The sequence below is a fragment of the Bos grunniens genome, chromosome 3 (assembly GCF_055505025.1).
Source record: "Bos grunniens cultivar Pamir isolate PY7600 chromosome 3, Bosgru_T2T1.0, whole genome shotgun sequence".
NCBI lineage: Eukaryota > Metazoa > Chordata > Mammalia > Artiodactyla > Bovidae > Bos > Bos grunniens.
The window spans coordinates 11399881-11522873 of NC_141167.1; the positions used below are offsets into that span (position 1 = coordinate 11399881).

Sequence of the window (122993 nt, forward strand, 5' to 3'; positions counted from 1 at the left end):
AATGGATTTTTTTCAATTTAACAGTGTAGTTTAGAGCTCCTTCTATGTCAGTACATATAGAAGCATCTCATACATTTTACTTATTATTTCACAATATGAGTGTAATTTACTTTTTAAACCATTCCTTTTGATGAATGCTAAGGTCATTTCTATTTTTCCCTATTGTAATCAACGCTATAATGAATAAACATCCCTGTTATGTGTGTACAGAAGTTCAAGTTTCTCAAGAACAGAGACCAAGAATGGAATTAGGGATTTGAGGGGAGGCACAATTAAATTTTTGATAGACACTGACAGACTGTTTTCCAAGACAGTTATCCTAATTTACAATCCCACCAATGCTGTTTGAGAGTATTAATTTCCCTCACTCTTACCAATTGGATTTAATCAATACAAAAATATTTTTCAAGCACTGTACTTTAAAAATATCTTATTCAAAAAATAATAAAAAAGCTCATTTTGTTCTCTGCTTTTCTGATTGCTCAGGATTGCACAACTTTTTTCATGTTTGTTAGCATTTGTGTTTCTTCTGTAAATTGCCAATTTTTCTACTTATGAATTTGTAGGAACTCTTTATAATTAGTTTTATGGTGGTTTTGTGAGTTTTAATTTTTCATGTAATTAAATCTTTTTCTTTGTGGTTTCCAAAATTTTTTTTAATTTTTTTTTTATTGAAGGATAATTGCTTTACAGAATTTTGCTGTTTTCTATCAAACCTCAACATGAATTCAGTTCAGTTCAGTTCAGTCACTCAGTCGTGTCCGACTCTTTACGACCCCATGAACCACAACATGAATTAGTCATAATAAAAATTTTTTAATTCCTGTTACTTTATTAAAAATTTTTTTGTTTAATTTGGGTACACCTCACAACATGTGGGATCTTAGTTTCCTAACCAGGGATCAAACCCATGGCCCTTGCATTGGAGGTGCAGAATCTGACCTACGGGGCCACCAGGGAAGTCCCATGTAGTTTCTAAATTTGATGTACCATTAAGAATGTCTTTCTTACACTCCCTCTCACAATTTGGAAATATTCTAGCTTATCCACTATTATCTTGTTTTTATAGTTTATCTGTTTTAATCAAATTGTAATTTAGTTTTGCATATGGCATGATACATGGTTGGAACATATTATTATTCCCAAATGGATAGCCAGTTGTCTCAACATTTGTTGTAGACATTAATTTCCACTCCAATTTGAAATGCCTTTTTTTTTATGTACTAAATTCCAAGAGAAATAGATAGATGAGGGAGGATATAGCCGGTGTTGGACCTTGTATTCTGTTTTTTTTTGTTTGTTTGTTTACTTTTTAATGTTAATCTTTTCTTGGGCCAATAATATTCTATTTTAATAATTATAACTTCATAGCACATTTTGATATCTAATAGGGTAAGTCCTGAAGATCTCCTGGAGTAGGAAATGCCAACCTACTCCAGTATTCTTGCCTAGAAAATCCCATGGACAGAGGAGCCTGGCAGGCTACAGTCCACGGGGTCGCAAAGGGTTGGACATGACTGAGCATGAGCTCAAGCATGAGGGTAAATCCCTCCTCCTACTTGGTCAACATTTTTGACTATTCTGCCTTTTGTTTTTGTCAACCTGACAAATTTCATTTTAAAAATAGATAACTTTGAGTAGAAATGATATCTTTAAAATAAGAAATCTCCCATATGACTTTATATATTTGGAACTCCTTTTATATCTTAGAGTAAAACTTCATAATTTTATTCATATTGAACCTTCATATTTCCTTCTGAGTTTATTTCTTGGTTCTTCATAGGTTTTGCAGCAGCTGTGAATTGATTCTTTTCCATGACATATTCTAATAAGTTATCACTAGTCTATATAGAAAAGCTATTGATTTCTCTATAGTAATTTTATACACAATTATTTTATTAACACTCATCCATTCTAATAATTTTTTGGTGGTCCACTTATATTTTCTATTTCAAATCTTGATTTCAAAATCTGGATTTTTAAAATTCAAATGAAAAATCTTTCATTTTCAAATAATGCTTGTACCTTTCTTTCATTCTTTTTTCTAGTCTCTCAGTAATAGTTGGGGCTTCCCTGGTGGCTCAGATGGTAAAGAATCTGCCTGCAATGCAGTAGAACTGGGTTTGATGCCTGGGTGTGGAAGATCCCCTGGAGAAGGGAATGGCAACAGTATTTTTGTCTGGAGAATCCCATGGACAGAGGAGCCTGGTGGGCCACAATCCACAGGGTTGCAAAGAGTCAGACACAACTGACTAACACACAACTGACTAACACACACATATTGGAGTAAAGCACTCCAATATGATGTTGCCTGGCAGAAGTGTTAACTCGCATGCTTTTCTTGTTTATTTTAGTGAGGTTTATGGTTCACCATTTTTTTTCTAAGAGAGATAATTTTGGGCATGGACTGTCAATTAACAGAAATATGAATGTATTATTTAAACAAATTGTTTAATTGGAATAGCTTCATTCAGCAGACAGCAGACATCATGGAAGAGATTCTATAGCTCACCTTCCTTGGTCCCATAGAAATATCCTGACTAGGGGACAATGTGTTAACAATTGATGTGAGGTGGGTTTCCTGGAGACTAAGTTGCTGCCCAGATACTTTTCCAGTAACTCTTTACATCTGTTCCTTGCATGGGTAACACAGCTTGTGCATATTACAGTAATATGTTCAACTTTACAGGATACATCTGTATTTAATATAAGTTATTTAATTTAATAGAATACATCTGTATATAATATTTACATACTTATTTTTCTCTGGATGATTTCCTTCATGGGGGGTCATAGTGTGGGCATCCCCTTATGGGGAACTCCCACCACAAGTAAAATGTTCACCTTTGGTAGATACTTTTTATGACATTACAGAAAGATAGCATGGTTATAACAATAGGATGGTTATGACTATCTATTTCAGGATATCAAATTATCCCCAAAACTAGTGGCATAAAGAAACAACCATTTTAGAACAAGTTCTGGCAAGGATGTGGATAAAAGAGAATCCTTGTGCATAGTTGCTGGGCATATAAATTGGTATAACCACTATGCAAGACAATATAGAGGTTCCTCAAAAAATTAAAAATAGAAATACCATATGATCCAGCAATTCCAGTTCTGGGTATTTATCCAAGAGACAAAAGCATTCCAAAAGATACATTAACTCCCACAGATTCATTGCAGCATTACTTGTAATAGTCAAGACATGGAAGCAAACTAAGTCCTCATCAATGAATGCATGGATAAAGAAAATGTAATATATATATATCAGCCCACTCCAGTACTCTTGCCTAGAGAATTCCCTGTACAGAAGAGCCTGGCAGGCTGCAGTCCATAGGGTTGCACGGAGTCAGACACAACTGAAGCGACTAAGCAGCAGCATACATATAAAATGTGCATATACATAACGTATATCAGATCAGATCAGTCGCTCAGTCGTGTCAGACTCTTTGCGACCCCATGAATCTCAGCACGCCAGGCCTCTCTGTCCATCACCAACTCCTGGAGTTCACTCAGACTCACGTCCATCGAGTCAGTGATGCCATCCAGCCATCTCATCCTCTGTCGTCCCCAGAGGGATGAGTCTTTTCCAATGAGTCAACTCTTCGCATGAGGTGGCCAAAGTACTGGAGTTTCAGCTTAAGCATCATTCCTTCCAAAGAAATCCCAGGGCTGATCTCCTTCAGAATGGACTGGTTGGATCTCCTTGCAGTCCAAGGGACTCTCAAGAATCTTCTCCAACACCACAGTTCAAAAGCATCAATTCTTCGGTGCTCAGTCTTCTTCATAGTCCAACTCTCACATCCATACATGACCACAGGAAAAACCATAGCCTTGACTAGACGAACCTTTGTTGGCAAAGTAATGTCTCTGCTTTTCAATATGCTATCTAGGTTGGTCATAACCTTCCTTCCAAGGAGTAAGCGTCTTTTAATTTCATGGCTGCAGTCACCATCTGCAGTGATTTTGGAGCCCAAAAAATAAAGTCTGACACTGTTTCCCCATCTATTTCCCATGAAGTGATGGGACTGGATGCCATGATCTTCATTTTCTGAATGTTGAGCTTTAAGACAACTTTTTCACTCTCCACTTTCACTTTCATCAAGAGGCTTTTCAGTTCCTCTTCACTTTATGCCATAAGGGTGGTGTCATCTGCATATCTGAGGTTATTGATATTTCTCCTGGAAATCTCGATTCCAGCTTGTGTTTCTTCCAGTCCAGCATTTCTCATGATGTATTCTGCATATAAGTTAAATAAACAGGGTGACAATGTACAGCCCCTCCTTTTCCTATTTGGAACCAGTCTGTTGTTCCATGTCCAGTTTTAACTGTTGCTTCCTGACCTGCATACAAATTTCTCAAGAGGCAGATCAGGTGGTCTGGTATTCCCATCTCTTTCAGAATTTTCCACAGTTTATTGTGATCCACACAGTCAAAGGCTTTGGCATAGTCAATAAAGCAGAAATAGATGTTTTTCTGGAACTCTCTTGCTTTTTCTATGATCCAGCAGATGTTGGCAATTTGATCTCTGGTTCCTCTGCCTTTTCTAAAACCAGCTTGAACATCAGGAAGTTCACGGTTCACGTATTGCTGAAGCCTGGCTTGGAGAATTTTGAGCATTACTGTACTAGCGTGTGAGATGAGTGCAGTTGTGCAGTAGTTTGAGCATTCTTTGGCATTGCCTTTCTTTGGGATTGGAATGAAAACTGACCTTTTCTAGTCCTGTGGCCACTGCTGAGTTTTCCAAATTTGCTGGCATATTGAGTGCAGCACTTTCACAGCATCATCTTTCAGGATTTGGAATAGCTCAACTGTAATTCTATCACCTCCACTAGCTTTGTTCGTAGTGATGCTTTCTAAGGCCCACTTGACTTCACATTCCAGGATGTCTGGCTCTAGGTCAGTGATCACACCATCGTGATTATCTGGGTCATGAAGATCTTTTTTGTACAGTTCTTCTGTGTATTCTTGCCACCTCTTCTTAATATCTTCTGCTTCTGTTAGGTCCATACCATTTCTGTCCTTTATCGAGCCCATTTTTGCATGAAATGTACCTTTGATATCTCTAATTTTCTTGAAGAGATCTCTAGTCTTTCCCATTCTGTTGTTTTCCTCTATTTCTCTGCATTGATTGCTGAAGAAGGCTTTCTTATCTCTTCTTGCTGTTCTTTGGAACTCTGCATTCAGATGTTTATATCTTTCCTTTTCTCCTTTGCTTTTCACTTCTCTTCTTTTCACAGCTATTTGTAAGGCCTCCCCAGACAGCCATTTTGCTTTTTTGCATTTCTTTTCCATGGGGATGGTCTTGATCCCTGTCTCCTGTACAATGTCACGAACCTCATTCCATAGTTCATCAGGCACTCTATCTATCAGATCTAGGCCCTTAAATCTATTTCTCACTTCCACTGTATAATCATAAGGGATTTGATTTAGGTCCTACCTGAATGGTCTAGTGGTTTTCCCTACTTTCTTCAATTTAAGTCTGAATTTGGTAATAAGGAGTTCATGGTCTGAGCCACAGTCAGCTCCTGGTCTTGTTTTTGCTGACTGTATAGAGCTTCTCCGTCTTTGGCTGCAAAGAATATAATCAATCTGATTTTGGTGTTGACCATCTGGTGATGTCCATGTGTAGAGTCTTCTCTTGTGTTGTTGGAAGCTGCGACCAGCACACTAAGCGCAGGCGGTCGCTAAGCAAGGCCGAGAGGAGCCACCCCACGTCCGAGGTCAGGGGGGGTGGCCGAGAGGAGATACCCAGCGTCCGAGGTCAGGGGTGGCGACGAGAGGAGTTACCCCACGTCCGAGGTCAGAGGCGGTGGCCGGGAGGAGATACCCCATGCCCCTAAGCCCAAGGCCAGGGGCGGCGGCTGGGAGGAGCAACCCCACGTCCAAGGAGCGCGGGCACAGGAGGGCCTAGAGGAGCTATCCCATGTTGAAGGTCAGGAAGGGCGGCGATGAGGAGATACCCCTCGTCCAAGGTAAGGAGCAATGGCTGCGCTTTGCTGGAGCAGCCGTGAAGAGATACCCCACGCCCAAGGTAAGAGAAACCCAAGTAAGACGGTAGGTGTTGCAAGAGGGCATCAGAGGGCAAACACACTGAAACCATACTCACAGAAAACTAGTCAATCTAATCACACTAGGACCACAGCCTTGTCTAACTCAATGAAACTAAGCCATGCCTGTATCTGACAGAATGTGGTCCACTGGAGAAGGGAATGGCAAACCACTTCAGTATTCTTGCCTTGAGAACCCCATGAACAGTATGAAAAGGCAAAATGATAGGATACTGAAAGAGAAGCTCCCCAGGTCAGTAGGTGTCCAATATGCTACTGGAGATCAGTGGAGAAATAACTCAAGAAAGAATTAAGGGATGGAGCCAAAGCAAAAAGAATACCCATCTATGGATGTGACTGGTGATAGAAGCAAGGTCCGATGCTGTAAAGAGCAATATTGCATAGGAACCTGGAATGTCAGGTCCATGAATCAAGGCAAATTGGAAGTGGTCAAACAAGAGATGGCAAGAGTGAATGTTGACATTCTAGGAATCAGCGAACTGAAATGGACTGGAATGGGTGAATTTAACTCAGATGACCATTATATCTACTACTGCGGGCAGGAATCCCTCAGAAGAAATGGAGTAGCCATCATGGTCAACAAAAGAGTCCAAAATGCAGTACTTGGATGCAATCTCAAAAATGACAGAATGATCTCTGTTCGTTTCCAAGGCAAACCATTCAATATCACAGTAATCCAAGTCTATGCCCCAACCAGTAATGCTGAAGAAGCTGAAGTTGAACGGTTCTATGAAGACCTACAAGACCTTTTAGAACTAACACCCAAAAAAGATGTCCTTTTCATTATAGGGGACTGGAATGCAAAAGTAGGAAGTCAAGAAACACCTGGAGTAACAGGCAAATTTGGCCTTGGAATATGGAATGAAGCAGGGCAAAGACTAATAGAGTTTTGCCAAGAAAATGCACTGGTCATAACAAACACCCTCTTCCAACATAACGTATATACATACATATAAACAATGGAATATTATTCAGCTCACAAGAAAGAAGGATATCTTGCCATTTGTGACAACATGGATGGAATCTTGAGGGCATCATGCTAAGTGAAGTAAGTCAGATCTTATGATCTCACTTATATGTGAAATATAAAAACAAACAATAACCAAAGTCATAGATAAAGAGAACAGATTGATGTTTGCTAGAGGCAGGAGCTGGGGGTGGGAAATGGGTGAAGAGAGTCAAAAACTATAAACTTCTACAAATTCTCTGGCAGTCCAGAGGTTAGGTATCTGCACTTCCACTGCAGGGCAATGAGTTTGATACCTGGCCCAGGAACTAAGATCCTGCCTAGCAAAAATGAATAAAAATTAAATATATATATAAAAGGTACAATCTTCCAATTATAAAATAAATACGTCCTGGGTATATAATGTGTAGGTTGACTATAGTTAATAATTGCATATTTTAAAATTGCTAAGAGAGTAAATCTTAAAAGTTCGCATCACAAGGAAAACAATGTTTATTATATGGTGACAAATGTTAACAAGACTTACTGGGGTAATCATTTTGCAATATAGACAAATATCAAATCATTATGTTATATATTTGAAACTGATATAATGTATGTCAATTATATATCAATAAAAAAATCAACAACCATTTTATTATGCTCATGGATTCTGTTGGTCAGGAATTCAGAAAATGATAGTGGAAATGGTTTGTCTCTGTTCTGCAATACCTGGAGTCTTAGCTACTGCTGCTGCTAAGTCACTTCAGTCGTGTCTGACTCTGTATAACCTCATAGACGGCAGCCCACCAGGCTCCCTCGTCCCTGGGATTCTCCAGGTAAGAACACTGGAGTGGGTTGCCATTGCCTTCTCCAGTGCATGAAAGTGAAAAGTGAAAGTGAAGTTGCTCAGTTGTGTCTGACTCTTAGCGACCCCATGGACTGCAGCCTACCGGGCTCCTCCGTCCATGGGATTTTCTAGGCAAGAGTACTGGAGTGGTACCATTGCCTTCTCTGGGAGTCTTAGCTAGCAAGACTCAAATAGATGGAGGTGACTCAAATGGCTGGTGTTGGAATCATCTGGCGGCTTTGTACTCATTTGTCTGGCAGGAATAGCCAGAAAGCTGGTCTTAGCTGGGACGGCCAGCTGGAGCATCAACACATGGCCTCTCCAAAGTGGTGGCCTCAGGGTAGTCAGAGTTACAGGGCAGCTCTGGGCTCCCAGAAAGAAAGCGCCAGCAAGCAAGGAAAAACTGCATGACCTATTATAACTTAGCTATGGAAGTCACGTGGCATCAATTCTGCAGTTCTTTGTTGGTCAGAGTGGTCATAAGCCCACTTATATTCAAAGAGAGGGGGCTCAGGGACTTCCCTGGTGGACCAATGGTTAAGAATCCACCTTATAATGCAAGGGATGCAGGTTTAGTCCCTGATTGGAGAACTAAAATCCCACATCCTGCAGGACAACTAAGCCCGCAAGCCACAACTGGAGAAGAGTCTGTTCACAGCAAGGAAGAGCCAGTGCAGCCAAAAAAAGTGAGGGGACATAGACCCACCTCTTAACGAGCGAAATGTTAAAGAATTTGTGGCCATGTTTTAAAACCACCACTAGTTCTCAGCTCAAATGTCACTATATCAGAGAGGCTATCCCTTCCCACCTTTTCTAAAATTGCCTCTCCTAGGTACTCAATCTTATCTTGTTAATTTATTCTACAACTCTCATCACAATTTGTAATTATCTATTCATTAGTTTTTGGTTTGTTTTCTTTTTCTTGTTAGTCTCACTTCCAGACTGTGGACTCCATAAGGACAGGAATCCTGCTTCTCTGGCTCACCCCTGTATTCCCATGATCCAGAACAGGATCTGACACATGGCAAGTATTCAATAAATAGTTACTGAGAAAACAAAATAATATATTTCAATAAATATTTTCACAAAACTGAATAAACTCTTATCTTTTCATCATCTCAAACATGCTTGAACAAAGTGTGAACACGTTTGAACAAACACGCTCCCCCAAAGCGTGGAGCTCACTATTTCATGAAAACCCTTCCTTCTTTTGGAGAAGGCAATGGCACCCCACTCCAGTACTCTTGCCTGGAAAATCCCATGGATTGAGGAGCCTGATAGGCTGCAGTCCATGGGGTCACAAAGAGTCGGACACGACTAAGGGACTTCACTTTCACTTTTCTCTTTCATGCATTGGAGAAGGAAATGGCAACCCACTCCAGTGTTCTTGCCTGGAGAATCCCAGGGATGGGGGAGCCTGGTGGGCTGCCGTCTATGGGGTCGCACAGGGTCGGACATGACTGAAGTGACTTAGCAGCAGCAGCAGCAGCTTCCTTCTTTGGACCACTCTGAGTATTAGAAAAAAATCTGTTAAAAATTAGTTCTTTTCCCCAACCTATAGATGAAGGAGGCTTGTTCAGAAATCAAAGAGAATGGGCATTTTTTGAGCCCAACCTAAGTGCCAGCACTATGCGAAGTGCTTTCCGCTCATTATCTTCTTTGATTCTCTCAATAACCCATAAAGCATCCACTTTACAGATGAGGAAAGCTGAAGTGCAGAGAGGTGAGGTGACTTACCAATGTCACATGGTCTACAGAACTGAATTTTGAGAATTACAATATAGAACTGGAATTTGAGTCCAGGTTTTTGAATTAGGGAATGCCCTAATTCATCCTCTTAACTTTGTCTTAAAGAGAAATAAAAATCAATCATTTTTAAATGATCTACTACACTTGTTAAAAAGTGTAGTAGAAGTAAAGGCTAACAGTAAAAGCAAACATATTAATTTATTTGTTTGTCAAAGCCTCATGCATTACCTTCCTTGCTAACTAAGGCATCTCATTGACAGAGATGGGGAAATCAAATATAGTTGCCAAGTCTCTCTATTCCTTGCCCTTAAACCATGAACAAGTAGAAAGCTGTCTGTAAAACAGAACGAAAGGGTCATTTCTATTCTATATTGTACTGGAGGTTCTACTCAGGGCAATTAGGCAAGAATATAAAAGAAAAAGCTTGGGGACTTCCCTGGTGGTCCAGCGGTTAAGAATCCACCTTCCAATGCAGGGGGCATGGGTTCAATCCCTGGTCGGGGAAATAAGTCTCACGTGCCACGAGGGCAACTAAGCCCACATGCTCTGGAGCTCTTGTGCAGCAATGATAAAAAAAAAAGAAAGAAAGAAAAAGCCTGCATATCGGAAAAGAAGTAAAACCAATCTCTATCTGCAGATAGCATAATCTTATATATAGAAAACAGTAAAAAAAAAAAAATACAAGACTATTAGAAGTAATGAGCAAATTCAGTAAAGTTGTGGACACAAGATTAATATACAAAATCTGTTGTATTTCTATACATGAGCAATGAAAAACTGAAAAATGAAATTAAGAAAACAATTCCATTTACAATAGCACCCCCCCAAAAAAATAAAGTACTTAGCAACAAATTTAACCACAGAAATGTAAGGTTTGTACCCTGAAAATTACAAAACATTGTTGAAAGAAATTAAAGCCCTAAATAAATGGGAAGATAGTCTGTGTTCATGGATTGAAATATTCAATACTGTTAAGATGGCACTACTCCTCAGATTGATTTACAGATTAAATGCAATCCCTATGAAAAGTCAACTGCTTTTTTGTGTGTGCATGTGTGCAAATGGACAAGTTGATCCCAAAATTCATATGGAAATGCAAGAGGCTCAGAATAGCCAAAACAATCTTGAAAAAGAAGAACAAAGTTGAAGGACTTAGATGGGGTGCCAGTCTTAAGCAGAGGTTTCAAGAAGACTCAGGGACTTCCACTTGCTCTCTTGGACCTCTGTTTGGAAAAGTCTCCCTGAACACATGGCCAGGCTAGGCTGCTGTATAATGAGAGGCCACTCAGAGCAGAGACAAGTCAGCTTCTCCCCACCAGGCCCCAGACAGTGAGAGAGATCACCAACATTAGCAAAACTGCCCTGCTGGACTATAGTTGACCAGGCCTGTAAGTGAGCTCCACCAGGCCCAGCCCCGATCTGCAGAGCCCGTAAGTCGACTCTAGACTCATGAGCAGAAAAAATGTTTATCCTAGAAAAAAATAGGAAGACTTATACTTTCTGATTTCAAAACTTATTACAAAGCTACAATCAAGACAGTGTTACAATAGCATAACAATAGACATAAGATTTATGGAATGGAATTGACAGTCCAGAAATAAACCCTTACAGGCAATCAATTAATTTTGACAAGGATGCCGGACGACTCATTGGGAGAAAGAATAGTCTTCAACAAATGGTGCTGGACAACTTGGTATCCACATGCAAAGGAATGAATCTGAATCTCTACCTCGCATCCTATACATAAGTTAACTCAAAATAGATCAAAGAACTCTAAGAGCTAAAATTATAAAACTCTTAAGTTAGAAATAAGACTTCATAACCTTGAATTAGGTTTCTTAGATATGACAAAGAAGCACAAGCAATGAAACAAAAATTGGACTTTTAAATTAAAACCTTTCGTGTTTCAAAGGACACCATAAGGAAAGTGAAATGGGGAATTCCCTGGCGGTCCAGTGGTTAGGCCTCCATGCTTTCACTGCCTAGGGCCTGAGTTCAATCCCTGGAAGGGTAACTAAAATCCCTCAAGTTGGATGGCATGGGCAAAAAAAAAAAAAAAGTGAAATGACATCCTACAATATGGAAGAAAAGTTTTACAAGTCATATATTTGATAAAGGATGAACTTCGGAAACACTATGCTAAGTGAAAGAAACTAGCTATAAAAGACCACATATTGTATGATTCCATTTATATGAAATACTCAGAAGAAGCAAATCCATAAGGGCAGAAAATAAATGAATGGTTGCCAGGGACTGAGGGGAGTGACTGCTAAAGCATTTTGTTGGGGTGATGAACATGTTCTGAAATTAGATGGTAGGGATGATGGCACAACTTTGAGAACACACTAAAAACCACTGAATTTTACACTTTAAAATGGTGAATTTTATACTATATGAACTATATCTCAATTTTTTTTAATGCAGAAGACCAAGGCTGCCGATGGAGTAGGAGCAGGTGGGCAGAAATTCTGTGGAGATACCAGGCAGTGTCTCTTGGCCAGCTAGCCTAGTTCAGTAACATGCAACGCAGGTCTCCATCCTCACATAGAGTGGCTACACTTCAGCTCCCGCTTAAGAATTTTGTTTGAACAAGGGGTCCCCAACTCAAGAAGAGTGAAAGCCCCTAGCCCAGTTGATCGACTGCAAAGAAGTTCCTCCTCAAATTTTAAGCTCTAGACTTGTGGAAAGATTGAATGAGGAGAGGCTGGGAAGCCAAAACACCAACAGAGACCAGCAGCCCAGACCAGGGTTGGAGTGTCACAAGCAGCATGGGTGGCTGGAGCCCTGCCATCTGGCACAGCGTCCACTAGCAAGGCTCCCTCTGGCAGCATCTGGTCTCAGGGGGGAGCACTGATACATTCGAGAAGGCCAGTGCCATTCATAAACCTTGACTGAGTGAGTTCTGGCTTTCACTCTCAGACGGGTTCGCCAAGTGCCCGTCCTCAGACGGCTCAGACATAGGATGTGTAAACACGCTCAGTCGCTGACGGCTCTGCTCCCCTCTCTAGGACAGAGCTGAGATTATAAGCTCACTGTCTCTCAGGGGACAGCAAGACAGCAGCAGGGGAGTAGCTTTTAGCTGTGGGAAAGGAGGGCAAGGAGGAGAATTGGTTACTATTGTGGGCAATGGCACCCCACTCCAGTACTCTTGCCTGGAAAATCCCATGGATGGAGGAGCCTGGTAGGCTGTAGTCCACGGGATCGCAAAGAGTCGGACACAACTGAGTGACTTCACTTTCACTTTTCACTTTTATGCATTGGAGAAGGAAATGGCAACCCACTCCAGTGTTCTTGCCAGGAGAATCCCAGGGATGGAGGAGCCTGGTGGGCTGCCGTCTATGGGGTCTCACAGAGTCGGACACGACTGAAGTGACTTAGCAGGGCAATCATTCTGTTCCATACACCCAGGAACATGCACATCTATGGTTTAACTTCTTCCTCACAACATCCTTCAGCAGTAGGTGAAGGGGCCTGTCCCAGGTTCGTAGAGCTAGTATGCTGTGGAACTAGAATGTGAACCCAGATTGGAAAGTCTGCTTTCTGGAGAAGCTGGGAATTCACCCAGAGCTTTCCACCTAAGCCCCTCCGCTGGACCATTTCTAGCTCCCACAGTTTACCCATTACTTGTTCATTCATTTATTATTCTATACATTTCCCCAAACAGGCATTTGGTGCGAAGTAACATGTTAGGCAGAGAAGGCAATGGCACCCCACTCCAGTACTCTTGCCTGGAAAATCCCATGGACAGAGGAGCTTGATAGGCTACAGTCCATGGGGTCACAAAGAGTCGGACACGACTGAGCAACTTCACTTTCACTTTTCACTTTCATGCATTGGAGAAGGAAATGGCACCCACTCCAGTGTTCTTGCCTGGAGAATCCCAGGGATGGCGGAGCCTGGTGGGCTACTATCCATGGGGTCGCAAAGAGTCGGACACTGAGCAACTTTCACAACAACAACACAACATGTTAGGCAACAGAAACACAAACCCAAATACCCAAATAAGGCATAAGTCCTGCTCTCAAGGATTTATAATGTAATGGGAACCAGTCTTGAATTGAGACATAAGACCAAGAGCTGAGCTAATTATACTACCAAGGGAAACCCTGTAGTAGCAGTCTGATAAGATGGTAACTGGTTTTAACATGAGAATGAGAATTCAAGGTTTGGTGACATGCGGGGAGTGGGGGGGGGGGGATAAGTGGGGACGTGGCAAATAGATTGTCAATTCTACACTCATCCCCCACCCTGTCCTGTAAATGTGTGTGGTGTGGGAGAATGAGCAGGCACCATCAGAGAGAGCTGAGGGGGAAGTGGTATTCTGGGGCACAGCTTCTTCTCAGCCACAGCAGGAAGTGGAAGGAGAGCTTGTCAAACATACTGAGGTTTAGGGGAGTTTAGTGACTATAGAACTTTGGGTTTGGGGGTTCAGTCAGAAGGGTCTTCAGAAAGGGGGCAGTAGTTGCCTGAAAGGGAGTGAGTTTGGGAAGAATGTAGATCCTCACAGCAGTCAAGAATGACAGGGTGAGAGACTGAGGGACTGAGGCACTGCAGTCCAGACTATGCCCAAGTACATTGCATACTCTGAGGTTTCTGAGGCTATTTTCAGTACAGGAAACAAGCTATGTTCTCTGCTCAGCATACCAAATAGAATATGGCAGGAAATTTGTTAGGAAGTGAGAGGGGGAAAGTCAGTCTCAAACCAGGCTGGAAGCTACCAGCCCTATGTGAAAGGCAAAAATTTAGCCTGGAGTGAAGGGAAGGGAGGTGGCTATTAGATTTAACTCAAAACTTGACCTTTAGTCGGTTTTCCTTATCCTCTTAACTGTCTACTACTCTGTTCATTTAGTGAGTACTTATTCCCCTGCAAACTTTCTGACCCCTATCATAGTTTTCAGTTAATATCTGGCTTAACAGAGAAGCACCATGGTGCTATGGAAAGAACTTGGAGTATGGTATCAACAGACTAGGGTCTAGTGACTTGATTAAAAGTCTCAGTTCTATAGTCAACCAGGGATGGAATCAGTCAGCACTAGACCTCAGGATTTAGAACTCCAATTTTTCCATGCTTCTCAGCTGTATCATGTATTGCAGAGCCTGACTTTCTTAGCTTCCCTGAGGTGCAGTTTCCTCATCTGTACAAATACTTTCCTTAATAATACCTACCTTACTTACAGGTGGTTGAGAAGACTAAATGACATGTGAAGCCCATAACACAGTGCCTGGCCATGGTGTGCCCTGAATATTTGTTTAGATCATTTTTATCATACAAAAATTTCTTGGCTCTATGGCTGCACATTGTAGATGCTCAAATGACTATATCACTACACATGTTATGGGATGGATTGTGCCCCCAAAGAATTCACACATCATTAAACTCCTAAGTCCCATTACTTCAGAATTCACTGTATTTGGAGAGAGAGTCTTTAGAGAGAGAGGTAATTAAAGTAAAATGAAATCTGTAAGGTGTGCCTTAATCCAGAGTGACTGACGTCCTTACGAGAAGAGGACATAGACTGTATATAGAGGAAAAACCATGAGAAAACACAGGGAGAAGAAGACATCATCTATATGCCAAAGAGAGAGCTCTCAGAAGAAACCAATGGATGTTGGATGTTTATCCTCTATAACTGCAATACAATTACTTTTGGTTGTTTAAAACACTCAGTCCTTGATACTTTGTAATGTCAGCTCTAGCAAAGGAATACAAGAGATACACATTGTACCTTTTTAACTGGTAGCTGGAGCGCTGCCTTATTCTGAAGACTACAAACTGCTTTTGTCCTATGTTCTCCAACTCAAAGTCCCAACTGAAAGTCCCAGATGCTGGGTCTACTGGGCTGACCATGGAGCTGGGAATTGCTCCTTTGACTCTTGGCTGCCATCGTGAAGTCATCCAAGAAAGCAAAACTTTTCTCTCTGAAGTGACTGGTGACTTGCTGAGCAGAGGGCATAGTCAACGAGAGAATGCATCATTATCATAGTCCATTCCGGTGGTACTTTCGGCTACGAGAGTCGGGAAGGGCACCTAGGAGTACACTCTTGGATGAAGAAATAGAAGGAAATTGCTGCGTCCGTGTGACCTCGGTGTTCTCAGTCCCAGGACAGTGGAGAAAGAGGAGACAGAAGAGAAAGAAGTGGTCCGAGGTGGGAGGAAGGAGGAGAGGTGTCCGATGTGAATCTCAAGACACTTTCCACCGACGAAAGTGCAGAGCTGTGTCCTGATCAGCGGAGTCTGGAATGGCGACCTTTCTCCGGCCACCGGGTGTTGGGAGACTCTGGGTGGATAGAGCGTAAGCCCCCCCCGGAGCCCCGCGGGAGAAGGCCTCCCGGGGCCACAAGGCTGTGCGGGCGGGCGCGCGCGCCTCCGACAAGTCCTCGGGGCTCTGCCCTCCTCGGGCGCGCGCCCGCGCCCTCCCCACCCCGCCTCTGCCCCACGCCGGGCTGGGTGGACCTGGCGTCCCGGGCCGCGCACGCCCCCTCCGTGAGCCGGGACCCCGGGCCGCGCGCGCCCCGCGCCCCGTGCCCCCTCCCCGCCCGGCGGGCGCGCGCGCTGGCTCCCGCTCCCGCTCCCGCTGGCAGCCGCGGCTGCGGCGGGGATTGTTTTTGTTGTCGCTGAGGCCGGAAGAGCCGCTGGAGCCGGGTCCCTGTCCCCGGGCCGGGCGCCGCCGCCGCCCCTTGCCCAGTGCCCGCGTCTCCGCGGCGCACCCCGAGCGCCAATATTCCGGAGATCAAGCGTTACGCGGCGGCGACGGCGGCGGCGGGGCCCGGAGCGGGAGGCGCCGGGGACCGGGGCGAGGCGGCCCCCGCCGCCGCCATGGAAGCGCTGGGACCGGGTGAGGAGCGCGCTCGAGCCGGGACCCGGACCGGACCTCGGGAAGCCTGGGCGGGCGGGACGGCTGGCCGCTCCGGGTGGCCCGGATCGGTTCGTGCGTACCTGGATTGGGCCGTCAGGCCTGGGGGAACGGGGCCGTGCCTCACTGCACAAGGCGGAGGGAGCTGACCCCGGCCTCGGGAGGCGGGCGGCGGGGGGACGGGTTCCGCGCCCCAGCCTGGAGAGATGAGCCAGTTCTCTAGGTCTAAGGAGGGGGAGGCCCAGGAAGGTGACCCACGCCCCTAGGTAGAAGGGAGAGCTGACCCAGCCTCAGGGAGGTGGTTTGTGCTCCAGGGTGGAGGCGAGGCCAGTCTGGGTCACAGAAGGAACGACTGTGCCAGGTACGCAGCGGGGGCCTGGCCCGGACCGGACCGGGAAGGACTCCACCACCAGGGATATTTTGGCTTGGGGCCGCACCCCTATTTTTCTTTGCCTTGGCAGACAGTCCAGAGCCGTCAGATAAGGAAGAAGAACTTCCCCTAAACACTTCTCCTTTGCCCTGAAGGCAAGGGGCAAAGTGCCCACCCTTTCTCAAAGGCCCTGAAGTCTCGAGGAATATGTATCTATGCCTGTGTCTACCTGTCATTCTGCGCAGCAGACCCGCAGTGGTCTGTCCTAGCGCCTCCGTGACAGGCGAGTTACCCACCGGCGACTCCAGCTCAAGCTTTAATGCCCTGAGTATCTTCTAATTGGGTTAGAAGTAGTTGTGAGGATCAAATGAAGGAGAAAGTGCTTTTGAAACTGTAATTCCTCGTTGTTATGAATGGCTTCTGGTTATCTCCCCAACTTTGCCCAAAGTAGAAGAACTATTCCAGGTTGTAACAAATGCCCTGCAGGTTGAAGTCTGGAGCTCCCACTTGGAATCCCAAGTTTCTAATGTAGGTCAGGGTTTAGGGGGTCTGTGTTAGAATTAACTTTAATATTATGCCTTATCTACATAGTTGACTTAGTTGTAGAGCATTTCGTTTTTTTAGTGCATAGAAAACTCAGTCTACCATATGAGTTTGAAAACTTTGAAGGTGTGTTTACCTAAAACTTGTTTACATGGCTGAATGATCCAACTCCACCTTTATTTGCTGCTTAGAGTATTTTTTAAAGGACTTCATAGTCAAATTTCATATGCCTCTGAAAAATAAATTGGTTTTGTCACATTAATATTATTTGATAAACCTCAATGTGAGTATTACACTGGGTTATTTCAGCTACATTCCCAGCTAAAAGCAGGATCTGGTCTTTAGGAATGTAACAGACTTCTGTTCAAATCCAATCTAGCAATTTAATAGTTGTATAACCTTGGGCAAATTATTTAATTCCTTTGAACTTTCATTTCCTCATCTATAAAATGAGGGTAGTAATAATTATGTCCTGCAAGATTGCTGTGAGAATGAAATAAGGTAATGTATGTGAGAAGTCTTGTAGATAGTAATGCATTGAAAATACTCAACAAATGTTTCTTCCCTCCCTCCCCTGTTAGTAGGTCATAATTGAATCAACTGTTGGCTTTATGAGCTGATATTGAAAGAGGCTTTGTAACTGTATACAAACTAAATTTCACGGAAAAGATCAATCTGGTGGTGTTAGGAACATCCCAGGGACTTTCTTTTTGTTTTTAGCTTTTGCGGGTTTGAGGGCTTATCAGTTCACCCAGGATTATGGAAAATTAATTCTCACTAACCACATTTACAAGACACTAATGAAGGAGCCAACACAGATCTTTTCTGTTGGTTGGAATATTTTCTTGCCTACTGTCTAGCAAACTCCATTTTTGGTGTCACAGTACCTTGGAAATCCAATTAATAACAAGAAGCTGCTTGTTGAGCATAGAATCAGAGCAAAGGGAGTTGTAGTCTTGTGGGATATTTCATCCAGGCCAAGAACCTGGAGAAGCTTTCTTGCTTCTTTGTTGAAGCACATAGATCTGTTGCACTGTTCCCTCCTCACTTGAATAATCACTGAAGCATGTTTAGTCTTGCTCTGCTCTCTCTCACCCAGTTTCAATTTCTAACAACAACTAGGAAGTTTTAGATTAGATTACCATTTATTTTGTTTATATTAATAGTAGGGCTTCCCTACTGCCTCAGTGGTAAAGAAACTGCCTGCAATGCAGGAGACCCATGTTCGATCCCTGGGTTGGGAAGGTCCCCTGGAGGATGAAATGGCAACCCACTCCAGGATTCTTTCCTGGAGAATCCCATGGACAGAGGAGCCTGGCGGGCTACAGTCCATGGGGTCACAAAAGAGTTGGACATGATGAGTAACTAACATTGTCATATTAATAGTGCATGCGTGCTCAGTTGTGTCCGACTCTGCAACACCATGGATTGTCCATAGAATTCTCTCGACAAAGATACTGAAATGGTTTGCCATTTCCTACTCCAGGGGATCTTCCCCACCCAGGGATTGAACCCAATGTGGAATTGAACCCACATTTCTTATGTCTCCTGCATTGACAGGTGGATTCTTTACCAGTGTGCTAACATTTATTTTTTACAGTGCTTTACAGTTTGGAAAGTGCTTTCTTAGCTGTTAGTTCATTTGATCCTCTGTGAGGTAGGTAAGGAAGGTATTATCCCCATTTTACAGATGAGGTTCAGAGAGCGTAAGTGACTATATCTGGGGCTCAAGGCTAAATGATAAGGATGAGTCTGGATCACCTGGCTTCTAGTCTAATGCCCTCCTCTTCTGTTAAGCTGACTTCATCCAGTCTGTGTTGAGTTACCTTTTTGGAAGATGTAATTCTCAGATTTTGTCACTAAGTTCTTGAGATGCTCCCAACATGAGGACCTTTGAGGAATAACTGTAACATTTATATACAAATGCAGTCATAATAGCTAACACATATCGAGTGCTTACCATTATGAGGCACTGTGTTAAGCCTTTTGGGCTTCCCGTGTGGCGCTCGGGGTAAAGAACCCGTCTGCCAACGCAGGAGCCTAAAGAGACGTGGGTTCCATCCCTGGGTTGAAGATCCCCTGGAGGAGGGCGTGACAACCCACTCCAGTATTCTTGCCTGGAGAATCCCATGGACAGAGGAACCTGGCAGGCTACAGTCCATGCAGCATGGCTGCTGCTGCTGCTAAGTCACTTCAGTCGTGTCTGACTCTGTGCGACTCCATAGATGGCAGCCCACCAGGCTCCCCCGTCCCTGGGATTCTCCAGGCAAGAACACTGGAGTGGGTTGCCATTCCCTTCTCCAATGCGTGAAAGTGAAAAGTGAACGTGAAGTCACTCAGTTGTGGCCGACCCTCAGCAACCCCATGGACTGCAGCCTACCAGGCTCCTCCATCCATGGGATTTTCCAGGCAAGAGTACTGGAGTGGGGTGTCATTGCCTTCTCTGGTGCAGCATGGCACATCAAGCCTTTTATGTACATCACCTCATGAGATCCTCACAATAGCCTTATGAGATAGGTGCTATTATTATCATAACTCTTCCATTTTATAGATAAGGAAACTGATTGGCTAAGAAACTGGCCCTAGGTCATGCAGTTAGGGAGTGGTAAAACCAAGGTTGAAACCCAGGCAGTTTGGTTCCAGACTTGATTTCTTCAGAAGTTGCTTGATAAATTCAAAGAAACCAGCTTTGGGGATGGAAAAGTTTAGAATATATTTTTCTAAATAAATCTTCTAAACTTATTAAAAGGAATGATCACTCACTTTCTAACTTTTCTCTCTTGCCATGGAAAAGAAACACACTATTTGCTTTTCTCCACTTCTTAATCCCTTTCCCTCATTTACTCTGCCTTCATTTGCTCTGTCTCTTTAAAGAGCATCAAGTACTTCTGAGAGGTATAAATGCCATAGGATTGTGAAATATACTGAAGAAGAAAAAGCCCTGAACTGGGAGTTAGGAGACCTAGATTCTAGTTGTGATTTAAAATCCAAGTCATATGTCCTTGGGCAAGTCATTTGATCCAGATTTTTGTTTGTAAATTTCTATCATAAAGCTGGATTTGTGATACAGTGACTGCTTAAATGTATCTTGGAATATGCAAGGCTGACTTACCTATATGATTTAGTTGGGTGAATTCAGTATACCTGTCCACCTCTGATGTTATTTATTATCTACTTCTTACATTGTTTATAAATGCTTTATCACACCCAGAGTAGATCCCCTTGTTCACTAGAAATGGAACTCAACTCCAAGAAATAGTTTTTAGTATAAATTATGTGCTTTTGTTTTAATGAAAAATAATCCTTTAATTTTAGACATGACTAGATTTATGTTTCGTTTCTATCTGAAACTGCTACAGAGATTATTAGTACTGTTCAGTTCAGCATTCATTGAATTCCTACAATGTGCTCATCATTGAATTAGGTTTTAAGATAACTTTGAATTGGAAGTCCATTTTTTCTAAAGGTTACAGTCTAGTGAAGGAAACAGTAATTTAACAAGTTGTTTCTAGATCCTTGTCCCACGTGTTCCCTATACAAAGGATCTTGGGGACACAGAAGATGCATCCTCTAGCCTAGGAGAGTCTGGAAAAGCTTTCCAAGGAGGTTGCACTTGACCAGAGTTTTGAAGGACGAGTATAATTCACAGAAAGAATGAACAGTGAATTTAATACATGAAAAGATTTTCAGTATTTTAGGAATTAGTGTGTGGTGATCCGTCAACACAAATTTCATTGAAGTGTTTGCTTTGATTTTCCTAAGTGATATTGGACCAGAACAGCTTCTTACTTCAAAGTGTTCTCTCCTTGGTGAATTGTCTTTGTTCCTGGTAAAATACCATTGCAACAAGAGAACCTGTTGTAACTTTCCTTTGTAAGTTCAGCTCACTTTGCTCAACACTTATTCATAGCAGAAAAAGTGTTTATTTTTTGGACCAGTGTCTATTTGACAATCTCATCAGAAAGGAATAAGGTTTTCTGTAGACAGATATTTCCCAGACTGTTTCCTTAAACCCTAATTTACTGACTATTAATAGATGTTTGATTTTAAAAACAGAGAAAGAGTTGTGTGTGTGTGCATGTGTGTGTGTTCTGGGGAAAAATAAGTCAGGTAAATGATAAATTAAACAAGCTTATTTATTACATGACTTGTTAGAGAATTTAATGTGATAATATATATATTGGAGTTTTAAGAAGGGAAGAGAATATGTAGGGTTTTTTTAGCTGATGGAAACCTTTCTTTTTTTTATAGAATATCTTGTAAACCACCAATAGAATAATTTGGAATGACTGCTCTATCTAGACCAGGGTTTCTCAGCCTCAGTACTATTCGATACTTTGGACTGAATACTTCTATATTTTGGGGGGCTGTCGTGTGCATTGCCAGTATCATCCCCCAATTCGTGACAACCAAGAAGGTCTCCATATATTTGGCAAATGTTTACTGGGGGACAAAAGCTCCCCCAAGTTGAGAACTGCTGGTCTAGACTGTCAGTTCCTTGAAGGCAGAGGTTCTATCTTTTTTTGAATCTACAGTACAGCTTAGACATGGAATAAATGAATAAATGTTTGTTGAAGAAATAAACTAAATCTTATGGTCAGGAAATACCAGATTGTCCAGATTTTTTAAATATCAGGTTATAAGGAAGAAAGTAGCCTCACTGGTATTGTTTCACTATCCAAATTAGCAATTAAATTGATAAAGATAGCTGCTGTTTAATCTCTGACAGTCTGTACAAAACTATAACAATCAAGCTAATTTGTGGAGGATTAATGGATCATCTCCAGCATGAACTGATGATGGCCTCCAGAGTTTAGAGATGATTTTATTTTAAAATGCATACAATTTTGTAAGCCTAGCTGTAGATCTACTGATACTGATAAAAGGTTTTAGACAGTAGAGTGCATCTGAGAGTTCATCATATTGTATCTACTATTGACATCCCCCTTATTCAAAATAATAGCAGCGTGGAAAAAATATTTAGAAATCTAGAGAATCTTAGGCCAAAAAGCTTTTGACATAACTTTTTATATCGGAGTATGTTCAGTGAAGTATAAGATCACAGTAATTGTAGCTGTTTTTGTTTTGTTTTGGCTGGGCTGCACAGCTTGTGGGAACTTAGTTCCCTGACCAGGGACTGAACCTGGGTCCTGGGCATTGTCAGTGCAGAGTCCTAACTGCTGGACTGCCAGGGGATTCCCAACTGTAGCTATCATCATCATCATGATGAAGGGAATATTATCCTTCACAAACAATAGTACATCAAATAATCTTTCAATCTCTTCAGGACCTCCAGCCAGCCTGTTTCAGCCACCTCGTCGTCCTGGCCTTGGAACTGTCGGAAAACCCATTCGACTGTTAGCCAACCATTTCCAGGTTCAGATTCCCAAAATAGATGTGTATCACTATGATGTGGATATTAAACCAGAAAAACGGCCTCGTAGAGTCAACAGGTAAGGATTAAAAAGAATAGACTTCTATATGTATTTAAATACACATAGTTTATTTATTATGAATCATCTTGTTCTCTAAACTCTTTTAACATGTAAGCTTTGTTTTTCTCTAAGACAGTGAGTTTCTTGATAGCAGATATGCTATCTCATACTTGGTTCTCCTTCATAGATGCTAGCAGAGTACTGGACATATCATCCTTCAGTCAGTAAATAATGAATGAAGAATTGTCCCTCTTTCACTGTCCAAAGGTAGCAGAAATTTATAAGAAGTAGATGAAACCATTGATATCCATGGAAAATAGAACTATCTGGAAATTCAAATTTTATTATTAAGTGTTGGCATTGGACATGAGAAAAATGTAAGTGTAAAGACAGAAGAATCATCTTGGGGTATTGAAGAAATTAAACTCAGAGAGAAGCTCTGTTTAATTCTAGCATTATCCAAGAGGGGTCTAGATAGGATGATTTAAGTATTGTGGTCTGTATAACAGGAATTTACCAAGGGTGAAGATATAGCCCTATAACAGATCTTATTCTAGTGTGCTGAGATCACTCACTTTCCTTGTCTCTGTTTCTTCACTGATACTCAGACAGTCATTAATATTATAGTTCTTGCCTTTTCAAGAATACTTTTACTGTCAAGTGAAATATTTTTTTGTGGCTTGATTTTTTTCTCATTGTAGATCAATTTTTTGGCTTTCTGGTATAGTTCAGTCTCATGTAAGCCTTTAATTGTTTGACTGTTGTATAACTGAAACCAACAGTAATAGAAGTGATAGTAATGGCTAATATTGATTCATTCAACATATAGTGCTCATTGTATGTCAGGCATTGTTCTGTGTCCTGGGAATATAACATGAAAAAACAGGCAACAGTTCCTACCCTCGAAGAACTTATGCTATAACGGGGGAAAAGTCCAAAAATAAATGAGTAAACAAATAAAACATATTATTGCTAGCTGATGATAACTTCTATGAAGAAAAATAAAACAAGGATGGAAGGTACAGGTTGAGGATGGGCCATTGATTTTATGTGTGTGTGTGTGTATAGATACATACATATGGTATATATGTATATTGTAAATATGTATCTCTTAAGACAGTAAAGAGGCTACCTGCAATGCGGGAGACCTGGGTTCAATCCCTGGGTCAGGAAGATCCCCTGGAGGTGGGCATGGCAACCCACTCCAGTATTCTTGCCTGGAGAATCCCCATGGACAGAGTAGCCTGGCGGGCTACAGTCCATGGGGTTGCAAAGAGTTGGACATGACTGAGCGAGTAAGCATGTATATGTGTTGCATATATATTATGTAAGATGTGTGCATGCATGCATGTGTGTATATATGTATGTGCATATTATATGTACATGTAATATACACACAATGTGTGTGTGTGTGTGTGTGTGTGTGTGTATGTTATAATAGTGTAGTTAGGGAAAGTCTCACTGAAAAGTGACATTTGAGGAGAAACCTAGAGGAGGTGAGGGATAGCTCCTTGAACAGAACCCCAGGCAGAGGTAGCAGCTTGCGTGGTGTATTCAAGGAATAGCAGATAAAGCCTGTATTGCTGGAGTAAGTGAGGGGGAGAGTGATAGAGAAACTCCTAAGGGCCTTATCAAGCAGAGTCTTGTAGGTCGTCCTAGGCCTTTAGCGCTTACTCTGATTAGATGGGTTTTGAGTAGACATTTGATATGACTAACTTAGATTTTGAATGGTGGATCGTTCTGGCTGCTGTGTTCCAGATGGAGCCTGGCAGTTAAGGCTGAAAAGCCAAGAAATCAATTAGGAAGCTCTTGTAATGATTCGAGTGAAAAGGGATGGTGACTTTAACCTGGGTTGTAAAAGAGATGGTGATAAGAAGTGGTCAGAGTCTACAAATATTTTAAAGGTGGTGTCAGCAACATCTGTTGATGGATTAAAGGTGAGGTATGAAAGAAATGAATCATGGCTAATTCCAGGGGTTTTGTCCTGAGCAGAGGGAAAGATGGAGTTGCCATGTATCGAAATGGAGAAAACTATGGGAGAGGCAACAGGGGTGGCAGGTCAGGGGAGCTGTAGTTTTTGAAATGCTATGATTGAGATGTCTGCTAGACATCCCAGTGGAGACCTCAAGCAGGAAGTTGAATAAATGAGGTTGGGGCCATCATCAGGGGCCAGGTTACAGGCTGGAGACAGACATTTGAGAGTCATCAGCATATTGATGGTAAAACCATGAGACTGGGTGAGATCATGTAGGAAGTGAGTGTGGTTAAAGAAAGTGAGACTCCAAGACTGAGTCTTGAGGTAACAGTGCTTGCAAACTGGGGAGATGAGGAGGAATCAGCAAAGGAGACTGGTGGCATGGAGAGAGGCCACTGGGATGAAAGAAAACCAGGGCAGAGTGAGGAGGCAAGGGAAGAACCTATTTTAAGCTGAAAGAATTGATCATCTAATGTTCAAGGAGCATTTAATTTTGCAATGTGGGGCTCACTGGGAACCTTGATAAGAGTAGTTTTGAAGGAGAAAAAGCCTCATGAAAGAAGATTGAAGAGAAAATGGAGAGAAGCAGTTAGAGACAACTTTGTCAAGAGACTGACGCAGTGGGAAGCAGAGAAATGTACTGCTCAGATGAGGAGGAAGGGTCAAATTTCAGTGTTTTTAAGATGAGAGAAATTATAGATATTTATATGCTTAAGAGAATAATTCAGTAGAGTGGAAAATTTTGATGATTCAAGAGAAATGAAGATTCCTGGAGTTATATCCTTGAGCACTGGTTAACAGCCATTTAGTCCTTTTGTTTTATTAAGAGAGTCCTTTAAAAAAAATGTTTGTGTTAGTTGCTCAGTTGTGTCCAACTCTTTTGCAACCCCATTGACTGTAGCCCGCCAGGCTCCTCTGTCCATGTAATTCTCCAGGCAAGAATACTGGAGAGGGTTGCCATCTCCTTTTCCAGGGGATCTTCCCTGGCCCAGGGATTGAGCCCAGGTCTCCCACATTGCAGGCAGATTACCCACTGAGCCACCAGGGAAGCCCCCTTTTTAAAAAATACTGATTTTTATTTATTTATTTGGCTGCACCGGGTCTTAACTGTGGCACGTGAGATCTTCGTTGTGGCATGCACACTCTTAGTTGTGCAAACTCTTAGTTGTGAACGTGGAATCTAGTTCCCTGACCATGGATTGAACCCAGGCCCCCTGCATTGGGAACGCTAAGTCTTAGCCACTGGATCACCAGGGAAGTCCCGCAGCCATATAGTCTCGTCCAAAACATCCATAAGATATTTGGTCCACGTCAAAAGGTCCCTGAAATTTGGTCCTATTCAAAACCTCTGTGAACATATTCAGCCCATGCCAGATTTTTGTTTTGGACAGAGCTGAATATGAAGGCCCTCTTGATGTGGACCAAATGTTTCACGGATGTTTTGGACCAAATGTCCTGCAAGGAGCAGGCTTATTGCATGACAAGCACTGTTCTTGTCTATGTGTACTTATTCACTTAATATGATGATTTTTGTGGTGGGCTTTATGATTATTGTAATCCTACAAATGAAGAAATAGATGTGAGAGAGCAAGTAACTTGTCCAAGGTCATACAACTCTGCCATTTAATCCTTGTGTGACCAGGGGCAAGTTACTTGCCATTCTGAATTCTTATTTTTTTCTCTTTGAGAAAAATTATTGCACTGCTTGTCTCACAGGTTGTTGTGAAGATTAAGTGAGAATAGAGGTGAAAATATGTTTTCTTACTGTAAAATTTTATGATTATATTTGAAGAATGTAAGATAAGAAATTACCCTCTCAGTCTGAAAATATACTATTCTTAAGTCAACTTTTTAAAATTGGGAATGTATGAAACTATATTTCTCCATCAGTTTTTTGCAATTGCATGACTTAGTTTGAAAAAATATGACTTTCCCACAGATTTCGTTTGTGGTAGTGTTAATGCCTTAGCCTTTTGTGTGTTGTTGTTTAGTTGCTAAGTCATGTCAGATTCTTAGTGACTGCACAGACTGTAGCCTAACAGGCTCCTCTGTCCATGGGATGTCCCAGGCAAGAATACTGGAGAGGGTTGCCATTTCCTTCTGGAGGGCATCTTCTCCATCCCAGTGATCTAACCTGTGTCTCTTGCATTGGCAGGTGGATTCTTTACTGCTAAGCCACTAGGGAAGCCCCAGTGCCTTAGCTAGTTGTGATTTATTTTGACTTTTAAGATACAATTCACACACATGGGCTCACTAATATTGGTGAGACATAGCACCTGATTTTTCATTGACTTTAGCATTCCAAAGTCTCACAGATTCACTTTTATCTATCTTAAACAGTAGATTCTAGTTTCCCCACGTCTGCATTAATCTTAGATCCTGCATACAGTGTGATCTGGTGTATATGACAAAACACTGTTCATGTTTGATTGAGAGAAAGGCTTTCATTCTAAAAAGAAAGAAACTACACTAGTAATGGAATGGGGATATTTTATGGGAGGAGGAAATTTTATGATGTTCCCTTCTTTATACTACTTGGAAGCAATTTGGCATATAATACGACATTAGAAGGACTAAAGCTGAAGCTTCACTACTTTTGGCTACCTAATGCGAAGAACCAACTCGTTGGAAAAGACCCTGATGCTTGGAAAGGTTGAAGGCAGGAGGAGAAGGGGACAACAGAGGATGAGATGGTTGGGTGGCATCACTGACCCAATGGACATGAGTCTGAGCAAGTTCCAAGAGATAGCAAAGGACAGGGAAGCCTAGTGGGCTGCAGTCATGGGGTCGAAAAGAGTCGGACATGACTGAGTGACTTCACTTTCACTTTTCACTTTCATGCCTTGGAGAAGGAAATGGCAACCCACTCCAGTGTTCTTGCCTGGAGAATCCCAGGGACGAGGGGAGCCTGGTGGACTGCTGCCTGTGGGGTCGCACAGTCAGACACGACTGAAGCAACTTAGCAGCAGCAGCATTAGTCAAAGGAGTTGCCTTAGTCTGTTGACTATGATGCATCTTAGATTTATTGATCCTCAGATGTCTGCCTACTCTTTTTTCCAAAACCAGTGTACTTGAATAAGGATGCATATTTGATAACAAATGTATTATCATTCAGTTATGAACATGCCAAATTTAGATACCTAAGATAGGTTACTCTTATAAGGTTCTATTTATCATAGGAGAGGATTTTCGAAAGCAAGAATTTGAGAAGGTGCTGCAAATTTTCTTCTTTCCTTTTATTCCTTCCTTTTGTGTTGTCATCCCATGACTGCTTTTGTTCACTTGCTTTTTTTTTTTTTTTAATTATTTGAATCTGTAACTTTAACTCTTGCTTTTTCCAAAGAATTTTGATCCTCATATTCCAGGCAGAACTGGCCTGGGTCATCTTTTTCTTTTTTTGTTCTGAGCCATTTTTAAACTCTTTATTGACTTTGTTACAGTATTGCTGGCATCTTAGCTCCCCAACCAGGAATCGAACCCATACCCTCTGGGTTGGGTTCTCCAGGAACCCAAGTCTCAAGACTTCTCCAGGAAGTCTTAACTGCTGGACCACCAGGGAGGTCCTCCAAGGAGTTTTGACCCGAATTTAGATAATTAAGGTATAGTGATAGTTTCCTGTTCACCACCATTTCTCAGAGCTAACCTCCACTGTCTCCATTACTGTTAAGGGAGGTAGTAGATACAATGGTGCGGCACTTCAAGATGCAGATATTTGGTGATCGGCAGCCTGGCTATGATGGCAAAAGAAACATGTACACAGCACATCCACTGCCAATTGGACGGGATAGGGTAAGTGTTAACAGCAAGAAATGTTTATTAGACCTAGGTCATTTAGTAGTAATTACATAGGACAAAGATGTTTCCCTTTCTAATGACAATTCAATTCTTAAAGCTGTTTCTCATGGTGATGATAGATTTGTTATTCTGTACATATTCTCTTGTTTTTTAATTAATCAATAATTGACTGTTAGAATTTAGGTTGATTATTTCCACAAACTGTGGGAAATTCTTAAAGAGATGGGAATACCAGACCACCTGACCTGCCTCCTGAGAAATCTGTATGCAGGTCAAGAAGCAACAGTTAGAACTGGACATAGAACAACAGACTGGTTCCAAATCAGGAAAGGAGTACGTCAAGGTTGTATATCGTCACCCTACTTATTTAACTTATATGCAGAGTATATCATGCAAAATGCCAGGCTGGATGAAGCACAAGCTGGAATCAAGATTGCCAGGAGAAATATCAATAACCTCAGATTTGCAGATGACACCACCCTTACGGCAGAAAACGAAGAACTAAAGAGCTTCTTGATGAAAGAGAAAGAGGAGAGTGAAAAAGTTGGCTTAAAACTCAACATGCATAAAACTAAGATCCTGGCATCTGGTCCCATCACTTAATGGCAAATAGATGGGGAAACAATGGAAACAATGCCAGACTTTGTTTTGGGGGGCTCCAAGATCACTGCAGATGGTGACTGCAGACATGAAATTAAAAGATGCTTACTCCTTGGAAGAAACATTATGACCAACCTAGACAGCATATTAAAAAGCAGAGATATTACTTTGCCGACAAAGGTCCGTCTAGTCAAAGCTATGGATTTTCCAGTAGTCATGTATGGATGTGAGAGTTGGACTATAAAGAAAGCTGAGCACTGAAGAATTGATGCTTTTGAACTGTGGTGTTGGAGAAGACTCTTGAGAGTCCCTTGGACTGCAAGGAGATCCAACCAGTCCATCCTAAAGGAGATCAGTCCTGAATATTCATTGGAAGGACTGATGTTGAAGCTGAAACTCCAATACTTTGGCCACCTGATGCGAAGAACCGACTCATTGGAAAAGACCCTGATGCTGGGAAAGATAGGTGGGAGGAGAAGGGGACGACAGAGGATGAGATGGTTGGATGGCATCACCGACTCGATGGACATGAGTTTGAATAAGCTCCGGGAGTTGCTGATGGACAAGGAAGCCTGGTGTGCTGCAGTCCATGGGGTTGCAAAGAGTCAGATAACAACTGAGATACTGAACTGAACTAATTTCATCTTTACATATGTTCCCACTTTCTCACAGTGTGAAAGTGCCACCTGAATCTGAACAGTAGAATTTTTATTACTTGTAAAATATTGTGTAACACTCACTTATGAAAATATTTATAATACCACAATAACTTTTTAAGACATTTGCTCTTAAAATTTAAAAGCAATACATAATTATATACTCGTTATAAACGTGTTCAGACAGTCTAGAAATGCTATGGTTTCCTGCTTCCCCACCTGCTCGCATCCTCAATCCCTTTTCATTTTCCGAGGAAACTACTATAATAGTCCGGTGTGTGTCCCTTCAGGTACTTTTATGTGCATTAGCTATTTACACATGCTTGCTGTTGTTGTTGTTTAGTCGCTAAGAGGTGTCTCACTCTTCTGCGACCCCATGGGCTGTAGCCCGCCAAGCTCCTCTGTCCGTGGGGTCTCCCAGCCAAGAATACTGGAGTAGGTTGCCATTTCCTTCTCCAGGGGATAGTCCTGGCCCAGGGATCAAACCTGTTTCCTGCATTGCAGGTTTTTTCCTGCATTCCCTGAGCCACCAGGGAAGCCCATTTCTGCATGTTTATATATATTATTATTTGTTTGCATATTGTTCTGTGATTTATTTTTTCATCTTTCACTTAACAATATATCTGGGAGATATTTCCATCTACCTTACTTAAAAAATTTTTTTTATTGCGGTTAAATAATATATAACATAAAATTTACTATTTTAACCATTCTTAAGTGTACAATTCTGGAGAAGGCAATGGCACCCCACTCCAGCACTCTTGCCTAGAAAATCCCATGGACGGTGGAGCCTGGTGGGCCGCAGTCCATGGGGTTGCTAAGAGTCAGACACAACTGAGCGACTTCACTTTCACTTTTCCCTTTCATGCATTGGAGAAGGAAATGGCAACCCACTCCAGTGTTCTTGTCTGGAGAATCCCAGGGACAGGGGAGCCTCATGGGCTGCCGTCTATGGGGTCGCACAGAGTCAGACACGACTGAAGTGACTACAATTCAGTGGCATTAAATATATTCATATTATTATGCAACCATGACCACTATCCATCTGTAGAACTTTTCATCATCCCAAACTGAAACTCTGTACCCATTAAACAGCAACTCCCTATTTCCTCCTCGCCTATGTCTGGTAACCACTGTTCTAGTCTTTATTAATTTTTTTCTAGGTACCTCATATAAGAGGAATCATACAATATTTGTCATTTTATGTCTGGCTATTTCACTTAGCATAATGTTTTTAAGGTTCATCTATGTTGTAGCATCTACTTTATTTTTAACTATTATATAATATTCAATATTAAATTATCCCCCTACTGATGGAGCATAGGTTGTTTCCAATGTTTAGCAATTACAGAAAGTGTTAGATATCCTTATAGGTATACTATATTGACTATTCCTGGGGTCTCTCAGCCTTTGTAAATGTGTCTGTATATGTATTTTTCCTTAGGTTGATATGGAAGTGACCCTTCCAGGTGAGGGTAAAGACCAAACCTTTAAAGTGTCTGTTCAGTGGGTATCAGTTGTGAGCCTTCAGTTACTTTTAGAAGCTTTGGCCGGGCACTTGAATGAAGTCCCAGATGACTCAGTTCAAGCACTTGATGTTATCACAAGACACCTTCCCTCCATGAGGTTAGTTTGAATTCTTTGCCACAAATGTCAGACTTTTGTTGGTAGGTTGCATTGGTGCCCATGACTTCTGCATAAGTCATAGTTCAAACTTGGTTTCAGTTTGCAAAGTTGAGAGTGAAATGAAAGATCCTTTCAAGTTTTTATTGTGAAACATGCAAATTCTTGTTTCTTCAGGTACACTCCAGTGGGTCGCTCCTTTTTCTCACCTCCTGAAGGTTACTACCACCCTCTGGGAGGGGGCAGGGAGGTTTGGTTTGGCTTTCATCAGTCCGTGAGACCTGCCATGTGGAATATGATGCTCAATATTGATGGTAGGATGGAACTCCGTTACCATTTATTCTTTGGGCTGGTTTTTTGGTCTTTTCCCTTTCCCTGAAGCTAAGTATCCTTCTCTGTTTTAGTATCTGCAACTGCTTTCTACCGGGCTCAGCCTATCATTGAGTTCATGTGTGAGGTTTTAGACATTCAGAACATCAATGAACAAACCAAACCTCTAACAGACTCCCAGCGTGTCAAGTTTACCAAAGAAATCAGAGGTAGGTATTTGCATCATTGTGGTCTTGGTCAGGCAGCTCAGTGTGGTCCAAGGAGCACTGTCTTACAGATGGAAGCCCAGACACCCCTGGGCTTAGTGTATTCATCTCTAAGGTAAAAATAATAATATGAATCTTGTAAGGTTGCTGTGAGAATTAAATGCAACTGGGTGTATAAACTTCTAGCACATGTCAGGCACTTAGTAACTGTTACTTTTAGTTACTTGAAAACCTCTATTTTAATAAAACGGAAGGACTGAAATGTCTCATGGGCGCCCACTCCTTCTGTGATCTTCCCCCAGTGTTCTCTGATTGGGGCAGAGATGGATACCCCTGGTGCTCGCCTGTGTGTGTGTGTGTGGGCATGTGTGTGTTTCCCCAGGTGTCTAACTTCACATGCTGTTCTTGCTCCCCTTCCCCCATCCCTCATCTCTCTGCATTCCCCTGTGTCTTCCTTCTATGCTCTGGGGTTCAGGGTGGCCCTCCTCCTGGCTTCCTGAAGAAGCCTAGAGAAGGATCAGGATGAGTGAGTCTCAGATTTCTCAGATTAATACAATAATACAAGTTTGTTTATCCTCAGAATTTCTTTGCTTCTTTACTTGTTAGCTATCTTCTCTCATTATGCCATAAGCTTCATTAGGGCTACCTCTAGGTCTAAGACTAAGTAAGCACTAAATCATTATTGATGCATGATATATATTTATTGAATGAAGTAATACATTTAAGTAGGATGCTAGTCTTCACTCATCTGGGTTCTAATTTTTTCTGCTTGGCTGAGGCTTTTTTGGCTATGCATGATGAAATTGTTCCCATATGTTTGCAAACTTTGTCTTGTACAATGTCATGCCTTCCTGAAGAAAACCTTCAAATCTTTTTTTTTTGTGGTCACTATGATTTTAATTACTACTGATGTTTTGATGTTTTTTTTAAATTCAGGTCTGAAAGTTGAGGTGACCCATTGTGGACAGATGAAACGAAAATATCGAGTGTGTAATGTGACGAGACGGCCAGCCAGTCATCAAACGTATGTTCAGTTCAGTTGCTCAGTCGTGTCCAACTCTTTTCGACCCCATGAATCGCAGCATGCTAGGCCTCCCTGTCCATCACCAACTCCCGGACTTCACTCAGACTCACGTCCATTGAGTCAGTGATGCCATCCAGCCATCTCATCCTCTGTCGTCCCCTTCTCCTCCTGCCCCCAATCCCTCCCAGCATCAGAGTCTTTTCCAATGAGTCAACTCCTCACATGAGGTGGCCAAAGTACTGGAGTTTCAGCTTCAGCATCATTCCTTCCAAAGAAATCCCAGGGCTGATCTCCTTCAGAATGGACTGGTTGGATCTCCTTGCAGTCCAAGGGACTCTCAAGAGTCTTCTCCAACACCACAGTTCAAAAGCATCAATTCTTTGGTGCTCAGCCTTCTTCACAGTCCAATTCTCACATCCATACATGACCACAGGAAAAACCATAGCCTTGACTAGACGGACCTTAGTTGGCAAAGTAATGTCTCTTCTTTTGAATATGGTATAGGTTGGTCATAACTTTCCTCCCAAGGAGTAAGTGTCTTTTAATTTCATGGCTGCAGTCACCATCTGCAGTGATTTTGGAGCCCAAAAAATAAAGTCTGACACTGTTTCCACTGTTTCCCCATCTATTTCCTATGAAGTGATGGGACCAGATGCTATGTTAACCACATCTAAAATTGTACCATTACATTTTTTGTATCGAAGGAAGCTACTATAATAATTTGAGAAATTGGTATCCCATTTTAGCGCTAGTGGTAAAGAACCCACCTGCCAATGCAGGAGACACAAGAGTCATGGGTTCGATCCCTGGGCCAGGAAGATCCCCTGAATGAGGGCATGGCAGCCCACTCCAGAAGAATTCCATGGATAGAGGAGCCTGGAAGGCTACAATCCAAAGGGTCACAAAGAGTCAGACACAACTGAAATGACTTAGCAAGCACACACACATTATAATTAAAAAACTCACCCAGATCTTCATTTTAAATACCAAAGCTTTTAAAGAGCTTTTAAATGTTTTTGATAGAAATACTAATAAAATGTTTTCCTTGCCTTTAAAGTATGCTGAACATAGATCAACTTTCATATAATGATGCAGAGTCATCATTATAAACATCATTTATTCTAGTGTTGTAATTCTCAATGCATGGCCCAAAAGGATCTATTAAGAACTGTATGTCATAAAAGCTGTCATGGGAAGATATATATTGCTTTGAGTTTTATGTGGATTTTTCTCCCCCCTTTTGTAGCTAACTGTCATTTCTTCCAGCTGTCAGTGTGTATGGCATGCCTCCAGCAGCAGATTCATTTATCCTTCCTCAATTTCATTTTTCTAATCACCTAACTTCTAATCCACTGTGAAATGTGCCTAATGAGAAAATATATATGAAAGTGCTTTTAAAATTACCATATATGTAAGTTTTATTCTTGTAATCAAGATCATTAAACTCATGTCTGGCATAAATATAAATATTGGCTTTTCTAAGAGCATGAACTTAACTATATTAACTTTATATTATTTTACATACTTACTAAGAAGACTTTTTCAAACAAGTGTAATCAAAATCACCTACATGACTTTGCTCTAGATAACTGAAATTTTAGAGTGGCCTCTGGATAAATGTAGTATATCAATTCAGTCTGATTTGAATACATTCTTCAATATGAATTCATGTACACATCACATGATTTCTTGAGTTATAAAGTGATATTCTATTTATTTTTCGTGTTATACCATTGAATATATTCTCTAGGGAAAATAAAAGTCAATATAGCATTTGTTATAGTGACAGATTATAGCATTTTTTTTTTTTCTTTTTACATCCTGTCTTTTTTCATTATTTAATTACTGCATGTTACCCTATAAGAATGGGCTTCCCTGGTGGCTCAGAGGTAAAGAATCTGGTTGCAATACAGGAGACCTGGGTTTGATCCCTGGATTGGGAAGATCCCCTGGAGGAGGGTTTGCCACCCACTCCAGTATTCTTGCCTGGAGAATTTCATGGACAGAGCAGCCTGACGGGCTGCAGTCCATGTGGTCGCAAAGAGTCAGACACAACTGAGTGACTAAGCACAGCACAGCACTCCTGATAAGAATAATTAAACTTATAGAACTATATAATTTTTGCTTAAAAATTAAAAGCACATAGATTTAAATATCACATAGATGATCCTCACTGCATTATTACTTCATGGGACATTAACAGTTAAAAAACAAGATTAAAGGTATTATTGTGCCAAGTTGTTTGAGATAATTTGTCTCCTGGAAGAGCCAAATAAGGAGTCTCTTAAATCACATTCTCCAGTTTGTATCAAGTATCTTGACATGGTCTCAAGTTCATGTATTTGGTTTTGTGGCCTCCAAATCCACATATATTTGTCCTGGTTTGGGGATCTAAAAATGTGACCCCAGTAACTATGCTGCACTCATTTTACCAGAAGTTCTCTTAGCAATTAAAACTCATATGTGGATGGTCCAGGACCTTATTTGCATTTACTCATCTCTAAGAGGATGAGTCAATGGCACCCCACTCCAGAACTCTTGCCTGGAAAATCCCATGGACGGAGGAGCCTGGTAGGCTGCAGTCCATGGGGTCGCTAAGAGTCAGACACGACTGAGGGACTTCACTTTGACTTTTCCCTTTCATGCATTGGAGGAGGAAATGGCAACCCACTCCAGTGTTCTTGCCTGGGGAATCCCATGGACAGAGGAGCCTGGTGGGCTGCCTTCTATGGGGTCACACAGAGTCGGACACGACTGAAACAACTTAGCAGCAGCAGCAGCAGCAGCAGCAGCATCTGTAAGAAGTCAGCAAGAGGGACTTGCTGGTGGTCCAGTGGTTAAGACTCCATGCTCCCAATGCAGGGGGCCCAGGTTTGATCCCTGGTCAGGGAATTGCATGCTGCAACTAAGACCAGTGCAGCAAAAAAAAAAAAAAAAGCCAGCAAGAGATTGTATTTATATTGATAAGTGTTAACGGACCTTTAGTGAATCTGTATTTTCTGGTTCTGCAGCTTCTTCTTAATATAAGTTCTTTTTCCATTTTAATTAAATTTTTTTCTCATCCTAGCTTCAACAAACATGGAAAATTCCAACACAATCGCTGTCTTGATTAAATACTAAGATGGCTTAAGTGAAAATGGCTAAATAAAGATTGACCTTTGTTTTTTAAGTGATTGGTCAAGGTAGAAAATGTTAGTAGGCTTTTGTTTGCTTGCTTGTTTAAAAAAAAAAAAAGAGCATGAAGAAATTTCTAAAAAGATATTCTCTCTTATAGTTTTCCCTTACAGTTAGAAAATGGTCAAGCTATGGAATGTACAGTAGCTCAATATTTTAAGCAAAAGTACAATCTGCAGCTGAAATACCCCCATCTTCCCTGTCTCCAAGTGGGACAAGAACAAAAGCATACATACTTGCCACTTGAGGTAAGCTAAACTAAATTTTCTTTTCCAGTCTGCCAATCTCTTGAATGTGTGCTTGTGTGTTTTAAAGTCATGTTCTAAACTAGTGATAGAATATAGTATTAATCTCTGAAGTATTTTGGATGGGTAACTTCACCTTATAGCAGAATTTTCATTTGTTTGGAAATGGAAGATGTAAGCTGCACTTCAGCAAATATTAAGATACAGAAGCCCAAGACACAAACTAATTTCTCTTTGCCTCTTGATAGGTTTGTAATATAGTGGCAGGACAGCGATGTATAAAGAAGCTCACAGACAATCAGACTTCCACGATGATCAAGGCCACAGCAAGATCTGCTCCTGACCGACAGGAAGAAATCAGTAGACTGGTCAGTAAGGCATGGTCTTTAAGATACGCTAGCTTTCAGATTACAAAAAGAAACAATAGAAAATGCCGGATGGGACACAGTTACTCTTTGGTTTTATATATGCAGGCTTTCCTGTTCTTTAGGTGAAGAGTAACAGCACGGTGGGTGGACCTGACCCATACCTTAAAGAATTTGGTGTTGTTGTCCACAACGACATGACAGAGCTCACAGGCAGGGTTCTTCCAGCACCAATGCTGCAGTACGGGGGCCGGGTAAGCCTTTGTTTTGTTCAGCAAGTTTCTTCTAGCAATACCACACTGAATTGACCCATTGCTTTGCTCATTGCTGCTTTTTGTCTTTTGACTAATATCAAATAGAGTTCTATGTATCCTCTCATCAACTTTAAAATGGACTTAGATTGTAATGTCTTTTCTCTTTTGTTTGTTTGTTTTAAAGAATAAAACTGTAGCCACACCCAACCAGGGTGTCTGGGACATGCGAGGAAAGCAGTTTTATGCTGGCATTGAAATTAAAGTTTGGGCAGTTGCTTGTTTTGCGCCTCAGAAACAATGTAGGGAAGATTTACTAAAGTGAGTATCTTCATATTTTCAGCTTAGTAATATCCCTTGCAGATATGAAAATACCATCTTTATGTGAACGTGCTGTGTACACTGGCACTGAATCCCTGACTCCTATAGTGACACCATCTGGCTATAGGAAAAAGACATTGTTCTTATAATGAATTGCAAACTTGGGAATTACCTTGAGAATCTGACTCAGCTTCCTACATTTAGAGCAGAAATCTGTGACTAACAAGGTTGAAGTGGTGCTGATTGGCAATTTCTTGAGTTCTTAGTGAAGCTTCCTTTGGGGTTAATTGTATCTTTCCAGCTAAGATAAAAACTAGTTCATTTTTAATCATTGTAATTAACTAGGGAGCTTGTCTTACTGCAAGGTCACTGATTCAGATCTTTGGTTCACATCTTACAGATGCAGTTATCTATATAAAGGAAGTTAGTGACAAGGGTGGAAAACTTACCACAGGAAAAGTGAACTAGGGTGAAAGAAAGGAATCCTACAAAATGTTGGCAAATGCACAAAAGAAATTATCCTGAAAACTTTATTACATAGACTGGAGTAACTTCTCAAATCTAAAATTTAAAACTTGACTGTGAATTTTGCTTTTTCTTAAAATGATGTTTTCTTTGGCATTGTTACGGAATCAAATCTGTTATGAGTTTGAATATAATCCTAAATATGGTGATTTTGTGACAGAGTGTTTCAGTGTTCTCAATTGAACACAAGTTTACCCAGCTATTCTTGTACCTGGCTTGCCAAAATACACGTTACCTGAAATTTTGACCTTGCTTTTATCTTCGGTCCTGAATCACTGACTTGAATGTTTAAAGAAATTCTTTGAACAGAAATGCTATTCTAGGCCCTGAGGCCCAGCTGAGGCATAATTTTTTTAAAATTCCAAATGATAATCTGATAGTTTAGTAATACAGAATCTTCTGCATTATAATTGCAGTGATAGAACTTCTAGGCTGTTTTTGGCAACCATTTAAAGATGGGCTTTTTTTGTTTGTTTGTTAATAATTTTGGCTAAAAATTTACAGAACTGAAAGAAATATCTTAGAGGGAGCTAAATGCTAAGAATGTGCCCTGAAATGAAAGCACTGTGCCACCGGTTGTATTTTAACAGGAGTTTCACGGACCAGCTCCGTAAAATCTCTAAGGATGCAGGAATGCCCATCCAGGGTCAGCCATGTTTTTGCAAGTACGCACAAGGTGCCGATAGCGTGGAGCCCATGTTTAAACACCTGAAAATGACGTATGTGGGCCTACAACTTATAGTGGTTATCTTGCCTGGGAAGACGCCAGTATATGGTATGGACCCCTTTAATGTTGAATGAGGGATGATTTCAAGTAATTGGTGTAGCATTCAGGATAAACTAGGCTATGCTGCAGTCTAAAACAACCCCAAACTCTCAGTGGCTCAAAACAACAAAGGTTTTTTTTTGCTCTTGCTGTGTGTCCATTGAAGGTAAATTACAGCCTCTGCTCCATATCATCATATCATTTTCACTCTGGAACCCAGTCTCTGTTTGGAATGTTGCTGGCCCCAAGGCAGAGAGAAAAGAACTCTGGAGATCTGCCTTTTTTTTTTTTTTTTTTTAACACAGAAAGCCTGGGGAGGTTTTTATTTATTTTGTGTTTTTTTTTGTGGGGGAGTTGTTTTGGCTACACCCCGAGGCATTTGTGGTCTTTGTTCGACCAGGGTTCAGACTCACGCTCCCTGCATTGGAAGCGAGGAGTCAACCATCCAACCAACAGAGAAGTCTCTGGAGGGTTCTTAACTTCTGCAGTTTCTTGGCCACAGCCAACTATATGGCCCACCCGACCTGGGATAGGGGGCAGAAAATGCAGTGGGAATGAGGGCAGTACAAGTCTACCATAGCCCCCAAAGTAGGGAGAACTAGAATGTCTGGTGAGAAGCACTTAGGAGTATCAGGATGGGGGAGCCTACCACTTCCAGAACAGGAACTGCTTAGTTTGTATCTCTTATAAGAGGAATGATACAAATTTCTTTTGGCTATTATCTAAGCAAAGGCTTTGGAGACTACATAGACCAGCGATTTGAACTTTATAAAATGTCTTCAGCTCTCTGTATATTTGTATCTTTTGTTAGCTTCTCTTTTTCTGTCCTGTTTAGAGCAGGGAGGGGGGTGGAGGAAGGAAAAGAATCCCTTAAAATTCAAACGGCTGGTGTGTGTACTAAGGAGGGGGAGCTGGAGAGATTAATTTCTTCGCCCAGACCAGTCCTGTGAGAAAAGGAACCTCAACAGACTTTTGAGAGAGTGGTGGCAGGCAGCATGGTGGAACAGAGGAAGTGGGCCGGCTTCCAGGCCTGCAGGAGAGAAGGGAAGGGAGAGGACCTATCCAAAAAAAAGAATTGCCCTCGGGGTTTAGCAGATAAAAGGACCACATGTGAAAAGCTGGTAGCACAATGTACAATATATGGTAGGCACTCGGTGGAAGTTAATATGTAGGAGTTTCCCTCTTTACTTCTAGGATTTTGGAGAATATAGCAACATTTACAATGAATTAATAAACTTATTTTTATAGCGGAGGTAAAGCGTGTTGGAGACACACTCCTAGGAATGGCTACACAATGTGTCCAGGTAAAAAATGTAGTGAAGACCTCACCTCAAACCCTTTCCAACCTTTGCCTGAAGATAAACGCAAAGCTTGGAGGAATTAACAACGTGCTTGTACCTCATCAAAGGTAAGATTCTGAACTCTGTGTTTTCCATTTGTTTTTTAAAATCTAACTTACATGATTTACACTAAAACAGATCTCAAATATACCCCTTGGTTACTTTTTCTGATGCACAAACGCACTCATGTAACCACCACCCAGGTTAAACATAGAACATGTCCAGCTCTTCATCAGGCTTCCTTGTGGCCCCTCTCAGTAGATAACCCCTGACAGTACCACTAGACTTCCCTGATGGCTCACAGGAGCCTGGCGGGCCTGGCCCGACATGTGTGTGTGTGTATACACAATAAGTAAAATAAATGTAAATTACGTGGTCAAAGTGATAAACACTATGGAGAAACACAGAATAGGGACGGAGACGAGCTTTGTTCTGTTCCTTAAGTCTCGCGTCTTGGGGTTTGGTCCTGGTTTCATGTGCATCCTGCAGTTCAGCATCCACTGTAGAAATCCCAGGATTCTAAGAGAGACTGTTCTGGGAAAGTTTTTCCTTTGGTGGTGGTTTAGTCGCCAGGTTGTGTCTGACTCTTGCAACCCCGTGGACTGTAGCCTGCCAGTCTCCTCTGCCCAGGGGATTCTCCAGGCAAGAATACTGGAGTGGGTTGCCATTTCCTTCTCCAGGGGATCTTCCCAACCAGGAATCGAACCTGGATGTCCTGCATTGCAGGCAAATTCATTACTGACTGAGCTATGAGGGAAACCCAAGTTTCCCCTTTACACATAGAGATTTTGTTAAATTTGAGTTAGGTTCTTTTCTTGACTCTTTCCTTCCTGCTATTGCAGAAGAACCATGTTGGGCTTCCCTGGTGGCTCAGCTGGTAAAGAATCCACCTGCAATGTGGGAGACCTGGGTTCTATCCCTGGGTTGGGAAGATCCCCTGGAGAAGGGAATGGCTACCCACTCCAGTATTCTGACCTGGAGAATTCCATGGACTATCCATGGGGTCGCAAAGAGTTGGACATGACTGAGCAACTTCCACTTTCACTTGACTCTTTCCTTCCTGCTATTGCAGGAGAACCATGTTGGCTTCTTTAGTCAATTCAGATTCATGATACTGGGTGGTAGGCACTCAGTGGGCTTTAGAAGTCTCTCCCAGTGGGCACACCTTTATTCTCTCTTGCAAGATTGTGTCTGTGATTGTATCTGGTGAGCTTGCTAAATGAAAGCATTTTCATCCATATGTCTGAGTGGCAATGTCTCCTTAAATCTGATCAGGCCCTCAGTGTTCCAGCAACCTGTCATCTTCCTGGGAGCAGATGTCACACACCCCCCAGCAGGCGATGGGAAGAAGCCATCCATCGCGGCTGTGGTTGGCAGTATGGATGGCCACCCCAGCCGGTACTGTGCCACCGTTCGCGTGCAGACCTCCCGCCAGGAGATCTCCCAGGAGCTCCTCTATAGTCAGGAGGTAATCCAGGATCTTACCAACATGGTTCGAGAGCTGCTGATCCAGTTCTACAAATCCACACGCTTCAAACCCACTCGGATCATCTATTACCGTGGAGGCGTATCTGAGGGACAGATGAAACAGGTAATCTCATTATTCTATAGCTTCCCTCTGGGGCATCTACATTTTTTTTTTCTTTTTTGGTCACACCATGTGGCATCTGGGATCTTAGTTCCCTGACCAGGGATGAAACCCATGCCCTCTGCATTGGAAGCATGGAGTCTGAACCACTGGGCCACCAGGAAAGTTCCCTCTGGGGCTTCTCAGTGTCTAATGGAACTTCCTCCAATCTACCACTCTGGGTAAATCAGATCTGAGAGATACCTAAGAGATAGGCAAGTTCTCAATTAAACGTCATTCCATTTCTAACTCCTAGGTAGCTTGGCCAGAACTAATAGCAATTCGAAAGGCATGTATTAGCTTGGAAGAAGATTACCGGCCAGGAATAACCTATATTGTGGTGCAGAAAAGACATCACACACGACTCTTCTGTGCAGATAAAACAGAAAGGGTAAGAACACATAGGATAAGCTTTATTATCTGATGCAAGTGAATGTGGTTTTGAGCAGGCATACATACAATTTTTTTCTAAAAGCAGAAGTGCCTAATAATAATTTAGTAAACATACTAACTCCAGTTGAGCTTAGATGAGCAATTCTGAACGATATAGGTTTCAAGACTGAATATTTCTGTTACGTGACAGCAATACTGGTTTCTAGAGTTTTTAGAGGGGGAAATAAAAAGCTTGCCAGGTACACTATGGTGATATAGACAAGCTCCAAAGAGAGGGGTTATTTATTTGGACTTTATTGCCATTTGCTACTTTTTGTTATCAATGTCTAAGGCATGGGTCTAGGGTATAAAGAAGCATTTCTTTTCCAAATAATTTTATATCAGTGCAGAGGATTTTTAGGGTATGCACTTTGAATACTTATGATGTCATACTTACTAATCATGGGCAAGTTAAGTTCTCTAAGCTTAATGGTTCTAACTATAAAGTGTGGTAAACAAAATACCTAGCTTCCATGGTTGTTAAGGGTTAAATTAGTAAATGAATGTTAATTTTGGATACAATTGCCAGCATTTGATTAAAAAAAACATTTTGTGTAACCTATTTATAATCTGATATTAAGGTACAAGCTAGGTAAATTATAGGCACATAGTGTTGAATGACTTTAATTCTATGGTCTTTTCTGTGACATTACTTTATCTTTTTCAGGTCCCCTCTGACTGGCTCCCAGAGAGACCGGTTCTGTCCATTGCCCAATCTTGTGGTCTTGTGGGTGACCCTCACTGTTTTCTAGTGCTTGCTTAGTTTTTGTCTCTGATCCAAAACTGAGCTGTTTCTTCTCATTTTCTGAATCATTAGAGAACTAAGGTTTTATGCTTGGGCCATAGGTTCATCAATCAGCACAGATTCAAAATACTGTCTTCCAAATTGCCCAGACTCTGACTTGGTAGTACTTCTTAGATTCTGCTAATTCACCTTCTCTGAACTCTTGCCTGAGCTCTAGGCACAAAGTATCCTACCATCCCCTCCTTAGGAGGGAATGCATAGTCACTCTCCATTCCTCTGTCAACTTGCTATTCCTGCAACTTAAGACCTGGATTATGTTTCTAAAATCCCGATCTCATAGCTTTATTTTTGACTATCTGGTGTTACTCCTGACCTTTGAAGATTGACAGTCCCAATCCTTGGTCCACTTTACACCCCTAACACTTACCAACATCTTCAGTTCTCTAAATATGCCTCTTGCCAGTCCCCAACTCTGAATTAATGCACTTGCCTGTTTCCTTTGCTTCTACTCTTAGGCTGGTTGAAGTTGCTGAGGAAAAAAGTCATTTATTCAGTAATGAACCATGTTACAAGTTCTTGATAGCAAATCTCAGCCAGGCCTTTGATGCCGCAATTTTTTTTTTTCGTTTTTCCTATTCTCCGTAGCATCTGTTCCAATCCTTTATACTCTTCTCAAGTCCCCAACCCTAACCATGACACCTTCATTGCCAACAACTTACATTGCCAGCAATAGAGCAACCTTCTGTTTCCTCCAGAAAACAAAATTGTGAAGGCATGAATTTTCTCAGCTTCCTCTCCTCTGCTTTCAAATTTAGCTAAATCTTGTGTTTTCTTACCCTGTTCCTTGAATCTTGGACGCTAACCGCTCCCACTTACGCTTCCCCACTCCAGCCTGTGCTTTTGGTTTTAATCCTTTCTGCCTTCTCCAGAGCCTCACTTCATTAATTATCCATTATTTTTCAGAATTTCAATTTTCCCCATTCCATTGGCTCCTTCTCCTCATCCTCTAAAGTTTCTTAACTTTTCCTCAGGCTTCTCTAAAACTTCCCTTCTCTCTCAGTCTACCTGCCATTTTTTTCCTTTCGGCTCTTTAATGACCAAACTTATAAGAAGAAAAGACTTGACTTTCTTTCTGTACCTTCTCACGTAATATTTCAGTTCTCTGTTGCCTGACTTTGACTTCTTTGACTCCACCAAGGTTGTCTCTCAATGACTTGCTCATTTTGAATCCAGTGACAGCTTGTCGAATTCCCACACTGACCTCTTTGCAGCACTTACGGATGGTTGCCTTCTTTGGACTTAGCAATGTGATTTTTCAGGTTCACTACCCACCTCTATAATTAGGCTTTCTTTGACTCTTCTTCTTCCTCTCTCCATTAAACACTAATGCTTCCTGGAATTTCATATCTCTCTCTTCTGAATTTCAACTGTCTTTAGTCTCACCTACTTTTCTGGCTTCACTGATTTGCTTATTGATTACCAAGTCTGTATTTCCAGCCCCAGATTTTCTGTGCAGCTCCTGATCTGTACTTCTAATTGTCTGTCGGTTTACTTAGATGCTCTGTAGGCATTGTGTCAGTCAAAATAGGCGAGGCTGTGCTGTGGTGACAAAAGACTCCAAAGTCTCAGTGGCTTACAAAGATTTATTTCTTGCTCACATTACACATTCATTGTGGCCCTCCTGAAGCTGTGACCTCGCTGTGCTCCTTTTGGAACCTAGGATGATGGAGAAGCATCTGTCTGGAACTTGGCCAGTCATTGTAGCAGAGGAGAAAAAAGATACATGTCAAGCCATATTCTGGCTCTTAAAGCTTCTGCCTAGAAGTGGCGCATCTCAGACCACATTTTATCAGTCAAAGGAAGTTACGTGGCCACTTGTGAGTTAATTGGGTAGGGATGTATAATGTACCCCCACCTCCTAGCCCCCCCCACCCCCACCAGAGGGTCTCTAGAATATTTGGCCCCAGTGATCCAATCTACCACAGGCGTTTCAAGCAAAACACATATAAACCCTTTCCTGATTGTTTTAGGATAATCCAAAACAATAGGATTCTCCTCATCCAAAAGGTATTCCTCCCCTGATTCTCTGTTCTTCTGTTGCTTGGTATCACTGTGTTAGTTAGCCAAGCTAGACAATTCTTAAGAGTTGTCTTTAAATTCTTCTCCTCTATTCCCCTCCTCCCTTCCTGTGTTCAGTTGGTCAAACAGTCTTCTGTGCTCTGTCCTGAAATCTCTTGTCTCAGCTCTTCTCTTGTGTGTCCCATCTGCCCTAGGCAGAACTCGTTAGGATTGCAGAAGACTCATAGAGGTCTCCTTTTTTCCATTCCTCTTTCACAGATGCATCCTCCACCTGCTGTCAGGGCTAGGTTTTTAAAATACAGATCTTATCCTGCCACTCCACTGCTCAAAAGTCTTTGTGTTTTCCCCCATTGCCTATGCTTGAGGGTACGAAATGCTTTCTTATGGTGTTCAGTGTCTTCCCGAGGTAGCCAAAGCATAATATTTCAGTTTGCTTTTTCAACATGTACTCATACACCTTCTATTACTGATGTGATTATTTCCATTTCCTATGTATATTGTATATTTTTATCCCTGGAATGACCACATCCATCCCACCTTTTTCCCCCCTCGTTTTTATAATAAGATATAATGTAGACACAGTAAAATTCACCATTTTTATTGTGCTGTTGTACAAGTTTTGACAAATGCATATAGTTGTGTAACTACACCCTAATATGAAAATGATTCCATCGTACACACTTGTCTTGTGCCGTTTGTAGTTAACCTTTTCCCTCACCTATAGCTGCTGACAACCACTGATATATATTCTGTCCCTCGAGTTTTGTCTTTCTCAGGACATCATATGAAAAGAAGTCATAGCCTTTGGTCTGGCTTCTTTTACTTAGCATGGTGCATTTGAGATTCAACCAAGTTTTTATATGTATCAGTAGCTTGTTCCTTTTTATTGGTGGGTAGTAATTTGTGATACAGATGAATCACAGTTTGTTCATCCATTCCTGACTTTAAAGGATATTGGAATGTCTTCATTTCTATTCCGTCCCCTCTCCATTCAACCTCTATGTATTCTATAAGGCAGGGGTCCCCAACCCATGGACCACAGACCAGTACCAGTCCAAGGCCTGTTAGAAACTGGGCTGTATAGTAGATGAGCAGTGGGCAAGCAAGTGAAGCTCCATCAGCCACTCCCCATCACTCCCCATTGCTCACACAACTGCATGAACTGTCTTCCTCCTCCCCCTAGTCTGTGGAAAAATTGTCTTCCACGAAACTACCTGGGCTCCAGAAAGGTTGGGGATCACTGCTATAAAGCATGGCTCAACTGTTTCCTCTTACCAACTTTTCTCACTGCCTTCCGTAAGGCCCTTACTACATTGCGTTGCTGTCCGTTGCATATGACTGTGATGAAGAGTAGGAGGGCAGGGTTATTAGTTCTCTCTGTGCCTCTGTCTTCATCCCCAGCATCTGCTGCAGAGCCTTGCACATGGTGCTCAAGCAATAATTATTAAAATGAACATGACGGGACCCTTTTCCCCCAGAGCAGCACCTCTTTAGGTTCTCATCTGTAGATTCCAAGAGATTTTTAAAAAGGGGATTCTATGGTCAAATAAGTTCAGGAAGTGCTGTATACTCCTTCTCCCTCTTGAAGGTTATGCATGACTAGATAAAGATTCTGAGAAGTCATGCAATAGAAAGGCCTTTTAACTTTGGTTTAAACCAGTGTCCCTCAAATTTATTTGACCATAAAACACCTAAATACATCCTGCAGAACTAACATTCCTAAAGCATACAGTTTGGGGAAGGATACTAGAATGATTACAACTCAGTTACATTTCCTCTTGTCTAGATAGGTACCCAAGGTCACATATGAATTTGATGGAATGAGACTTTTCTATACTCATGTATTTTATTATATGAATAGCATATGATACTCAACTGAAGTGAACGATAGTTAAAATGGAGTCAAATAAATTCCCATCAAATTTGTGCCAACATGCTAAATATACTTCCTATATGGAATCTTTCTGTACAGCAGAAGTGGTTGGAAATTGACCAAATAGCAAGATTTTTCTTATTTCTGCTTTTCTGGAAGTTTGATTTTAGAGTTTGATTATAGAAGAACTTGAGAATTTTTAAAATGTAAGCAATCATCACCTAATTTTGTGGATGGTTAGATTGAGGCCAAAAGATACTATGCTTGGTTCAATGCATGTAGTTGCAAGGAAGGGCTTAGAACTGAAACTTTGGTTTTCCTAATTCTCATTTCAGTACACTCCTCCTGATAATGCATGTGCCAGTGAATTCTTTTATTGATCCTGTACAAGCATTAGTTTTGTTGAACCTGGTGAACCAGTTCGAAGATTCCTTCATCTTAACTTTTACTGGAAGTTGACTTTTTTTTTTTTTAACTCCAAATAAAGAATAAAACTGATTTTTTTCCCTCAGGTAACTTGTCCATCTTAAATGTCTTTTTTTCCCCTCTGTGAACATACCAGTGTGTCATCTAAAAAATTGATGACAATAATGCAGCCCAAAGCCACAGGTAGAATAATTCATTGTCTGGATTCCCTTAGTGAAACCGTGGAGTATATTTGTTTGTGAAAATATTTAAGGATGAAATAGTTGGGCCAAGGGAAATTTACAGAAAATTCAACATCTTGAATTAAACTGATTTTCAAGAGTTCACTTAAGAGCAGTTTACTTACTTGTTACTAATGGCCTGAACCCAACTTAGCTCTTTGATGACTAATTATACCCTTTTTTTTTGGTAGGTAGGGAAAAGTGGCAATGTACCAGCAGGCACTACTGTGGATAGCACCATCACACATCCATCCGAGTTTGACTTTTACCTCTGTAGTCATGCGGGAATTCAGGTAATTTGGAAGCTGGTCCAGATACTTGTCTTGATAGGGAGGTGTTTGAAAATTCAGGAACTAGTTTAAGTAGACTTGTCATTAAACACTGTACATAACTTTGTTAATACTTGTGTCCTAAAACTGTTACCTCTTGGTCTGAGTATCTCCTTGTAGGTGTGCTAGGCAGGACTATTTCTGAATTTAGGTAGGTTTCCATTCTCCTCTCAGGTAGTACACCCATGTCAGAGACAGTAATCATACAATTCTTTCTCCAGGGAACCAGCCGTCCTTCACATTACCAGGTCTTGTGGGATGACAACTGCTTCACCGCAGATGAGCTCCAGTTGTTGACTTACCAGCTTTGTCACACCTATGTGCGGTGCACACGCTCAGTCTCTATTCCAGCCCCTGCCTATTATGCCCGGCTCGTAGCCTTCAGGGCAAGGTATCATCTGGTGGATAAGGATCATGACAGGCAAGTTTCTCAGGCAAATAAAATCTTTCTGTTTGTGTTGGCAGTATGTTTCTTTTTAAAAATGAGCTTCCATTGAAAACTTTTAGGAAGAGCTAAACTTCCTTTTAGGGTCTACATTTCATGGAGCAAATAAAATTACATGTTACGACTTTTGGTCCAAAAAGCTGATATTGTGACTTTTGGTCCAAAAAAGTGCCCAGGCTCGTTCACACTTGTATGGTATGTCTGTCCCCCTTAAAAAGGAATCTTATTTGGAACTGCCTGTGGTTTTCCTTTAGAGCCAAATGCATTTCAGTTCTGCTCAAATACTAAGCAGCCTCGCAAGACATCCAGCCCAGTGCCCTGGCTCCAGTCAGAGCAATTACAGGCCTGTGGATTCCAGTTCATGCAAGGGGGAGGTCCTGACCAGGTCACTTTACTTTCAGTACAATCTTGGAGAATGCATTAGAAGGAACCTGGGTTTGTGTTGGGAAGAGGTGGGGTACCAGACCATTCTCACCCCTAACTAAAGATCTCAAAAGAATCAGACATATTGACCTGTTACTGAGCTACTATTGAGTAGCTAAACAAGTTCTCTCCATTAATTTTTCTTTTCAAATGACCATCTGTGAAGTATAGCAGTTTCTGGGCTCTTCCCCAAGTCTGAATTCAGCTGCTAAATAGTAGACATTCCACTGCGAGTCTATTTCTGTACGGGTTGAAAGTACTCTATTATGGAAAATGCCCAGCTGTGGCTTTGTACCTTTCATTCTGTAATATACGTATTCATTCAACACAGTTATTAGGTATTCACTGTGTCCCCAGCACTGTGCTAGGTACTACAATCAGTAAGTTGAGGAAGACATGTCTCCTGGGATTTTATGTTTCAGTATGGTAGACAATACAGGCAAACATAAAACCTGACGATTAGCTCAAAGCAGTAGAGATGAAAGTGCAATTGAACATCAGAGGAAGTCTGTTAGAGATTTCGTAGCTGGATGGGTAAGATTTGGCTCTATAAAGAAGAGAAAAGAATTTTCCAGGCAGAGGGAATAACAGACACAAAGAAGACAAGACAAGTGACGTGTTTGGACAGTAGCAAGTTTTCTTTGACTGGAGCATTTGAATAGAGATAGCAGGCATGAAGCTGGAAAAGTATGTTAGAGCAAGATTATCTTTGTTCAAAGTAAAAGGCTAGTCATGGGATTAAATAGATATTATTTAACAGTCAGTTGGATGTGCGTGACAGAGAAGAGGATGAAGTAAAAGATGACCAAGATTTTGAGCCTAGATGATAGGGGGTAATAATAATTTAAGTAGAGAACTCAGGAGGGATGATAATTTCCCATTTACTAAGCCCTTTGTATCACATGGTGCTCTTAAGAGGTATGTTCAGAAGTTATTGTTATCCTAAAAGATCAAGTTCAGAGGGGTTGTTACTTGTCCAAGGTCCTATAGCTAGTAAGGGGAAGACAAGAAAGGCTGGTGGCACAGTATCATTTGCTGAGTATCTGTTATGTTCCAGCAGTGTGCTCAGCACATTCACTGATTCATCAAATGGTTATTGAGACACTGTTATATGCCAGGCACTAAGGATTTCCTGGTAAAACACAAATCTACTAGTTTCTTGGAGATTCTATCCTGGTAGAGGAATAAATAATTATCCAAATAATGATCTTTTAAGTGAAATAAAAGTAGAGGATTTCATGAAAGTATAGTTCATGTGGCTCTGACCTGAACTTCAGAGTCAGGGAAGATTTCTTTGGGGGAAATGACATTTAACTGAAAACTAAAGAACAAGTGGGCATTAACCAGACATAAAAGACAGGGAAGTCCCTGCTTAGGCACTGATAAAGATCTGGGTCTTTGCAGACACTATGCTATTTAATTATTGCAACAGTCTAAATAAGTTGTATTTTTCAATTGAGCAAACTGATGTTTAGAGAGACATTACAGATTACTTAAGGAGTCACAGTTTGAGCTCAAGATCTCAAATCCAGTACTATTCATGCTATTTGAAACCTGAAGTTTGAAGTGGTCTTTTGTTACACTATTTTTTTTTTTTTTTTTTGCTTTCTTTTTTTTACAGTGCGGAAGGCAGTCATGTGTCAGGACAGAGCAATGGCCGAGATCCTCAGGCCTTGGCTAAAGCTGTGCAAATCCACCATGATACCCAGCACACCATGTATTTTGCCTGAGAATCTCAGAAAAAGAACTCAACCAGTTTGTTATCCCACGCAGCCTCAAAATGTTTCAAATGCCTACTGCCTCTAGAGAGAGTCAAGTTGACTTCAGGTGGTCTTCTACCAGCAACTCGGAATAGTTGCACTGAATCTATACTTCACAGCACTGTCTGATGCATCAACAAAATTGAGCCATTTTTTAAAAGTAATAGATACTCATAGATTATCTTTTCTGATGCACTGGACTGAATTTTTACCTCATCATGCAAAGGCTGATCAGCCTGAACTTTCTAAAGGACTTTATGAGAAAGGTTTCTATGGACTATTTTGCTAGCTGTGGTGTTCACCGCATCCCTCTAGTCTTACCAGAGAAGATTTTTTTTCCTTTTTTCTGTATTCATTGAGTGGGGTGTGTGCATAAATGGGAGAGAAAAACCAAACAATCTACTTTAGTTCAGTGTAACTATTTAATTGTGTGGGTCCATAGGCTTTTTAATGGAGATTTCTGACTTCGCCACTGTAAATGCCTTGAATGAGCATTAATTTTTTTGTAAGTTTTACAGAATTTTATGAGTTTTTACTACTTTTCTCTGTTGATCTCTACAGACTGGTGCTGGTGCAAGTACAGGCTGCCAGGCAATTGCACTATATTTGGCTGCAGATTCAGACAGGCAGTTCTCTTATTTGGTTGACTTTTGTGAATGTGTAACACAGACAGATGTGATGCATGCCATGATGACAGATAACACTGCCATGGCAAAAGTACTCATCTTTCCCCCTCTTTGGAAAAAAAAAATTAGCTTTTAGTATTTTTCAGAGTTCTCAAAAGTGCCCATTTTATGCTGCTGTGTGGTTTGTTAGATCTAAATGATTTTTAAACTTTTCTCATAGAAACTTATCTTTGGCAATAAACATTTTTTAAAGTCCCTCCTCTTCCTCCCCCTGACAATGTACTTTTTTAGATGAGATTTCGGTATGATTTTTATCAGCTGTTTCTTATAGATCATAATCTGGCAATTTCTGAAGCTGGTCAGAAAAGACATATATTTCCATGCCTTTTTAAATAATTATTTTTAATCTGTTTTATAGTCACAGTTGGTGTCCTATCACTTTGTTTTAAAATAAGCTAGAACCAGGATGCTTCCTTATTGGATAGGCTCTGCTAATCCTTAGGGTACCTTGAGTGATGCTGCAACTTGCAAAAATGTACCAGCATTTAAAACTTTTTTTCCCTGGAAATCAAGGTCACTCACAATTACTTGTAGCGCAAATGTTTTGCTTCTCTTTCAACCTGAAATACACTTGGTGGGGTTTCCTTCCTTTTATTAAACTAAAACTGCATAGAAAAGGTCGATTTTTCTTAATAGATTTTGGATCCTGTTCACAGGGAGACAGGATTCCTTTCTTCTTCAAACAAAGGGAGTTGATCTAAAGCAAGCATCAGTTACAATGTGGGGGAAAATGTATTTTGTATTTAGTGTAGATAATACTTTGTGAATGGACAACAGTTACATAGAGTCTTGATAGTTCCAGGCAGTGTTTCCCAGCCCACCTTTTACTGACTTGTAATTCTCTGTCCTGGAACCTTGGGAGTGAGAGCTGGAAGGAGGGATAAAAGGTCCAGAGCCCTTCCATATGGTTGAGGAAGGTGCCGGGGGAGGAGACAGATACAGTGTGGTAAAACATTTTTGCCACCTCTGTCTGGAAACTGCTGGTGGGGGAAACACTGGATCTAACAGTGAAGGATGTTGCTTGAACTCATTAGCTGATCCAAATCTCTTAAACTAGCCTTCTCAAAACCCCAGCAATATAAAGCACTGTTTTCCTTCAGTCTTTTAAACAAGCTTGTAAATACATTAAAGTTTACATTTCCATGTGCTGTTGATCAGCGATGCCACCAGTGTTTGCTGAGACTGGTCTCCGAGAGTTTTATAATGTATATCGAATCCTAAAAGCTCATTAAGATACGAGTGCAGACGTCCTTGTTCTCTGCATAGAGTGGGATGAAAGCAAGCTCTGTAATTGAGGCACAACATGGGCAGGAGTGAAGAAGATGGCAGATGTTAATTTCTTAAGATTTTCCTTTTTTGCAAATACCTCACTTGGGCACTACAAATCAGGACACGTTGGTGAGGCGCTGGCTGCTGCTTTTTATTCACACTTGTTCAGGGAGAGCACAGAAAATATCCTTCAGCTTGGCTACCCTTGACCCAAGAGGAGGAAAAACAAAAGTTTTCTTAGGAGATGGAGGACTTGCTGGAGTCCAGGATGTGAAGAACTCTTGGTGGCTGGCTGGCTGATGGGCACCACATCTGGACTTGAGTGCCTCGGACTTGCTTGTTAATAATGCACAGAAGAAGCGTCCCTTCTCACCATCTCCTGGCATGTATGAAGCAGGGAGCGAGGCAGAGTGCCAGGAAGCCCTGACTCGCCTGCCTGCTCTTGGGCTATATGCTCGACCTTGAACTATAGTTTGTAAGACCTCAGTCAGTCCTAGTACACTGGGGCAAATCAGTGTAGTGGTGGAGGAAAAGCCGGGAGGCCTATTTTTATAGGAAAACAGTACCTTGAAGGGTGCAATGCTATAGTTTTAGACAAAAGGAAGGACAGAGAACTGAGATTGTTGGGGAAAAAACTTGCTGAGGGGTGAGTAAGAGGTAATCACTGCAGAATCAGAGTTGCAGCAATACTCTTGCATGCAGGTCTGAAAGCATAGTTTTAATTTGGCTTGACAGTTTGAACACAGTAAACCCTTGGGACTGAATCATTATGCATGTGTCAATCAATGGGAAGTGTGCATTCTCTAGAAGTAGGTTTAGACTGTTTGGTTGTTTTTTTTTTAATGCCGCCTGTTTAGGCACTGTCATGTGGTGTGAAAGATTTAAATGTAGCAATGCTAAAGAGTAACAATTTGGGGAGAAGGCACAGGGACCTTCAAAGAGTGGTGAAGATCCAAATGTTGAACCCATTATGTTTTGTTGTGGTGGTTAGCTGCAAAGTGAACTCACTGGCTTAACACAGCCAGCAGTCTGGGCAGGCAGAACATATTCACTCGTACTATAATTTCTATTTGCTGCTTCCAAAGGTGACGATTTACAAGCAGACATATTCTATACAGTCTGTGTTTTAGGATCTGGTGCCCAGTCTATATCAGAGCTTACCTAACTGGTTCAGCTACCTGTATGAAAAGGTAATCCGCTGTTTAATCGGGCCCACCCTCTCCACCCTGCCCTAGCGACCCTCTGTGGATGTGCTGTAAGATTTTCTTGCTCGATAGCAAGGTGGTAGCTCTGCTTTCATTTTAAGAAAGTGGAGGCTGAGGGCATTGTATCAATATTGCTTCAACTCCAGGGACTTTTTCCTTGTAAAATTAAAAGGAAGATCTTGTTATTGATTAACCATTTTCTTATCCCTTGCTATTGACATATTCATGCTCTTTCTATGTCTAGTGACTGAAAAAAATGTTTGCATTTGTTCATTTGACTAATGGTGTCATTTTTGTTTCGATATTGTTAGACTTGTAATGTTTTAAAATGTATTTTTATTAAATTTGGACTGGATGTATGTCTCTAGCAATACGAGGTACTTTTTAAACTATTAAGGGAGGGGTGATATCCCCATGTTGAGATAAGATGATGGTTGTTTAAATTTGCAAATTTTTTTTTTGGCCTGCAGGGATATTTTGTGTTCATGTGTCCAAAAATGAATAAATTGGCATTCTTTTGCCAAATGTTGTTTTGTTTTGTTTTGTCAACTGCCTAATAAATATAAATTATACTATCATAGCAATACACATGGTTACTTTTTAAAAAGAAGTTTGAAAAAGAACAATGGGAAAAGTTCATGTTTTTAACTCCTGGGTCTCCCTATTTTTATAAATTGTTATTTGGGAAATTTAGAAGAGCTTCTCGGAGCATTTCACATGTGAAAACGGACAAGCTTCATCCCGGTTCTGGGTATAGCTCTTAACAGGAAGATCTATTTCAGTGATATTCTGAGAAAAATCTTCAGGCTCCAGAGGGCAGTATGGCCATGTACTTTATAAGGCTGACTTCTTGAGAGGAGGAGCTGCCCGAATTCACCCATCCTGCGGCTATCCAATCTCCTGTCTTTTAATTTTTAACAGCAAAGCTGTTTTGTTAAGTTATGGCAAGGATAATGCAGAGATTTACACAATGTGGCACTTATACTCAGGTAATTTGTAGTTTACCAAAGGACCAAGTCCTGCTAACAGCCAACTTTACTACAGGTAGTTATTTTTTCCCATCAGTACAGTATCCTCTTCTCCATATTTGTTATCAATCATTTATCATGAGGCCAGAATATGCCAAGCTCTGCCTAGGTTGCAACACAGAAAAGTAAAAACTTAATTCTTCAAAGAATTCATTTTAATACAGCATAAGGTGGGGAGGAGGAGGCAGCAAGATTAACATTATCTGAGTGCCCAGTGTATGTAGTCACTTTATATTGACATCCCCAAAACAATCTTTTGAGGTCGATAGTGGTAGCCCCATTTTAAAGATGAGAAGTCAAAGCTAGAATCTGAATCCAGGCCTATCTAACTTCATTATACCTGCTACTGAGCATGAAGCTATAGGAACTTAAAAAGGGAAACAACTTTGGTCATGGGATGTCAGGAAAGACTCTACAGAGTCATGAATTTTGGGGTAGTTCATGAAGCATGACAGTTTGCCAGGTGGACAAGAGGGGAACAAGGGGATTCTAGACATATTGTTTCCTTACAGTAGGTTATAGTAGCTATAATTTTTATCTACCCAAATTCTTTCACTTATTACTTCTTTAGGTAACAGAATCCCTCTTTCCTATGGGAACCCCATTATTTGGTGTGTTTCAAGTGAGTCCAAATGGCCTTCCTCCTGCTTCATCCTCTACCATTTGTGTTACATTCATGTACATCCCTGGGGGATGTGTTACAACAGCTACGATGGATCATGTGCCCACTGTTGTGGGGGGGTGTGGCCTGGCCAGCAAGCAGGGAAGTCACAACATAGTTACAAGGCATGTGCCTCTTCTGTCTCTTTTTCTGTCTCTTGGCTCAAAGCCCTTGTCTTTATTCTCCAGAAGCTATTGGCATGTCTTTAAGGAGAAGAAAAAAATTAGATGGGGAAACTAGCAACTACATTACAAGTTGACTGGAGAAGGAAAGAAATTATTTTAGTTTAACAAACATTTCTGAAGCTCCTATTTTGTGCCAGGGAATACAAGGATGAAAGACAAAGTTCTGGCCATTGAAAAGTTCACTTGGGGGCCGTATATGTCACAAGGTAGCTTTGAGGGTTAAGTACTATGAGAAATATATACACGAACCATGGGACCCCTTCAGTTGTTAACCCAGTTTGGGGAGATTAAGGAAGGCTTCTTAGATGACATGATGACTGAGCTGTTTTACAAATAATGTGTGCGTGCTCAGTCATATCTGATTCTTTGCAACCTTGTAGACTGTAGCTTGCCAAGCTCCCCTGTCTGTGGGATTTTCCAGGCATGAATACTGAAGTGAGCTGCCATTTCCTCCTCTGGGGGATCTTCCTGACTGAGGGATTGAACCTGCGTCTCTTGGGTCTTCTGTGTTGCAGGTGGATTCTTTACCACTCAGTCTTACAAAGAATAAATGAGTTTTACAAGGTGAAAGTACGAATTCTTGTCACGGGCAAAGACACGAGGAGAAAACAAAGATCATGACTTGTTTGGATGAATTACAAGTAATTTCAATACTCTTAGATTGTAAGGGGTGTGTAGGGAGAAGTGATGTGTTAAAACTGGATCATAGAGGCAAGCACCAGCTCCTGACAGGACAGGACTTGAATGGCATTCTAAGGAGTTTAGAGTTTGTCCACAGGTACAAGGGAATAGAGCAGTCTGATTTGTGTTACTTATGCAGTCAGTAGTGGAGTGGGTAGTTTGAAGCTGAAGTTCTGTTGAAGGGAAGTTAGAGTTGTATTGTTGGTAACTCAGCTAAAGATGATAAGGCATGAACTTGAACAGTGATGATGCAGTTGGAGAGAAGGAATGAACACAAGAGTTATTCAGAAGGTAACAGGGGCCTTCCCTGGTGGTCCAGTGGTTAAGCATCTGACTTCCAAGGCAGGGGTTGCAGGTTCAGTCCCTGACTGAGGAACTAAGGTCCATCATGCCCTGGAGCAACCAAGCCCGAGAGCCACAACTAGAAGAGAAGCCCCTTTGCTGCAACAAAGACCCGGGACAGCCCGAAAGGAAAGAAAGTAGAAGAAGCAGAACTTCAGGAAAGTGGATTTGGAGAGTATGGAGGAGGAAGTAGACTCATTAGAAGGGCTCCCAGTTTTCTGGCTTGGGTAGCTGGGTAAATAACAGGGCCACTGAGACAGTAAGCACAGAAGGAGTAAATTTGTGGGAAGGAGAAAGGCATGAGTATATCTATCTATATATCTATCTATGCGTGTGTGCGTGCATGCTCAGTCGCTCAGTCACGTCTGACTCTGCGACCCTATGGACTGTATAGCCCACCAGGCTCCTGTGTCCATGGAATTATTTTGGCAAAAATACCAGAGTGGGTTGCTATTTCTTCCTCCAGGGAATCTTTCTGACCCAGGGATTGAACCTGAGTCTCCTGTGTCTCCTTCTTTGGCAAGAGAATCCTTTACTACTGAACCACCCGGAACGCCCATATCTATCTATATGCACATCCGTACTCTATTGGTTCTGTTTCTCTAGGGAACATTGATTCAGATAGGCTGCTCTTGAACGAGGGCGGGGTCCTATGTTCCTTGCACCACCCCTCCCCTTGCACCACCCATGTCCTCTGCCTGCCTTTTGCCTGTGGAAAACTTTAGTCAAAGCATAAGTTTAATCAGAGAAATGAGAACATACAGAAACAAAGGAAAACAGTCAGAGGAGACCAAATAGTAGCAGTGTGCTCATTAAGTGTTCGGAGAAGGCAATGGCACCCACTCCAGTACTCTTGCCTGGAAAAGCCCATGGACAGAGGAGCCTGGTGGGCTGCAGTCCATGGGGTCGCTAGGAGTCAGACACGACTGAGCGACTTCACTTTATTTTTTCACTTTCATGCATTGGAGAATGAAATGGCAACCCACTCCAGTGTTCTTGCCTGGAGAATCCCAGGGATGGGGAGCCTGGTGGGCTGCTGTCTATGGGGTCGCACAAAGTCGGACACGACTGAAGTGACTTAGCAGCAGCATTAAGTGTAGTTGAAAGCCTTTAGTGGCTATAGATAATATTCTGAGCCATGTCCTGTGAGCTGTCTTAAAGATACTGAAACCCTCACCAGGTGAGGAAGTTAACTACATGATGACCAGACTGTACCCACGACATGAGCTGCCACAATTCCCAGAATTGTCCTCAAAGAAATGGAAACACACCAACCCTGGAACTGAAGATTAACTGTACCTCAAACAATCAAGATGACACTGGTCAGACCACTGATGACCAATCTGAAGATGACTGTCAGAGCTTACTGTGCTGTTTCTGCATGTAGGGCCCTCTTTCTGTCTATAAAAGCTCTTGCCCCATTGATTGCCAGTGTGAGTGGTGGTGGGAGATAGCCTCTGGATAGATGTCCAACATCCCTCCCTGCCCCAGTTGCCAGCATCCAAAATAAAGGAAACTTTCCTTTTCACCCCTAAAACCTGTGTGGCTCAGATGGTAAAGAATCTTCTTGCCAATGCAGGAGATCAGGGTTCAATCTCTGGGTCAGGAAGATCCCCTGGAGACGGGAATGATAATCCACTCCAGTATTCTTGCTTGGAGAATTCCATGGACAGTGGAGCCTGACAGGCTACAGTCCATGGGGTCACGAAGAGTTAGACACGACTGAGCAACTAACACTTTCCTTTTCACCAGTCTGGCCTGTTTATTGGATTTTGAGTGGCAAGCAGCCAGACCCCAAGCCTTTTGGTAACACTGTTACTATCTTTTCTTTATTTTTGATTTTCTACACATTTACTTTAATAGGCCTAGGCATCTTTGTACTTACCCTGCCTAGAACTTTGTCTTATTCACCTTTGTGAAACCAGCATGCAGTGTCTGGCATATAGTAAATACTCAACAAATGTTAGCTAATATTATTATTTGAGGAAATCCCTCAACACAAAAGTCAGAAGACAAAAAGTAAAGGCAACTCAAAGAAAATAGAGCATGCAAAGGGAGCACAAGAAAGCTCCCCCCAATCCAAATTGTATTTTATATTCTCAGAAAGATAAAAGAAGATACCATATTCATTCAACAAGAAGAGACTGTAACAATAGGAACAACTTGAGGGAAAATAATAAGATAGCAAAAATTTGTAAATTCATTCACGAAACAAATAAAATCCATAGCCTCCCACAGATATTTAAGAAAGTCATGCTTGAACTCCCCTCCATTCTAACCTTTGCTCACCAGTGATCCTCTCTTCTAATTCTGCACTCCAATCTCTGTGCTCTCTTTCCTTGTCCCTGCTCCTGGCCCCTGAACTTGATTGGCATTTGGATTTGGTTTCTCTCGGTTTTAATCCTGTTTTCTCCAACTTCCTTCACTTGGCTGCCCTTAGAGTCTCAGTGTCCCCTGTGACATTAACTACCACAACCCTCCCACAACCCATATGCATGGGGAGGGAGGTGCTGGGGGGTAGGCGATTCAGACTTTAGCAGTAGTGAAAAGTTGAAAAAATTATTGTTAGAAAGTTACCAAACACAGGGACTTCCCAGGTGGTCCAGTGGTTGAGAGTCCGCCTGCCAATGCGAGGGACACAGTTTCCATCCCTGGTCTAGGAAGATTCCGTATGTCACAGAGCAACTGAGCCCACGCACCATAGATACTGAGCCTGAGTGCCTAGAGCCTGTGCTCCTCAAGAAGAGAAGCCAGCTTACTGCAAAGAAGAGTAGCCCCCGCTTGCCACAGCTAGAGAAATCCCACACACCGCAATGAAGACCCAGCATAGCCAAAAATAAATAATTTTTTTTAAAAAGATACCAAACACAATGGCAACTTATTTTACATATCACGTTTCAATGAGCACTCATTTTTATATATGTACAGGATTTTGCATTATGTTATTTCATTAACTATTACATAATGAACAGTTACCCTTTTTCAAGACTGAAGTCATGTCATTTTGTGGGTTAGGCAACCATTTATTGAATACCTATTGCCTGCTTGGCATTGTGCTAAGCACTGAGGCTACAAAAATCAGTAAAGTATGGTTTTTCTTCATGCTTTTGAGACTTTTACACATTTAAAGGGAGGAGGAGGAAGGAGAAGGCTATATCAATAAAGGAGAGCAGTTAAGTGTTACCACATGCACCACAGGAAGCGAAGCAGGGACACGTGGGAGGGAACATCAGGAAGTTGTCACAGACACAGGAAGCCTTGAGCTGAGTTTTCACATACAAGTAGATTTCACCAGTCAGATGGAGTAGATGTTGAGGTTTTAGGCGGTTAATAAATCATACCCCTTTCCCTACAACAGTTCAGAACCAACTGAAAAATAGCCATAGAGATCAGATGGTGGGGCAAAGAGCCAGATGTCAGCTTTATTGCTGATAAGACTTAGATAAGAGGACTTGCTTAGAATTGAGGGCAAAAGAGAGTATGCTAAGTCACTTCAGTCGTGTCCGACTCTGTGCAACCCTATGGACAGCAGCCCACCAGGCTCCTCTGTCCACGGGATTCTCCAGGCAAGAATACTGGAGTGGGTTGTCATTTCCTTCTCCAAAAGAGAGTATAACATTCCCCTAATAGCTCAGATACTAAAGAATCTGCCTGCAATGCAGGAAACCTGGGTTCAATCCCTGAGTCGGGAGGATTCCCTGGAGAAGAGAATGGCAACCCACTCCAGTACTCTTGCCTGGAGAATTCCATGAACAAACCATGGGGTCCTAAAGAGTGGGGCAAGACAGAACTATTAACATACTTACTTAACATATTTGCCTTCCTAGTCACGGTGAGCACAGGAAAAGCTTGGTTTTCCACAAAGGGAATTTACTGATTAAGCAATTTTCCAAATTTACTGATTAAGCAATTTAAAATAAAATGGAAAAATAATTAAATCCCATTTAAATAGCATCAAGAATAAAAGTGTTTAGGAACAAATTTGAAAAAAAATGTGCAAAATCTGTACACCGAAAACTATAGAAATTAAACACCTACATAAATGAAGAGATGCACTATGATTATGGATCAGAAGACTCGATAATAGGTGGCAGGTGGGAGGGAGCTTCAAGAGGGAGGGGACATACATACACTTATGGCTAATTCATGTTGATATATGGCAGAAATCCACATAACACTGTAAAGTAATTATCCTCCAATTAAAACTAAATAAATTTAAACTTTAAAAAAAGCCAAAAAAAGAAAAAGAAGACTCAATAGTGTTACCCAAATTGATCTATAGATGAATTCCAATAAAAACTTCAGCAGACGTTCATAGAAATTTATTGCTAATTCTAAAATGTATACAGAAATTCAAAGGACCTAGAATAGCCAAAAACAACTTTGAAAAGAAAAACATACTTGGAACTTATCTGTGGAGGATGCAGTCTAAGATGGCCCCATGTCCCCACCTCCTGGTATACAGGGTCCTCCAGACCCGGGTTCGATCCCTGTGTTGGGAAGATCCCCTGGAGAAGGAAATGGCAACCCACTCCAGTGTTCTTGCCTGGTGAATCCCAGGGATGGAGAAGACTGGTAGGCTGCAGTCCATGTGGTTGCTAAGAGTCGGACACGACTGAGTGACTTCTCTAAGTGTGGACAGGGCCTATGACTTGGTTCTAACCAGTAAAGTCTGTCAAAAATGATGGGATGGGATTTTTGTGATTACATTATGTCTGATTCTGTTTGCTAGCAGACTCACTAGAAAGTCCTTCTCCCCACTCCCCTCCCTTCTGACTGTGTTGGGATGCCAAGGTGGCAAGGAACTGGGAGCGGCCTCTAGGACCTGAGGGCAGTCTCCTGCTGCCAGCCAACAAAAACAGAAACTCTTGGTTATACAGTTGCAGTGAACCAAATGACAAGCATAGGAGCTGGAAAATGGACTTTTTTTCCTAGTCAAGCCTCCAGATGTGAACCCAGCATGGCCTGTGCTTTGAGATATTAGGTGGATGATCTAACAAGCCATGCTTGGATCCTTAACACACAGCAACCGTGAGATAATAAATGTATATTGCTTTAAGCCTCCAAATTTGTGGTAATTTGTTACGCAGGAGCAAATGATTAATATGCTACCTCATTTCAAGATTTATTATAAAGCTACAATAATCAAGACAGTGTGTTGTTGGCATAAAGATATACATATATGGAACAGAATAAAGAGTCAAGAAATAGACCCATATATAAATGGCTAGTTCATTTTCAACACAAGTGCCAGGGCACATTAATGGGAGGAATCTTTTCAACAAATGGATAGATGCGTGCAAAAAAAAAAACCTGACTTTTACCTCTCACCATATATAAAAAGTAGCTCAAAATGGATGCTAGAACTAAATATAAAAGCTAAAGCTATAAAACTTCTAGAAGAAAACATGGAAGAAAATCTTAGTGATCTTGAGTTTGTAAGTATTTTTGAAACACAAAAGTCAACCACAAAACAAACATATCAATAAATTGGATTTCATGAAAATGAAAAATTTTACTCTTCATAACATACTGCAACGAAAAAGAAGAGGCAAGCCACAACCTGAAAGAAAATATTTGCAAAATGTATATCGGATAAAAGACTTTATCTAGAATAAATGAAGAGTTCCTACAACTTAAGAAGGCAAGTAATCATATTAAAATGATTGACAGGGACGTCCTTGTCCATCCAGGAGTTTAGACTCCACACTTGCATTGCAGAGGGTGCAGGTTCCATCCCTGCTTGGGGAACTAAGATCTCACATGCAGGTACTGCAGCCATAAAAAGTTAAAAAAAAGATTGATAGATTTGAACAGACATTTCACCTCAGAAAATATACGAATGGCAAATAAACACTTGAAAAGATACTTAACATAATTTGTCATTGTACATGCCAAGTCACTCTTTGCGACCCCGTGGACTGTAGCCCGCCAGGCTTCTCTTGCTATTCTCTAGGCAAGAATACTGCAGTGGGTAGCCTTTCCCTTCTCCAGGGTATTTTCCCAACCAAGGGATGGAACCCAGGTCTCCTGCATTGCAGGCAGATTCTTTACCATCTGAGCCACCAGGGATACCCGAAATTCTCATACACTTCTGAGAATGTAAAATGAGGCAGTCACTTTGGAAAACAGTTCGGCTACTTTTAAAAAGTTTTTTAAGTTCTTTTAAAGTTACACACCTACCCTAAATCCTGCCCACTTGCCTCCTAGGTGTTTACACAAACAACTGTCCCTAAGACTTGTAGACAAATATTCATGTTTTATTTGTAATGGCCTCAAATTGAAAACAACCCAAATGCCCATAAACATGTGAATGAATGAACAAATAGTCCTATATCCACGTAATGGAGAACTATTCAGCATTGAAAAGTAATTGACTCATACACACAGCAAGGTGCTTCCCTGTTGGCTTAGCCGGTAAAGAATCTGCCCTCAGCACGAGAAACCTGGATTTGATCCCTGGGTCGGGAAGATCCCCTGGAGAAGGGAATGGCAACCCACTCCAGTATTCTTGCCTGGAGACTTCTACGGACAGAGAAGACTGGCTAGCTATAGGCCACGAAGGCATCACAAAGTGTCAGACGCTACTGAGTGACTAACACACACACACACACACACACACACACAGAGCAACTTGGGTGAATCTCAAAATAATAATGGTGAGAGAAAGCAGCAGCCAAAAGAAGAATTTATTCTGGTTATATAAAATACTAGAAAATGAAAACTAATCTATTGCAAAAGCAGACCGGTGGTTGCGGAGTGGAAGGCAAGAAGAGACAAGAGGTAGGATTACCAGGGGTGGTAGGAAAGTTTTGAAGTTGATGGATGTGTTCATTTTCTTAATTGTGGTGATAGGGTCATACGCGTATACTTTATGTCAAAACTCATCATATTGCCCATTTATTGAATGCCAGTTAAGCATCAGTACAATGGAAAAGAGCAGTTGCAAGACTGCAAGCTTTCTGCAGCCCAGAGACTGAAATTAGGGGTGATGCGCGGCGCTAGGTCGCGCATGCTCAGTTCTTTCTTCGTGCTCACCAATCAGATCCCAGCTCGACGACCTGGCCCGCTGAGGCCAGTGGACCTCAGAGGCCGCCATGGTGAGATGGAGTCACACAAGAAGCGCGTGGCAGGGCTGCCTGAAGCCTTCCAGAACTCTGTGGCTTTCTATCCTGAGCGTACAGAAGCGCCAGGGAAGAACTCTAAGCAGGTAAGTGGCTTAAACTGGCGTCCATTTTGAAACAGTATTTTGAAAGTGTATGGAAAATAGGCCCGAGACGGTAGGGAGATAGCCGTCGATAGGCTGTGGTAATTTTTTTCTTTCTCATTGGTCTCTTCGTTCAATCGTGAACTCTTGGAGGGATAGGACTATTTCGTACTTATCACCAAAGTACTCTTGTCCAGTGGCTGGTGGTCAGAAAATTTTTGTTGAAGGGGTTGAGTAATCTCAGGTCACACAAGCTTGTAAGTAAAGCGCTTTTGACTCCAAACCCTGAACTCTTCCCTTCCAACCAAAATGAAAATGTGAAAAATATTGAACCTTCATTTTGGGATTCAGCAGTCTAATCAGTACAGTGACTTTGCCAGCCTTAAAATGCCTGCCATCAGTAATAAGGTATTTCCTAGGGTGAGTGGAGAGACTGGAGTGTTTTTAAATATTAGGCAAGATTGATTTAATAAATATTATGCACTTACTTTTCTCCAGGCAGCTCATTTGGCTCTGGATGTATCAGTGAGGAGGGTGGACATTGTCTTTGCCCTCACATAAAACAGACAAGGCTGTATATTGTCGTCCTGCTTATTTAACTTCTATGCAGAGTACATCATGAGAAATGCTGGGCTGGAAGAAGCACAAGCTGGAATCAAGATTGCCGGGAGAAATATCAATCACCTCAGATATGCAGATGACACCACCCTTATGGCAGAAAGTGAAGAGGAACTAAAAAGCCTCTTGATGAAAGTGAAAGAGGAGAGTGTAAAAGTTGGCTTAAAGCTTAACATTCAGAAAACTAAGATCATGGCATCTGGTCCCATCACTTCATGGGAAACAGATGGGGAAACAGTGGAAACAGTGTCAGACTTTATTTTTGGGGGCTCCAAAGTCACTGCAGATGGTGATTGCAGCCATGAAATTAAAAGATACTTACTCCTTGGAAGGAAAGTTATGACCAACCTAGATAGCATATTCAAAAGCAAAGACATTACTTTGCCAACAAAGGTCCGTCTAGTCAAGGCTATGGTTTTTCCTGTGGTCATGTATGGATGTGAGAGTTGGACTGTGAAGCAAGCTGAGTGCAGAAAAATTGATGCTTTTGAACTGTGATGTTGGAGAAGACTCTTGAGAGTCCCTTGGACTGCAAGGAGATCCAACCAGTCCATTCTAAAGGAGATCGGTCTTGGGTGTTCTTTGGAAGGAATGATGCTAAAGCTGAAACTCCAGTACTTTGGCCACCTGATAATGAAGAGTTGACTCATTGGAAAAGACTCTAATGCTGGGAGGGATTGGGGGCAGGAGGAGAAGGGGATGACAGAGGATGAGATGGCTGGATGGCATCATCGACTCGATGGACGTGAGTTTGAGTGAACTCCGGGAGTTGATGATGGACAGGGAGGCCTGGCGTGCTGCAGTTCATGGGGTCGCAAAGAGTTGGACACGACTGAGCAACTGAACTGAAAACAGACAAAATAATTAATAGAAAAGTGTGCTAAGTGATCTAAGACCTCTTTTTATTTTCCCTCTGAAATTTGAAATTTTACTATGATCTGCTCTTATGTGAGTTTTTCACGTCCCCCTACCTTTTCCCAGTGTGTTGAGCACAGAATAGTTCCCCATTGGGGTGCTCAGCCTGTTAGGTCTGAGAAAGTTTTTTTGTATGAGATGTTTGATAATTTCTTCTTTTCCATTTTTTTCCCTCCTCTTTGCTGAATTGGAACTTCTGTTGTCCAGCTGTGGAACCTAATAGGTGGCACCTCTAATTTTATTTCATTTTCTGTTTTCCACCTCTGCTTTGTTTTACTTTCCTGGGATAATTTCTCAACTTTGTTTTTCATGTGTGAATTTACAGTGTTAGCTATTTTAATATTTTACTTTAAATCTTTCTTTTTGTTATAGTCTCTTGTTTAGTGAGTGAAGTATCTTCTGTCTTTCTGAGAATGTAAAATGGTTTGTGGGGAAGTTTTCTGGTGTTGCATTTGCATGTTCTCTATTTCCTTTGAGTTGTGTTTTCGGTTTGTTTTGTTCTCTGACTTTCATGTTGGAGACTTTCCTCAAAAAATATTAGCTAACATTTATCGAGCACTTACGGTGTCGTGGGCAGAGTTCTAAGCTCTTACAGATACTATTTAATCATCATAGTAAGTAATGAAGTAGGTGCTATTACCTGGAATTTATAAATGCTAAAATGAAGGAGATGAGAGCTTGAGTAACTTAACAAAGCTGACATAGTTTAAAAGTGGTGGAGCCAAGATAATCAAGGTAGTCTGGGTTGTGTGTTCTTAAGCTCTATTCTATTCTATATTGCCTCTTTATTTATTTAATTGAAGTATAGTTGATTTACAGTATTGTGGTAGTTTCTGGTGTACAACCAAGTAATTCAGTTACATATATGTGTGTATGTGTATATATATACACATATACATAATTTTTTTCAAATTGTTTCTATTATAGATTATTATAAGATGTTGAATATAGTTCCCTGTGCTATGTAGTAGAATCTTGTGTTTATCTATTTTATCTATATATACTGTATCTGTTAATCCCTCCTCCCCTTCCCCTTTGGTAACCAAGTTTGTTTTCTGTATCTCTGAGTCTGTTTGTAAATAAGTTCATTTGTATCTTTTTTTAGATTCATTATGTAAGTGGTACCATGTTTGTCTTTATCTGACTTTCTTCAGTTAGTATGATAATACCTAGGTCCATCCATGTTGCTGCAAATAACATTCAGTTCAGCTGTTCAGTCATGTCTGACTTTTTGCTACCCCATTAACTGCAGCACGCCAGGTTTCCCTGTCCATCACCAACTTCTGGAGTCCACCCAAACCCATGTCCATTGAGTCGGTGATGCCATCCAACCATCTCATCCTCTGTCGTCCCCTTCTCCTCCTGCCCTCAGTCTTTCCCAGCATCAGGGTCTTTTCCAATGAATCAGCTCTTTGCATCAGGTGGCCAAAGTATTGAAGTTTCAGCTTCAACATCAGTCCTTCCAATGAACACCCAGGACTGATCTCCTTTAGGATGGACTGGTTGGATCTCCTTCCTGTCTAAGGGACTCTCAAGAGTCTTTTCTAACACCACAGTTCAAAAGCATCAATTTTTCTGCACTTAGCTTTCTTTATAGTCCAACTCTCATATACATACATGACCTCTGGAAAAACCATAGCCTTGACTAGACGGATCTTTGTTAACAAAGTAATGTCTCTGCTTTTGAATATGCTATCTAGGTTGGTCATAACTTCCCTTCTAAGGAGTAAGCATCTTTTAATTTCATGGCCTATCTGCAGTGATTTTGGAGCCCAGAAAAATAAAGTCAGCCACTGTTTCTACTGTTTCCCATCTATTTGCCATGAAGTGGTGGGACTGGATGCCATGATCTTAGTTTTCTGAATGTTGAGCTTTAAGCCAACTTTTTCATTCTGCTTTTTCACTTTCATCAAGAGGCTCTTTAGTTCTTCTTCACTTTCTGCCATAAGGGTGGTGTCATCTGCATATCTGAAGCAAATGACATTAGTCCATTCATTTTTTGATGGCTGAGTAATATTCTATTCGGGCTTCCCTGGTGGCTCAGATGGTAAAAAATCTGCCTGCAATGCAGGTTCGATTCCTGGGTCAGGGAAGATTCCTTAGAGAGGGGAATGGCTACCCATTCGAGTATTCTTGCTTAGAGAATTCCATGGACAGAGGAACCTGGCGGGTTCTAGTCCATGGGCTTGCAAAGAGTCAGACATGACTGACTGACTTTAACTTTCAATATTCCACACACACACACACACACTCACACACACATATGTATCACATCTTCTTTATCCATTAATCTGTTGATGGACACTTAGGTTGCTTCCATGACTTGGCTGTTGTAAATAGTGCTGCTATGAACATTGGGGTGCATGTATCTTTTCAAATTAGAGTTTTCTTGGAATATGTGCCCAGAAGCAGGATTGCTGGGTACTGTTTTTAATTTTCTAAGAAATCTTCATACTGTTTTTGATGGTGGCTGCACCATTTTATGTTCCCACCAGCAGGATAGAAGAGTTCCCTTTTCTCCACACCCTCTGCAGCATTTATTATTTGTATACTTTTTGATGATGGCCATTCTCACTGGTATGAGTTGATACCTCATTTTAGTTTTGATTTTCATTTCTCTGATAATTAGCAATGATGAGCATCTTTTCATGTGACTGTTGCCCATTTTTATGTCTTCTTTGAAGAATATTTAAGTTGTCTGACTTTTTTAATTGGGTTGTTTGGTTTTGCTTTTTTTTTTAAAAAAAATATTGAGCTGTTGGAGTTGTTTGTTTCTGATTTCCTTTGCTTACACTGCCTCATATTTAAGAATGAGAACTTGCTTCTGATTAAAGATGGTGGGTCACACACCCATATTTACCTGTTTCTTCCACTAACCCCTCAAAACAAGAATAAATGAGTAAAATAATAAGTAAATAAATAATACATTGAAAAAAAAGATACAAACCCATAATGACCTGCATAAAAAAGGAAAGGAGAAAAAAGGAATAAAATTTTGGAAGTTAGAAATCCTGTGGACCAATGGTAGCTGAATTTGCATGTCCCAGAAAGCTAAATCCTAAAGTGATGTGGGTAGTAATGGTGGTTTAGTTGCTAAGTCGTGTCCAACTATTGCGACCCCATCAACTGTAGCCTGCCAGATTCCTCTGTCCTTGGGATTCTCCAGGCAAGAATACTGGAGTGGGTTGCCATTTCCTTCTCCAGGGGATCTTCCCAACCCAGGAATCGAACTCAGGTCTCCTGCATTGCAGGCAGATTCTTTACCAACGGAGCTACGAGGGAAACCCTTGATGTGGGAGAAAACCAAAAGGCAAACTAATTTTTCCTGCAGTCCACCTTCATTTTTTTCTCTCAAGCTTTCCATCTTTCTCTCAAACACACGCAGATACACACACAGGTTAGAAATTGGAGACACCAGGAATCTTTGGACATGGGGATGAAGGTAGGGCAGAAAATAGGAAGGTAAGTTGAAAGAATAGTAAAAATCTATTAGGCTCCCAGAGCTTCTCTAACTTCACAGTTGTCAAATGACAGCCCATCTCTGCTATATTCAACCTGACAGAAGATTGAAAGTTTATTCTCTAGAGAGGATAAAACACTCTTAGTATATAAGAGTCTAGAGTACCACACTGAAAACAGAGAGTAAGTGAATGCTTACATACTAAATTGAGGCACTTGAATATATATTAAACAGTTAAATTCTCCCAACAGCTGTGTAGGTGTGGGCATTACTGCTTTTCCCTGATTTACAGAGGAGAAAACTGAGGCACAGTAAGACTAAATTAATTGTATAACATCACATAGATAGTTACAAAAGAATATAACATGTATATATATATAGTGTATAGTATATGTATATATATATAGTATAAAGAAGAAGCTGTAACAGATACCTATAACGTAACATTCAACCATTCAGTTTACTAAAAAAGAAAGAAAGAGAATATCACTTTCATCATTGTGGGTTTTTGTGAAGCTTTACCTTTTGAATTGTGTTCCTTTGAAGTCCAGTTCCAATTTTTTCCTTCCCAGATGTAACTACCGTCCTGAAATTTGGGTTTACTGTTCCCTTGCTTTTCTGTTTTCCATATGTTTTCATCTTTAAACCATACATTTTACTTTTGTTTATTTTTGAATTTAAAATAATTAGAGGTACGTTGTATGCATTCTTCTGCAGCTTGTTTTGTCACTCAGTGTCATATTTCTCAGGTCTGTGTGTCATAATTTATTTACCTATTCTATTATTAATGGTGTTAGTATTTTTTTCAATATTTTGCTATTACAAACAGTGCTACTCAGAGCATTCTTATACATATCTCCTCTTAGCAAAAGCAGAAATTTCTCTGGACCACAGTTGCTGGATTGTAGGGTATGCACTTTTCAGTTTTACAAAACAGTGTGTTCATTGTACCGATTTACCCTCTCACCAACAGTATCTTAAAAGTTCTCATCATTCTCCATCAATTTTTATCAAATTTGGTGTATGAAATTGTCTCATTGTGATCTTACCTTTTATTTTCCTCATACGTAATAAGACTGAACTTTCAAAAAAAGTATTTTATTGAAATACAGTTGATTTATAACGTATTAATTTCTGCTGTACAGCATAGTGATTCAGTTATATAAACTGAATCATGTGTAAACATGAAACCTATATAAACATTCTTTTTCATTATGGTTTATCACAGGATATTGAATGTAGTTCTCTGTGCTATATACAGTAGACCCTTGTTGCATATCCATGCTATATGTTATAGTGAGACTGAACTTTTTAAATACCTTTTTTCATTCTTCATGTTCCCCCTTTTAAAAAATTGTCTTTTTCTTATGGATTTGTAGTTCTTTTTTTTTTTTTTTTTTAGCAGTGCTGCATGGATTATGAGATCTTAGTTCCTGACCCAGGAATGAACCCAGGTCACAGCAGTGGAAGGGCCGAGTCCTAACAATTGGACTGCCAGGAACTTCCTGTAGGAGTTCTTAATATGTATTGGATACTAAAATTTGCTGGTTATATATATTTGTTTTGCCTTGTCTTCACTTTATGTCTTTTGATGAACTTCTTAATTTTAATCTAGATGAATTCATAGTCTTTTTTTTTAAATAGCTAGTATATTTTTGGTTAAGTAGGTTATACTTAAGAAGTTCTTCCCCATCTTAGGACTTCTGTCGTGGTCCAGTGGTTAAGACTGTGGCTCCTAACGCAGTGGGTGGAGGTTTGATCCCTAGTCAGGGAACCAAGATCCCACATGCCATGCAGTGTATGCTGCTGCTAAGTCACTTCAGTCGTGTCCGACTCTGTGCGACCCCATAGATGGCAGCCCACCAGGCTCTGCTGTCCCTGGGGTTCTCCAGGCAAGAACACTGGAGTGGGTTGCCATTTCCTTCTCCAATGCATGAAAGTGAGAAGTGAAAGGGAAGTCGCTTCAGTCGTGTCCGACTCCTAGCGACCCCATGGACTGCAGCCTACCAGGCTCCTCCGTCCATGGGATTTTCCAGGCAAGAGTACTGGAGTGGGGTGCCATTGCCTTCTCGGCATCGTATGGCAAAAATTAAAAAAATATTTTTTTTTATTAAAAAAAGAGAAGAAATTCTTGTCAATCTCAGGTAGCTTATATTTTTTTCCTACACATTTTTCAAGACTTGCCTTTTCATAGAAGTTGATTTTTATGTGTGGAGTGAGGTAGGTCTCCAGTTTTATATTTTTCCATGTAGATAATTTGTTGTCCCAGTTCCATTATTGATTAGTTTGTTCTTTGCCTAGTGGTTTGCAGTGCCTCCTCTATCATACCTGCGTTGCTTCCACACATGCATGGGTTTGTTTCCAGACTCTGAATCTGTTATACTAGTTGATTTGTTTAACCCAAGGCCACTACTTCACTGTCTTTATTATCACAGTTGAGTACAAGGTTTTATATCTAGTAAGACAAAGTCTTCCACTTTGTTTTTCTTTGTGTCTTTGCTATTCTTTGGGTGTTTGTTCATCAATAAACACCTTAAAGTAAGCTTGTCTGGTTATATACATACAAACTCACACAAACCTGGTGGAACCTTTATTATGATTACACCGAATCTGTAGATGAATTTGAGAATACATCTACGTCTGTTCCTGTCCAATACATCTGCTCCTATCTGGGAGCAGTTTCTCTCCTTTCTCTCCATTTTAAATCTCTCAAAATATTTTTCAATAGAATTTTTATAACTTTTTTTCTGTCTAGGCTTTTTCCAGATTTATTCTTCAGTGCTTTGTTATTTCTATTACTATTGTAAATTATCATCTTTTTAATACAGTAGATTTTAAAGAATATTAATCTCTTATTCTTCAGTCTTCTTAAAAACTCTTATTTCTTATATAATAATTTGTCTATAGGGTATTTGGAGTTTTCATTTTTGACAGGTGTATCATTTGAAAATAATAACCATTTTATTTCTTTCCTTCTAGTCTTCTTTTTTCTTTTGGTCCTACTGTGTTGGCTGGACTTCCAGTATAGTGCTGAGAGAAGTAAGGGCCTGTTTGTTTTATTCTTGATTTTGAAGACAACGCTTCTGATGTTTTACTATTAAGAATAAAGTTTGCATCTTATAATCCTGATTTCTGGGGACTTGCCTGGTGGTCCATTGGTTAAGACTCTGAGCTTCCACTGCAGGAGGCATGGGTTTGATCCCTGATCGGGGAACTAAGATCCCATATGCTGCATGGCATGGCCAAAAAAAAAAAGTAAAATATCATTGTCATTTCTAGATGATGGGTACATGCGAGTTCATTATGCCAGTCACTCTAATTTTGTGTATGTTTGAACATTTTCACAATATAATAGTAATTAAAACAGTGTTTGTTACAGGGTTTTGGTAGATACTTTTTAATAGTTTGAGAATTTCCCCTTTTCTTAGTTTGCTAAGAGGTTTTTTTTTTTTTCCCCCCAATCATGAATGGGTGTTGTGTTTTAGTAAGTGATTTTTTCCCCTTCATCTGTTGGCTGGTCATATTGCTTTTTCTTCTTTAATCTGACATTTATGTATTTTCAAATGTTAAACACCTTGCTTCCTAGAAATAAGTACAATCTGGCCATGATATACATATTATGTATCTATATATAAATATAGAGCTTCCCTGGTGGCTCAGAGGTAAAAAATCCACCTGCAGTGTAGGAGCCGCAGGAGATGCAAGTTCAATCCCTGAGTCAGGAAGATCCCCTGGAGGAAGGCATGGCAACCCATTCCACTATTCTTGCCTGGAGAATCCCATGAACAGAGAAGCCCAGTGGGCTATGGTCCGTAGGGTTGCAAAGAGTCAGACATGACTGAAGCGACTTAGCATGTATACACACATATATAAAATATTAAAAATACTAGATTTAGTTTCTGTTCTTTTATATTCTGTTTCTATTCTTTTAATAGCTTTTAAAGCAATTTGATGTTGCTTACCAAATTCTGAAATGAATCAACACCTTTTTCCTTGTCCTAAACAATACAGGGACCTTTAGAACACTTTAACCCTGATTACTCCACCTCCCAAGTTATGTTGATGATCATTATTTTAGTTCTATCCTACTTGTGAAATACCTCCATCTTTATTGACAACTGATATCAAACAGTTGTCATCTCTGATTATTTTCTTTTTCTGCCTTACATCAATCTTTTGTTTTCCTTCCAAGCGTTTATCTTGAAATAAATTTTATTTTTCTTGTTGATTATCTGTGTCACTGTAACTTTGTGAGAGCTGGAAACTATATGTCTGCTTTATTCACTGCTTTGGAGGCAGTTAGTAAATGTTTACTGAATGACTGAGTATGTATTTTTATTTTTGAAAGATCACCCTATATGCAGTTAGAGAATGGATCTAAGGGTGCAAGACTAGATGTAGAGAATTAAGAGTCTGTTGCACTGATCCAGGTAAGAGTTACGGTAACCTGGACTTGGGTAAATAGTGGTAGGGATTAGAAAAATAGAGAGGACTGAAAGATATTAGGAGGTAGAATCTACTGGATTTTATTACCATTTTGATAGGAGGGCATACGTTCAGTGTTTTGTTTTTTTAGGGTGATAATTTATCTTTGCTCTCTTCTGTCTTTGTGCAGCATCCCCTCTTTGAAAATTATTGTTGATGCCTGTAACTTTCAAATACGGATCTTTAAATGTAACATCATTTTTGGGTTCCACACCGTGTTTTTAACCATGCAGGATATCCTTCAGGCACTTAAACTTGTCAGACACTACACTCATTATCTTTCTTTCTAAACCTGCTTCTCTAGTGTTTTCAATCCTCTAGTGTTTTAGGATCAGCACCACCAACCTTCTACTTGCTCACGCCAGACAACCTTCTACTTGCCCAACCCATAATAGGGGTTCTTTTGAAGCCCAACCTAGGAGGGAATAGGGGTATAAGAAACTGTCCTTTAAATGGTGTGATTAATTTTCTTTCCTCTTAATTTTATGTTTTTATTTACTGTTTTTAAAAGAATTAAAAAAAGTAAAGCCATGAAAATGATTGTGATGAGGTAGAAAGAAAAGAAATAAGGACCTGTCCCAGGAACAAAGCAGAAGGCCATGGGAATTATCAGGTATTGAGCATGTATGAATACTAAGCTCTGTGCTTAGCTTTTGACATTTATTAATTGAAAGCAATGTGAAAGTGAAAGTCACTCAGTTGTGTCTGACTCTTTGCAACCCCATGGACTGCATAGTCCATGGAATTCTCCAGGCCGGAATACTGGAGTGGGTAGCCTTTCCCTTCTCCAGGGGATCTTCCCAACCCAGGAATTGAATCAAGGTCTCCTGCATTGCAGGCGGATTCTTGACCAACTGAGCTATCAGGGAAGCCCAAAGTGAAAGTGAAAGTTGCTTAGTCCTGTCTGACTCTTTGTGACCCCATGGGTTGCAAATGAATTCAATTCATTAATTGAATCCTCCCACAACTCTATGAAATTTTTACAAATGAGGAAATTACAGTTAATAATGGGACTATGCCTTTTCTTGAGGTCAGATGTTTACATGTGGTAGAGCTTTGACCTGGAGAAGGCAATGGCACCCCACTCCAGTATTCTTGACTGGAAAATCCCATGGATGGAGGAGCCTCGTGGGCTTCAGTCCATGGGGTCTCGAAGAGTCAGACACAACTGAGCGACTTCACTTTCACTTTTCACTTTCCTCATTGGAGAAGGAAATGGCAACCCACTCCAGTGTTCTTGCCTGGAGAATCCCAGGGACGGGGGAGCCTGGGGGCCTGCCGTCTATGGGGTCGCAGAGAGTCAGACACGACTGAAGCGACTTAGCAGCAGCAGCAGCAGCAGCAGAGCTTTGACCCAGGTTTGTCTGATACTAAGTGTTTCAGTAAGTAACTGGGTGGCATATTGTAAGTCACAGAGCAGAAACATTGTTATAGCTTTTGATAAATATTGCTACATTGCTTCCAAAGGATCCTACTGGTATAAAATGCCAGTGTACCAGTTCCTTAACAGTATCTTGCTCAGTGAGTATGTATAAGAAATTTTTGAATTAATGGATATAGGATTATTATTTTATATTGACTTTCTTATGAAGGAATGATAATTATATAGTTGTGCTTGTGCAGACTGTCCTTTTCCTTGGCCCACTGATACACTGAGGCCATATTTATTATAAATACTTTTCCATTGAGCCCCCTCGTACATTAATGGAGAAAACAAGGATTAGTTCTGCTCCTGTCCTTTCCATTAATCAGCAGCTTGATAACTGATAGATTCCGAGAATCAGAACAGAACCAGATAGATTCTGAGTGGAATTTTGAGCTGTAGTTTACATTCACTAAGGGATTAAAATAGGACAACACAGATGACTGCCATCTTTGAAGTTCATTTGGTATAGTAGATCTGCATCTGTTTTATTTTAAAGAGGATGCCTTTCTTGGACATACCTGACCCTAAACTTCAGTATCCCAGAGTTCTGTTCCTAGACTTGGATGTTCCTAAAATTCTCTAACCCACTAAGGGCTAGCCTGTCCAAAGGACTCTCCTGTTCTACCAGGCCAAGTGTAGGGTTTGGGGGCTTCCATGTGTGCTTCAGAAGACCCAAAGAAATAGGCTTGATCTCTGTCAGTTCCAGCTTGGGTGGCACTACACTGCAAATCTGCCTTGGTGTCAGAACCAGGGACAGCTCCTTCTATCCCTCCCCCAGTGGCCCCTCCCCTGGCTTAGGCTGGGGAGAGATGGGCGCATTCGAGAATGGTGTACTTCTCTAGCCTCTTCTCAGTGTTTCTTGCTTCCTTCTTTATGCTAGGATAGCAATATTGAGAGTTTCTGGTATAAGTGCTATTTCTCACCTTCATGCTCTCAGCTGATGCTGCTTAGAATATCTTTCTCCCATCCTTCCTTTCCCTGGCTAATCCTCCTAGGCCTGTTTAAGTAGGTATCTCTTCTAGGAAACCTACGCTGATTACCGGAGGCTGAGTTAGACTATCTCCTCTTAGTTCCCATGGCACCCATGCTTGCCTTTGTCATACTCAGAATTGCATTGAAATGACCATCTGTGCTGTCCAGTACAGTAGGCATTGGCCACATATCTTAAGCACTTGAAATTTGTGGCTAGTCTGAATTAAGATGTGCTCAGTTCAGTTCAGTCACTCAGTTGTGTCCAGCTCTTTGCAACCCCTGGACTGCAGCATGCTGGGCCTCCCTGTCCATCACTAACTCCCGGAGTTTACTCAAACTCATGTCCATTGAGTTGGTGATGCCATCCAACCATCTCATCCTCTGTTGTCCCCTTTTCCTCCTACCTTCAGTCTTTCCCAGCATCAGGGTCTTTTCAAATGAGTCAGTTCTTTGCATTAGGTGGCCAAAGTATTGGAGTTTCAACTTCAGCATCAGTCCTTCCAATGAATATTTGGGACTGATTTCCTTTAGGATGTGCTATAAGTATAAAATATGCAATAGATTTCAGACATATTTTTAAATGTAAAATATTAATATTTTTATATTGGTGATATGTTGAAATGATATTTGGAAATTAAATAAAACATATTACTTTTAATTTTTTATAACGTGACCACTAGAAATCTAAAATTACATATGTATCTCACATGATATTTATATTGGCTAGCACTTATCTGTATGTTTGTCTCTTCTTAAGGGTAAGAACTGACTCAAATACATTCTTATCTCTTTGTATTTCTAAAGCACGATACATAGGGAATGATGGGAATACCTGATGCTAGTCCTCAGAACTTGGGCCTGGAATAGCAAGGGTCCAACAGACATCACATGGTTTGGTTTTTCCATTCAGGAACTTGGCCTTTCTCTCTACTTAACCCAGGCTTTTTTTATATGTCTTCTTATTGATTCTTAGGAATTTTCTTTTAGATCACAAGCATCTCTCATTAAATTTATTCCTAAGATTTTAAATTAGCTATTTTACCATTATAGTTTCTAATTAATTAATACTTGTTCTAGGAGTGAATGCTGTAGATTTTTGCTATTTTCTTGAATCTTTCCACTTAGTCTTACTAATTTTAAAATTAGTGAGACTGCATATTTTCTTATTATATAATTGCAGCTAGAATAAAGATTTTTTTATTATGTGTTTAAGTTTATTTCTCTCTCTCTCTCTGTTCTGGCTAGAATATCCAAACCAGTATTAAAATAGTAGTAAAGAGTGACCTCATTTATTCCTTAAAAACAGGAAAGCATCTCTGCTTCTCCACTAGCTAAAGATAGATAGTCTATTATCTTGTTAAGGTAATTGATTTTATTTTTATTAAGAATGGGATTGAAAGAAAGTGAAAGTCACTCAGTCGTGTCCAACTCTTTGCGACCCCATGGACTATACAGTCCATGGAATTCTCCAGGCCAGAATACCGGAGTGGGTAGCCTTTCCCTTCTCCAAGGGGTCTTCCAACCCAGGGACTGAACCCAGGTCTCCTGCATTGCAGGAGGATTCTTTACCAGCTGAGCCACCAGGGAAGCCCAAGAATGGGGTTAAAATTTATCAAATATTGTTATCTATTGCAATTATCAGGTTTATTTCTTATTAATCTACATATATGGCATGTATTTATTTTTGAACCACTTCTGAATTACCCTTAGGTATGTGATATGCTGTTCTTTTAATAATAATATCATGTAATGTTGTGGTTAAGAATGTTGATTTTGGAACCATCCAGCATGGGTTCATGTTCTACCTCTGCTAGTTGGAAACTGTGTGATCTTGGTCAAGCTTCTTAGCCTCTCTGTGTCTTTATTTTTAATGATAATAAAATATCCTGTGTGTGCTCCTTAGCCCAAACTCACCTGTATGTTCTGTAATACCCCAGGACTTTTGTGAGGATTATGTGAGTTAACTTATGTAAAGTGTTGGAACAGTATCTGGCACTTAATATTAAGGAAATGTTTAATAATGTTAGGTGTTAATATTATTATCATAATTTTAATAAATCTCTTACAGAATTCTGTAGGTTGGTATTTGGTTTGTCATTATCACATCCATATTCCTGAGATCTCTTTTTGTAATATCATTGTATGATATGAGATGTAGATCTTTATCTGCTAATGTGAACAAATTGGGAAAATTCCCCCTTTTCTCATGTTCTGGAACCATTCATATAACATGGAGCAGAATTATGTCTTTAAGGAATGATTGGATGCATTACACAGTAAAACATCTGGGCCAGAAATTCTTTGGCAATTTTTGATAACTTTCTCAGTGTTCTCTTTAATTGTTGCTTAATTGTTGCTTTTTATTCCTTTGCAGTTTTTAAAGAAAAAACTTGTATGTAGATTAAAAGTTTGATCAAGTATCAAATTCATTAGTTTATAGTTACGTAAAAAATTCCCTTGAAACTGTTAGTCGCTCAGTGGTGTCTGACTCTTGCAACCTCATGGACTGTAGCCCACCAGGCTCCTCTGTTCATGGGATTTCCTAGGCAAGAATACTGGAGTGGGTGCTGTGCTGAGTTACTCAATCATGTCTGACTCTTTGCAATGCCATGGACTGTAGCCCACCAGACTCCTCTGTCCATGAGGATTCTCCTGGCAATAATACTGGAGTGGGTTGCCATGCCCTCCTCCAGGGAATCTTTCCAACCCAGGGATTGAATCCAGGTCTCCCACATTGCAGGCAGATTCTTTACTGTCTGAGCCACTAGGGAAGCCCAAGAATACTGGACTGGGTAGCCTACCCCTTCTCCAGGGGATCTTCCCGACCCAGGAATCGAACTGGGGTCTCCTGCATTGCAGGCAGATTCTTTACCAGCTGAGCTACCAGGGAAGCCCACTGGAGTGAATAATTAGTTCCCTTATATTTATTAAATCTCTATCATGAGTTTTAAAATTGGAGGGCTATAAATATGTTCACTGTCTTCATTGTGATGATGGTTTCACAGGTTGATACACATGTTCAGTCCAGTTCAGTTCAGTTGCTCAGTTGTATCTGACTCTTTGTAACCCCATGGACTGCAGCATGCCAGGCCTCTCTGTCCATCACCAACTCCTGGAGTTTACCCAAACTCATGTCCATTGAGTTGGTGATACCATCCAACCATCTCATCCTCTGTCATCCCCTTCTGCTCCTGTCTTCAATCTTTCCCAGCATCAAGGTCTTTGCCAATGAATCAGTTCTTTGCATCAGGTGGCCGAAGTATTGGAGTTTCAGCGTCAACATCAGTCCTTCCAGTGAATATTCAGGACTGATCTCCTTTAGGATGGACTGGTTGTATCTCCTTGCAGTCCAAGGGACTCTCAAGAGTCTTCTCCAACACCACAGTTCAAAAGCATCAATTCTTCAGTGCTCAGCTTTCTTTATAGTCCAACTCTCACATTAATACGTGACTACTGGAAAAACCATAGCTTTGACTAGCTGGACGTTTGTTGGCAAAGTAATGTCTCTGCTTTTTAATGTGCTGTCTAGGTTGGTCATAACTTTTCTTCCAAGGAGCAAGTGTCTTTTAATTTCATGGCTGCAGTCACCATCTGCAGTGATTTTGAAGCCCAAAAAGATAGTCTGTCACTGTTTCCACTGTTTCCCCATCTATTTGCCATGAAGTGATGGGACCAGATGCCATGATATTCGTTTTTTGAATGTTGAGTTTTAAGCCAACTTTTTCACTCTCCTCTTTCACTTTCATCAAGAGGCTCTTTAGTTTTTCTTCACTTTCTGCCATAAGGGTGGTGTCATCTGCATATCTGAGGTTATTGATATTTCTCCTGGCAATCTTGATTCCAGCTTGTGCTTTATCCAGCCCAGCATTTCTCATGATGTACTCTGCATATGAGTTAAATAAAGCAGGGTGACAGTATACAGCCTTGATGTCCTCCTTTCACTATTTGGAACCCATCTGTTGTTCTGTGTCTGGTTCTAACTGTTGCTTCCTGACCTGCATACAGATTTCTCAAGAGGCAGGTCAGGTGGTCTGGTATTCCCCTCTCTTGAAGAATTTTCCACAGTTTGTTATGATCCACACAGCCAAAGGCTTTGGCATAGTCAATAAAGCAGAAGTAGATGTTTTTCTGGAACTCTCTTGCTTTTTCTATGATCCAGTGGATGTTGGCAACTTGATCTCTGGTTCGTCTGCCTTTTCTAAATCCAGCTTGAACGTCTGGAAGTTCACAGTTCATGTACTGTTGAAGCCTGGCTTGGAGAATTTTGAGCATTACTTTGCTAGCATGTGAGATGATTGCAATTGTGCGGTAGTCTGAGCATTTTGGGCATTGCCTTTCTTTGGGATTGGAATGAAAACTGACATTTTCAGTCCTGTGGCCACTGCTGAGTTTTCCAAATTTGCTGGCATATTGAGTACAGCACTTTCACAGCATCATCTTTTAGGATTTGAAATAGCTCAACTGGAATTCTGTCACCCCATGAACAGTATGAAAGTGAACCCCATGAAAAGGCGAAAAGATGGGCCACTGAAAGATGATACATATGTTAGGATTGGTTAAATTTTATATTTTGTATATGTGTAGTTTACCTCTGTGAATGATACCCTAATTTTTAAAAGTCTGCCAGTTTCATCTTTCCAAAGTAGAAGCTGACATTTATTAATTGCATTGTTCATGATTTCTGATTTTTAAAAATTTTCCCTGAAGTAAGAAATACATTTTATTATTGATAAAAAGAAATGGTGTATGCTGGAAGTGTTGGTGATTTATTTCCTGATAGAAGGGTATATGATTTTATGTTTATTATACTACCTTGATTTCATTGTCCCTAGGCTGTTACATAAGTATTTTTAAAAAGAAAGCATTGATGGAGATACAGTTTTTTTTTCTTAAGCCATTCTTATTGTTTGGGGGCCAGAAACTCTAGGTTCTGAGAGGGTGTGTAAGTGGAAAGACCTGAGTTTTGGCCCACATAGTAGAGGTGCTTGGGTGTGAATTAGCTATGAATTGAGATGCAGGGATTAAACTGGAGACAGAAGGAGCCAGTAGCTTTCTGGGAAGGTACATCAGGAATTACTGGAAGAAGTTTGTCTGCATAAAAAAAACAAGATGCTGTCTGGAATTCCTTTATACTCTACTACTTTGCCTAGCCAAGAGTGAAATCCTTGATAATGAAGACACTCTGCAAAAAGACCCTCAGGCCAGAGCCAGGCTTGACTTCACTAGCCACTTTGGAGGTGGATCAGAATAGTGACCAGTGCCTTTCCACAAAGTTAAGGTGCCTTTCACGGAGTGAGGCTTGGCATTTAGAACAGGAGATTCAAACTCTTCTTAAGAATGCTGAGCTTCCAGCTTAGTTACACCAAGGCAAAGACCTTGGTGTTTCTGAGGATGTTTTGATGCCTTGATTCAGATCTTTCTGGATTTAGTAATCATTCTGGGCACTGCTTGTGTGAAGCACTAAAGGGAGACTGAAATGCATCTTGACATAGTCCCTGTTTTTAAAGAATTTAGAATGTAGTACAAGAAGCAGACAGTAATTATGGGAGCAGCCAGTACTTTGCCTGCATTCTTCTAGGTAATGTCCTAAGCTTTTATATGTATTAATAATAGTCCAATGAGGTAGGTACTATTTTCATCCTCTAAAATGGAGGAGGAGGAAATTGTGACACGTGTGTATGCTAGGTCACTTCAATTGTGTTTGACTCTTTGTGACCCTATGAGGCCACAGCCTGCCAGGCTCCTGTGTCCTAGGATTCTCCAGGCAAGAATACTGAAGTAATGGCTGCATCAGGGTTGGAAGCGAAACACTGTGGTTCTGGAGTCTTTGTTCGTAACTTTATCTTGTAGAGCAGTAGTTCTCAAAGTGTGGTCCCCCAGGTCAGCAGCATCAGCTTCATCTGGAAACTTATAAGAAGCATATATTCTTTGGCTCCTACTCAAGAGCTCGGAGAAGGCAGTGGCACCCCACTCCAGTACTCTTGCCTGGAAAATCCCATGGATGGAGGACCGTGATGGGCTGCAGTCCATGGAGTCGCTAAGAGTCGGACACGACTGAAGTGACTTAGCAGCAGCAACAGCAGCAGCAAGAGCTACTGAATCACAAATTCTGGAGGTGGTGCTTAGCAATCAGTGTTTAAACAAGCCCTTCAGGTGGTACCTGCTGTTGGAGAACCTCTCCTAGAGAAAAGCAAAAAGCATACTATTATGAGAAGTGTCAAAAATTAATTTTCCTAGTGGGTAGCAACTGGGTATGGCTTCTCTTCTTGAGTTCGTAGCATCTGGTGTAAAGTAGGCATCAAAGATACAGATGGATTAATACATATGAATGAATATATGGAAAAGTGATGTTTGAGCTGGGTCTCTTAGCACCTATCAGTTGATGCAGACTGAATAGGAGAAATGTTGGTAGAAACTGTGAAACTAACAAGGAGGTGACTGTGATACTTTTGTCAAGATATGCTAAGGGTCTGCATCAGCACAGGGAGCCATCACAAGAATGTCAGGAGATCATGTGAGCAGGTAAACAGGTCAGGACTTTGTGAACTGCTGTATAGGGTTAGAAGCAAGGGAGAGAGAGAAACTGTCATTTCTGGGATGAAGGTGCTCTTTGTAGAGACAGGAGGTATAGGGCAAGCACTTTTGTGGGAGGAAAGATGAGTTTGGTTTTGAACTCTTTAAATTTGAAATGCTGGTAGATCCAGGTGGAGCTGTCCAGCAGACACTTGGAAATGAGTCTGAGACATGGTTGGAAATAGAGATTTGGAAGGATAGTTAAGCCATAAGAATGGATGAGACCTTTAAGCAAAAAAGTGGAGAGTAGAATGAGAAGACAGCTAGGTTTGAAAACAAGGTGAACACTTTTCTAATGGATCAAAAACAAGAGGGGGGGCTCTTGAAGAAAACCGAAAAGGACTTAGGCAATAGGAGACCTCAGAAAATGCTGAAGCCAAATAAAAGACTCAAAAAGGAAGGAGAGGCACAGTGTCAGATGCTGCAGCGAAATAATTGAAAATTATCCTTTGAATTTTGACACAAAAAGTGTTTTAAGTGACATGGTGAGGTCAGAAGTGGATTGACTGAATTCAGGCGTGAGCTGTAAGTGAGAAAGTGGAGACAGGTGCTTCCCAGCCCATAGGTAGAGCTCAGTAGATGCACTTAAGTTGAGACGGTGACATCTTCCAGGGTAGGCAGCGTCTCTTTCATATCTCTGGTCTCAGCGCCCAGTACTCGGCCTGGAAGAGAGGGTGGCGTCAGTGAGTTCAGTGACTAGGGACGGAGAAAGGCTTCGCGGAGGCAGTCGCTTTGCAGCCGAGGCTTGAAGGATGAGGGTGATTGGGAGGAGAGGTGGGAGGCAGGGCCCCTGGGTGTTGGGGCTCTCGGAGTGTGTGAGGGTGGCCTGGGAATGAGGTGGCAATGTGCGCGTGGCTTGCGTGGCTCTGTGCGAATGGGGGGAGGTTGTGTGTAGGCTTGGAGGAACATGTTTGGGGAAAAGACAAGGCCGGAGGCTGCTGCGGGGTGGGGGTGGGGGGGTGTGTTGTCCTCCCGCCCCGCCCCACTTACGCCACTGCGCGGTTCCGCGGCGCCTTTACCGGAGCCTTCCCGCCGGGCTGCATGGCAATGGGTGACCGCCAGGGGCCGCTGCCTCCGGTCCCCGGTGCCCCCGCCCCTCTCCATTGGCCTTTGTTGCCGTCGGAGCGCCCCGTTTGACTCGTTCCCGTCCGCCCCCTGGGCCTGGCGGTCGCGCCTGCGCACTGGCAGCTGGCCGGGCGCTCGCAGGGGGAGCTGCTGCAGGCTCCGCGGCGGCGGCGGCAACGGAGGCTGCGGGGGCGGCGGCGCGAGCGGCCGGGCTTGGGGGGGCAGCCGAGCCCGGCCCGGGAGCCCAGGCAGCAAACGTGCGGGGTACCTAGGCCCCTCACGCTGGACTCCACAGTCTCCGGGCCGCCTGATCTCCGCACGGGTATATGGGATGGAAGCGGGACCCTCGGGAGCAGGTAAGGGCCCCCAGGAGCGGGGACGGTGCATGCTCCAAGGACTAGGGGACTCTCGCGTGAAGAACAGGATTTCGGAGTGAGGAAGGGTTTCCTGAGTGGGGAACGGGGCTCTTCTGGGATGGGGGGCCCAGTTTGAAGGGGGCTGTGTGCAGTTCCGGGGGAAACCTTGCGAAGGGAAGCTCTGAGACGGGGGCCATTTATCAAAGGAGCCTGTATGCACTCGTGGAGGTGGGAAGTGCTTTGGAAGAAGGGCCTGAACGCACAGGAGGACTCCTGGAGGTACCAGGAGGCCTTGGGAGAGGCCCGGCAGGTGGCAGGGGGCGGGCTCCAGGTGTCCAGGAGAGGGGGGTCGACACAAATGGGCCCAGAGCTGCCGCATGCCCTGGGCGGGGGCTCAGCCGGTATGGGTTGGGCTGGGTTGATGTCTTTTGGGAGAAGGCGCCAGAGCTGGGCTGTGAGCTCCGCCCCAGCCGGGCCTGACGTGGGGGCGAGGGTCAGGGGGCAGTGGGTGGGGATCCAGCCCTGGGATTCCCCCCCTTAAGTCTGGGATCTGGAGTGGAGGCGCCGGAGCATGCGCGGAGGCAGCTGGAAGGGGCTGCCCGATGTGGTGGGGGCGTGGCCGCCCGAACCCCACTACCCCTAATCCCGCCAGGTTGACTTGGTAAAAGGAGCGCGCTGATGGGGTGTAGTCTCTCTTAGGTTATACTAGCAGGACACAAATGGAAATGGGTCCCTTCCCCATCTTGGGGGTCTTTCGCTTGGCTCTGAAACCTTCAGTCTCAATTTGCCAAGAATAGGTTGAGGGAAATGGACAAGTTTCTTCTGCCACTAGGATGAGGAAAGACATGGGAGCAATGTTTTAGGTTAGGGACAGGTCCTACTTGAAGACAGGCCTTAGAGAATGTATTGGTTGCTGAGGGACCAAAGCCAGGACCAGGTTTCCGTAGAAGGGATTGTTTGCCTGGTTTGCATGTTTCTGGTTCAATAGCGAGCAGAGTTGGGATCTTTTAATCCAAGGATAATGACCTCTCTATTTGAATGTTTCCTGAGTTGACAGCCTAATCTTTCTATGCCTTAATGTTTTTATGGTTGCTGTCCCCTACTGGGTATCTTTTCTTTTTGCTCTCTCTACTCCCCAGAAATTGTCAGAGCCATGTTATTAGACCCAGCGTTGTCAGGCTAGCCTTTTGTCATATATAAGTTGTGTGGGGTATGGGGAAGTTTATAGCCTTCACCATAGTGTGTCCCAGGTGATAGCCTTAACTTCTCCTTATTCACAATCAGGAGAAAAGGAGATTAGAGGGGAAACTGAGGCAGGGCTGTCCCAAGAAGGCCAGAGTCCCTGGATGGGGTGAGGGTGGTGGCACCTCCTGTGTTCTAGGTGTCTTATCTTTTTGGTGGGAGGAGCAGTCTGGACCTGGGAATCTTTTAGATCTTGTCTCACTACTTCCATTTGATCTGGAGGGGAGAATAGAATTTCCATTTGGGACATGAATTTTATTTCATTTGGGACATGAATTTCATTTCTGATTGAAGCAAGCATCTTTGTCTTTTATACCAGATCTTATACCCTTAAGGAAATAACTCTTGCCAACTCATTCAAGTCATTCATTCAGTGATCTTTTACGTGTTTAGTGACTACTTTCACCAAGATGGAAACAACCTTGTAAAGGCTGTATAAGCCTTAAGGTGGAATGCAGGGGGCAACCAACTTCAGAAAACTATTAATACTTCCTTTTCTCTTAGGCTGCTCTCTCCCTTCCATGAACTCTCTTGGTTTTCTGGGCTAGAGACTACTTGCAACAACCCCTGGAGCTAGAGTAGTAGGACACGGAAGTCCAGATGGGTTGATGGGAGCTGGCACCCATACCAGACTGCTTGTGATTTTATTCTGATGAATTCCTAGTGGTCTCGAGAGTGATGAAAAAATTAACGTTTTGTTTTTGGTTGTTGTTACAATAAATAAGCTTCTACGGAAGGAACTAGAGCCTGGTATCTGGAGTTGGCTGTAGCCTGATGGGGCAGGCTTTACCTCATCAAAGGGTGTAATTGAAATTCATTCTGGAAGCTGTGAGTAGAGGGATCCCATAAGTGCCTCCTTCCTAGGCTAGGACTATTTTCTTGGAGGTTGGAGGACATAGTACACAAAGCAGTGTATTGTTTCTGGCTTCACTGGGCTCAAGGCCAGATGTGCCGTCTGTGCTTAGGTGTGTTTCAAGCACATATACTGGACTGGGAGCTCCTAGAGGGTGGAGTTGGTGTCTGATTTATCTGTGGAACCAACTAATGTCTAGGCCTTGATACAAGTACATCTTTATTTTTTGAATTGAGTCACATTCCATTGTGAACATAAATGGTTAAGTACATTGTATGGCTATCTAATAATTTGTGTGTACTTAGTGTGTGGATAAATTCTTTTTGAAGAGTTTGTCCTCTTCCTCTTCGCTTACTGGACAGCTAACCCAGCCTTGAGTTTGTCTTTTGAATGGGTAGTCTAGCTTATTGGTAGGTATGTGGGCCTCAGAACTGCAGGGAAGGGGTCCCTGAGCCAGGCCTTTCGGCTGTTACTTTTCCTTCCCAGGGCTGGTTGGGGATGGGGGAGGGGGAGTGTCCTTTTCATAGCCCCTCCCTCCTTGCTTTTGTCTGCAGAGGACGGCCCCGCCCCCTTCCCCCAAGGCCCAAGCTTTGTCCTCCGTGCTGGGGCCCTCATCTGCATCACAAAGTGGCCGTCTGTCCCTGTCTGGGTCTGAAGGGAAGTGTCTCCCTTTCTCAGACTAAAAGCTGGGGGCAGGGTGGGGTTGGGGGAACTTTGTACTGCCGTAAGACTTGCTGGAGGATGGGGTGGGAGAGAGGTTCTCTCTTCCTGCTGCCTTCCCTAGTTTGGGTATGAAGGGCAGGGTGGGGGCCTCCCTGTTTTCTCAGAGCCTCCTAGGAATGGAGGGTGCCTAAGGCTAAGCCTGGTGTGTAGTCCTATTTCTGAGGAAGAGAAGCCTCTGAGGCTAGAGTGTCTGTCCCATCCCCCATCATTTCTACCCAGCCCCTAGCTTTAGGGGATGTCTTTCTCCCAAGACTCCAAACAATTATTCAGCCTGGGAGGCTACGGAGGTGAATGGAATGTAAGAACTTGGGGAGGGGAAGGGTATCTCTTACCAGCTACTTCCTCTAGGGTCTTGTTTGTTCTGAGCTGGATTTATAATTGTTTCTGAGCAGTTTGCAGGTGTGTGTGTGTGCGTGTGCGCTTGTGCTTGTGTTGTCTTTGTGGTATGTCTACGGTTCTGTTTGTTAATTGGTTTCTTATCTGTGTGTTGAACACCTCCTGTATGCCAGACACTGGAGATTCAGCAGTGACCAAGGCAGATACATACAGTCTTTGTATCTTTGAAGAACTCACAGTCTAGGTTGGTGAGGGGTATGTGTACGAAGGTAAACTGTCTAGTTCTAAGTATGTGTTTGGATGTGTATGTCTGACTATGGCTTGTATATAATGTCTGTCCAGCTCTTTCTACAGTTGGTGGCCAGGGGCTAGTAGTTAAGCTTTTACTTCCCCAGGTAGCTGAGTTCTGAAGGCCTTTTCTCCCCAGGCTGGGCCTCCATTTCTCTAAGTTTCCCTGTAGGGTAGGCTTGACCAGTGGTTAGAAGGAGACACAGCAGTTAGCTCTGGGAAGCATGCCCCTCCTTGAAGGGTTCTGACCTCTTCCTGACCCCCCCAGCTGAGGATATGCCCCATCCCCCCAGCCTGGCCACCTGTGAAAGCAGATCTCTCTGATAATGGGAGGTTCTCGGCTGTTTTATCCCTCTCTCCTCCCAACTGGGCTGGTCCTCTCTTGGCCAGGACAATAGTAGATGTGGACAAAGGGTTCTCTTAGGCAGTTTTCCTTTTGTCTTCCCTTTCTTCTCAAGCTAGAAAATAAAACTAGGGGCAGCAATCAGGCTGGTGGCAAAAGAGGAGAAAGTAGTGGGAGTTGGCCCAGCCCTAGCCCTTTCTCAGGGGCCTCTGGTGTCTTAAAATTGACCCCTACTGCAACTGTTGGGGCCCTCTGTGTGGAAGGAGATGTGGGCCTGGAGAATCTTGTATTCTTCCCAGAGCCAGTAATCTCATCTTCTCCAGCATGATAATTGCTGCCCCTCCTTCCTAAGTCCTCTACTCTAGCCTGCTCTTGCCTTAGTCACCTATGTTTAGCGGACCTTCATTCCCTAGATTTTTCTTCTTTTGAACTTTTGCTTCGTTCTCTCCCCACTAGCAGCCTTACTTCCTGCCTAGGCTGTCAGCTCTAACCTATCTTGCCCCAGCCCCTATTCCAGCCTTTCCTCCTTCCCAATTCAAGAATTTTTCTGCTGTGATCTCCAGTTCTAGCCTCTGTAGCAGCTCCCTGTGTCAGCCTCTCTCCTTTCCTTGGTCTCCAGAATCTGTCCTCTTAGCCTTTTCTCCTTTTCCAACCTCAGCCATTCTGTTGCCTTAATCTTTTCCCAGACATTGGCCTTCTTCCTTGCTTGTTGCCCCACCCAACCCCTTTCCCTGGCAGTTGGCCTTCTTTAGGTCTTCCTCCTGCCTGCAGTTGGAGGAGCTTTAAGGTGATGCTTTTTTGTGTGTTCAGGATGGTGATGAGTGAAGTGAGCATCTAGCTGACAGGTAATAGGGTCTGCTGGGTACCTGGTGGAGGCAGATGTCTCAATCTAGTAGAGGAAAGAAAGAGCCAAATTTAGTCCCTTTATTTAACCTGTAATAGGAAGTTATTATGTACTCACTTGATGAATTTAAGATAGATAACAAGGGTAATTTTCCTAACTGGAAGGAAAAAAAAAAAAATGGCCTGGGTTTTAACCAGTGGAAGTCCTCATTCAGGTTGGGTAGGCAGGAAAGAGGCTTCCCCTACACTCTGCTGCTCTCATGCTAGGAAGTCTTGTGCTTTCTCTGATCTGAGTGGTAAGGAGATTACCAGACTTTACCCTCACCAGGCTTTCTGTCTTGTAGCTGCAGGCGCCTACCTGCCCCCCCTGCAGCAGGTGTTCCAGGCACCTCGCCGGCCTGGCATTGGCACTGTGGGGAAACCAATCAAGCTCCTGGCCAATTACTTTGAAGTGGACATCCCTAAGATTGACGTCTATCACTACGAAGTGGATATCAAGCCAGATAAGTGTCCTCGCAGAGTCAACCGGTAAGTGATGCACATTTAAGCCATTAAGTCAGGTAGTCCTTGTTTTCCTGAGTCTCACAGCCTTAAAAGAATCCAGAGAGGTAAAAGAAAAACTCGTTGAAGGTGGTATCACCAAATTCAAGAACGTTTTCCAGGAAGAGATTCTAACTTAAGGTAAATGTTGAAATAGATCACTGGATTTGGCTATTTGGAGACTATTGATAACCTTTTGCTACAGCTGTTCCAGTGGAGGAGTTGGGCTAGTAATCTAAGAGTAAGTTAAGGAATAGGGGCTTCCCTGGTGGCTCAGTTGGTAAGAGTGAGTTAAGAAATAAGTGGAAGGTGATGTGGTAGGGATAGTGAGAGCAGATAGCTTTTTTCTAGATAAGTTGACAGTGAAGCATGGGAGAGAAGGAATGTGTTGGCTTGAGAAGATTATAGGGCTCAAGCCTGCTGCATTTCATTACTTGTTGAAATTAATAAATGAAAAATTTTTAAGAATGAGACATGGATATGTTTATAAACCAAGAAGGAGCTAGTGTAGGAGAGGTTAAAGGTACAGGACAGAGAGAAAAGGAATGAGTGGGATGTTCTGGCTAAGGCAGGAGGACATACAGGATACACAATTTGAGGAATTAGCCTTAGAAGAAGTAATAGTTCTTCTTAAAATTAATTTATTTTGTTATTATTTGAAAACTATTCATGCACAGTATAAAAAAAGTTTTTAATATTACAGAAAGAGTAACAGTGAAAAATGTCTCCTATTACCCTGACCTCCAGTCCCCTAGTCCCTTTCCCCAGATGCATTTGTTATTACCCTTCAGTACACTTCCAGATATTTTTCTATACATATACAAGCATATCTGTATACAAACATTTTAAAACACGCGGAATACAGAATCTTATACATCTTGCCCTGCACCTTGCTTTTTCCACTGAGCAACGTACTTTGGAAAGTGATACGTATCAGTACCTACAGGTGCCTCATTCTTTATTATAAGATATTTAATAATAATCTCTTCAGGAGCATCTAGGTCAAGTCTAAACTTTTGCTACAAAAATGAAACTCTGTAGACTATTAATAGAGATACATTTTTGCTCTCAAATATGAGTGTATCTGTAGGATAAAGTCCTAGGACTAGAATTGCTGGCATAGTACATTCACCATTTTTGAGGTAGTGCCAGTTTTTGTTTTGTTTTTAAGGTAAGTTATACCAATTTATATCCCCATTAGTAAGGTATCCCCCCATATCTGCACCAATTCGATATATTGGATTTTTTAATCATTGGCATTCTGGTAAGTAGAGAATTATATCTTGGTCTGATTTTAAATTGTATTTCTCTAATGAGTGATGTTGAACATATTTTCAGATACTTAAAAATTTATACATAGAAGGGATATTTCAAGTGTGAGAGGAAAGAAAAAGGAAAGGCTTGTGTATATCAATGTGTTTGTTTATATGTCTGGAAACTTGAGGGTGGCCTTGCCTTCTACACTGTGTTCTTTTCAAAATTATAAAAGATGCTTTTTGATCTGAGGTAGGAATGGGTGCTATTGTTACGGGGGTAGTGGAGAAGGTTTGCCACAACCTACGAGGATGGAAGTGATCAGAGTTAAGAAAAAGATTGCTGGGCAGCACCGAGGCCTAATTGACATTGAAAGCATGTGTTTACAGTTGGCTTCCAATAATATTCTCAGTCTTTTTATCTGGCAGTATTCAAGATGTTTGATTTTGAAAGTGAAGAGGTCAGATGGGTTGGGATTTTGAAGGATAGATGGATATTCTGGAATCTAAATACAGAGGACAGGAAGTGAAATCAAGAAAGAGAGAATAATGGAGAGAAAACAGGATGGTAGCACTAAAGGCTTCAGAGAGAGATGGAAGAGATGAAGTTCTTCTTCCACACTTTATTCCTATTCCAACTCAGGCTTCTTCCTCTACCTTTTTTGATTATCCATTTATCAGCCTGCATTTTTGTTCCTGATTCTGGATGGACCCTGAGATTAAGCTCTTGTCCCCTCGGCTTCCTCTTTTGTTCAGAAGGCACTCACAATCATCCTTTTGGGTCCTTTGGAGCCTTGGTGATCCAAGGACCAAAAATACCACCTGACAGCACGTTAGAGATGTAGAACATCAGACTTAGCTCTAAATCTGCTGAATCAGAATCTGCATTTTATATCTCCAGGTCATTCATATGAAGCTTGAGAAGCACTGTTATAGAGATTAGTAGCTGGTAGGACAGAATTAGTAGCTGGTAGGTAGATGGAACATTGCCTGGACTTTAAATTAGTTCCAGGAGTTTGAAATAGTAGTCTTTCAGCTTCCTCTGGCCTTTCCCATTCTCCACAGGGAAGTGGTGGAATACATGGTCCAGCATTTCAAGCCTCAGATATTTGGTGACCGCAAGCCCGTGTATGATGGAAAGAAGAACATTTACACTGTCACAGCACTGCCCATTGGCAATGAACGGGTACGGTTGAGAGTCATGCTGGACCTGTGTCAAGGGTCTGGGGAGGAACAGAGCTCAAGTAAGCCTGTTTGGAGTCTGGTGTTCGCACATCCCTTTCATTGTTTGTGCTGAGAAAGTGTGTTTTAGGTTGAGGAATGGGTAGGTGCTTATGTTTATTTAGCCTACTGTATGTCTGTCTGTGTCCCAAACAGACTGAGATTAGACTTAAAATAGACCTGAAGGACTTCCTACGAAGTGTGTTTGAGAGGGGCAGAGAGATACACTGAGCCAAGATGGCTGGAGACTTAGGGGCTGGATTTACTCAGAAGTCTTCACTGTGAGTCCTTATCAGCCTAAGAAGCAGATTCTTGGCAAATCTTAGGGGTTAGGGACAGTAGGGGCAGGGCAAGAACATTGAACTGTGGGAAAGCATTGGAAATCTCTCACTCCTTCCTCTTTCCTGAAGGTTGACTTTGAGGTGACAATCCCTGGGGAAGGGAAGGATCGAATCTTCAAGGTCTCCATCAAGTGGCTGGCCATTGTGAGCTGGCGCATGCTGCATGAAGCCTTGGTCAGTGGCCAGATCCCTGTTCCCCTGGAGTCTGTACAAGCCCTGGATGTAGCCATGAGGCACCTGGCATCCATGAGGTACTTGGTGTAGTTAATATCTGGGCTACTAGTGGTGGCAGAAGTGTATGGGAGGAGGAGGGAAGTGAGCATATATTTTAAGGTCCCGCAGTATGCCTTTCAAATAAAAAATTCTTTGAAACCCTACTGTATGCCAGGCAAGTGTGCATATACAATTAGGTGGTACAAAGCTTTGGTCCTGTCCCTTTTAGTTATTTTTGGACCTCACCCCATCTGTCTCTGCAGGGCAGAAAAAGGGTAGAGTCTTGTACAAGGTCAGTCACACAGCTAGTAAAAGATGAGAGCTGGAATTAAAGCCCTGGTGTCCTGCCTTCCAGGCCAGGGCTCCTCCGTGCCCAGGATGCCTCACAGGGTGGGGGCCTGTGCCCGAGGGACCAGTTCTCTGCCTGTCCCTGCCAGGTACACCCCTGTGGGCCGCTCCTTCTTCTCACCGCCTGAGGGCTACTACCACCCGCTGGGGGGTGGGCGCGAGGTCTGGTTCGGCTTTCACCAGTCTGTGCGCCCTGCCATGTGGAAGATGATGCTCAACATTGATGGTGAGTGGGGAGAGCTATGGAGCCAGGGGCACCCCGAGTCCAGTGACCACACTCCCAGCCTCATCCCTCCCAGCTCTGTAACCACACTCCTAGTCTAATCCCTGCAGCCCTGGGAGCCCTCCCCCATCCCTATACCCTATGAGGAAGAGGGTGTAAAGAGCAGTGCCTCCCTTTATTCTGGAAGACAGAATCTGAGTTGAGCTGTACCTACCCTGTCCCCACAGTCTCAGCCACTGCCTTCTACAAGGCACAGCCAGTGATTGAGTTCATGTGTGAGGTGCTCGACATCAGGAACATAGATGAGCAGCCCAAAGCCCTCACGGACTCTCAGCGTGTGCGCTTCACCAAGGAGATCAAGGGTGAGGACCCAACCAGGTGGGGAGGGGAATCAGTGCTACTTTCTCGTGTGCGCTTCACCGAGGAGACCAAGGGTGAGGACCCAACCAGGTGGGGAGGGGAATCAGTGCTACTTTCTCTTTAGTTCTAAAAGGAAATCCCCTTGGGATATATTCAGGCGAGAGGCCAAGCCTGGGCACATGAGCAACCTTTTCCAACTCTGACAAGCAGTGTGTATATCCCAGGCCTGAAGGTGGAAGTGACCCACTGTGGACAGATGAAGAGGAAATACCGCGTGTGTAATGTTACCCGCCGCCCTGCCAGCCATCAGACGTAAGTTGATGGGCTGCTAAGCCATACCACTGGTGGGAGAGGGCCACCAGGAAGATATTTCAACATACTCCGTTCACACTCTCCATCCCCCAACCTGGCCCTGAGGATGAGCTCTGTGTTTGAAGATAAACTGTAGGAATTTGGCATCCCTCCCCTAACATTCCCAGATCCATTGATAGAGACTCTCCCTACCATTTTTACCTTCTTGGTCTCTACCTTTCCTTCTTGGACTTTTACTGTAGAGCAAGTGTCTCCCTGGCTTCTTTCTCAGTTCTATAAATGTTAGAATCTCTCTGAACTTACTCCTGAAAAAGAAAGCTGAGATCCTGGGTTAGACCTTGGGGAAAGTTGTCACTGATTTCATCTAAAATCTTCACTTCATACTGTGCTGGACCATGAGTGACTACTGTTTGTCAGACTTCATGCTCAACATTAGAAATACAGATGAATCAGATATGATCTGACCATTGTATAACTTGTTTTTCAAATCTTTGGCTTCACTCTTGGAGCCCTGTGTTGCCTCTGCTTTCCTATGAGTGGCAGGAGTGTTCACAGAGGCTGGAAAGGAATGAAGTCAAGTCTGGCTCCATGCATGGTTATAGGTCTAGAAAGGTGTTATTGAATGCTGGACTATGACACCTCTTTCCCTTCCCCCAAACAGGTTTCCTCTGCAGCTGGAGAGTGGACAGACTGTGGAGTGCACAGTGGCCCAGTATTTCAAGCAGAAATATAACCTGCAGCTCAAGTATCCCCACCTGCCTTGCCTGCAAGTTGGCCAGGAACAAAAGCATACCTACCTGCCCCTAGAGGTGAGGCTGCCGAGTAATGGCCGGGCTGGGGAACAAGCATTGTACCTGCACACAGATCGCCAGAGGTCTGTTCTTCCGTTCATAGTCTCATCATTTTAAGGCTTGGAAAAGTGATATTCTGAGAGGTCGTTCTGTGAAACGCAGTCATCGTTCTTAACTGCTGAATTCTTTACTTCCGTCCTGCTCTCATGGTTTTTCAGGACTTCCAGGCAGAGGCGAAGCTGTATGTATTTACTGTTTAATAAGTAATCAGTTCATTCAGGACAGAGATTTCAGATACCTGCACGCATGTCCTTTATTTATTTATTTACTTATTCATTTCTGTATGGCTTTATTTATAGTTGACATACAATAAACTGCACATTTTACGTGTACCATTTGATGCGTTTTGACATCACTACAATAAAGATAATGAACACTCTGAGATACACTCATGTCCTCTTAATTTCTCTTTCCCTATCTGGAGCTGGGAATCCTAAATAACCTAAATGTACAAATGTACTTTATTTTACAGATATTGGAGGTGAATGTTACCTGTAATGGAAATCCTATTTCCCCAGTCATCAATGCATTCGTTTTGAAAAAGTTTTAACCAAGATTTGTCATATTTTTATGCTTCAGCCAATCTTTGAAATTCTACAATTAAAGAAAGAATAGTAATGCTCTTTAAGTCATAGAATGCAAATGAAGAACCACTAGTCTGTATTTGGTTGTTATACACTAGCCATAATGTTTAGGCCTTCCCTGTTGGCAGCCAGAATGTGTACTGAGAACCAACCTCTGACTGCTTCACTGTCTAGTCCAGTGCTGCTCAAAGTGTGATCAGCAGACCAAGAGCATAGTTATTACCTGAGAGCTTGTATGAAATGCAGAATCTCAGGTTCCGCCTAGGCTTGCTTTATCAGTATCTCTTTTTACAGAATCCAAAGATTGTGTCAAATATGAATGTTTATGTTGACGAAGCACTAGCCTAGATTACTGTCTTATTCTCTTCTAGCAGTGGGGGTCAGATATCTGGGGGTCAGATATCTGGGACCTAAACCTTCTGTGAGCTTTTGGGATTTCAGAACTAACCAGAGGAAGTTAGGCTGAAGGGAGAAAGAAGAGATCCCCAAACCCAAGAACTCTGACATAGTTAATAGCTGCTGATGCATAGAAAATGAGATGAGGACAGCATGTTCTCTGAGATGTAAGCAGAAGTCTTTAGGGACAGTTCCAGCTAAGTGGATAGGCTTTAAGTAATAGCTATTGCAGCTGAGATCTATTAGCAAATTGACATGATTTCTGTTTAAACAATAGTTTCCATGGTGAATAACTTATATAATGACATATTTTGATTTTTACTGTTGCTTGTTTATTAACAAATATTTATTGAGCTCCTGCTAAAGTCATATACTCCTAGGTGCCAGGAAGGCAACAAGAGAGGCAGGGTCCTTGCTGTCATGGAGCTTAAAATCTAAAAGGGGAAAATAGACAAATTAAGGTAGTTTCAGATGGTGGTAAGTGTCAAAAGGTTGAGGTGAGGTGAGGTGAGGTGAGGTGAGGTGAAGTCGCTCAGTCATGTCTGACTGAGCTGTAGCTCAGTGGGCTGTAGCCTACCAGGCTCCTCCGTCCATGGGATTCTCCAGGTAAGAATACTGGGGACAGTCATAAACTGGAGGGGGTTGGAGATTCACTTTAGTTTCTGTGGTCAGGGAAGGCTTCTTTTAGGAGATAATTTGAGCTGAGTCCCAAATTATGAGATAGAACCAATCTTTTAACAACCTGAAGGAAGAACCTTTTAGGCATGAGTTTAATAGCAAGTACGTAAGCAGCAAAGAGCTTGGATATTCTTGAGAGAGATAGAAGGACGTAGTGACTGGCATGTAGTTTAGGAGAAAAGTAGGAGATGATTTTGGAGAGAGGTACAGGGTCAAATCATATAGGCTATTGTAGGTGATATATTTTTTTCAGAATAGCTTTATTGAGACATAATTCTCATCCCATAAAGTTTGCCCTCTTAAAATGTACACTTCAGTGGTTTTTAGTGTATTTACAGAGTTGCATAATCATTACCATTGTGTGATTCTAAAGCATTTTCATCATCCCTCAAAGAAAGACCACACCCATTAATAGTCACTTACCATTCCTTTTATCCTCCGCACTAGCCCCTACTAATCTCTGATCTGCTTCTGTCTTTATGGATTTGTCTATCCTGGACACTTCAAATAAATGAAATTATATAATACATGGCCTTTTTAAACTGGCCAATTTCACTTAGCGTAATGCCTTAAAGGTTCATCTATGTTGTAGCGTATGTCAGAACTCCCTTTTTAAGGTTGAATAATATTTCCATGTATGTATATAACACATTTTGTTTATTCATTTATCGATGGATACTTGGGTTGCTTTCACCTTCTAGCTATTATGAATAATGCTGCTGTGAAGATAGATGTACAAATATTTGTTCTAGTCCCTGCTTTCGTTTCTTTTGAGTACATACCCAGAAGTGGAATAACTGGATCATATGGTAATTCTGTGTTTAATTTTTTGAGGACTCACCATACTGTTTTCCACACAGGTGTACTGTTTTACATTCCCACCAGCAATGCACAAGGGATCCAGTTTCTCCACATCTCTGCTTTTTTTTTCCTAGTGTTGATTCTGTAATTGAAATTATCTCCACCTTTAAATTGCCTTCAAGAGAGCAACCTCACAAATTTTAACAGTTCTGGGTTTTCATTAAGTAATTGACTAATGTGTATTCTTTGAAATACAGAGTTTAAGGGTAGGTGACCTTGTCCTGGTTTTCCCTACCATTGTTCACCATGAACTCTGGAAATTAGGCAGAGAATCAGTACTTAGAGTGTTGGCCCTATGGGAGCAAGTTTTACATTTCATTTCATCTCAGTCCTCACAACAGCTTTAAGAGACAGCTAGTGTTTTTTCCTGTGACTAAAATTAAAGAAGCAGAGCCTTCGAGTGGTTAAGAGTCCTGCCCAAGGTAACGTCATCTAGAATTGGCAAAGCTGGACTTCACACTCAAGTCTTCCAAACCTGTTGTTTCTCTCTCCTCTGCCAAAAGGCTTCCTGTTCACAGCTTCCTGAATATCGTGTACATTCAGGAAGCAATAGAGTGGAAATCTTACATATCACTAGAAAGTCTTTTCTGGTCTCCACTGTGTTCTCTTAGGCCCAGTGCAGAGGAACCATGTGGTAAGATGTTCCTCATACCAGCAGAGGACACCGTCAGTCAACAGAGACAGTGATTTCTATAGTCCGAGGGCTCAGTGATCAGCTGTATACTGGGGCTTAAGAACTAACCAGGTCTGGTTCTCCTGGTGTGTTGCAGGATGGAACAACCTGCTGCCTGCTACCATTGGACAGCTGCGTACTAAGAATCCAGTTTGTGTATATTGAGTGTTCTTAGTATTCAGAAAAGTTCTAGGTTGGGTCCTTTGGTAAATAATAATTTATGATACAACTTACTAAGTGTTTGGGGATGGCAACCCACTCCAGTATTCTTGCCTGGAGAATCCCATGGAACCTGGCAGGCTACAGTCCATGGGGTTGCAAGAGTTGTACACGACTTAGTGACTAAACCACCACCACTGAGTATTTACTGTGTTCAGAACTGTACTTGATTCTTTAAGTGCTTTATTTTATTTAGTCTCCAAACAATTGTTACTGTTCTCTGTATTTAACATATGAGCCCTGAACCCACATCTGGCTCTGGATCCTAAGCCCTTAATCACAAAGTGGCTGTTTAGACTTTTGTATTGCACATGAATGTTTTCTAACTTACCTGTCTGTGAACAAGAGATTTTGTAGTTCATTTCTCAGGACTGGCAGCCAGGGCCTTTCTGTGGGGCTCTGGGTACAGGGTAGACTCTACTCAAGCCAGCGCTACCTGTTCTTCTCGTTTCCTTAGGTCTGTAACATTGTGGCTGGGCAGCGCTGCATTAAGAAGCTGACTGACAACCAGACTTCAACCATGATAAAGGCTACAGCTAGATCGGCCCCAGACAGACAAGAGGAGATTAGCCGCCTGGTCAGTGAGGATGCAGAGAAACGTATGCTTGGTTGCTCAGTCATGGAAGTCCCTGGTAGCAAGTAGATGCTTTTCTGCCTTGGCAGGACTCTTAGGAAAACAAGTCTGGATTGGTTACCTGGGACTGCTTTTCCTTCTTGACCCTATAGCTGCTTTGCTTCCTATCTCTTTTTTTCTCCTGTATTACTTCCCTGTGTTATCTGCTCCCACTTACCTCATCTTCTACTTTCTCCCCCTTTCTAGGGGTATTCCTTACCAGCCTCAGCTGCTCTTCAGGGGGACCCGGAGGGTGAGCAGTATTGCCAAGCTACTGCTCTCCTGAGATCCCCTTCTTTTGTCTTGCAGATGAAGAATGCCAGCTACAACCTAGATCCGTACATCCAGGAATTTGGGATCAAGGTGAAGGATGACATGACGGAGGTGACGGGACGAGTGCTGCCGGCGCCCATCTTGCAGTATGGCGGCCGGGTGAGCAGGGTCAGGGCCAGACAACGTCTCTGGGGCTTATGGGGGGAGGTTGGGTTGTTATAGCCAGTGGCTTTTGCTCTCCTACCCACCTGGCTCTATTGAAGCTCACCTGGGCACCCCCTCTGCCTATCCCCAGAACCGGGCCATTGCCACACCCAATCAGGGTGTCTGGGACATGCGGGGGAAACAGTTCTACAATGGCATTGAGATCAAAGTCTGGGCCATCGCCTGCTTCGCACCCCAAAAACAGTGTCGAGAAGAAGTGCTCAAGTAAGGAGGTTGAGTGTATGGGTGGAAAGGTGGGAAGGACCCTAGAGTTGGCCTGAATTCCTCTACTCCCAAGGGGCCAAGATTTGCTCTGTAGTCTGTTTTTTCTGACTTTTGACTCTGCCCCCTGTGCTATCTGGCTTAAACTTCTCCCTGCTTCTTTTCTGTCCCACTGTGGTCAGGAGTCTTGATAAGGAGCCATATCTGTGTCAGAGATGATAATTTCAGGACGTGAACCTCCTAAGGGAGGCCTGAATTGTTTTATTGTTACAGTATTTAACATGGGTAGTAAATAGTAGTAGTGATGACTATAATATTTATGCTGATGTTGTACCTAATTCTATGTTCTCTTATTTCATCTTCACAGTGAGTAGTGGTGGTATTTCCATTTTCAGCAGACTGAGGCTCAAAGAGGTTAAGTTAACTTGTACAAGGTTCGCATTATCAAGAAAGTGTCAAATTGGGGGCAAATCAGATCTGAAGTTTCAGAGCTTATATTCCTAATTAGAAATAAAAGTTCAGCTGGTACTCTGAGCTGTCCTTTCCTATGGACAGAATTTGTTCGGTTGGGTCCGAGTGACCTGAGTTAGGTGAACATGAGTTGTAAGGGCCTCTGAGCCACTTGTGGCTGAGTAGCTGGGAGTAGATGACAGCAGTGAAGAAACTGATACAGCCAAGCGCTTAAAGGAATTGCTTAGGGTAATAATGGTCTTGAATGAGTGAGTGAGTAAGTGAAGAAATCATTGACCCTCCCCCTGCAGTCTTCTTTTTTATTTTTCAAATACCACAAAATTTACCCATTAGAAGTATGCAGTTCAGTTCCTGCTGTCCTTTGAAGTGCTGGCTCTTTGTTTTCTTTGAATCTGGAGTATAGTCAGTGCATTCTGGAGCTGAGAAAGAATCAGTGGAGCTGACCACTTTGGGCAGTGATGGGAATCAGTAGAGATGTGTGCCCTGGTGAGTTCACCTGACCTTGGGATTTTCATAAGAATGGGTCATAGCAGCCCCTGATGAATGTGGAGACTGTGGCCCTCCTCTCCCCTCACAGATGCACAGCTACCTCCATCACAATTATAGTTCTCTTAAATGAGTATCTCTTACCTCCTCTCCTGAGTTCTTGGGAGTTTGGCCCCATTTAGGCCTGCTGTTAGCCTTGGGCAGGCTTTGGAGGGCTGATTTCTTAACCAGTATTAGAAAGGCTCTCAACTTTGGCTTTGTGTCACCTTGTTGGTTGTTCTGTACTGGGTGTGTTTCTCTCTCATTCTCATGTCTTTCCCCTGTCCTGTCCTTTTGAGGAGCAACTTGTTGTTTGGATATTTTGGGGCACGAAACCTGATAAAGCTAGAATCTTTGATTTGGAAGTAGTCAGTTCATCAGACAACAGCCTTCTTGCAGTGATCTCTGAATGCAGGGGGTAATAAGTGACTTGTACACCTGGGCCAGTTGCTTGTATAGTCCTGGGCTAAAGATTTAAGATTTGGGAGTTTTCAGCTGTGGCAGTGGATGAGATTGTCTACGGAAAATGTGCAGGGTGAACAGAGGCTGAAAATAGAATTCAGAAAAACTAGAAAGGAAATAGAACAAATTTCCCACATGTGTATGAAAGAATGGGATCCAGAGCATAGGAAAAGCCATCATTTCCACTGAGACATAAGGGGAAGAGAGGAAGATGGCCATGGAGGTAGAGAAATTGGTAATTGGGGATGGATAAGGGAGTCCTTGGAGAAGGCGATGGCACCCCACTCCAGTACTCTTGCCTGGAAAATCCCTTGGACGGAGGAGCCTGGTAGGCTGCAGTCCATGGGGTTGCAAAGAGTCGGACACGACTGAATGACTTCACTTTTACTCTTCACTTTCATGCTTTGGGGAAGGAAATGGCAACCCACTCCAGTGTTCTTGCCTGGAGAATCCCAGGGATGGGGGGGAGGCTGGTGGGCTGCCGTCTTTGGGGTCACACAGAGTCGAACACGACTGAAGTGACTTAGCAAGGGAGTCCTAGGGTCAACCCTCAGAATTTTTCTTCTGGCTAAAGAGGCCCTGTTACCTCAGCTGTGTCACTTTCAGGACAAGATTTTAAGACAGTCCCCATCCTAGAGTTCTGTCAACACTTTGTGGCCCCCAGCACTGGACATAATATCCCAAGTGTGATCTGGTAATATAAGATAGGGAATACCACTTTCCTTGAAGTAGAGATCCACTTATTAACGGAAGGTAGTTAACACATTGGCTTTTTTAATAGCTATGCTGTAGTTGTATGCAAAGCAGAGAAGTGGCAGAAACACTCTTAGTAGTCCTTCAGAGCCCTGGTACTTAGTTACATGAAATAATAGATTGTATTTTTTATTCTAGTGTTTATTTGAGAAACTTAAAAAAATAGAGTAATATGGAAAACATCCATGTGTCTCATCCAGAGTATTGTCATGTTTATTTTATCCTTTGTAAAAAGTAAATAAAATATTTCAGATAAATTTGACAGTCCTTTATATCCTCCGTTATAGTCTCATTTCTCCTTTCTGATGCAGTCACTTTCTTGAATTACTGTAATCTTTCCATCCAATTTATATGTATTATATACCTATATAAGTGGTTTAAAATTTTACACAACCGTTTTGTACTGTATTAATCTCATTTTTTTAAACTGATTGAAAACATTTATTTTCTCACTGCATAGGTTTTCAACCCATCTTATTGATATTTGTGTGCTATATAATAACATCCCTTAAACAATTGCTTTTATTCTCTATTTGTACACTGTTGCTTTTAATCTAAATGCAGGTTTTTCACAAATTGAATTTCCTGCTGCTCCTTTCAGTCTGTCATATTTATGTAGCTTGATTTTTTTTTTAATCTATTGCATGTGTACCCTCTTTTCCAACTTTGTCTTCCTTTCTTAGGGTAAAGCTCTAAAGCCCAAAGAAAGAAGCTTGTTTAATTATTTGCTCTCAGGCTTCAAATAACCCATAGGGGAGGAGGGAGCACATGTTTTCCCAAGCATCTCCTGTGCTCTGATCACTGTTGGAAGCTCATTTGTTTTAATTTGAGCCAAGAGGCCTTCCTCTTGGACATCTTCCTATTGCTGTAGACTTAGAACACAGGAACCAGCTGCTTGAGTGGGACAGGTGGGAGACTTCGAGAATTCCCGTTTCTCTGGGCTCCCTCAGCTCTCTGCTTATACCATTGAACACTTAGCAAGTCCTACGTTGTTCTACCCAACTATAAATGTGGTTTTTACACTAGATGTGATGATGTCTCATTCCTCTTAGAATCTGTTAGTGCTTGTCATAGTGCTGGGGACCTAAGATGGAGGCGTTTGGTTAGAAGTATTCCAGTGGGACTTACTGCCTTTTGTCGTGACCACGCTTGTGCTGCAGGAACTTCACGGACCAGCTGCGGAAGATTTCCAAGGATGCAGGGATGCCCATCCAGGGCCAGCCTTGCTTCTGCAAATATGCACAGGGGGCAGACAGTGTGGAGCCCATGTTCCGGCATCTCAAGAACACCTACTCAGGGCTGCAGCTCATTATCGTCATCCTGCCCGGGAAGACGCCAGTGTATGGTACAGTTCTCTTGGAGTAGTGATTACAGTGATAGGACTCTTCTCAGGGTGGCTCCCTGGAAGATCCTAGGGGTGACTCAGTCTGGGTTCTTGGCCCTAGCCAGAGCCGTTCCTTAGTGTCAGTGCTCCTCTTAGAGGAGAAATATCAACTTGTATGAGCCAGTCAGTCACCTCTGGTCCTGTTTACCTGCTCACCCTCCCTTTCAGTAGCATTTTCTGCAGTCCTCTGTGTGCTGGTGTTTATGCCAGGCTAAGCTGAGCCAGATGCAGAGATCGGTCAGTCCAGGTACCTTTCCTTAGGAGGTGTTGTCCGTCAGGCCACAGGGCAGCACACCCAAGCACAATTTGTGGTGCTTCTGTTGGTGTTCCATTGCTGGGAATGGCTTAGACTCTTTGAGAGGTTTTCCTTCTATTTTTCCTCTCTTTTAAGAATGGAAATGACTATATCCATCTCTGACTCAGTGTTTTTCTCTCACTTTTTTTTTTCCTTCTCCAGCTCTTATCTTCAAATGAAGAGGTGTCTCTCCTCTGATCTTATTCAACCCATGTGTACTCTTTGTTTCTCTTTCATCCTGCTACCTTTGGGACACTTTAACCCTAAAACATCTTTAGAGTGCATTACCACAGTCATGCCATTTCCTTTAGTTTTTTCTTCCTATTTTCTTGCTTTTCTTCAAGAAAAAAAAAAACTTGAAGAGTTTTTAAATGTGTTCTGTACATTTTCTATCCCCACTTCCTCACCAGCCACTTACTGCTTAGCTTTTTTCCATTTATCTTACCTCTTCCAGTCTCCTAAACCTCCTCTGCAGAGGGTCACCAATGACCTTTCTCCTCTTGACTTCTTGACACTTTCTCCTGTCTCTCCTTAATTGTTTTTCTTGTTACCAGGAATGCCTGGCATTTTCCAGAATTCTGTACTCTGCCCTCTTTTTCTCTCTTTTCATTCTCGTGAAATTCTCATACATTTCAGTTGTTTCAGTCATCAACTATTGTTAGATGTTATCATGTATTATTAAGATCTTCATTCAACACTGACCTCTCTGCAGTTCCTATTTCTTCCTTTGACTTTTCTTCCTTCCATAAGAGTTCATTGATCACCTACCGTGTATGACAAGAAACGCTGATAGATCCTTAATACATTTGTGGATAAAACAGTTGTGCCCTTTGCTTTTATAATGTGTTTTGGTGAACTGCCTCTTTAGTAGCTTGTCTTCTTTGTCTACCAGTAAGCTCTTCTCGTTGGTATCACAATTGCTTCTGGGTACCTTTATCCAAACTTTGGGGGCAGTCTGTCTTCTCTTTGTTTACCTCTAATGCTATTTTTTTTTATACAGTGTTAAGATGTATTCCCTGTTCGCCACCCATTCTTCTCAATTTAATTCTAACATTTCTTCTTAAGTCTTTCTTGTATAGATTACTGGATGAGACTTTTTGTGATTGGTACTCTCAAAAAAAAAACCTTCATTAGTCCCTATTCACAAAATAGAAGTTTTTTGGGGCCCTAATCTTAGTTTAACCTTTTCAGCTTCGTATTATACATGTCTTTGCTACATATACCAGAAAGATCACTTGTTCTGGAATTAGATAGAGCTGGATTTTAATCCTGACTATGCCAGTTTACTGTCTTAGGTTACCTAACCTTTCTCAGCCTCATTAGTTAATTATATAAAAGACAGCATCTAACACAGGGTCTGTGACCTAGTAGATGCTCTCCAAATGCGCATTCTTTCTGTGCTTTCCAGTCTCTGGTTTTGCTTAACATCATTTGCCTTTGCCTGAAATATCTAAATACTTTTTTTATTTGCTCTTAGTAGTATCTGTATTTTTCCAGTAGGACAGCCTTTTGGTTAGGTTTCATTCTGGTAATGCCACCTTGCAAGGAGTAATCCCAGTTTCCTCACACACAAATCATCATGTCATTGGTCTCAATGTGATACAGATTAACAGCAAAATAGAAGCAAGCAAGCACAACTTCCAACGCCTGGAAATCAGAAGCTCTTAATTATTTAGTCTTTTTTCCTCCCAAGCAGGTATTTATTGAGAGCCTACCATGTATTGGCCATATCTTGGTGCTAGGACTTCAGCAGCAAAACAGAGTTGTGCCCTGAGGAGTTTACATTGCAGTCGAGGAGCAAGACAAGAAGTGCTGTGAAGAAAGGGTAAAGGTGTAAAGAAAGTGAAGGATAAGGTGACAGAAAGAGATAGACTGTGATTTTAGGTTAGATGTCTACTCTTTTTATGCCCCACCTTGCCCTTAAAATTCTATCTTTCAAATTCTAATTTAAATGTATTTATTCCTGGAAGCTTTCTCTTGTCATCCCACCTTTCTGTATTCATCCAGAAATTGCATCAGGTTGCTGATTAATTAATTGTTTTGAGCATGGAGTGGATCTGATTCTGCTCAAAATCTTCTTCCCTCTGTACATACATACCCAAGGTAGAGCCTTCCGCTGACATGATACTCAGTACTTATGAAAGTTGGTTGATCTCCAATCCACATCTCTCTTGGGCCTTAAATTGATGTCCCTTGGTTAGAAAATAAGGATGCTTTTTAGGAGAATTGCCTTGAATAATTAGCCATGTTTCTGGTTCCCTCCATAAAGGGAGAATCCAGTATTTTTGGCCTCCCTGTGTAGTGTAGTGTGGCATGCTTGGAGAAGTCAGGTGTTACTCAGAGTTTTCCCTACCCTGGGCTCAGTCATGTTATACCTCTCTCCAGCTTCATACCTTGATCATGACCTTGGGTTTCTTTCACTTACATGTTCTTTGATTATACCACTTAGGTAATGGGGGCATTTGACTAGGAATTAAGCCTGCATATAAGAGGAGCAGTCAGATTCTTCGAAAGATCCTTCACTGTCCTTCCTGAGAGGCCAAGTGATAGTCAAAACAAGGTCCACATGCATTAAATTGCCCCAAAAGTATAAGAGGACAGTGTCACATTTCCAGTTCTAATCTGCTAACATGCCTCATCCTGTCCTTAGTATTTTTAACTCCTTCCTCTCCACTAAACTGATATAATTTTTTAATGTAATTTTTTTATTGAAGTATAATATACATATAAAGATCTTTTGTGGTCAATTCAGTGAATTCTCACAGTGTCACAGCAGGGGTACCTAGTTCTGATAGTAAAACATTACCACAATCCCAGGCTACTGATTACTACAACTTCCTGTCAGTGATAACCACGATTATTTTGGTTTCTAACACCTTAGATTGGTTTGGACTGTCTTTGAACTTTATGTGAATGGAGTCATATATCATGTACCTTTTTACGTGTCTGTCTTCTTTCACTCAACATTATGTTTGTTAGATTTGTCTGTGTTTGTTTAATTGTAGTTTGTTATAGTTTTTCCATTATATGATTTTAACACAATTTACATGTATTTATCCATTCTACTGTTAATGGACATAATTGGGTTGTTTCAGGCTTTTACTGTTATAAATAATGCTTCAGTGAACATTCTTGTACATGTCCTTTGAATATAGTGCCCATTTCTATTGGGTGTGTAACTAGGAGGGCTTTTAAGTGTACAGATGTATACTTCCATCAGCAGCGAAATGAGGGTTCTAGTTATCTACATCCTTATCAAACTTGGTATTGTCACTTTCATTTTAGCCATTTATATGGATGTTTGTTAATACTGCATTGTGCTTTTTAATTTGATTTCTCTGGTGATTGATGAGGTTGAGTATCTTTTTATATTTTTATTGGCTGTTTCACTGGCCTCTTTTGACAGGTGCCTGCTCAGGTCTTTCTCTTTTTTTATTGGCTTAGATGTTCTTTATAATTCCTTTATTAAATATGATGTGTACTACACATATCTATAGCTTGCCTTTTTACTTTCTTAATGGCTTCTTTTGTTGAACAGAAATTTTAAATTTTAATGTAGTCCTGTTTATCAATATTTTTCCTTTATGGCTAGTACTTTCTGAGTTCTGTTTAAGAAATACTAAGGTCACGAAGATACTAGTCTGTGTTTTCTTTTAAATGTTTTTTTTAACCTTTCACATTTAGAACTAGCTTGTGTTTGCCAGAAATGGCTGTTACTTTCTCTGTCCCTTGGCAGTGGTTCCTCTTTTGGTGCAAAGCCTAGAATCCCAGCCTCTTGCCCACATCTAGAATCAGCAAATGTACCCAGGGCAAAGCAGCTGCAGCAGATGGCTCACCTCTGTGAGATTCTCATCCTCTCTGGAGTGTTAGCTCTTCCAGTTCTTTTGTCTTAGCACCTCTCTACTACCTTCAGAAAGATGATTTATGAATTTTATTTGGTTTTCTTGAATGTTCTCAACAGACACTGGTTTCCTTCTGACCGTATCTCTTGGAGATAGAAATGATCCCTTAGCTTTTTAAACAGTCTCAAATTTCTCCCATTGAAAATATATTGTACTGTTTATTGATCCCATGTTTCCTCCATGGTATTTGATATTACCAAAAACAGTTTTTGCCTCTGTCCATTAATTTTTGCCTTGGTGTCACAAAATTCTGGTCCTCGTTTTACCTCTTAGCAGCATTTGACTTGGTTGAACACTTACTCCTTCTTAAAGCACTCTCTTCTTCCCTGGTATTCATGCTGCAACACTGTCTTGATCTTCCTCCTAGATAATCTGGATTTTTGTCCTTTGCAGACTCATCTTCTTCCTGTTCTGCAAGTATTGTGAGCTCCTCAAGAATCGAGTTTAAGCCCTCTCCTTTCACTCCATTCTCTTCCTTGTTGATCTCAAGATCATGTGTTCACTTACTGCTGCTGCTAAGTTGCTTCAGTTGTGTCCGACTCTGTGCGACCCCATAGATGGCAGCCCACCAGGCTCCCCCGTCCCTGGGATTCTCCAAGCAAGAACACTGGAGTGGGTTGCCATTTCCTTCTCCAATGCATGAAAGTGAAAAGTGAAAGGGAAGTCAGTCGCTCAGTTGTGTCTGACTCTAGCGACTCCATGGACTGCAGCCTACCAGGCTCCTCTGTCCATGCGAGTTTCCAGGCAAAAGTACTGGAGTGGGGTGCCATACCTGTACCTAAATATGTCATATTTTACATCTCCATTTCAGACTATTCTTGAACTTCCAATTGCTGTACTCAGTTGCCTGATTGATGTCTTCACTGGGATGACCAAAAAGCACTTCAAAGTCAAAATGTTTCAAAAAGAACTTAAGATCTGTCTGTTCTATTACAAAAGTCTAGAAACTCATAAGTTATCCATAAAATTATTTTCCCTTACATAGTCTCTTGAATCTGTTTCTCTCCATCCTGACAACTGCCTTCTTAAACTACCCTCGTTTCTTTCCTAGGTCGTTCTAATCACCACTTTCTTTCCCACATGGCAGTTCCTTTGCTCTCCTTTATAGCTGGATTGACCTTTCAGTTTCTTCAGTTTGTGTTTCTATCCCCTATCAGAGTGCGTTTTGCCTGCTCTTCCCTTGGCCTGGAATGCTCTCTTTCATATTCTCTCTCCCTTTTAAGTTCTTTTCTACCTTTAAATTCAGTTCAGTAAAGAATCCTTTCCTGGCTAGGTTATTACACTATATCATATGCTCTCTGTGTCATAGTTCTGTGAAGTTTCCTGTTGTAGCATTTATCATTGTTATGTTTTTTATGATTTTTAAAATTAGTCACTAGATAGTAAGCACTGTAAGAGTAGGGACCCTATGTGTTTCTGGTCACCATTGTGTTCCCTAGCACCTCATATACTTCCTGGAATCAAGTAGACATTCAGTAAATATTTGTTGAATGCACTAATCAGTTCTTTCCCTGCTCATAGCTGAAGTGAAACGTGTTGGAGATACTCTGTTGGGAATGGCTACACAGTGTGTGCAAGTGAAGAACGTGGTCAAGACCTCACCTCAGACTCTGTCTAACCTTTGCCTGAAGATCAATGTCAAACTTGGTGGCATTAACAACATCCTAGTCCCACACCAGCGGTATGAACTCTATTGCTTACTTGCCCTTGTCAAGCAAGGTAATATACTGGAGATTGATGAAAAGATAGCACACTGTCCAGGCAGAGTGAGCCACAAGGGAGAGGGGGCCAAAATGGGTGCTAGATGGTGCCAGGAAAAGAAGACCCAACTCCTCACCATTTGTTTTCTCTTCCTTGTTTAGCTCTGCAGTCTTTCAACAACCAGTGATATTCCTGGGAGCAGATGTTACACACCCACCAGCAGGGGATGGGAAAAAACCTTCTATCACAGCAGTGAGTGACACTTTCCAACTTCCTCGTAAGGTTCTCTTCTGAGTCCCCAAGACTACACCTGATTTCCTTCCCTCAACTCTGGTGCTTGACCCTTCACAAGATCTTTTTATTTCAGCTGATCATCCCCATTAACCAGTCCCTTGGTTTTTTAATAAAGGTAACTCTGTATGATACCTTCTTTTCAGAGAGAGCAGTGAGAGAGTAGACTGGGGTCAGAGACTTGGTTATGTCTCCATCACTTTTGTTCCGTGTTTGAATTTCCCTCTTTCTCCCTGTACCCACTTTTGGGATATGGGAAGGACCATATCTCCTCTCCAAAATCCCTTTTAAGTGAATTACTTAGTTACTGGGATTGCCTTTTTCTCTATCTGTACCCCTGACCCATCTAGTAGATTAGATAGCTCTCTAATCCCTCTCCTGACAGCTCTGCTCCCTGTCTCACAGGGCTTCTCAATTGACTAATGGGACCAGGCCTTCTTTTTCATTTCTTTTTCTTGAACCTTCATGTTTCTCTAGGCAGACTGGGCCTATCTCAGTAAATGTGGGGAAACCCTACACTATGCTTATCTTTATTTTCCTTGTGGCCATCCATCCTAGTCTCTGGCCTTTGTCCCCTTAGAAAATAATGTTGTTCCTACCATCCACAAGAACACTGTTCACTGTAGTTCCTGGGGTAGATTAGCACTTGAAGAAAAGATTAGCTTGTTTTTTGGATGAGGTCACTCTTTGAGCTAGTAGTGCTGAACCATCACATGCCCCTCTGTAAGGTGTGGGAAAATCAAACTTAGCAAGTACCTACTGCGGGAGAGGTCCTGTGCATGATGACTTACCTGCGCCACAACAGCACTGCAAGCAGGTGTTACTCTTATCGCCATTTGAAAAGAGGAACAAGAAGATCAGGTGGGTTAAGTAACTTCCATGTGTGTGATAGAACAGAGATGGAAACCGGGACTACTGAATCCAAAAAACCTACACATTTGATTTCTTAGGTTGTTTGTTCCCCCCTCCCTGCTCTCAAGAGGTCTTTCCCCAAACCCAGAACTAACAGTGTTGGGAGGGTGGAGGTTTTAGGAGCTGATCCTGCCTCTTTGATTATCAGGTGGTAGGCAGCATGGATGCCCACCCCAGCCGTTACTGTGCTACTGTGCGGGTACAGCGACCACGGCAGGAGATCATTGAAGACTTATCCTACATGGTACGTGAGCTGCTCATCCAGTTCTACAAGTCCACGCGCTTCAAGCCTACCCGCATCATCTTCTACCGAGATGGGGTTCCTGAAGGCCAGCTTCCCCAGGTAGGGCCCACAATAGGTCAAGAAAACCTTCACATTGAGGCCATAGGGCCTAATGGTAGCAGAGAGTACTGCTCCCTTTCTTAAGCTGTTGGCACTGGGAGGTGCTTCTACTTACGGAGGTTTGCTAAACGGAACAGGCTTGGAAGCAGAGATCCCAACTGAGAGATGGTGTGTACAGTCATTGATAGACCTTTCTTCTTGTAATAAAAGACTCTCAGTGCCTGTTTACTAGTTAGTTCATGTTGAAGACTGATTCTTTAGACCAGTGGTTCTCCAGCTTTGGGCTTCCCTGGTGGCTCAGCTAGTAAAGAATCCACCTGCAATGCGGGAGATCTGGGTTTGATCCCTGGGTTGGGAAGATCCCCTGAAGAAGGGAATGGCTACCCACTCCAGTATTCTGGCTTGGAGAATTCCGTGGACTGTATAGTCCGTGGTGTTGCAAAGAGTTGGACACGACTGAGCGACTTTCACTTCACTGTCCAGCTTTAGCATCCATCAGAATCTTTTGAAGGGCTTATTAAAGCAGTTTGCAGAGCTCCACTCTTAAAATTTCTGCTTCAGTGATTCTAGGATGGGGTATTAAAATTTGTACCTCTGATAGGTTCTTAGTGATCCTGCTGATCTGGTGGCCACACTGCTATTGACCTTTACAGTGTCCTTACCATTCTGTTTCCCTGCTAAGCCTTCATAGTTTATTGTTTAGACTAGTATATTGAACTGATCTCCTTTTCTACCATTTAATAAAAAGTAATATAACTACCATTTACTGGGTATCTTATGTGCCATTAACTCTGCTAACCACTTTGTATATGCTCTATTCAGTGCTTACAAGAATCCTATGAAGTAATTATTATTCCACCTGATACATGATGAAACTGAGGCTTGAAAATGTTAAATGATTTCTTCAGTGTCATCCAGGCTAATAAGCAGTGGAGCTAGGATTCAGACAAGTTGGTCAGATTCCAAAGTTCATGCTCTTAACTATTATGCTCAGTTTCCTCCAAGTCATACAATGTTTCCTAAAGTACCAGATAAATTTATAACATGTATCTGTTCAGAGATGTCCTGTGGCTTCAGGTAGCCTAGGGTTAAAATTCAAACTGCTTATGCAAAGCAGTCAGCAGTCATCAAGCCCCTATTAGGGTTTTTATCATTGGAGAAGGAAATGGCAACCCACTCCAGTATTCTTGCCTGGAGAATCCGGGGGATGGAGGAGCCTGGTGGGCTGCTGTCTGTGGGGTCGCACAGTCGGACACGACTGAAGTGACTTAGCAGCAGCAGCAGCAGCAGCAGCAGCAGCAGCAGGATTTTTATGCTTCCACTCAATTATTTGTTTTAGTCTTCAGGACAGTTTTGTGAGGATGATCTTATTAGTAACTTTAGTAAATGTGGAGAAAATGAGACTTAAAGGGGTTAAGTAACTTGCTCAAAGTAATAAAATTAGATAAAGCTTGGGGTTTAAACTTAGTTCTAATTGATTCTAAATTCTATTTACTTCTACCATACAGTTTTTACTCCCTGTATCTGACATCCAAGGCAACAAGGCAGCTACTGCCTGTGGTTTTTCACCTGTGGCTTCTTTAGCTAGTCTGTTTTCTTATGATACTGCTTTTTTTATAGAACTGAATTTATCTATTCCCTCTACAGCCATTCCTGAACTTTGTGTCTATTCTTTCATGGTGGTCCCAACCCTGTCTGCTCCCATGGGGAACGCCCATTTTCCTCCTGATCCTAAAATTGTCCTTGCTCTGGACATTGTGATTTTTCTGTGAACCTTTATTCTGTGTCTTGATGTTAGGTCTCACTATGCATAGGAACCAGGTGAGTGCTCTCTGTGGATATTAAGCCTCCCAGCTAGGTTTTATAGGAACATAGCAGGTGAACTGTCTACAGGCATACCTCGTCTTATTGCACTTCGCTTTATTGTGCTTCACGGATACTGTCTTTTTTACAAATTGAAGGTTTGTGGCAACCCTGCGGCCAGCAAGTCTGTCGGCACCATTTTTCCAAGAGCATTTGCTTACTTCATGTCTCTGTGTTACATTTTGGTAATTCTTGCAATATTTCAGACTTTTCATTATTATATTTATTATGGTGATCTGTGGTCAGTGATCTTTGATGTTACTGCTATGACTCAGTGAAGGCTCAGGTGATGGTTAGTATTTTTTAGCCATAAAGTATTTTTAAAATTAAGATATGTACATTCATTTTTTTTTTTAAGATATAATGCTACTGCCCACTTAATACACTACAGTGTAGTATAAACATAACTTTTGTATGCATTGGGAAACCAGAAAATTCGTGTGACTTACTTTATTGTAGTGGTCTGGAATTGAACCTGCAATATTTCTGAGGTATGCCTCTGTAAGGCTGATTTTTGGTAGGAAGGGCTTATCCTCACTAATGGTTGGGTGTCAGCTATAAATATTATAAAGGGAGGCTGAACAAAAAGCCTTATAACAAGTGGCAAACCCTTAGTTCAGAAAGATGAATGAACTCAAGAGGAGCTGTATGTCTCTTTGTCTCCCTCCTCACCCTGTGCCTAGATCCTCCACTATGAGCTGCTGGCCATTCGTGATGCCTGCATCAAACTGGAAAAGGACTACCAGCCCGGAATCACTTATATTGTGGTGCAGAAACGCCATCACACCCGCCTTTTTTGTGCTGACAAGAATGAGCGAGTGAGTGAGGGATTGAGGAAGTCACTGTTCCCTGGTCATGTCTCCCTTCTCTGAGTATGAAAGGAGCTGTGGAAATGAAATCTGGGGCTTAGTCCTTGGCCTGTCCATCGCCCCTGGCACTTTTCTTCCCCCTGACTCTTGTGGTCCTTCCTCTGCTGCTTCCTTTCCTTTGTTTCCCCCTCTCCCCGCCTTCCCTTCCTCCCTTATACTTGATCTCCCTCCTCCTAGCTCCCTGGCCTATAGACCCCATATATAGACCAGCTCCCAGAGATGGGAAAGGGAACTTGAATTTATTGAACTTCTATGTGCCAGACACTGTGCAAGGCGTCTTCCTCACAGCACCCCTGTGAGGTAGGTACAGTTATTATCTCCAGTTTAACCTCAGAAAGGTTAAATAACTTGCTAAGATCCCACAGCTAATAAATGGTGAAAGCAGCACTTAAACACAGGTTTGTGTAACTTTAGAAGCCTGTTATTTCAGCACCCAGCACTCTCTCTGGGAACAGCAACTTCTACCTTACTTTTGGGATTCTGATGGAGTCAGGGTAGAATTGAGTCGAGGCCCTAGTTAGGGCCAGGCAGGTCTTGGGATCTTGGTTGTCTTTGTTTCTATACAGATTGGGAAGAGTGGTAACATCCCAGCTGGGACCACTGTGGACACCAACATCACCCACCCATTTGAGTTTGACTTCTATCTGTGCAGCCACGCAGGCATCCAGGTAGCTGGGCTATGTCCTGGGGTATCCAGTGGGTCAAAGATAGTTGATCATTCCCATTGCCTCTAGAATATATCATTCATCACTGAGTGGCATTCAAATCAGGATTGTTCTCTTAATAAGCCCTTTGTGCACTTGAACTTAAGTGTACTTTCAACATCTTAGTCAGGTTGCCCATACAATGGGTGCTTTATGACAAAGGTGGCTTTGTGTCTGCCTTTTCATGGGTGGGCCTTCCAACCCAGCCATACTCATAATGGTAATCCTGTTCCTTACTGTCAGCCATCCCGTCTGCTCAGCCTGGGGCCCCTCACCTTCCTATCTTCCCAGGGCACCAGCCGACCATCCCATTACTATGTCCTTTGGGATGACAACCGTTTCACAGCGGATGAGCTCCAGATCTTGACGTACCAGCTGTGCCACACTTACGTACGATGCACACGCTCCGTCTCAATTCCAGCACCTGCCTACTATGCCCGCTTGGTGGCTTTCCGGGCACGATACCACCTAGTGGACAAAGAGCATGACAGGTGAGGCCTGGAATCAGGCTGGCTTCCTTTTTGCTTCAGCCTCTGGTACCAGACCCTCTCAACTTTCCTTGGGTAGAAGGAAACAAGGATTGTCCAATTTGGTGTCCTGGGGCTTGTCAGCCCAAATCTGGGTTGGGGTTTTCTCTTAATTGGTATGGGAATTGGCACCCTAGGGGTGGGGGAAGGGTTAGTGGCAACTCAGCTCACCAGGAAGGACTTCTTTCATTTTTCCTTTTCAGTGGAGAGGGGAGCCACATATCGGGGCAGAGCAATGGGCGGGACCCCCAGGCCCTGGCCAAAGCCGTGCAGGTTCACCAGGATACTCTGCGCACCATGTACTTCGCTTGAAGGCAGAACGCTGTTACCTCACTGGATAGAAGAAAGCTTTCCAAGCCCCAAGAGCTGTGCCGCCCAAATCCAGAGGAAGCAGGGAGGAGGGAGGTGGGGTAGGGAGGAATGCAGAAGGCCCTGTTTCCTTCTGCAGAGGGGGCAAAAGCGGGGGGAACAGGGCCAGTAAGCCAGACCACCAGCCAGAAATCTCTGATATTCACCTCATGCCCTCAACCCCTCACCCCATCTTGTCACATCTGGCCCTGAACCCACTGGACCAAGACAGGCAGCAGCGGTGCCCACCATACACACAGGTGTCTCATGTGACTCACAGTGCTAAAGACTCACGCCTGACAGCTTGGTAAGGTCGGCTCTGCAGCCCTGCGGACAAAAGCTGGTAGGTTTGGGTTTGATACTTTAGATGGAAAAGTGAGGGGCTTGAGAAAGTGGGTGGGAGGAGGGAAGGATTTTTTAGGAGCCTTAATCAGAAAAGGTCTAGATTTGTTTAAGAAGAAAAACGAAATCAGATGCAGATCAATATTTTAGGATACTAGATGTTTTAATGGGTTGAGAATCCAGCCTGTAGGAAGATTTTTAATGCTAATGATTTTGGTTGCCCCCTCCCCCAGCTGCCACTCCCCTTTCCCTTATTCCTCTTTCTCCACCTTTTCTACCCCACCTTACACCTGACAGACATCCAGCCCCTAGTAAGACTTAAGGCACTATGGCACTTAGCTCTGAAGTGACACGACCCTGTCTTCCTTCCGCCTGCTGGTGGGTAACCAGTGCCTTCCCTGTAATGGTAATGCTGCAGAACTGCAACCTTTTGTACCTTTTGGGGGGTGGGGGCGGGGTGGGGGTGGGAGAGGAGGTAGGTTGGGATGAAATACCCTGTACCCAACAGGCCTCCAGCCAGAGCGCCAGCTATTTTGCATTAGAAGGAATTGACTTCCATATTCATTGAGCTTTTAAAAAGATCACGACCTCAAGATGGTTAAAATCCATTGACATTTGCACTTTCAGACATGACAAGTCTAGGAGCTGCTGAGATGACTGGCCCCTGGCCTTTCCACTTATGTCTCCTTTCTTCTTGTCCCCGCTTTCTTCCCACCTGCCTGGGTCTGGAGTTAACTTTCATAGCATTTCCCACTCTTGGCTTCTTTTCCCTGATGGTCAAGCCTCTTTATGTTTCAATATTTTTTAACTGGGGTGACTTACAACAGATGATCTTTAGGTCTAAAATAAGGGGGAAAAAAAGCAAAAACTAAACATTATTTTTATACTATAACCTGAGTCCATTGCCAAAATCTGGAACTAAATCCCTCCCATGCCCAGTGAGTTTACATCCCAGAAACATTGAGCCATCAAAGGAACTATGTACCTGACTTCTTTGGCCTGCTTTGGCTTGGCTCTGTAGGGTGTGGTTATCTCCACACGTGGGGCTCAGGCTCCACCCTTTGTGCAAATAATACCTTTCTCTTGCTGCAGGCACCTCTGCTGCACTGCCCTGCACTCTTCCTGCAAGTGCATCTCCTCCTCTGGACTATCCTCTGATGCTTGGCTTATCCCAGATTTCAGCGTGTCCTGTGGATAGGCTGGGGGATTTTGCTGCTCCCTATTGCTTCTGTTTACACAAATGACTTTTTCCTGATTTCCCACTAGGGCATGTGAGTGGATGGCATGGGCTTTTTTTTTCTCGTTTTTTCCTGTCTTCCTGGGTAGAGATGGGGTTTGGCTGTCTTGCAGAACTGGAAAAGTAGGGGGTTCTAGCTTGGGGCCTGTTGGCCTTGAAGCAAGGCTTCCTCTTTCCTCGACTGTTCCTTTTTTCCTGTCCCACTGCTTGGGATGAGGAGTTGCAGCTTCAGTGTGGAAATTCCTCTTTTTGAGGAGCCCGGGCTTGGGTTTATCCCAATCTGGTGATGAAGCCATGACTCTTCAGACCTAGCTCAGGCTCAAGGCCAGCCAGCAGAAGGCTGGTCTGAATATGGGCCTATGCAGTAGAGCTACCATTTCCCCTCCCCAGCAGCGCTTGTACAGACCCAGATTTGCTATGCAAAACAGTCTATCCCAGGTTCTGTTCTGGTTGGCTACTTTGTTCAGCAACTTCACAAAACGTAGCACAAACATTATGGAGAAGGCATCAGGACTGTTGAGTAACTCTTTCTTTACTTCTTTCCTACTGGCAACAGTATGGGGTGCCCTGTGGGCACAGCCCAGCTGAAAACAGAATGGAGGGCTCTGGGAGGAGGCAGCTCACTGGAGAGCCTACATTCCTTACACAAGTGCCTAAGAGAGTGATGCCAACACTCCCATCTGCCCTGTCCATCGCCTTCATATACTGTCTACTTCGTGTTTAGTCACCCTTTAGGGAGGGGAGCTCTCTTGGGACAGTGGGCTCTGAGGGTTCTCTTCTCGGGTGCGTTTTGGGGCTGGGATCAGGGCAGTATTCCTGGAAGGTCCAGTCATTCACCAGCATTTGCAAATGTCCATTGAGAGCTGGTGGTAGCCACCTACTCTCAGCAACAAGTTTGTGTTCTCTCCTTTTTCTCTCTTTGCCTCACTCTCTCCAGTTGGGTCTTGAGCTGAGGCTTGGCATTTTTTAGCCCTTAGGCATTTACATGCCATTTAATAAATAAAAGAAACAGCTTGGGCAATGGCAAGAACATGACATCTTGCTGTGATTTTCTTTTTTTCTTTCTTTTTATCTTTGAGACTTGAAAAACACCCTTAACCTTGAGGATTCTTCTTCTTCGAAAGGTGGTGCATGCAGATTGAGAAGTGGTGTTGGCAACAAGCTTGGCTTTCTTTGATTTGGTTAAAGTGGTGCTTCTTACTTAGGCTCAGAGGAAGTGCTGAGGAGACCCCAGCCTCATCCTCTTAGACAAGTCTCCTGGTCCCTTTGTTCTACTCTTTTGCCTTCCTTTTCCTACTCTCTCTTTCCCTGGCCTCGTTTTATTTTTTTCTGTTCATTCAGCTTGCTTGCTGGCCTGCCTATCTGCCTATGTGATGATGAATTCTCTGCATGGCTACAATGATCCCACTGTTAGCTGGCAAGGTCAGGCTTAGCTCTTTGGCTGCAGAAGACCAAGAATCTGCTTCCCAAGCCTAGTGATGTCCTTCCTGGGTTGGACCGCCCTCAAACTTATGTGAAGGTGTAGCAGAAGGCCTGCCCATCTGGCATGAAATCAGGAAGGCTTCTGGCAACTTCCACATCTGTCCACTCTTTGGAGTTGGCTTCTCTTGTTGCTTTTTCTAGATCTGGTTTCATTTCTCTCTACCTGGGGCTTCCCTTTTCTGAGGATGTCCTAGCATTGACCTTTTTGGCTATCCAGGGTTGAAGGGTTAGGGGATAGACATGGGGGAAGGAGGGATGGGAAGAGAATGGAGAGAATTTGGCTTAAACATGGGAAAGGAGAGCCCTGCTCACTGATCACTTTTCCAGTCCAGCCTGACTCATTGGGGCCGAGGTGCTACGGCTGGCCTCTGGGGATAAGCATGAGGCTGTTGTTGCTGGGAACTTAGGATTAAATTAATGTTGAAAAAGAAGGTAACTAAAAGTGTGAAACCTCCCTAAAAAGCTCCTGGTTCCCGTCTACTCAGTATCTCCTCTATAGCCTCCTCTTTGGCTAAGCAATGATGTTTTTTGGATAGTTTTCTTTTTCTTGTCCAGAATTCTGTAAATGAGGCCAGCAAGATGGGCAGCCAAGGGGACGCAGTGATTTCTCAGCTGACCCATAGGACATCTGCAAGGCTAGTGGGACAGTGTTTTAGACTTGGCATTATGTGTAACAAAGAAAGGTGAATGGTCCTTCCCCTTCAGGGTAGAAAGTCATTTCAAACTGACTAAGATGCAGTTTTGGAAACTACATCAGGGGGAAGTTATTTTTATTTATATTTGCTGGGCCACGGCCAATCCTGGATGGTAGCTGGGATGCCTTCCTTCTTAAAGTCTGATCATGGCAGGGTTATGCAGGGCACTCTTTCCTCTTTGGCCTTCTAAGCTGATCAGGGAGAAGGGATTCTCTGGTTTTCTCTTCTCTCCCATTTATTAGGACTTGCCTTCTCCCTGGGCAGGGAGAGAGGCTAGGTTGGTGCTCTCCCCTTACTCTACTCCTACCGACTTAGAACCTCTGGCTGCTGTTCGGGAGCCCAAGAAAGGTGGTGGAGGCAATGGGCTCAAAACAACAACAACAAAACCAGAAAAAGGTGAGGAAAGGCAGATTTCCTTCTTTAACAAGGAAAATAGGAAACCCTCCAAGGATTGTGCAAATAAAGACAATGTGTCAAATGCACTGACTCCCCTGGTGTAGTAGCAATAAGGAAAAATGAAATGACTTTCCTGTGCACACGGTCCAACCTGATTGGTGTGTGATGTTGCACTTAGCAGCCATCTGGTGGGCATGTGTGACTACTCTGGGTTTCACTTTAGTTTCTAAACTTTTTATCCCTCTCAAGTCCAGCATGGATGGGGAAATGTCCCTGGAGCCCCACAGCTGTGTACTTGTTTGCATTTGTTTCCCTATGAGACTTGTGTTTGTGTCCTGCTTTGAGCTGTACCTTGTCCAGTCCATTGTAAAATTATCCCAGCAGCTGTAATGTACAGTTTCTTCTGAAGCAAGCAACAGCAGCAGCACAATTCTGTGTTTTATAAAGACAACAGTGGCTTCTATTTCTAAAGTGCGGTCTCTCTCTCTCTTTTTTTTTCTTAGCAAAGCAAACCGTTGGAATTAATTATATTCTGATAGATTTTACATTAGAATAATAGATTGTGAGAAGAGCAGAATCATCACTTTCTAAAGGAGTAAAGTGGGTAAAACAAATTCCAGAGTGTTGAAACTGCCGATCATATGTAATCATTTCACAGGGTTTCCATTTATTCTTCATTCACCAAACATATAAAGCACTGTGTCTAGCAGTTTTGTTGGGGAGTAAGCAGGCATAATTCAAAAATGAGGAAAACAGTGTTTCTCTCCTTAAGGAGCTTAAAAAGTTTGGTTGGGGATATGAGTAGCGAAATGGTTCTTTGGTACCATTTAGAGAGATTATAAGGATTGGGAAGAAGGCTATAATGCTGCAGCAATGAAGATAGAAAGGAAAGAGCAAATAGAAGAGATACTCAGGAGGTAAAATTAATAGAACTCAATGGATGGTGGAATGAGAAGAACCAAGTAGAGGCTACCATCCACTTGGCTTGAGCAAGTGAGTATGTTGGGACATCCTTCCTCTAAGCCAAGATTGGGGGAAGGGAGACCGTAGAAGGAAGGTGGTGAATTTTGTGAAGAAAGACCATTAGGCTTTTATAGACTGAGTTTTGAGGTTCCCAGGTTTCCAGTAAACATTTATATTTTGGTGCTCAGGGAAGACTCCAAAACTGCAGTTATAGATATGAGATTCATAATCATAGAGATGGTAGTTAAAGCCATAGGAATGAACAGGATGGCTTAGGAAAGAGTAGGGCAAGAGAAACCTAGTGTACAACTCTAGGAAACGAGATCAGGAAATGGAACCTAAGATGACTGTCACATCACTCATAGATAGCTTATATGGTTTTGATTGATTTAATGGGGTGGGAGAATAGTGAGGAGAGTGGAATAGGATTCAACAGCGACATGATTAACAGCAGGAAAACTACTGTGGTGAAGGGAGGGTATTATTTTCTACTTGTTTTACCATCCTTCACTCCATCTTCTCTGGGATCTTGTAACTATATGGTCATTCTCCAATTTTTCTTGAAAATGAGCATTGGAAAACCTAACTTAAATCAGGCTAAGACTGAGACTTCCAAGTCGTTCACAGTCACCACCACCACTACATCCACCTCCAGCTTCCTCCTATCCTCAGGAGATACTTGTGAAACAATAAAATAAACAAACCTAATTTTGTTCCTATCCAGTGTCCTAGATCGTATTCCAGTGCACTTGGTAGCACTTAGCAGCTTGCTCTATTTTCTCCTATGACTTGTTTTCCCCAGAGCCTGCGAACTCCTAGCCGCAGAAACTACCACTCATTTTTCTCTCAGGGCCATCCATAGTGTATATCAGGAGGGGTCAGTATTTATGACTAGGATTGAAATGAGCTAGAAATCTGTGGTTCTTGAGTACGGAGGGGAAACTCAAGAAGTGATACTGAGTCTGCAGGATAGACTCAGCATTCCTGAATCTTCAGGTAAGCAGAAACTTTGAACCAGATCGTCATCACCTTTTCTCACTCACTCCAGCCTTGAGGGTCTAAGATTTTGTGCCTTAAGTTCTTGGTGCACTTATTGAGCACGTAAGTTCAGCATTCCTCCCTGGTACTCCTAGAGCATTCGTTATTTCTGTGTACTGGGAGAAGATGGCACAGGGAAGGATTCTGGCACAGTGCCCAGTGAGAAATTTCAGTGGCAGCTAGAATGTACAAAAGCGGGCCTCTCATTCCTCTGGAGGCCAAGTGTTGTGGACGTCAAATTGCAGTGCTAACCTGTGGCTACCCCTGCCAGATTCTCTTGGAAACAAGCCAGCCAAAACCATGCTTCTCTGCAGCATGGAGTAGTGAGGTTGGTTGGAGTTGAAGAGCAAATTGGAACATGTAGGAAATTTTTCCCAGTTGAAACAAGACTTAAACTTAAGACCATTAATGAAGTAGAAAGTGTTTAGCAGAGCAAGTGGGAAGATGATCATTATACCACATTTTCACCATAAATTTCATAGCCATAAACGATTGATATTAAAAAAAATTTCAGGATTTGGCTGATGGTTGCTACTCAGGTGTTGCTAGCACCCGTGGATATCCCTTTTCAGGAGTGGTTGAGCAGCCTTTCCTCTGTCCTTTCAGTTGGCAGAATATACTGTAGCACTTTTTTGTCACTACAGTCAAGTGCCTTTAAGATAGAATGAGGTGGTATATTCGTTGGGTATCACTTGGCTTAACAGACCCCAGAATCATGGAGTAGGTTTGGCAGCTAAAGGAAAGGGTTTTATAGTGCAAAAAGAAGAATATTTTCAAGCTCTGAGTCTGGGGCATCCTCAGACTACTGGCTCTACTGCTTGAATGTGAAATAGCTTTGAATTGGAAAATCAGCTCTGTTTTCAATCCTAGCTTTCAAGGTATTTATTCCTTTGGCTATAAGCTGAGGAAACCTTGCAGGCTCAGAAGGTGCACAGAGCATGGCAGAAGCACTCTTAAAGCAGCAATGTCAAGAAGCTGGAAAAGTGGACTTGCTGAGGATGAGGTGCATTTTGAAGCTCTCCATTTAAGTACCATAACTACCTTCCCAGGATACCAGATCAAGACTTGTAGGCTACCGTGGCTTTCCCTGCAGGAACCCACTGTCCTCTTACTCTGGACCAAATCAGCTTCACCACTATCCTCTTGGCAGTGTCTTCTGGGGACAAAAGAAATTTTGAGGAACCTTTCTAGGAACCTTCCTCACCTTCTATAGGCAAGGAACTTTCCTTATAAAAAAGGCAGGTTTGGGGGTTGTTGAATGGAGGTGAATTGGAAAAGGAATAGGAAGTGGGTACTTTGAAGTACTTGGTCAGGTGTTTTGTACAGTATCCTTTATAATTTGGTTGCATCTTCCACAGCATTCAATGAAGTAATTTATCCGTTGCCTTCAACTGCACGTAACAAAACCTGATTGGTTTAAATAAGGAAACTACCACATGACAAGAAATGCTGATTTATGTGGCTCTAAGGTTGGATAATTCAAGGGCTCAGTAATAATACCAACATAACAGATTCTTGCTCTCCTATCCTTTATGTTATCTTACCCTCATGCTTGTTCACCTCAGAATCCCAAGACTGCTTGTATAACTCCAGGAAGGAAATGCTGACAGAACAAAGTCTAGCAGAAGAGGGACTAATTCTTCCCAGTGTTTCATTTTAAAGAAAGGAAATCCCTGGAAGCCCCAACAGATCTGGCTTAATGTCTCATTTGCTAGAAATGGGTCATCTTGCCATTATTCTGTCATTGGCAAAGCAAATGAGATCATCCATCATGAGTGGCTTAGATTAATTACAAGTTATCTTATGAATCATGTGAATTAAAAGGACAAGTTATGTGCTAGGCAAGAAGGGATAAGGACTGTTGGTTAGGCATCCAGCAGTGTGTTGTGTGTAGGTGATCTGTTTTTACAGAAGAGGAATGTGATGTTCAGAGAGGGTGACTGGCAAAAGCCTTCAGTGTCAGTTCTGTCCCTAAAGCCAGTATGTTTTATATTGTGTTCTGCTGCAATACAGAGTAACTTACTTTGTGCTGTGTAAAAACTGCTTGTCTAGAAGAGATTCCAAGTGTCAAGCCCATCCAAGAGGAAAGGATGCTATCCAGTTCTTTCCTCATGCAGTGATTTTTTTTTTCCTAGCAACTTTCAGAGGGCACTGATTTCTTTGCCCCCAAGATTTCTGTACTATTTTATAGTTCTTCCTCTGAGAGCAGCCAGTACCACAAGGGATGAGGGCAGAGTTACCATTCTTGAAGCTCACTTATTTATCTCTTTGTCCACCTGCCCAACAGATATTTATGGGAGGCTGCTAGGTACCAGGCACTGGCACTGTGCTAGGCACTGGAGCTATAATTAGGATACACAAAAACCTGCACTATGCCCTTAAGAGGCTCATTTGGGAATAAGGTTATCCAGAACTAGGAAATGCATGTGGTTGGGAGAGCCTCATACAACTTGGCTTTTGGCAGAATCATTCAAACTTTTTTGCCTTCCTACATCCTGATATTACAGTTCATGAGCCTTCCTATGAACTCATATGTGAGGTCCCTAGATAACAGTAGATGGGAAAGCATTATTGACATTTATTACATTGGACTGAATTAGAAGGTCCAGATCCTGTTACATCCATGTCAACAAAGAATACAGTGGTCCACCTCCAGCATTCATCACCATGTTTATTCTAGGAGACACCCAAGAAACCTGCAGTCATTTAGGGAGCCAGTTGTAGGGATTTGAGGGTGTGAAAGGCTGTTGCAAAAGTTGATATTCATCCCTGTTAAATGTTGCTAAGGACTTGGATTGTGTATAGTTTAGGATCGAAAATAACTTTTAGGATACAGTGTTTCATCTAGTGACATCTGATACTGTAAAATTGAGGGAATTTTCAGAAAAAGGGCTAAGGATGAGAAGGAAGAAGTGAGGCAGAATTGGAGTCAGATGTGGGCTTGAATCCTATCCATTTACTGTTTG

The 122993-nt window shown here is 42.2% G+C and overlaps 2 protein-coding genes across 7 annotated transcripts; both read left to right on the plus strand.

Moving 5' to 3' along the window:
• The first annotated feature begins 16020 nt into the window (after positions 1-16020).
• Positions 16021-54062, plus strand: LOC147374982 (protein argonaute-4). 2 transcript variants are annotated; one of them, XM_086379050.1, is made up of 18 exons: positions 16021-16455; positions 22674-22839; positions 28465-28585; positions 31292-31473; positions 31648-31784; positions 31875-32009; positions 32943-33030; positions 36305-36452; positions 36698-36817; positions 36940-37068; positions 37253-37386; positions 38502-38686; positions 39926-40085; positions 41293-41608; positions 41901-42035; positions 47612-47713; positions 47971-48170; positions 50239-54062. In XM_086379050.1, the coding sequence occupies exons 1-18, from the start codon at positions 16437-16439 to the stop codon at positions 50345-50347; spliced, it is 2586 nt and encodes an 861-aa protein (XP_086235176.1). In that variant the 5' UTR covers positions 16021-16436; the 3' UTR covers positions 50348-54062. The 2 variants fall into 2 exon arrangements, with proteins under 2 accessions (XP_086235176.1, XP_086235166.1); XM_086379040.1 differs by lacking the exon at positions 16021-16455 and having other exon boundaries at positions 22595-22839.
• Positions 54063-63489: 9427 nt separating this feature from the next.
• Positions 63490-118497, plus strand: AGO1 (argonaute RISC component 1). 5 transcript variants are annotated; one of them, XM_086379092.1, is made up of 19 exons: positions 63490-63644; positions 88484-88667; positions 90998-91118; positions 91564-91745; positions 92145-92281; positions 92506-92640; positions 92863-92950; positions 93612-93759; positions 97670-97789; positions 98135-98257; positions 98394-98527; positions 101896-102080; positions 107838-107997; positions 108179-108269; positions 109369-109563; positions 112110-112244; positions 112862-112963; positions 113291-113490; positions 113730-118497. In XM_086379092.1, exons 3-19 carry the CDS (start codon positions 91014-91016, stop codon positions 113836-113838), a joined length of 2349 nt encoding a protein of 782 aa, XP_086235218.1. In that variant the 5' UTR covers positions 63490-63644; positions 88484-88667; positions 90998-91013; the 3' UTR covers positions 113839-118497. The 5 variants fall into 5 exon arrangements, with proteins under 5 accessions (XP_086235218.1, XP_086235209.1, XP_086235191.1 ...); XM_086379083.1 differs by having other exon boundaries at positions 63517-63644; positions 98135-98266; XM_086379065.1 differs by lacking the exon at positions 63490-63644 and adding an exon at positions 83222-83511 and having other exon boundaries at positions 98135-98266.
• Positions 118498-122993: the final 4496 nt, after the last annotated feature.

Bases quoted from the DNA above. Each gene is read 5' to 3' on its own strand.
- LOC147374982 (XM_086379040.1), top strand. From the start codon at position 22,610: ATGATGAAGGGAATATTATCCTTCACAAACAATAGTACATCAAATAAT. The intron at 32,010-32,942 runs GTAGGTATTTGC...TTTTAAATTCAG, and splicing joins GTTTACCAAAGAAATCAGAG to GTCTGAAAGTTGAGGTGACC. The intron at 36,818-36,939 runs GTCAGTAAGGCA...CCTGTTCTTTAG, and splicing joins AGGAAGAAATCAGTAGACTG to GTGAAGAGTAACAGCACGGT.
- AGO1 (XM_086379065.1), top strand. From the start codon at position 83,487: ATGGAAGCGGGACCCTCGGGAGCAG. The intron at 91,746-92,144 runs GTACTTGGTGTA...TGTCCCTGCCAG, and splicing joins AGGCACCTGGCATCCATGAG to GTACACCCCTGTGGGCCGCT. The intron at 109,564-112,109 runs GTAGGGCCCACA...CCCTGTGCCTAG, and splicing joins CTGAAGGCCAGCTTCCCCAG to ATCCTCCACTATGAGCTGCT.